At 38.8% G+C, this 144,179-nt stretch overlaps 1 protein-coding gene across 1 annotated transcript; it reads left to right on the top strand.

Annotated features, from left to right (window-relative positions):
- Window positions 1-27,216: 27,216 nt before the first annotated feature.
- Window positions 27,217-94,684, top strand: ST8SIA4 (ST8 alpha-N-acetyl-neuraminide alpha-2,8-sialyltransferase 4). The gene is made up of 5 exons (XM_082336629.1): window positions 27,217-27,614; window positions 32,165-32,296; window positions 42,643-42,900; window positions 54,212-54,505; window positions 89,726-94,684. The coding sequence occupies exons 1-5, from the start codon at window positions 27,502-27,504 to the stop codon at window positions 90,006-90,008; spliced, it is 1,080 nt and encodes a 359-aa protein (XP_082192755.1). The 5' UTR covers window positions 27,217-27,501; the 3' UTR covers window positions 90,009-94,684.
- Window positions 94,685-144,179: the final 49,495 nt, after the last annotated feature.

Raw genomic sequence — 144,179 nt, 5'->3', positions numbered from 1 at the left:
TATTGACTATGGAAACTTAGTTTGCCTGACTGAGTGCATATATGGTATTTTCCACAGGACCTCCTACTTCATTCAGTGTTAGTAGTAGGTACTGTTCACTTAATGATTTCCTGTTCAAGCTATGCTCTGTGAACGTTAATAATCTACTCTTGAAACTGCTGTGGTACTTATCCTTATGATTTCAATTTTAATTAATTATTTTCACAGCACAACTTTGAGGTGAGGGAGTGACACTAATCCCATTTTGCAGAGATATCAGAATTGGCCACAACATTTAGCTACCAAGGTTGAAGTGCTAGGACCAGAGTTTTACCGTACCATTGTGTACATATATTAAAAGTACAACTCCTGGTGACTTCAGCAGTGACTTCCGTAAGTGCTTGACACTGCAAATCAGAGTCTGTGTATATTGGGTTTACAATCCTATTTCAAGAGCCCTCCAATCTCTTTCCTCTTCTTCTCCCCTTTCAAAAATACCCAAGGTATTTAGTTAGCCCATGCCAAACCCCACAAGGTGCTAGCAGTCTATGAAGCACACATGACAGTCCTTCAGCTCATGCCATAACCATGGGAATTTGCATATATTTTGTACTGGCATAGCCACAGGATCTTGACTACATTTCCCAGGCAATAAGGTGGTGCTTACAGGAAGGAACCCTAGGACCAAGGGAAGAGTAATATCTAGCTTTGCAGGGCAGTGTTCAGTTATTTTAACAAGAGCTGAGCCTTCTTCTTGCCCCATTCTCACACAAAACATTCTACTTCATTCATTCCATTGTTCTATGAGACCGGGACACACCAAATGACACAGGAGAAGAAGTTGGGGAATAAATAATATGTTTTGCCTGTCCTGACACTATGGGAACTAAATTAAGGTGCAAGCAACTTGATGGTGATATTGCCTATCTCTAGAGTGCTTACTTTGGCAAAAACAATAATATTCTCTCAGTAATGATACCATTATTTCAATATTTTTGCTGCTGTGATGGAAACTGTCTCCTGTGACAACTGTTAGTTGAAAAAGACAGGGAAACAGCTGCTGGAAGCTGTTTCTCTGTCTGATGATGTTTTGGCCCTAACCTAACTGCTGGTTAACACAACTTCAGACTACCATAAGCTCTGGTAGCTTGATCATTCAACTGATTTTCTTTCAAAGGTAAGGATGTAGCTATATTCTGATGGGCTTAGACAAAAGATATATCTCATACTATGCTGCTAAGAGAAAACAACACAAAAACACACCCATGCCTCCCACCCCCAAAAACCCCCACAACAAACAGGCAACTACTAAAAAAAGCAGTTTAGAAGACATTTTACATTATTTTGGGGATGTGCAACTTACATTTACACACATAAAATGAAGTGTGCAGAGAATGATATTCATTTTTTTTAAAATGTCATGTTAAATGTCATAAAATGTCATAAATCATTACTCTTTTCAGATTTCTGACTAGTAAACTAGACTTCTTGAAGGAGCTTTTATTAAAAAATTTTTGCCCTGTAACAGAACATTGTGGACTTTGAGTTCTTTATCAAGAAATAATTTCAGAGGGATTTGTACTGAATGGAAATTAAGTTAAAAGTATTTTTAAAATATATTTTTTAATCTCTTTTCAAATTCATGGTACATCATCACTGCAGGGGATCACTCTTATAGTTGCTGCATCTGTTTCTTTGTTGTCTTTACCTCAAAAGAAAGATCATTACAAGCCCCTTGCATTCTATAAGCATTGAAATCACTGGTTAAATTTTTAACTTCTGAAGGTGTGAGAATCAGCAAGGAAATAATGAAGTAGACAGAAAATGGTTACATTGTACTCATTTTAGCATAGGAATGGAATCAAGCTTCAGCACAGGCTGAGCAATTGTAACCAACTTTACAAAAAAGAAATCTTTATGTAACTCTGAAAATGGGTATCGGCACAAGACTAGTGTCAATGTTTAACTTGAGGGGAATGTGGTTTCCTGATACTTTACTTAGTTTAAACAATTCCTTCATACATCATAAATCTGGAAATAATGATGGTCTTACCTGCCTTGTTTTGGAAACTGCAAACCTGGTGACAGCTTCAAAAGTGAGTTTCCTTCGTATGAGGCAACTAGTAGCTAGTTGGGTTTAAGATAATTACCCAAGCCCTTAATTAATACAGCAGCATTTTTTCCCCATTTATATGTTAAATTTTGTACGCCTAAACTCAAACAGAAAGAAGGAAGCATTTGTCAAAACCTCCAGAGAGCCTTCTAATCCACCAAAGATAGGTATCTCTCCTCTTTTTAACTTACTACAGGGAGTCACAAGGTATGCGTTTCCATTTTGGATCCGGTACTTTGTTTGGTACAAAAAAATTAAGACACCATATATAGCTATATATACATACATAAGTGTGTGTATGGAATTTTATATATATCTATGCATGTATCTACATATATACATAGCCATACAGCTTTCAAGCTTCAGAGTTGGTCTGGAAATAGGAACAAATCCTGCATGGTGCTGAGTTGAAAGTGTAGAAAACAGGCAGGTCATGGAAAATTATGACACTCCAGTATCTTGCATAGATACTTAGAACCAGACCAGATATGACCTTAAACAGGGACAAGAGATTTTGCTATGTTTGAAGGAGTTTGTTTTGGAGTACTAGCATTATAGATGTTATTTTATCAATATTTTAAATGTTAAAACTATAAATATTTTGCTCCAGAGTAGGTTGCTCCCAAATAAGGACAAACCTTTATTTGATGTTATAGGCTTTCTTATCTTCTTACATTTTCCATTGTCACAGTTTTCTGCAATGTCCATAGCAGGACTGGTAATTGTTTTTAATTGATTCTAGCTGGAGTGCATTTTTACACTAGCATCATCTGTTTATTTTTAATCTAACTCTTGCACATAAATAATCTATTGTGAAGGCAGTAAGAGGAAGTTAGAGTGGTTACTGCTGAAAGAGAATACTAAGACCTGTAGAAAGTATATACAAATGTATATTGCGCAGAGAAAGAACAGATGCTCTCCATGTAGAGAGGAATCCTGATCTGACAGTAGTAAATGAGAATTTAATATTGACATTATTCAATAAGGGTGCCCTGTGAATTGAATATAAAGCTGTAGAACAGGTTTATTCATGTCCGATTATTTGACTTTCCCCTTTTCCATTTACATTCATTGGTTTTAGCTGTCTTCCTGACTCTATATGCTTAGAGAGGCCTGGGCTGACTGCGACACTGTTCCATTTCTTCTTGACAGATAGAGAGTCCTTCTGGGCATGGTCCTTAATGCTCTTCTTAGGCCTGTCTGACTTGATTCAGCCAGGTTTGATAAATGAGGGAGCAAGTTTAGGTCCATTTTAAAATAACAAGTATATGCTAACACTTTGACTCGGTTGATAACTTGGGCTCTGGTTGAAGGACCCTTTTATTTAGGCTTCCCTGTTATCTGTGCGGGTAGTATATTGTCTGTTGACTCCACTAAGCTCTGTGCTTACGAGCATTTGAAGACTTAAGATATCGCTACCATTTTATTGTTCTTCCATGGAAGAAGAAGGGGGAGAATTTTAATTTCTGCAGAATGCAGGGCCGTATTTCTTGCCTTACAGGATATTTGAAACCTACAAAATGTGGGAATCAGGAATGCAAGACATGTTCCTTCAGCTTTACAGTGAACAGAAGAACTGGCCAACCACATAACCCAGGGTGGGCTGTGTCCTTCAGAAGTGTGCTGACAAGCATCTTTGTGTTCTTGGATATTCTGGGCTGCATGACCTAACCTAGTGTTTCTCCGCTCTAAGATTATGCCACGTTAGAGAGGGATTACTAAATGGAGAAGAGGTGCAGGCATCCGAGTGAAGAGGTGTGATGTTTAAAATCGCTTCTATATTTGAACAATCTAGAGAGCTACCTTGCAAGTTCTCACCCTGGAACTTTTTATGAAGAAAAAGTCTAAGGTGTTGTCTCAAACTGAACAGCTTCATCACTCATCAATGCCACCATTTGATAATGAAATTAATTAATTAATTAATTAAATTAATCTAATCAAAGAAATACACAGAAACAAATCCCCAGCATCCAAAGCAGAAGAGTCACTCAAAAGTAGGAAAGAAACTCAAACATTAAACTACAAAATTATTAGCCACAGTGTGTAACTGTGTTGTTTCATGAAGCCTCAGTACCAGAACAGAAACAAAACTGTATTCACCAACCTTAAAAAGGGTTTTAGGAGGATTGTGGAGCAATACATTGTTGAGTTTGGTTTCCATACTAGGCAAATGGTTTGAAATGATAACAAAAAAAGAGAATTCATTTCCATCAAGGAGGATCCAGACAATGTACTGTTCCTGTATTAAGGCAAATATTAACACATCCACTACTAAATACACTTAAGAAAAAACTTAACTTTCATAGGATAAAAAGATCTTATTTGTTAACTAACAACCAATTAGGAGTCATTATAAAGCTAGAAATGTACAGTCAGTTTTCACAAAAGGATGTTCAGTGAGAGCTGTCCCACATTTCAATCCTGTCTCTGACATTTCAATCCACTCTTTAAAGTGAGTAAGACCTTTAAAGGAAGTTCAAAGTGAGCCAAGTATGGTCGTTGGCCTTGGCTGGCAGCAAAGCACATGCACAGATGCTTGCTCACTCCCCAGGCCCCTGTTCTGTGGGCAGAGCAGGCAAGAGCAAAGCAGGATTGAGAAAACTTATCAGTTACTGTAGAGGACAGAATGGGCTTGACTTTGAATTTATTGCCAATTCATATATTTAGTTACTGACCAGTGTATTGGGAAAAAAAAACATAAAACCACATAGGGAGGAAAACACCTCCTGTATTCCCAGGCTCATTTTCACTCCAGACTCCTCTCCTCATTGCAGTTAGCACAACAAGTTATACATTCAGTCCCTTCAACGAGACTGTGAGTGGCGCAGGGTGTTTGGGGTCAAGATGTAGCAGTTTCTGCTGCTCCTTGTTTCTCGCAGTTTTCCTCTGCGCTGTTGTGGGTCCTCCGGAACATGCAGCCCCTTTGGGAGAGCACCTGTTCCAACATGGAGCACCTCCTCCTCCTCTGACCATAGTGCTCCTGCCATTGGTCCTCACTCCTGCTTTGTTTCCTCCTCCTCTCTTTCTCAAATATTTTTTGCCCTTCCTTAAATAACTTTCCATAGAGGCACCACAACCTTGGCTGAGGAGCTCAGCTGTGCCCTACGGTGGGTCTACTGGAGCCGGCTGAAATGCTGTGTCAGGCATGTGGAGCCCTGGCCTCTTTTCACAGGGGCCACCCCTGCAGCCACCTGCTGCCAGCACCTGGGCACCTGCACCCAGCACAGGGACTAAGCTGGCTGCTGCTTCAAAGTTATTCAGAAAAGAAAAACCAAAAATCTCTACAAATGGTTGCAGATATCAGCTGACTACAAGATAACATGGCACATGAAATGCAGAGTTGATAAATGCACAATGGTGAACATAAGGAAAAGCACCCTGGACACTGGTTTGACAATGAAGAACTCCAGATTAAAGAGCATTTTTGCCAGCCAGGAATGGTAGTGGGCAGCTCAATGCTCAGTCCAAAAACCTAGGAAATGTTAGGAAAAAAGAAAAAATAAACCAGAAAACATCATTATTGTACTGTCACATCTTGAACACCATATGGAGGCAGGCCTTGTAACCCTATTTCAAAATACTGAAGTACAAAAATACAGAGAAGGGTAACAAGGATGACTGCTATTATGGCATGATTTTTACAGGAGAAGAAACTAATTAGGCTAGGACTCTTCAAACTGGAAAAGCAAAGACAAAAGCAAGAGATGACATCCCTGCAAAATCAGGTATAGTAAAGACAAGGCGAGTATAGACTGTTCATTACTCCTTTTAGCACAAAAACTGGCAGGCATCCACTAAAACGAATGGCCAGCAGTTTCTTCTGGACTCTTTTTAAGGGGAAATGCTTTTTCACAGTGTGCTTAATATTAAAGTGTGGAATTAATTTCCACAGAAGGTTATAGAGGCTAAAAGTGTAAATTAATCTGAAAAAAAGATTAGGCAAATTAATGGAAGATAAGTCCATGGGGATTATTGAATGCAATCACCTGACTCAGGATGTCATGAAACCACTGATTCCTGGGAAGGCATGACAGAAGATGCATCACTTTGTATTTGCGTTAGGGAGCAGGCATTGCAGGACACTGCTGAAGGCAAGTAATTGGCCAGTGGTCTAAACCAATATTACAGTCCTCAAACTCAAAAGGTAGGGAGTAACTTGACCTGGCCTAATTCCATTGAAGTACATATGTACTAAAGAAAACAGTCTTTCAATTTTACCTTCTTTTCTCTGTCTTTCTCCTGTTGATAAGTTATAGGCCTTAGTTGTGCATTTTATTTTCATTACTTTTTTTCCCCCCAAAAAATGCAAGAGAGAACAGTATGAAAATAAAATTTAATACCAGCTCTACACCTACTTGTTACTGACCAATAAATCCCTATTATGGAAGAAGGCGATGGGCAAGGGTGATATGCCCATGAAGCTCAGGGAATGATGCAGGGTGTGACTGACCAGAGCTGTTGCAAAGAAGCTGACTTTATCCCAACACAAAGGAGACTGGAGGGTGGCTTTTGTTTTAGGTAAACAACTATCAGCAGTTGAGCGGATCAACTGGTCATGTAAATGTTTCTCTCTGAGTTCATTAAAACAGTGTGAAAGTCTCACTGTCTCAGTCAGACCAGTATGGGGGAGTGAATATGTGGCTCAGCCCAACATAGAGTATAAAAATGAGAAAACTAGCAATAGAATTTCAAAGAGAGCAATGGGCTTGAGCTGGCTTCAACCCACGTATGCCTTCCTGGTGACTGGAGAGGCCCAGCACTGTGATGCTGAGCATGTTATAGGATCGGTAATGGGAATCACATTGGTACTGTGACTGAACTGTGTATTGCAATTGCTATATTTTGCTAAATGTAACTTATGTTTGTATTGTGTTTTCAGCATATGTTGTATCACTGCTAAATCAGAAACACCATGTAACATCAACTATCTTCAAATAAATAAACTTGATATTAAACATATGCCTTCACACATGGAATATCTATAAGAACCTGGTCAGAGAGTATTGGACTCTGACACTACTGTAAATCAGCACACTTCCTTCGAAATCACACAGTTAATGAAACTATGCTGAGGAGCCAGCCATACCTGAGGAATATTTCAAAAGTTCTGTTTGCTTCTCTGCAAATGATCTGTCATGGAGCATTTTAGTTCCAGTTTGGATGTGTTTGTAGATAGAGTATTGACTGCAATGGCAGACTTCAGTTTATTTTTCAGTATACAGTCTGATGGTTGATGAACATATATTGTATAAACAAGACAGCAAAAAGGAATTTCAATCTTTTCTGAACATTCATTTTATCATTTACAGCACAAATAAAGCTCAGGTCACCCTATCTACTTTGGATTTCTCTTCCTTGTTGTTGATTTCATAGGTTTTACCTCTCTAAATATTGCTCAGCATAATGAGTTTTTCAATCCTCTCCATTCACATAGCTGAACTCCAGACACTCATACCTTATTCTTAATAAATCCCAAATACATCCACCCTTTTTTACTGAGTAATTTCAGAGCTAATGAACTGTTGAGCTCTCTGATAATCTTAGCATGTGTCGAAAAAACATTCTTTCTAACCTGCAGTATTTTCCTCTGGCAATTAGATGCCTCTTTGTGTCCTCTGGATTCCCAGCTTCCATTTCCACAAGTTAATCTGGAACCAGTAATTAAATTGAGAATGCATACCTTTAGTTTTGCCTTTAATTTTTAGCTTTTTGTTGACGAAATAAGTTGATGAAACCATATGAGATGAAAACACTTGCCCTTTTGTTACATTATTTACTTTTGCATAGCCCAACTAGTGTGCAGTTATTGCTGAACATGTGAACTGCCTCAGCTGTTCCATTCATTTGGCTGCTAATACACTATTTCCATTGAAATATGCTAAGGTTATAATTATTTAATATACCATTTCAGGGTGATGACCAATCTGCTTGAATTTTGGTAGCACTAACACATAGAGTTACAACAGTGAAATGTAAATTTTGATTTACAATTCAAGGTTGCATTCTCTCACCTCTAATTGTTGGCAGAGATATTAACTTCATCATGACAGAAAGTGTGGGCGGGTATAACGTGCATGAACAAAAGCTGTACCCCTTCTAAAGTACTTAAAGCACATATACTCTTTCCAGTCATTTGATGTTTGTCTTGTAACTGCCAAGACTTTCCGTCAGTTAATGGCAGACACAAATAGTAAGAATGAAAGTGTCATGCTGCGGTTATCACCTGCGGTCTTGTTACAGTGTTTCCTTACCTCTGCACTTACTTTAACTATGCAAGCTGTATAGCTAAGATACATAAATATACAGCCACGTGCACATACATTTTTCTTTTTGGATTACCATACCATTCCAGCTGGCTCTACAGCAAACTGGAAATTGTTTCTGGATGCTGGTCTTTGGCTGATAGTTTTCTCTGTTAATGAAGCATGCAAAGTCAGTTTATGCTTTCTCGTAAACTTAGTTACCCTGTTTTGTCCTGGAACAAACTGGGAGCACCCATCCATCCTTGTGGGAGCAGTGGTCTTCTGAGGCAAGTCCTGACATCAGATGCACTGCTGTTACACCTCTGGTATCCTGGCTGTGGCAATTCACACTGCATTTTCCCACTACATTTGCCATGGTTGTGCTCCCTATTCTTGGTATTGATCCTTGCCATTTTTTTAGATAAAATTGTTGGTTTGAGCTTGAAAGGCTTTTTTAACTTGATAATTGATCTTATAATTACAGCTATTCAGTTCATACTATCATTGATTTTATGGCTTAGCCCCAGCTTAAAACCATTAAGCTCCTGGGTAATGAGTAAATTTTTTGCTTTGGAAATGACAATTAATGGTGTTTTCTTTGAGAGAAAACCACCTTACCTTTGTAACTCCATTATGAATTTATTCTTTTTACTTAATTTTTCATCTCCTATCTCTCTATATCCATTTAACTCCAAGAAGTTTGACATCATAATACTTCATGTTTTCTCTCTGCCTGCACACTTTCTGTTTCTGCAGACATTGATTTTGTGTTCCAGAAATCTATCTGTAGTTTGTTTCTCCTTTAGCAACTGATTCCTCAAAGGCCTTTTGTTATTAAGGCTCACCAGTCCAGCAAATTCAATGCCAATCTTTTTTTTTCTTTTTATTTCTCTGTAGTTTATTTTTTCTTAAGACAGACTTTTGACCTTTCACTCATTCTCCTACCTGGGCAATCAGTGAAGTTATATCTTTTTCTCTCGCCTGCCCCCACCAGCTTGTCATTTTGTATGCATTTCCCTACCGTTATTTTATGAAATTGTATTTTGTTTATTTGGAAATGTCATTTGTATGATTTCTAAACAGCTTTTCTTTCTAAATAACAGGCTACAACATTCTAGCTTGAGACAATTGAATGTTTTCAATCAAAAAATTTTTTTGACCCCCAAAAGGATTTTCAGCTACTTGGATTCCCTCATGAAAACTATTTGCAAATGGAAAAATATTAGCTCTCTGGCAAAGAAATTAGCACCCTCATTTTTGGCCTAACATTGAAGAATATTCCATTTGAAAATTACTCTGTCATTGAAAGTACCGGTGAATTACCTTTTTTTTTTTTTTTTTTTTTTTTTGAACTAGACTACATCATTCATGGAATAACAGTAACAGACTTTCAGTTTCTATCACGTTGACTAAGAAAGATAAGAGTATGGTACTACACAGAAGGCACTGTCTAAGTCAGCAAATTTTGACTATGTGGGACAATAGTGCAATGACCAGTGACAAATAAAGATTTCCATCAAACACTACAGTAACATTTCGAAATTGAAATTTTCTAAATTTGACTGAAAATATTGTTTTTTCCTCTACAGAAGAGAAAAAAAGAAAAAAAAATTGTGCAAATTTCATAGAATATAAACTTCCCCCAAAAAATATTTGTATTAGCTCCAGCAGTTATCACTTATCTGTCCCTGAGCTCCAAACAAGAACATCTTTAATGTTCAATATGCATGTCACGCTCCTATAGCAGGAATTTTCAATGAAAGTGTAAGGAGAGCATTAACTGAAACACATTAACTTTATGACATGTTGTTATATGAAAGTAAAGCAATTAAATTGTGTCATAACTGCATCCTCTCAAATTGCAGCTCTTGAACAGATGCTTTACTGCGCTCAATCTCTTTATACTTCATTGTCATGGAAGTAAATGCATTTTTTAAAATGAGAATTGTGTAACATATATAAAAAGGATTATTATGAAGTTTAAAGTATCACTTTATAGACAGTTATCTTGGTAAGTAATAATGACGAATCTCAGATTTTCTAGTGTGTTCATTAGTGGCAACACTCTCACCCAGCCTCAGATCTCCCTGTAGCTGGAAAAAAAAAAAAAAAAAGTCTGGTATGTATCTGCTTTATTTCAAAGGGAGATACATGCAGCAGAATAGCAGAGGTATTCCTTTTTTTTTAATTGTTTTTCACACAATCCAGTGCAAAAGGTTTTTGTGTGGTAATTACGTGTTTCCATTTTCTCACTGTACACAGTTGGATAGGCCAAATAGCACTGGAGGCAAAGGAGTGAGATCCCTGCCTGGAAGAGGAAAAGGAGATACAAGAGACTATTTTGGATAAATCAGACGTATTCAGATTGGCTAAGCTTGGTATTTAAAGATCTGACTCCATCTCATATTCAGTGTAGGCCATTTAGAGAAAAACTTTGGAAAGGTGAAAATGACAATTTACCAGAAAAGCCAGGCTCCAGAGGCTTAATTAATCTAACTGTAAGTTTGTCCCATTTACATTATATGTTTTCTTCTGGTCCCAAGACTGTGTGTTTAAAATTGCTCCCCTAATACTTCAATAATATCATAATTCCGGAAATAAATTCAGAAAAGTTGGAATTATTTTCACATAAATGAAAGGCAAAATAGGTCCCAGAAATCTTATTTCATCTTTAGCAGGTCTGTCCTTTGAGAGCTTATTATTATAATAGCTAGGAATAATTGAGGCCCTGACAAATTCTAAAATAATCGGCCTGTTTTACTCATGTTCCAGACAAAGTGATAGTATTTTCACTTTACTGCAAGAAGAAACTTACTTTCTTTTTTCTTTTATTGAAAATAGACTTTGTGAAGTGCTAACTTCATTTCTGATTCTCAGCTAAGGCTTAAAACAACACTTTTCTTCCATTTGTCAATACATGTACACATTGACATGTTTCCAGATTTACATGAAGAGAAGAGACAATTTAGAGCATTTTTAGCATGGAAAAGAAGGAGGCCCTTACAGGTCATATGGCACTAGAGATAACTTTTATTTAAAAAAAGTAGAAAGAAATAGAAATTGCACATAATTTGGGATTTATGTATAAGTTGAAGTTCATTAGTAAACTCAAGGATATATACTTCACTTTTTTTTTTTTTTTTCTTTTTCTTCTGTTTTCTATTTGAACATCAAAGATTAAATACTGTCCGGATGATATGACCTACCAGAAGTCTCGTCAGTCCAGTGAGTCTGTGATTGAAAAACAGAATGGAATTTCTTTTTTGCAGATATTAAACAGCTGAAGCTGACAAATGGAGAGACCTTTCTCTCTTGCCTGTTTTACTATTTTGAAGAGTAAGAACATCATCTGCATACATACATAATCTTTTTGTGTACTAGTATAAGGTTGCAATTTATTGACATGGCAATTCCTCATTATCAGTCTAAAAATTAATAATATATGTATAGAAGACATATTGAAAACAGGGACGGATGGTATCAAAGAATTATGGACTCAGGCTGTGCCAGGGGAAGTTTAGGCTGGATATTAGGAAAAACTTCTTCACCAAAAGGGTAGTCAGGCCCTAGAACAGGCTGCCCAGGGAAGTAGTTGAGTTTCCACCCCTGGAGGTATTTAAAAGAAGGATAGACGTGGTGCTCGAGGACATGGTTTAGTGGTGGACTTAGCAGTGATAGGTTAATGGTTGGACTTGATGATCTTAAGGGTCTTTTCCAACCTTAATGATTCTATGATTCTATGAATTCAGCAGTTCAATAAGTAAATTTTTATTTTCTGTTTTTTTCTGGTCTTGACTGAAAATACCATCCCTGTTCAGAAAGCTGTTATGATACGAATGATTCACTGAATCAGCTCTACATAGGAAAAAGGTAAAAAATTGGGCAGTCTACTTTTGTATTTTTTGCATTTTGAATCTATAGTTAGATGATGGGATTAACATAGACATAATATTTGGATTGCATTTCCTCATTAGCTGAAATTTTGCTGAAATTAAGGTGCAACAACATAGCTTTAGAGCATTATTCACCCTTCAGTCTTTAATCCAGGCCCCAAAGTCCAAAGCATGGCACAGCAAGCTGACCAGGGCTGAGGAGTAGGTGCTTAGGATGGCACTAAAATAAAATCCAAGGGGGGGTATGAATTGGTTCTGCCCTTTGCAGATCACGTGGTAGGAGTGGGCACAGACTGAGCCGGTTTCTGTAATGTGCTGCTCTGCTTTGATGCTTTGACTTCTTGATGGATTAATTCAACAGCTTGCTAAAACTTTCCATGCAAGTAATATAGAATGTTGTTTACATATCTGCACCATGAGAGTGAATCTTGTCCTTCTTTAAATCCTTCCAAAGTGCATCCTTTGAAAATAATGTGATGACTGTAGTTTCCTGTTTATTCCAGTATATGCATTAGATGTATTTTTTTTTTCAAACACAGAACTTGACTATGGTTTTTAATGCTCAAAAAACCTGCTATATTTGGCACTTCTCCTTAATCTGTATTTATTTCTATAAATATTAGACCACATATGCAGCCTGTTAGGAATTTTAGATCGGGAATAGAACTATGCCATTTTATAAAGCATCTCCATCTGTTCTTAAATGTACCAAAAACCCAGAATTAATCTGAAGAAAACATAGAAACATACAAATAATATCTGTAAGAGCTAAATAGTATCCTAAACAGGGTACTTTAGTCTGCAATACTGCCAAAATTTTTGTGATTAAAAAAAGCCTTATCCAAAATACAAAAAAATTATTATGGATGTAATTTCTGAAGTAATACAGGAGAAAATGCAGTCCAGTACATACTGCAGTGCAATGTTTGGGTCTGTCTTCCTTTATGCGCTTGCTATTTTGCAAGCACAGCCAAAGGTCCTTGGAACATCCCCTACTGAAGATGAAATCTGTCTGATTTTCTCTGCTGCCTGTAAAGTATGGTAGAAGAAGTACCCCATGCACCACTTTAAGTTGCAAGAGAAGACAGCAGCTGTTGTACTGTTCATAGGCCAACTATAAACAGCAGTAAAGAACATTCTTGATATTGACACATGAATCACTCCATATAACACGCTTGCAAGCATTGGTCAGTATACAAAATCTTACTATATTGTCTGATAAATCTTTACATGTCCATAAATATGCTGTTAATCTAATGCTTACAGATATGTAAGTGCGTCCACAAAGCAAGTCATCAGGAAATAATATCTAAAAAAATCTCTTTAATATCCATTGCAGGTATGAAGGGGAGCAGTGGTATATTTTTTCCCCTTATTGTTTTATTTAAATGAATCCAATTGCCTTTAGGTTGAAAAGCCTTGGCATGCTTCCCTGAGAATCCTGAAACATGAGGTGAGAAAATGGAGGTGACTAGGGTAATATTCTAAGCATGTCAGCTTTTAGAGATTCAGTTACTGCTCAGATAAAAATCTTACAATGAAAGTAAATCTGTACTTTAGTATATACAAAAATCTTACTTAGCAGGAGAATGGATTTAATTTGTAGATGGGTCAAAGATAACTTAGGCACATTAAAGATAATTTGAGTAGAGTATTTCCTAAAACAGCAATTCTTTTCAAATGGTGCATTGTCCTCAGTCTTTTGTGTGGCAAATTGATTTAGGTCTACCAAGGGTAAAAATTATTGGAATGGACTCTGTTCTAGCAAATTATTATTTTGCCTAAAATGTTAAAACCTTTTGAAGTGCTGACTGATAAAATAGCTTAACCCACTACCAAAAAGCAAAATGCATCCAGGAAAAAGAGAACTTTAAGTCTTGGTTCTGTAAAACCCTGAGAACCCTGACTGAGTCCAAAACTTCTTAAAATGAGCTCATCTGCATGTGTAGTTCCATCTGATGACAACACACATGCCTTAAATTAAGGAGAATGGGACAATTTTTTCTTAATATTTTGCAAAGTTGAGATCTCCAGTTTCTCCTTTTGACTGGGCAGTCCCCTGAAACCTATCTCTTGTTATTTACTCTGCTGTAATAAATGAGTTAATTGTAGGATGTATCCTTGTATATCTACAATGAGTCCTGACAAACAACTGATCCTGTATCACCACCAAGATCAAATTCTTTGCTTTTTTCATCAGCAGGGTTTTTTTTTTTAAATAGCACGTGTTGTTAACGTTGCTGTTACTGATTGTGTGATCTATTGCCTCTTGTCCTGCATGCCTCACCACTTTGCTTTGAGAACTGTCCCATTTATTGCACAGACAGCTTGTTTCAGCCAATGATTTACCCTTCTATGTTTTTTTTCTGTGATACCTATGTTTAATTAGGTGGAGTTTCTTTCTTCTTCTGCTTGCTAACAAGAGCATTTGTGAAGTACAGTTTTCACTGGCTCTAGAGCTATTTGTTGGGATTTGCAGAGCAAGTCTATTTCCTGACACTAACTTTGTATGTTGCCTTTTACATTACAAGGAATGTGGTCACTAATTAACTTCTGACTGGGATATTCAAATACATATGACTTAGCTATATTGCAGGCTTGTAGAAAGATGAGTCTGCAGTTTCACCGGGCATCTTGCAATTTCCCCCAAAACCAACCCTTTATGGATGGATCAAAGAATTCTTTAAATTTTGAATAACTTAGTCTAGCATTTTTTCCTGCTCCTGGTGCATCATAGGCTCCTGAATCTTTACATGCGTAGGATTTCACACATCTGATTTCTTTACATTGTAATTTGCTTCAAGAAGAAAACAAAAGCTTTACAGAGGCTCAGACTGACAGAGTTGGGAGGGACTGTGGAGGCTTTACTTCACTTTTTCTAAGTGTTTGTTTTCTTTCTCAAACCATGTAATGGAAATGTTACATACACAAGTGATGGCAAGAGGAAAAATTCTAATTTGCTGGGCTTTGTCAAATGCCGTGTGGCATAAGGTGTTACCACTGTTACTGAAAACTGCTGACTTAAACACTTACTCCCACAGATCTCCTTAGTCGCATGGTCCAGAAACTTGGTAGGAAAGGCATCCAAAAGGTTGCCTTGTTTGGGTACTGAAGGACATCACTGGGAATTGAAGAAAGTTTAAAAGATCAAGGAGTTGAATTTTCTTTTCTGCTTTCCATTTCTGTTTAGAAGAAAGCAGAAAAAGCCCAGATATTCACTTTGGCTGCTGCTGTGAGACTTGCCCTCCCATTTCAACCTCATTTAAACAGTTGAGAAACCAACTGCATAAAGGTAGTACAGCTTCAATCAGGAACTATGGTTTAAAATTGTTTCACATCTCAGATACAGAAACTCTAAAGAAGGAAATCATGAACACAAAAGACGTTATGGAGAGACTGGCAGGCTTCTTTCATTGCATGAGAAAGGGCAGAGCAGCCTAAGACTGACTACTCACAGAAGAGCATTCCCACAGGACACATAGAAATGCAGTGGATGGAAGGGGAGGACAGGTAAGTGTTGAGCAGAGCTAAAACTATGGTAATTGCAAGCGACTGACTGAAGTGGTGGCTTCAGTTAACATTCACTCGAGACCTGAGACAGTTGGAGGACTGCTTTACTTAATATGAAAAGGGAATATACCAAAGTAATAGGTTTTGACAGAAAAGTGAAAAATTACTGAAACGACAAAGAAGTAAGTCTTGCAGTCTTAACTGATTAAAATGAGTCCTTCCTGAGAGAGATGACAGTAGTTGGAATAGGGAGCAACCCATTAAAACAAACAGACAGATGAAACCCCTTAAAACTTACTGGACCGAGAAGAAACTTGGAGATAAGAATGAACAATGACACAATGACTGCAAGTTCAAATTGGCTTAAACAATAAAATTCTGATCTGGAAATGTAAATATCAGAATCAAGGAGATGAAGGTACACTGGCTGTGACAGCCAGCAAGCCAGAGTATTACTTGGGACATGGAAAAAAGATGCAAGAAATACAGCAGAGTTTGCATGGGCTGGTCAGCACCTCTAGAGCATGCGCAATGTGGGTAAAGAGGACAGCTGCAGAGCAAGCTGAAATGTAGTATTTTCACTTCTACTTTCATCTTCCTGGTGGAATATAGTATTATTCAGCATGGTTATAAAAGCTTCACCTTATGAAAATGCTGCTTTCACTTGAATGGTAAAGGATCAAATTCATTTTGCAGGAGTTTGATGATATTTCCCAGCATTTAGGAAGCCATCAGTAAGGCAAAATCTAAAGCTGAAACTGAGCAAATGACACACAATTCAATTATTAGAAAAACTTCCTATGCTGTACAGCAGACAAAGAAAACAAGTAAGCAATGCAGTGGGTAATTGACTAGATTTGGGGAGTCAGGACAAAGGAAAAAAACATTCTGTACACAAATGCAAAGAATTGGTAGCCTGCCGGAAAAGATGTATCTCTTGAGGACAAAAAAGGAGGATTTGTGTGGTGTAGGACCTGTCAGTGGAGAAAGAGGTCTGTGAACACACAACAATGTTTCATCTGGAGAGAGCCCATTTCCTCAAATTGCTTTTTGGGTTGCCCTATAGAAAGAATTTCACAGGGGAATATAACAGAATAGCACAGCTGGGATAAAAGTTAACCTAGCAATGAACGATTTTTTGCAGCAAGCCTGAGCTCATTCATCACCACCTTACTTGCTTCCCCAGACTGTAAAAGTGCAAAGTTCCCTGCATGTTTTTCTTGAAAATCTTCAGGCTGATGCCTGAATTCTAAAATCATTGCCCTAAGAACACTGCTTTGCAAGATGTACAGCTCAAAGCTTAATAATCTGAGATGCTGACAGAAACGCTAAGACAAGTCCTAGATGTGAGAGACATCCAGCATTAAGTTGTCTAAAGATCCTGAGAAAGGTGCTGCTAAAGCCCATTTGCAATGGTGTGCTCAGAACAGGCTAATGCATCAGAGGTTCTTATGAAAGCTGAATGTCAATACACTGATACTGAGAGATACTCCTATATTATACTATAAAATCTGCAAGCCACTGATTTTTGGGAAGCAAGCGCTACCTGGAACTCATCATAAATATTATATTGTTATTGCCAAAATGGCTTTCTAAGCCCGTCCTCGTCCTGAGAACACAGAATATTCCTGCGCTCTGTACCAGAGCTTGAGATGGTGGGACCTGGCTTCAAAGCAATTTCCAGTCACTGCCAGGGGAGGATTAACATAGTATGCTACAGCTCTCTTCTGTATCCTCTTCCCTCTGCTTGGCATTTTTTCGTTTTGAGGCAAGGACGTGGAGAGGAAGCAGAGACCTAGACGTGGCCCATCTGTGCTTTGCACTGTGGAAATTCTCCACTGAGAGCACACAACCAGACTACAGCACTTTGCAGCAGCTGAGCAAAATCATTTCAAATGACCTGTTTCTGGGGACAAGCCTGTATTAATCATACACTTTTGTCTAGCCTAGGACCAAGACAGATTTCCCCACTCTCCAGACAGCCAAAATAGACATGTAAAAATAAGTTCTCAAAATTCTGCCCAGGTAGGTGGCTATTTCCTGTTCAAGCACTTCAGACTCAGATTTGTCCCTTCCTCTGTAATTAGTGATTATTTACATCTTGTGACTTTTATCACTCTACATGTGTGTATTCCTTTCCTTCACACATTATTTTATTTCAGTCAGGTCTGAACCAGTGATTTCAATACCAAACATTCCTTTCGTTTTAATGTTAAAGTTCACAGTTTGCGATAAGCTTGGCAAATCAAACTTGCTTTCCACAGCATTTCTCTGAACTATAAAATTAGTTGTTGTACTACTCATTTCCATCAAAAATAGTTATTTTTGATTTTGTGATGTCATTTCCTTTAAAGAGCACTAAAACATAAAGTATTCTCAACAAAAATAAAAAGTTATCTGCCTTTTATTTAATGCAAATCATGTTTTTAAAAGTCAAAAGTCTCTGAAGTTGATACAGTACTTATATTTCCTCAGATGAAAAAGCCTTAACATTGAAAAGCTTCTAAAGGACTTCTATAACTGTGACTGGTTAAGATTTTGTATGCTTTTCCCAAGTCACCAAAATACGGGAAAAAACTATCTCCCTCTATACTGTCTTTGGGCAGACTACAAGTAATAGGATTAGTTTATTAACACAATTTCTATAGGATACATTTGTACTTTTTGTAATTTTTCAAAATTTTTAGCCTAAGAGATAATACTTAATGAAATACACTAAGGAAACTTAGAGAATATCTTTCTTGATATGTTCTTGTTACATTTAGTGTTCTTCCTATTTTGAGTATAGGACTGGAAGGTAGGAGAGCTGAAGTGATATCCTAATCCTGCTTAAGTCAATAAAAATTTTAGCATCTACTTCAGTAGAGTCAGAAACTCAACCTTAGATCTGCTTCATGTGTCTGCCTGCTGACCTGGGTGACATGTGGGAAATCCCAATTCCTTGTCAGTTTTTCTTATCCTAGTTGCTGCCAGTGTCTTCTGTGTGGACTGTAATTTCTGAGGTGGCCTTTCCCATAGGAATTTAAATACCTAGGACCCTGATGATCTGTGACTGGAATACCAAATCCTAGTTTGCAAAGAAATAAAACAGGAAAAAAAAAAAAAAGAAAAAGGATATCATTGCATTTTAGAGAATGACTTGCCCTGAAGAGGCTACTGCTTAAAGATCTTACTTGGAACGTGGTAGACAGCGGTTTTGTCCTGTCTTAAGCACTAGGCAATGGTGTAAACCTCTGTCTCTCACTCATACTGTGTAACTGTCATTGAAAGCTGTCATTAAAAATGAACTTAATCATAGCAATGCAGGCTGAGAGTACAGCTTCACAAACAAGTTACCACAGCAGAGGGTATGCTGTGAACTTACAGCGTCTGCTGGTTGCTATACAGTAACAGTTTGCATGCATGCTTTCATCTGCAGCAAATAGGAGATCATGTTGTGGTAGCTTAGCTGTCAACAAAAAGGGCTTGCTTGTTCATCTGCCCATACAAGGTCTATAAGCTGCTGATGAAGACAGCCAAAAACCTTCTCTGACAGGGATTTGAGTCCAAATCCTCTGTATGCCAGATGAGTGCAGAACAGACTAAATTATTGGTAGGTCTGACCTCTTCCACTGACCAGAAATGAAGTTTTGGACATGGAGAATATTTCCTTTTGTTGAAACTTATAAAGACACCATAAAAGTGTTGTTGAATTACAGTTTTCCAATTAGAAAAAAAAGGAAAAAAAAAAAAATCACAGCAAGCTGTAGTCTCGATCTCAGCAAATGCCTCAAAGTGTTACTGTCGAAGAGATAAGCAAGAAAATATAGCTGAAGGTGTATGGGAAGCTCCCGTGTGACTTTAACACAAAGCAATAAAAGTCAGGCAATTTTGTAGTATTTATCTAGATACAGTTTAACCACCATTAAATTGAGCCAAATTAAAAATAGCAATAATAAAAATGGGAATTAGTTCCCAAAGAGTTAATGTCTCCTGCTGTAGTTTGAATTCAGCCAAAAAGGTTCTTTCCCCACCTCCAAATCTATATAGCCTAGGCAGGTATCCTGCAGGGAATTATTAGTAAAACGATGGTTCTTGCTGGAAGGCCATTCACAGTTATTACAATATAGTAGAACCTCACCAATCCACCATACAACTTCTCAGAAAATCTCTTCCCAGTTGTCAGAGATGGAATATTCATGCAGTAACCTCTGATATTTTCACTGCAATGTGTTTAGAAAATATATTACTCTGCATGTAGTAATGAGTTACGAGGTGTTATAAATAAATTAAACCAAAGCATACCCTTTCAAATAAATGAAAAAGTTATTTAACATTGTATCTCCCTTGCTTTTATAACCGTGATTATTCACTTGGACAAAAAAAATTCAACATGCAAGCTCTACATTGATAGATAAAAAAGCAAGTATTATTATGTCTTTCAGATACTTCCTTAAACTTCATTACTGCAGTAACAACTGAAGAGTAGTCTAGTAGCAGGTGTGCTGACAACATGGCTTAAATACAATTAATCATGCTGTTCCCTGTCTTGTGTTTGTCTACTGCCTCTTAGCAGAAAGCAGGGCTTAAAATTTCAGGCAGACCCAATCAACATTGCTTCTAAATAAGTACCTTGGTGCTATATTTTGTGCATGGGTCTGGGCTGTGTGGAAACCTAAATTCATGTTGCTGTGATTCCAGGTCTTTCAGGTCTAGAAGCTTGCCTAAAGCATAGAAGAACAAAAGATAAAGATTGAGCTTGTTCTAAACTAAACTGTACTTTTTGTGCCATGTTGAATGAGTATGCAAGAACAGAGATGATCTACCTGAGTCTGATCTCACCTCCTATCTTGGGAGGCCTATTGGAAACACCACAGGACCAAGATAGGGCAGACAGTTTGGGGTCTTCCTGATGTTCAATGTAGTAAGGGAATCTACTGGGATCACTGATCTGAGGCCACCTAAAACCAGAACAGAATCAACGCAGCTGAGTTAAACCTAACCCCAACCATAACCCCTAACTCCAACCTTAACCCTAACACTAACCTGTAAGCCCTAGCCCCAAACACCTAACCCTAACACCTAACCCTAACCCCCTAACCATAACCCTAAACTCTAATGACCATAACCCTAATCCCAATGTCCCTAACCCCTAACTCTAACCCTAAACCCTAACCCCAAACCCTGACCTCTCAACCCAAGCCTAGCCCTTAACCCTAACCCCTAAGAGGAGCCCCTTCAGACCAAGTTTCACTGCAGGCACAAAAAAATCAGGACTAACACAATGCTAACATGTAGCCATGATCTTTCTTCACCTCCCCCTCTGCAATGTGGACAGCTTAATTAACATCATAAGAAGGTGTTCATAGTCCTTTTAAACTCCTAGTAATTTCCCATGACTCATAAGGAAAGTCTCGGCAGGGCTGGACAGTAGTGAAGGTTTTCTTGATTAACTCCCAGCAGTCTTACCTGGGAATACTTAAACCTAGGTTCAGAGTCTGAAGGAAAAGATGCCGTGTTGTCCTTATGAATAGACGAGGTGGAGGCTTGGTGTAATCAGAAAGAGGAGTGCTTTCTGAAGTTGTAATTATTTATCTAGTTATGTTTTAATTGTGCTTGTAATTTACAGATCGCTAAACTGCAAGGATGGAAACATGGCCAGAAATTTTCTTGACTTTCTTTCATTTGATCAAAAATAAACTTTTAAGTAAACAACCATCTCCTAGCTGAACCATGCTTTACATTCTAGAAAGCTAAATTCTTCATTCAGACTCCAAAACGGAATTGTACCTGAACAGTGAAGTGAACTTAGGGCTTGAACACAGGCTCAGGCACATTTAAGCAAGGGAGACAACCGTTTTGTTCTCACAGGAAAGACAAATTAAGATAAAAGGCAGACACAACTGTACACATTTCTTACCTCAGCTTCTTCAGTAGGCCTGAGGTAGTTATGCTTCTCCATTCAAGTAGTTTCTTATACCTTCTCTGGACTCTCAACTTTTTCTTCCATTTCTTTTATTGGACCCCATACAGCTGTTTCCCTCTCTGCCAGTTCCCAAACCCTTAATCCCTTCATCCCTTCTGTTAGTTTCCCAGTCTTCTCTAATCCTTATTTCTGTTTCCTCATTTATTCCGTTCATCCCAATTATAAAAAATACGGGATGATTATTTTCCCTAAGGGTAGACTGTCTTGAGTCTCACTGAAAAAATATGAGTAGTGCAGCTCATCATTACCAAATCTCACACATACAGCCCCTAGGAATGTGATAGCCATTTTGATTTAAAGCAGTGAGGTTTTTAGCCTTCCTGAAAGGCATACTAGCTGACAGCCATTTTGAATTAGGAGAAAAATTGCATATTTATAACCAATGTCTATGGGACTTTTGCAATATCCCATGTCACAAAAGCAAGGAGGAGATCATGACAACTGACAATGTCTTCTTTTAGGTTGGCCTCTATCTGCATGACCACTCTCCTTGAAATGTTAATACAGTTTATAATCTAATACTGTGTAAAAATGTGCCTGGATCAGAGAAGTCTGCAATGCAATAACCACAACAGTGTGTTCCCTTAAATTAAACATCCTTCCTTGCTGTTGCACTGCAACTTCATCTGGGGACCTCTATACTGGATAAATACTTTACTGCACAAAGGAACATAAAACAGAGAATATGGCTTCATTGGGATTTAGTTCCAACACTTTCTAAGGAATTGCTGCAGTGTTTCTTCTAGAGAAAAACACGTTCTCTTCCTATCACACACACAAAGAAACTACTGAGAGATTCAAGTAAGCTTATTGAAACTGTCTCCACATTATTGAGCCTGTGGTTGTTCTGCCAGGCAATTGCAAACACTAAGTCATCATTGCATGCTAGTTACAAAAATGAAAGGGGAGGTGAATCTGAATATGGATTTTGCCCTGCTTTTTGTGTTTCTGAACATCAAGAGAAATTTAAGCACCACCAACCCAAACCTTGAGTCCTGTACAGTGTAATAACTATACAAAAATGCAGTTCACTGGCATCATCTTTAGTTCTGCTCCCTATAGAAAAGCTGTTGCATTAGAAAGCTGACATATTTGAAATGCTGCTAGTTGCAATGCCAGTAATGCTAAAAATGTAATACAGGACTAGACTTCTACTACAATAGCAAGTAGAGTATATTTCAAAGAGGAAGACATTTTAACAGAAGTATGTGTGGATGACAACAAACAGAAGCATAGAAGATGTTCAAATTTTGGCTGTAAAAGTACTACTTTTGTAAAGTGTTAGTGTTCTGTGTACGCTAACATTAAGCAAACAATGGGGATGTCTGGTGTCTTTGCTTGAGCCATCAATGAAAATATTGAAGGATACTGATGTCTGCATGACAACAGATCTAAGTATCAGTAGTACTTAAAAATTTGTCAAAGAATCATTCATAATTTATGTTTCTTTTTTACAACAAAACTGGAGTAGTTAATACTATTAAACAGATTGTATAGGACTAAATCAGAGATAAAAGTGCTAAGTAAATGCAAGAATGAAGCACCAGCCACACTTGTTCCCGAAACAGAAGCATGCACAAACACGTGACCTTTTCATAATATTAAGTATTCCATTAGAAGTTATTATATAGGAATCAGAAAGCTCTACTTACTGTAAATTGAGCAGATTTACATTAAAATTATATATTAAAAAAAATAGTTAGAAGGGATCTGAAAAAGTTACCTCATCCATCTTTCCACCTTGAGTTAAGAACCCAGAGATTTGTGTAACTTGGTCCTAAAGACATCCAGTGATGGAAATGCTACAGCTTCCCCAGGCAATCTCTTCTAGTGTTTCTCTATCCTCAGTGATAACAAGGACAGAAGTAAGTCAGAAGATATTTCTGGGCACCCACACACAACATGAAATACTTTTAATGCAAAAAGGACTTTATATGGTAATATGTTTTAACAAATGTAAACGTTTCAAGTTTCTAGCTACTTTCTTCAGCATGAAATGCAGCCTTTCAAGAACTCTTTGCCGTAGGAACTAATTAGCACTCTGAAATTTGAAATGCTTAAATGCATGATTATTTGTATTATTCACATTATTGCTCCTCCAGTAGTCTTCATGAAAGAAATTTTACTGTCATCACCAGCTGCCATGAAACAGGATTTACTGAACATGTTTCTGGGTTCACAGAGCTAAACCATTCCTTTAATTCATATAAAATAAACCATACTATTTGATATAAACTCTATTCATTATTTAAATATCATTAGATTGTATGAGAAAGAGGAAATAATTTCAAGGCATAATTTAGATAGCTTGTTAGAGTTATGAAGTGCTGTTGATGATACATTAAAGAAAGGTAATTAAAGGAATTGGTGAAGTACTAGATATGAATGTTTAAATTCTCTATACAGTAAACTCATTTTTTGTTGTAATAAACTTTGTCACTGAAATGTACCACCTGGCTCGATTATGTTATATATATGCTGTATACTTATCTACTATATGCATCTGCCTGTTACTTGAGTACATCGGAGAGCTAGAGAATAAGAGTATATTGGAAGAGAAACCTGGTCAGAACAGCTATGAGAGGGGTCTTCCTCACTGTAGTCACAGCTCTAAGGCTATTTCTGAAATAGAGATTGGGACTGATTTGGAAGAGCACTGAACAAGTCGGGAACTTGCCCTGGATCAACTTTTAAGCAGCTCCTGTGACTCTGCTACACAGATAACCTCAGAGGTTAGAATAGCGTGTGCAGAAGGTGAAGACAGCGAATCACTGCAGGATCAGCTCAATGGAGACGATCGATAGGTGGTGGAGTTGCTGACAACAGAAGTCTTCAAGAACAGGTTAGATGATACTGGTCAGGTACATGAGTGCTATCGCAAACCCTGCCTTGTGACAGAGTATGCACTAAGTTACCTCTCAGGATCCCATAGTCCTCTTCTGACCCAGCAGTGTGTTTTTGTGGTAGTAGAATGACAGGCATGGGAACAGCCTGAATTTTCAGGAAAATGGCCACAGATCATTAATGTGTGCTTTTGGAGAAGTGTTTTTCTCCATATTTTACTCAAGTGTAAACTAACAGTTTTACATTTTAATAAATGAATAAAAGTTTTGGAGTCTTGGTGGTTTAGAGCTTGTAGTTACAATATTAGACAGGTTGCTCGAGGGTGCAGGGAGCATCACAGAGCACATGCTAGTACTGCTGATGGTATTTAAAACCATACAGATGTAAAAAAAACCCAAAAGTTTCCACTTGCCTGGATGAGGTTGCTGTGGCTACCTGTATATAGAGTCAGTTTAGAGTCAACTTTTTTGGCCTTTCCAGGTGGTGGAGGTCAGTTTCAGTCAGATTGATTGCAAGCAGACTGAGCGCAGAGAGAAAAGTACACTGCTGGGTAAGGCACCTCATGACACCCACCACCATCACGCTTCAAGTCTCTTGGATGCAAGCAGAGATTCCTTGTGTGGGGTGAGGATTAGTCCATATGAAGTAGCAGGGGACATGGATTTTAAGCTTCAGGGGGAAGGAAGTACAGCAGAAGGTGGGGAAGAAGAAGATGAAGGCACACTACTGCACACGGCCTGGCACGAAACCAAGAGCTGCTGTGGCTAACTGATATTGTAAGCTGCTGTTGGTAGTTACAGGTGGAACCGAGTAAAACCACCACTGAAGGTGGCTGAATTTCAGATCCTCTGTATATATTTTCAATAGCTGCTGCTGCTGAGCCCATCTAACTATAAAAATAATCTAATATACAAAAATATAACATATAACGAAAAGTATTACAGATGTTGAACAGGGCTGGCAGGGCTGATGGAATCCTAACTTTAAAGCTGATAAGTGATGCAGTTTTTACAATGGTATTAAATGGGGTTTTGCATCGAATCCACTTTTTTCTAGAAGAGATTGTCTGACATGAATTATACCAAGTGAAATTTGAAGTTCATGCTCACAGATAGAATGGGTTTTTCTCCTTTTGCTGCTGATATTATTTAAAGGTCACTTTCTGAGACTAGGTTATCAGAGCCACAGCAGAGAAAAGCACAGAAACACAGCTTGATCTAGCTTGTGTGTAAAGGAATTGCAAAGTTTCCATTCCATTCCACTGAGGCTGAATTAAACCTTTCCTATTAAACAAAATTTATTTTTAGAAAGTAACAACTATTAACAACCCCAACATTCTCAAGGATTTCTCTAACCTTTCTTCACTTTCAGTGCCTGTGAGGGAATAGTCTCTTGGGAAAGAAAAATCCGTGCTTATCTCCAAATTTGCTTGCCTCTTGCCGTGAAATGTCTGTTACCAAACAGTTCCGGAGGCAGCATATCAGACCAAATAGACCCAGGAAAGGCTCTGTCATCCCATGAGCTCCCACTCTTAACCTAAGTTGAGATGGGAGGAGTCACACTAGATTTGTCACAAACCCTTCCTGGATCCCCGTGGAAGAAGAGTGATGGTGGCGTTGAAGCCTGCTCCATACATGCAAACTTAAGGGCTGTGGGCAGAACCCTGCCACGCAGAATAAGGATAGTCCAGGACAGCCCAGTCACTTCGAAGAGGGCAAATTAATATCGAGAAAAGTGGATATAGCTCACGATTTCTTTTTCATGTTGCGTTATGCATTTTAAAGAGTTTTTTAATTTTGTTTTGGGGTTCGGGTTTTTTCTGTGCATTTCAGAGAAATCGTCCTAGCAGAAGTAGGAAAGTAACGGCCATGTTGCGACCGTGTAGATGAAACAGGACGCCGGGGAGCGGGGGTTGGGCCGTGGATTTGGCGAGGCTCCGGGGCTAACCTCCCAGCGGGGGCGTGCAGGGGCCCTGCCGTTTCCTTTCTCCCTCTTCGCCCCCCACCCCCCCGCATTCTCCCGGTGGTGCTGGGGCGGGAGGAGCTGCCGAGGCGGTGCTCCGCGGCTGGGAAAAACCTCCAATGTCCTTTTCAAGATCCAACCGTCCACCGGGGGAGAGAGGAAAAAAAAAAAAAAAAAAAAAAGATTGACAAAGCCCTTATCCTTCTCAGAAAAGGAAGCGTGTCGTTTCTTTTTAGTGGCACTGCGCTGGCGGTCCTTTACTCAAACTTCCTGAAACCCAAGAGGCGACGGGGTACAACGTGCCTTAGGGGAGAAAGACTCCCTCTCCCCAAACACAGCGGGGCTACAAAGGGGGGGCCTCCAGCCTCGGCCCAGCGGCTGCCACCCCTGCGCTGCCGCCCCGCGGCGCGCACCTCCCCCTCCCGCGGGCCCCGGCGGCCCCCGCAGCCCCGAGCCGGCACCGCTCGCCGCTCGCTACCGCTACCCGCGGCCCGGCGCCGGCGCCGGCTGCCCGCCCCCGCGCGGCGCCCATTGGCCGCGCTCCGCCCGCCACCGCCCCGCCGCGGGGAGGGAGGTGCCAGCGTCGCCCCCAGGCCGTCGCAGCCGCGATCGCAACGGGACCGCAGTGGAGCCGGAGCCGGAGCTAGAGGGGAGCGGCGGCGGGAGGAGCGTGGCTCCGTTCGGCTCGGCTCGGCTCGGCTCGGCGGGCGCTCAGCGGCGGCTCCATGGACTTGCCCCCCCCGCCGAGGAGAGCGAGCCGCCGCCTGCGAGCCCGACTCCTGGGCAGGGGAGGACGGGGTGAAAGAAAGACAAACTAAACGCCAAACAAACCCCAGCGTCTGCGCCCTCCTGATCTTTATTTTTTTTTGTTCAATTATTTCGGAAAAAAATACTACGTTGTTTTTGGCAATTTGTGCCGCGTGTGGAGTTGCTTTCCGCACACCCCTGACAAACAAAGGAAAAGGGGGAGGGGGACCGCGCTTCGCAGAAGACATGCGTTCAGTCAGGAAGAGGTGGACTGTGTGCACTATAAGTCTCCTCCTCATCTTTTATAAGACGAAAGAAATAGCACGGACCGAGGAGCGCCAGGAAGCACCGCTGGCCGGGTAATTGCGGAGCGCCGCGCCGGGAGGGCTCCCCGAGAGGGCGGCGGGGCGATGTCGCTGCCTGAGGTCCTCCCCGCGGCCCCGCCCGGGTCTTCAGGTCACCCGGCGACCCCCGGGCTGTGACCTGCTCACTTGCGGTGCCACCGCAACTTGGCACTCTCGCTGGTCGGCTCAGGGAAGGGGGGTGCGTGTGCGGGGCAGGGGTACCGCTGCGGGACGGGTTACGAGCGGGTTTGGCCGGGGAGCTCAGCGGCTGCCGTCTGGGGGCGAAGAGGACGGGGACGGATGGGAGGTTGCCCGGTTCCCAGGTTGCGGCTGGTGCTGCTTCAGCCCGCACTGGTGCTTGCGGCTGGGGCTCCGGTAATAGGACGCGCCGGGGAAGTTCACCTGGCCGCGGCTGTTGGCCGAGGGCCGGGTTGGCTGGAGGTGGTGGTGGCGGCCGCCGGAGCGCGTTGTGCCTCCTTTCCTGATTTGGGAGCCCTTCAGAGGCGAGCGTGCCGCGGTGGGCGGCCGCTGGCAGCTCCGGGTGGCTCCCTTGAAGTTTGCCTGGGAGCTGTGCTGAGCTGTGCTTAGCTTCACTGCTCCTTGGGGATGCTTGCTCTGAGAGTGTGAGGGACATCCCCCGTAGCTCCCGAGGCTGCTCCGCTGGTCCCTCGCTGAGACCCTTGGTTACGTATTTTCCCTCTCCTGCCTGTCTTCGGTTGAAAATAAAAGGCGAAAAGTCCCTTGCCATTTTTCTGTTTGCACCTCGGCTTTCTCTTTATCGCGCATTGTGTTTGTGTACGTGCATGCCTGTATTCGTCATTTTTCTCCCAACTTGCAGCTATCTTGTGAACATGTTGGGTTTTCAGCCAAGGCTGTTTCTCCTTGGAGGGTTGTAATTTTCTGTTTTCGCAGGAGGGATGCATAAATTCCGTGGTGGCATAGTGAAATCAGCAAAGGTGGGGAAGGGGCTCACACTTTTCTGTTTGCTTGTGCAAATCGACTGGGGGGGGAGATGCATTCACAGCAGATTTTCGTCCCTTGGTGTAAGCCCTTGCCTTAATTTGAGGAGGAGGCATAAGGAGGTTGTAAGTGCCCGTGTGGGCCTGGAGGAAGTTGGGGCAATTACAACCTACTTCGTCCCCCCCTTTGCCCCTGTGGTCCCCAGATTTAAAGGCATAAAGTGCATCCCTCTTCCCCGGGCCAGGCAGGCCGGTGCAGCAGTGGGGCGCAGGCAGCTAGGCACAGCTGAGCACAGCTGGGCGGCAGTGGCCCTGGCACCTCTCGGGAGCCTGGCGTGGCCTCACTTGTGTGTGTGCGCATGGTTGATAATGCGATGTTTGCTTCCCTTGGTATTAAAGATTTTCACAACTTGCTGGTAACTTTCCCTCTTGTTCAGCCTGGGTGTAAACCAAGTTTCTGCCATGATGCTGTGGTATCTGCCTACTTACAAGATGTACAAAAGTTTAACATGTTTGGGTTGTAGGTGCGCAAAAATACATGCAAAAACAAATGTGTGAGGGAGAATCAGCATTAAAGATACCTGTGTTTCTTAGTATGTACTCCTTCCTGTCAGGCTAGAGGTAGCTGCTAAAATGATTCAGAAATTAATCACGAGGTAGAATTCATATATATTTGCAAAAAAGCCCCCTTCAGCTTATGATACATTGTTTGACGTGATTTAAAGGGTACTAAAATGAATGGATGAATTAATATTACATGAAAGAAAATAAGTGTATTTAGTCATAAATATGCGTGTCCTTAACAACACTTTAAAATATAGCTGTAATTTGCTTCTGCCAAGTCATTTAGTGATAACTCTGCTTCTTTGGTATCAGTGAGACTTCTTGTGCAATATGGTGCTACTCACTTTGGCTAAGGATATTGGTATATAGCTTCTTTTCCCAGCCCGTTGTCCCATCCATTACTGTATGAAGCAGGAAGAAAAACCCTGAGTGTACTACTAGTATCTGCTGCCACTATTGATGTTACACTTGCCTTTCTCCTGAAGAAAGGGCTCATGCCATTTGGTTGTTTTTGACTGGCCTCATGGGAAAGCAAAGTCAGTTTTCCGTGCAATGTTTTACTTCCAGAAGTACCAATAATGCAGAGTTGCGAATGCGCAAGACCATTTTATGGCTATTAGTGACACTGCAGGTAAATCCCAGATGTCCCAAAATGGACTATGTATGATTCTGAAGTATGTGATAAACTTAAATCAGCTGTGTTCTCATAGCAAAGTTTGCTAGGGCAATAATTGCAAAAGCATGCCCTTCTTTCACTAGACAGTAATGTCCCTTTAAAGGTTAAGCAAGTAATAAGAGACGCCTGTTACGTGCAGTGCAGTGTTTCTTAAACAGTGTTGTCGTCTACTGATATGGAATATGCTTGAAGACAGTGATTTATATTTAATGAACTGTCTTCAGGGAAAGAGATAGTCGTCTTGTATTGATCTGATTGGTCACCAAGGCAAGGTAATTCAGAGTGAAGGTTGACACTGTCAGCCACAAGTTGCTGTCACACTATGGCAGCTGTTTCCTTTACATCAGAGAGCACTTGGAGGGATTCTGGAAGAAAGAAAGTAGCTCAAATTTTTTTCACAGTTGTTTGCACAATGAAGAATTTTCTGGAGTAACTTTAGCTTTTTATGTGTTAGTTTATTTAATATTACTTTAAGTGAAAATTAAATAAAAGAATACCAATAAAAGGGAGAGGAGCATGTAAGTGTTCATAGTAGAACAACCACACTTCAAACGCTACCGTGCTTTAGGTGTTGGAAACATATTTTGTTGCCAAGTTTTGTTGCCTGTGTCACTGCTAAGGTGTCTACTGGATAAGGTTTAACCCAGCATAAACTGGAGAAATCTCTGAAGTACTTTTAGACTGAGTACTTTACCTGGATGTGTTTTGGTAATTTACCTTTAGATGCATACACTCTATGCATCTAGAAAATATATGCAGGAAAATATATGTAATAAATATATTTACAACTGTTATGGAAAAGTTTTAGGGACTAAAACATTTTAAAATAGCAAAAAGTATTAATTACATTCTAGTTATTGAATTTCAGGATTTCTGCAGCATCCTCCCATGCCCTCAAGTTAGCGTGATTTGGTTAATTTGCATACAGATCTTGTACATACACAATTGCTTAAAGTTGTAGGTTTTTCAGTAGGTGGCAGTCTTACCTGTGAGTCAGTGTAATGTCAATGCTGCGGCATGTTGGCATAGAGGGGATGAGGGAGGGAGAGCGTTGATAGTAATCAATGTTTTTGATGAAGTGTATAATACTGGTTTATTAATTACAGAGGCTTTTGCAAGCATAGCACTTTTTACAAATGACTATGTGTTACTGGTTTTGTTAATTTAGCTTAATTAATGTCCCATTGCAGGTTAGTTTGAGTTTGGTCTGCTATATAATTTACCAAATATTAATACTTTATATATATACTGCAGTAATGTTTCTGTAGCTCTTACTAAGGGCCAGGATCCAATTGTTTTAAGAACTTACAGCCACAAAAAACAAGAGTCAGTGATTCCGTGGAAAGCTTACAGTTTCACATCTTTTGCATTTTCTTGGTTGAATGCCTAGTGGTCAAAAGCTCTTTTTGTAAGCTAAGTGAAGTTATTGTTATTGGCAGTATTTCAGAGCATGAAGAGGTTTCTGTATATTACTGTTATATATACTCCTGAGACACCAGACTTTGTACATGGTAGAATCTTATATCCAACAACTTTGATATATTTATGGTTAACAGCAATGTTTGAACTCAGCTGAACGTTGCTCCGGCACCTAAATGGAAGCAGTATGGAAGATAATGGTAACATACGGAGATAAAAACAGATTTTAGACCTAACACCTTAAGTTGTGCTTGCAGTGGTTTAGCTTCTCTCTCACATTTGTGTGACCCTATTGGCTAATATCATTGCAACTGGTAACATTATGATACCTCATCAGATGTTCACTGGTCATCACCCACAGCTTACTACCTTTTTTTATTTTTTTAAGGTTACCTTACCCAAATTTATAAATATGATGAGACTGATGAAGAGGGTAAGACAACTGGGGTTGTTTGACCACGCATACAAAAGTTTCAGGAAGTCTTGGAAAATTTTGTGTTTCGTATACTGTTAAACTCTAGAATTCCATGCATGACAGTCTTTTAGTATCACTAGGAGGCAAAGGGAGTCTATTAGGCCATTATTGTAGAACATGAGCAATTGCTGGGGAAAGGCTTGAAAGTTAACACTTCTGCCTCACAAACATACTGAAGTTTGGTCTAAGTTCACAATTTGGAGTTTATTGTAATTTGTGTTATGTCTGTTTCATTACAAATACAAACATATTTAAGGTCTTAAATTGCATATTCAAGTATTAGATATGGGTGTTCCATAGATTTCTCACAGGTACAGTTTATTTGCTTTGGCAAGCAGAATAAGTTTGAAGGGGAGATACTTGCTTCTTTTTGTTGTGAATAAAAGGAAGTATCACTGGTGCTTGTGATGTAAATTACTTAAAACTAGAGTTAGCCTTGTTGTAATTGTGTCTTTTCTATATTGCATTGCAGAGATGGTGAACTGAGTTTGAGTAGATCAATGATCAATAGCTCTGATAAGATAATTCAAAAGGGTGGCTCCTCAATCTTCCAGCATGCTGTAGAAGGTTGGAGAATCAATTCTTCTTTGGTACTGGAAATAAGGTGAGTGTCTTAAATAAGAAGCAGTTAATTTCATATTGCCTATAATTCTTCTGGTCTGGAAGACAGTCATTTGATTTATGGTTGCAGGTGGATATTTTATAACTGTACGTATTTAGGGTGCAATGTTAAATGCGACTAAATTACATTAGACTCCAAAGTCAAGTCATCCTTCATAAGAATAAATAAAATGTTTTCATCTGGCTGTGTCAGTCAGACTCATGCAGTCAGTATCTGCATTATGCGTGTCCACATTTTAGCTGGTTGTCTAGAACTCTCTTTCATTCAGTGGTGAGAAATTGGCACTTTTACGACATGATTTCCTCTCATCCTAAAGGTCTGAAATAGGACAGATGGAAGTAGCCTGAACATACCAATTTTTCTCCCTTAACTACAAAGGTTGCTTAGGCAGACAACTTAGATGTAGGAGTCAAGAGCTAGGATGTCAGGTGCTGTGAATCCAGCTCTGGCTGTGGCTGGTCCAACACATGAGATCAGTTGACAATACCCTGCAGTTTTCTTTCCTGAAGTCAGAGAGCCCAAAAAGAGCCTTAGGGCTTTTTTTGCTGAGGGAGGAAACACAGCAGCAAAGTTATAGTTCTGATGTGTCTTAGTAGTTACAGTGGGTCTACTCACCTTGAGGCCTGAGAGAAGAGAAAGCGGAAGCCTCTTAGTGTGTTGTATTGTCATTGTATCTTCCCTGTCTGGGAACCCTGCATGGATTGACAGTGTGGAGAGCTAGGAGTGTGGCGTTCTGTCAGAAATGATAGAAAATAACTATTTTTAGCAGCAATCACATAGCAGAGTAGACTTGGTTTTCTGAATGTTAAGATGTTGAATAGGAATTCGATATAATTAAAATGCGGTTTCTATGTCATGTCCCTTTCTACTTTTTTTTTAATTAACAGCTTACAAAACCCTTAAACAGGCAACGTTTCCATGTATAAAAGCATGGCTTCTCTGAATGAGGAACTTAAGGGGTTTTTTTAATGAGTGCTATTTTATGTCCCTAATTCTAAAACATGCAGAAGATATGGGTAGCTCAGAAATGAATGAAGCTGTAGTAAAGGATTGATGTTCTGGAAGTTTTGTGCTATGATGGACATAGTGCAACCCCGCTGTGAAAGCCGAGGAACAGCATCAGGGATGGAAGGAGTGGCAGGATTTGGGTAGGCAGCAAATTAATACTCTGGAGCCTGTAGCTGTGTTTCAGCTGCCTGGCAAGTGCTCTGTGGAGCACTGTGGAGTCCCCACTCCCTGACAGCCTAGACTAAGGGACCCTCGGGAACTCAGCTGCTCCCCAGGCACCTGTGTTTCCTACTGGGGAAGACCTGGTGGTCACCTTAAAATGCAGCTGAGGTGCAGCTTGGGAATGGAGTTTCTTCCAGGACCGTCTGTTCAGGTGCAGCCTGTTTGACCAGTGTATGGTTGTTCTGTAAAGGCTAAGTTCTGCTCCAAGGTGGTCTAGAAAAGATAAGCAGATTTTCTGCATAGGTAACAGTATTTGAAGTTTATATGCATACAACGGACAACTTAAGTTGGAGAAATACTGAGTAACTTCAGAAGAATACTGTTGAAATTTCAAATTGTAGGTTATGGTTCTGGCTATTAGGAGAAAATACCACACTGTTTTACTTCTGAAGTAAACTTATTTGGAAGCCATTGAGTGACTATAGGTAGAGACAGATAACTCTTTTTCAGTCATTTTGTTGAAAAATTAAATGATGTCTTTCAGAACCATTTAAAACCAATATACCTTGCTGCTCAAGCCAAACAACAAACAAGTAAAAGTATTACAATGACTTTTTGATTAAAATTAAGAGAGAAAATGAAGCTTGGGTTATGCTCATTTTTCACCTGTTTCAAAAGCAAAATACATTATTCAGACTAAGAGGTGAAACAGTAGAGAATGCTTTAGATTTTTTTAAGCCTGTTACTACATGTGTATCATCTCAATTTACTAAATTTATGAGATTCAAAATCCGTTTTTTCCTTACTGTTGGCTGGGACAATTTTATACATTACTAACATGCTCTTAAGAAGCATCATGATGTGATTATATGGTGTTTCTTAAAAATTGTGCAGTAAAGGATGTTTTTTGTCTCAGTGTTGCAGTGAAGAAAAACATGTATCTTGTACAGTGGTTTAAGCAGTAAAGGTTCTACTTTATCAGCGTAAAGATTTTATGTACAGTAGAGACCATAAAGCTAAGGTTATTTAGATGTCCTCATTGCTAGTATTGTTTTGAGATGAAATAGCTACCACCATGAACACTGGGGCAGAGAGCAGGTGTTTTCACTGAACCAGTAAAAGATTTTATATTAACGTGACTTAGAGCCAAAATTTGACATTAACTATATGAAAGGAATCAGTGCTACCAGCCATACTCTTTGCAGAAATCCTCTTCGCTAACATGCATAGCATATTTAGTTATGGTACTCGGCAGCGAGGGAAGGAAGTTTGACATGCTTCTCCTTGAGGAAGCCACATGCAGCCCCTTGTGATATGTATTCCACTCTGATGCTGACTAAACAGTGTGCATTCATCTTTCACTTTTACAGGCAGTTTGCTATACACCTTTCTTTCCTGTCACAGCAGTAAGAAGCGTCTTAGCTGTAAATATTTCTACACTTACGGACCTATCAGGACTAACTTCAAATGTGTCTAGCAATCTCGTAGAGTATTCTCATGGTTGAACTAACTGTTCAGCCCTCCAAAGTACATTACATGCACTGTGTAGACCATGAAGATGATTCATACTCTATTATTGCGATTGTTAATGTGAACAGTGGTGGTCTTGTGGTGTGAGGTTGACCATAGCAAATAACGGTACGAGGGGAAAAAAAAAAAAGCTAGCACCTGTTAAATAATATATAAAAAGTTATCAGTTCTTAGCAGTGGAGAAATAATTTGTAAAACTGTTAGTGTACAGGATAAAGGCATTTCATAAAACTTACAATCACCTGTAAATGGCGGCTACTTTTGTGTCTTCCATCAGCTTGACACCCACATTAGTAATTTTGAACTGTAGACAATATTTGATAGTGAGTTTTGCTTTGTGTGAGGACTGTTGATCAATGGTATGTCTGGACCTATTTGGCTGGTAGCTGAAATATTATGCTTTGCTATTTGCTTTGTTGACCATGGGCATCATCTCTGGCCGTCATACTTTTGCACAGGTTAGTGACCAATCTATCAGCCTCAAACGTCCTACGAATTCTTGGCCAGGCCAGGCTCAGATAGGTGTCAATGAGTGAAAAAGCTCCTTTATCAGGACCTCATGGGAGGATAAAAAGCTTCCACTGGGTTTCTGGTATCACAAGATTCTTTCTTGGACTTTGCAGCCAGAAGAGGCAGTCTAGGGAGTGTAGCAGCTCTTTTGGGAGGGCAGCAGCCTTTTGGAGATGTTAAGCAGGCATTAGAAGAAAGAGCTAGACTTTCTGTGATTGAGGTGGAAATTAAGGGTATTATTAATTACTTGAGACTGTAGCAAATTTGCTGCCTTGACGATCACGATTGCTCTAGTGGGAGAGTGATTTTTCCAACTGATACTGCTTTGCTGAAAACTGATACTTTGCTGAAAACTGATACTGATTGCTGAAAACTTCTTTGAAGAGTAATGGGCAATTCCTGTGCCTAAGGGAAGAAGACTGCTTGCTTGTCTCCCCTTCTGTCTGGATGATTTCTGTCATGAAGAAGAGAAAGAATCCACCTTCTGCAAGGTTTTGTGTCTTAACTCCTTTCTACTCCCTGTAGCAATGTGAAGGTTTTCCAGTTACGGAAATTAGGACATTTCAGTTGTATTGAAGGCCATACTTTCAGAAAGGAGAGATGTGGCTGAGAGGGTACAAACCTATCTGGGAAAGCCTTCCACACAGAACTGATGCCAGCACAGCTGTGACCTGTGTGAAATGAACTACAGTCTGACATCTCAGTGTGTGACTTTCTTCTTCCATGTATTTTTCATTACACATAGATGTTTGTTTTGGAAGGAGCAGATGATGGTTTTGAATTGCAGGAAGGCAAAATGAAAAAAAAAAAATGTGTTGAGTATGTATTTGTCTCTTTGCAATGTAACAGAGAACTCGATGAGCGGAAATTTCCTGTCAGAAGAGCATAAGAACTTGTAAGATGTTAACAGCATCATAAAAAAAAGTGCAACTTCCTCTTTAGAAAGGCTCAGATTATTATCATTGTTTATCTTTCAAGTTAATATGAAACAGCTATAATAAGTCCCTGAAGTGCTAGCAGTAAATACTGCATTGGCAATGGAGCAACACAATTGCTCTGAAGCTTTTGGAGCAACATTTTGGGTTCAGTTGTGCTGTTTCCTTCAGGTCTTCTGTGTCTCTAAGACATGCAAACTGAGGCTCTCTAGTCTGGTTCAGTCATAATAAAACTTAAGAGTTTTTTGCCTCCTTAGACCCTTGCTTCAACTGAAAAGTCAGTGTTCACTGTCAGTTGGGGTGATTTAACTCCTTTGACTCCTTTCTTTTGACTCTAACCTGCTTAAATTCTTGAAAAGCTGAGATACGGCTGGCCTTCATATGGTGAGCAGTAGTTGGGTCACACTCTGTTTAAAAGTCCTCTTTTCATTTTGCAGGGCCATTGAAGATTTGTGCCTGATTAATATGTGCTTCAGCTACTGAAGTGACCTTTCTGGTCAAGGGAGAGTGGGGTGTCCTGAAGGGCACAAGCAGGGCTAGAATGGAGACAGAGCCAGACAGCAACTTTCCTGTAATATGGCACTTCTGTTTGTGTGGTCCTCCATGGGCTGGGAAATGCCAGGAACCTTTCCATGGTTAGTTGCAGTTAGTCATGTTTTTAACAAATCCAAATCTTAGAGAATTTTTAAAATTAAATAGAAGAAGGTGAATGAGAATCTGCAGTAACTACAGTGGGATGGGAGTCTCTTGGGGGTGAGATGTCACTGGACGTTTACTAATTATATATCAAAAGGATTTTGTATGTTTTGTTTGTCTTGTAAATAAAAAAGGAAAAAAAAGGCACAAAATGAGTCCAAAAAAATCTAAAACTTGAAGACTGTGTTCAATTTAAAAGAGATCTAAGGTCAGCACTTAAACTCTTTAGTTACTGTCAAAGTGATCAAGACAGTATTTAGAAATTGAAATACTTATTTGTGGTCAGATGCATTACAAAGCAAATAAAAACATTTAGATATAAATAAGTATTGGCCTTTCAGTAATAAACAGCTCTTTAGAAAAATAAAAAAATAATACTTTGTTTTGGTAGCATGTGAAAAATCCTCCCTGTAGTTGCAAGAAGTGCACATTCAGAAATGGAACTCAACTGTTAGAACTGTGGTTAAAAGTGTGAACTGATCTGAATTTTTTAGAAGTCTGCATAGAGAGAGCACAAAAAGGAAATATGAGAAAGGAAAGACAATCAAACTAAACTATTCATTTTTCCCTTATTCAAACATGCAAACACAGTTTGGTCTTAAGTACTTGTTTCTCTTTCAGCGCTAGAGGCAAGCAGAGAGTTGAAGAGCACTATCCCTTTGGGACAGGTGTATTTTGAGTGTTTAATTAAAAAACAAGACAAAAAAAACCAAGAACGAACTATGTGGTAACACAAGGTCACAGCCTGCCGTTGTAGGTGGCTACAGCTCCTGTTGGCCTCCTAAGTAAGCAGTGGGAACTGCAAGTATTTGCACCTGTGTTGGGTTTGGCTTTAGTCTGACCAAAAGGAAGTTTCAAGAAAACCTCTTCAAGGAAAGCAGCATTAGCTGGCAAAAACTATGCTTTACCTACATTGTAGTCCTTGGTGATTTCAAAGGCTGAGAGCCACCTTCTCCCTTCCAACTCGGGAGTGTGAAGCAGCGCAAGGACTTGCTAGGGTTATAGTAGAATCGTTGGAAAATCAAATTTTTTGAAGACCTGTGTGAATCACTCAGAGAAAGTCTGCAGGAGAGCAACAAGAGGGGTCAGATATCTACAACACATTTTAACACAGTTAAAAAAGAAAAGTTTAAAAGAAAGTTGGATGGCTTCTTAGCCTCAGGTAAATGAAGGCTATTGCCAAGAGTAAGAAGTAGTCTGTCCTCCACAGTATAAGGAACAAGAACAGGCTTCAGTTGTTGTGGGAAAGGTCCGAGCTAGCACAAGGGATATTGAGCTGCCGGTAAGGGTAGGGAAGCACTGATATAGACTGCATGGGGAGTTTGCTAAGTCCCCACCATGAGCGGTTGTTAGGAATATATTAGATAAACATGGGCTGGGGGTGATGTAGATAAAGGCTCATGTTCAGTGGGAGCAGAGTGTGGACTAGGTAATCACTTTGTCTCTGTTTCCATAATGTGGCTGCTGGTGAGCTAGCCCAGCTTTCTGCATACTGAGGGTGCACTTCAGGGACTTCCTCTCATGGCTGGGGTCCAGACAAGCCCAGATGGCCCAGCAGTGAGTATCTCTGGTGCTGCCTTGCTCAAAAGGAATGATTTTTCTAGGAAAAGCATTAGAAGTCGTATTTTAGTGTTCTTGACAGTGTCTAAAAATATAAATTTATTTGTAATCTTGAAAGTCAAATGTTTAAATGATTTATTTTCTACCCTTAATCCACACAACTCTGAGACAGATGAGGGAGAGTTTGCCATTATATAATAGTTGTGTAGTACCAAGACTACAGTACAAAATAAAACCAGAAAAATGCACATAAGTAGAAAAATGTCACCGTGTTGCCCCAGAGCAATACATATTTATATCATTTGGAAAGCTGTTCAGAGGCAATGCTGCCTGATAACATGTACTTTATCAGATGAAGCTGTAGTTGGTATTTAAATATTATGAACATCTGTTGCTGGTTATCAAAGAAAAACCCTAGGTCAACCACAGATTGTGACACCATGTTTCTGCGAATCATGTAAACGTGTTGCAAACAGGTGCTTAGCTTCAGATAAGAGTGAGCCACATCTGCCTCACCTGCCCACAAAAGGCTCAGACCACACCCCAGATACAGTTTTACTCATCAAAACAAAACTTGAAGACCACCTCAAATAAAATAGTTTCTTTACATATTTTAGCTTAAGGTTGCAGAACACCTTTGCTTCAAGGTTTACTAAAAATCATGCTGTTTTTTTCCTTCCTCTAATTGAGCTTACTTTTGAATTTTATATGCAGCTGGATGTGGATTAGCACTTATTTTAAATTATTTTGTCATGTCTGTTTAGTCAGAATAACCTTCTTGTACTATTTTCAGTGCTCTTTGTGGGACAGAACAGAGGTTTAAACCAGTTCTTATTATTAACCAGCATCAAGACTGACTGAGACATTCGTGTATCTACTTTCAGTTTTTGTCGTATCCCTTAGTAAATTTTTTTTCTCTTAGCACTTACATGAAAATGGGAAGTATTACTATCCCCATGGTACAGATGAGTCAGTAGCACAGAGGAACTTAAAACAATAGCATGAACATCTGCATTCTTAATCATATTTCTTTCAGTATTAAAAGATATCTGAATACAGTCAGATGAATAAATTAAAATATTTTAATGTTAACATTATTACGCATCTCCTATACAAGGATTCTTATGCATACTGTAATACCTGTGCGTACATTTAATGGAATGTGGTACTGACAACCTCAGATAAGAAAACGTTTTTAAATATGTGAGAAGATATTAAGCTTGAGTGACTTTTGCTCATGTGAAAATTTTATTGCAAAATAAATTCCCTAGACATTTTTGAAATTTCAGCTCTGTTAAATAAGTGGTTGATTATCTGAGTCTAATTCAGGTCCGCTTGAAACCCTTTGGAGGACTTCTATGAGCGCATAGATAGAGAAATAAGCTTTGACTGTAAGTAACCAAATTAATAATGGAAGCCAAGGTGCTTTTATTTTTTTGGTGTTGTTTGCATAACTTCACTGCATTCCTCTAATGTTTTAAAATAATACACGAGATACCTATTCATGCACAAACGTTGCTACTTGTTTGCTAACAGAAATAGTATTAGGCCCATTCATTCTAGGTATTGGGGATGGGCGCTTTAAATTACTAAAGTGAATCTTCTGGTGATCACATGTGACTTTTTTTAGTCAGAGCCCTAGGCTTCTGTACATTTCACATAATTTCTTTTGCTTTTTGAGACTCATTTGTGGTCACCCCTTTTCACATCAGAGTGTGTGTGTAGTGAGTCTATGGATAGCTTGGTTGATGCTATTGATAACTTTTGATGCATTCGTCTTGTCCCTTACAGCCGCAGCTCTGGCAGCTCTGTTCATAAGTATTGAAGAATTTTAGTAATCTTTAATACTGCTAGATTGGGCAATTCCTTCTTTCTTGCTCTTTTTCATTTTGTAGCAATTATGTATCTATTGCAGAGTACCCACAAAATGAAGCTTATCAAACCCATGGAGATTTTAAGTCCATTCAACTTACAGGCTGAAGTGGAGTCTTCATCTTCCTTTTACAGAAATACCTTGCCTGGCCTTAGCAAAAACTTTAGACACTCAGGATTTTAACCTTGTCTATGCTGCTCCGTTATTTTCAGTCCCTCATATGCCTCAGCACAAGCTGTCTTTGCTGCTTCACTCATACATGACAGCTGTAACAGCCCAAGATATTCTTTTTTTGGTCCTAGTTTAAGAAATGAGAGGGAACACTTGAAAAAACATTTTAATTATGTTTCACTTCCCCTAGAGCTTTTAAGGTCAGTTCCAGGGTGAGTATTTTGTGTCACTGGTTGCAAGTTTCAGGCATATTCTTCCCTCTTGAAGCAGTGGTACAAGAGCTGTCTGGTGGTGAGCATGGTGTTCCTATAGGACATCCCTTTTCACTTGTGGGGTATTATTTCCCCTTTAGGTCTCTCAGTGGGTGTTGCTAGAGTGGCTTCTCTAGTTATCTTTTCCTGTTTTGATCTGCTATAAGGAAGTTCTGCTCTAAAAACTTATTACATAAAAATAGCATTCTCTTACTCAATAAAATGTCTACTCTGTTTTAAATTCCACCTTACCTGCTGACAGCAGTGGAAAAGATATTGTTTTTCTTCTTGTCTTGTTAGAGTTGCAGAGGCAAAAGTTTCTCTTCAAATCAACACATAGTGAACACCCTGTCCCAGCTCAGCACTCCCCATCTGTTCCATAAGTGTATTGTACTTAAATATGTGCTTAAGTGCAGATGTGGTCTTTATGCCTCTTCACAAGCATACATGCTTTGAAGAGCAGGGATGAACACAAACTTGTAAGGCTTTGCTCCTTTGCAATCCTCAGCTACCAGTGGCTCCTGCAGCTCTGGCCTGGAGTCCTTCCCAGCTTTTTCTACCAAGGATAAATGTGTACTGAAAACTTCTCAACACTGCCAGTACAGTCATTACATAGCAGCAGTCATTAAAAGTGTCCTTTTTGAATTTAAGTATTGAAGGTCTGTCAGTTTTTAGACCCCTGCCCCCACCCCCATAAGCAGGTATGATTACTATGACGTAACTTCTTCAGCTGACGTTTGAGCAGACATTTGACATTTGAGCCTGTTACTTGCTGTGGACTGGGAGTATACAACTGTTTAATTACAATAGTTTGCTCGACCCGTGGTAGCTTGTGAAACCCTCATATCTTGATCGTATGTATCTGAACCCTGCTAATTGTTTAAACAATTAATTGCAGAGAAGCAAGATTAAGGACTGGACTAACCTGATTTAAAGTGATGATAGGGTTCATAAGTGTTTCTATGCGTTCAGCTAACAGCTTGACTAGACCCTGATCTGCAGTAGTTTAATTTGCTTATGTTCTTAAGCTGATGTTGTTTAAATTGGTACAAAAGACCACGGCTGTTCTTGCTTCAAGTTAATTAGGATAACTTTGGCTGAACTTCTGTTAATTAGGAGCAAGCTTATGCTAAACTGAATACGTTTTTCTTATGGTGAAGTAAGAATCTATAAGAAAACATGGTCATTCCTGAATGAAGCTGATTTGTGAGAGATGAGATTATAGTGAAGCATTTATTTCCTAAATCATAAATACCTCATATATTTAACTATGTTTCTATGATGTTTCTATGGTCCTTTTTCAAATATATGTTTTGTAAAATACTCAAAAATTGTATGCTTTCTCATTTCCAAAGTCATCTTCCCTTGGTCTCTCAGTGCCTTTGTCTGTAGGAAGTCATTAAGCTCTATCACTGTAGTATTTATGTGTTATATTGTAAGCAAGATTGGAACTCTGTCCTAACAGCTTTGCTCCAATTCCATCCTAGAGCATGGGAAATGACCTTAGTTGGTCTGACACTATCTACCCTCTGCTTTATATTGTATGCTTTGTACAGTCTATATTAGTATTAGATAAACTCCATGCAAGCAGTGAGCATTGGATTTTATCTATGCATTTTTCTGTCAACCCAGAAAGAACATTCTTCGATTCTTGGATGCTGAAAGAGATGTCTCAGTGGTCAAAAGCAGCTTCAAGCCAGGAGATGTAATCCATTATGTACTAGACAGACGTCGTACCCTAAACATTTCTCAGGATTTGCACAGCCTTCTGCCTGAAGTTTCCCCAATGAAGAATCGCCGATTTAAAACCTGTGCAGTTGTTGGGAATTCTGGCATCCTTCTGGACAGTGGATGTGGAAAAGAGATTGATAGCCATGACTTTGTAATAAGGTGAGTTTTCATCTGCTGTTGAAGATACAGCCTGCTATGTTTCTTGGACAAAAGCTAGGAGAAATGTTTTAATCTGAGATAGAGATTTCAGTCATTATCTGAAATTAATCTGAAATGGTATCCTTCACTGTGTGATTCCCCAAATTTAAATACATGCCTATGTTGTTGACAAGAAGTTTATTTTTACAGTGAATATAAAACAAGGGCCAGAGGAGAGAGATTTGTGCTGCTTATTTTTGCTGTTCGTTGTTTTTATTCCAGACAAAATAAATATTCTTATGGAGGGCTTGGTAGAATAAATGCAAAATATTTTCTCTTTCAAAAACATTCTTTCTTAGGTCTTAGCCAATAAATATGGCCTATTGTAAATTACTACATTACTTATGTGCAGCGTGGGGTAAAATTTCAGTGTGATGCATTGATGTTGAACCAGATGGCTTCCATTAAGGTAACTGGAAGTCACACAGCTAAATCCCTTCACGTTGCTCTAAAAATGTATCCCTGCAGTTTGGGAAAAAAATGTTGATATGCTTCACTTTTTATTCATTCTTCAAACATGCACAGTGGCCGTTGGTCTGCACATATCAATAGGAAATAAAGAAAAATACCTGGTCTCATTTGACAAGTCAGGCATTATATGGATATGGAGAAGGTTGGGCAAGAGATAGATCCTTTTGCTTTTGAAGCAGAAGTTTCTATTGGTTTGGTTTGAGAAGGGTGAAAGGGCAGAAAATAGAAGGGCAATAACAGAAAACAATATAGAAATAGTTGTCATTGCAAGTTATTTGCTTTTTGTTTTCTCACCTTGAAGAAAGATGATGGCAAAAAAATATCAAAAGGATAAGAAAAAAGAAAAATTACAGTTTTTCACTACATAAATCAAAACAGATACACACATGAAAGCTGTATTTTGTTTGAAAGGTGTACTAGCAAGTGGCAACTGAAACAATAACACACCACTCTTTCATTTTCCATATTTGTTTTGCTTGCACCACACTGTAGTCTTCCAAATTAGCATCCTTATTGCAGAAGTAATCAAAAAATAAACACCACATTTTTAAACCATATTTACCGTATGGCATGCTTTTGTACTCTCTCAGAGATTAAATGTGATTCATTTAACAGGACTACAGGAAAATTTAGATACTAGATTTTCTAGGTGAAAATTTTTTTTCAGAAGGCAAGGTACATACTTTTAATTAAATCATGTGCTGAATTTCTTTGAAGTCATCTCCATGCTCTTCCCCATGTTGTAACTAGCCATGGAACTAGGTGATAATATCTGAGAGGAGATTTTAACTAATTCAAGCCATGTGGAGTAAAGATAATATTCTTAAATATTTGTGTATGAATAAAAGAATGGTGAATCTTAATAGGAACATCAGGAAGTTACTGTAGCTAACCAGTTACTTAGACTGGAGAAACATCTCTTATATGGTGTATGACTAGTAAAGTGATCAGTATAACAACTAGTCGGTCTGATAATATTGTAGATAATAATCTTTATAAGGTTCTGGGAGTAGAATATTTGACCCTGCAGCCTATAGAGAGTTGTAATACAGTGAAATTTTTGGGTTTACAAATCAAAGTTAAAGCATTTTAGAAGTTCACAGATTATCTCATATGTTAAACTATATGATACTTATTTATTTATGTTTGGATGGATGCATAGGTACATAACATGTTTAAAGTAAATAGCAATTAATTCATTTGTATTTTGAGTTAAAGAAAAAAAGTTGTATACAACATGATAATGTAATCTTGTGATCTACTGGTACTGGCATACTTGGTAACCACTCACCTCTATTGCTATTAGGATTCTGGTATTAAAATGTACCATGACACTCTGTTACTCTTTGCTTTCAGCTGATTTCTCTAGAAGTAAAATGCACTCATTCTTTGCCACCTGATGTTCTGAAAATCAGTTACTGTATGTACTGTATGCAGCTAGGTGTATAAACTGATGAACAAAATTTTTGTAGAATCTCCTGACACTGAGTGCATTATGCCTATGTGGTGTGACTATTTTGGTTAAATATATTATCCAGTTGATTTTGATAGCACTATATGTTCTTTTTGAGATCTGAAATAAAAGTGTATAATTTTGAGAGAGTTGTTTCTTAGAGCAGCTGTTCTAATGTTAGATCTAACACCAACAATACCATTAATTTAATGATAAAACCGATAGTGAAGATCCTTTAAAATGAAGAGGACACAACAGACATCCAGCAGTATTTGTATTACAGTACAATAAACTCAATATCCTGAATTTTAATGCTCCTATAAAGGTGGTATGAAGATGTTAGTAATAACTGATAAAGACACAGAATATACACTTTATTAAGGATAAAGAAGAATGTCAGTACCTAGCATTTTAATTAATTTAAGGTTGATAGTATCTGTCAATGTCTTTGAAGGTCATTTGAAAGTTACTAATAACTGTCCATCTTCCTTTAAGCTATTCCAGCATATTCAGTGCCTTCTATATAACAATGTCTCTCAAAGAACATTGATCCAACAGAGACACAGTATAATTAGAATACTTCTATTATGCAAAATATTTAAAAATAGGCACCTAAACTAGATCAAATGATAAGCATGCCTGCAACTCAGTATATAATTCTATCAGCAAATTTTACAAGTAAAACAATACAATTCTTCTTTAGACATTTCTGAAAGTGCATAAATATGGGTCATTTTTGCAAGGAAGGTAATATCTTGTCAGCATAAGCAGATTTACCAAACATTTCAAAGTGGCTTGGTTTTAATTACTTGATCACATAAGGCCTTATTTTGTTCTCACGGCATCAGAAATCAAGAGTCTAGGGACATATCTTCTGCTAGGATACAATGGATTAGTCCCACAAGTTTAGTGAAGTTGTGCCTATTTTGACAGTAGAAAATGTGACCCATCTAGTTAAAATGGGAAGCAAGGAGACTCTTTGCTATTAAAAAACTGTGCTGACTATAAACTATTTCCTGTTTCCCACATTCCTTTCCTTTTTACCGCTTATGTTTTTACGCCGTGTTAAGTGACTATTGATCCTTGCACCTCTGCTACTTTTGTTGTGGTGAGCTAAAGCATGCTGCATTGAGATATTATACCCAGAAAGGGTCTGAAGCATTCTGAAATCTCTGATTCCATAAAATAAATTAGAATCAAAATATGATATAATCAACCAGATTACATTTTAAATATATAAATGGCACAGTGCTGTTGAGGGAGCTGGTTTTTTGTATGGTACTGTTTTCAGCTGTTTCTCTGCCTGTTGGGACAGATATATGGTGCTCACTCCCTGTGAGATTTAAATGCAATACATCTTCCCCCATTGTCTATGCTTTCTCATGCTGAAATTCCCATGCTAGGGCTGTGTTAGCTGTTACATTTTACAGAACAGATGAGCTTTTTATTTTACAGACTTATTTTAAAACATGATTCCTCCCTTAAAAATAACATTTGAATACATCATGACTAGCTCATTAAACCTTTTTCACCTCTTAAATGTGGCAGCTCTGGTTTTGCCTTCTGTCTCTTCCTACAAATTATTATACTACATTGAAACATTAAATGAAAGCAGAAGGAAGCCAGAAAGCAATTGTCTTCAGATGTTCTTGCTCAGTGATTTGGGTGCCTGAGAAAGGGGGAGTGCCAGTGTAGCTGTTCAGTGTTTCCAGCCAAGTTAGATGTGGGTGGTGTCCACCTCAGGAGAACCTTGGAGAAAGTCTGACTTCTTGTGGCCACATTTTCCCTTTTTGACTTCACCTGATGACTTCTTCAGCTGCTGGAAGGGTCCTTGCATGACAGCTACTCCAGGCAGCCCATCGAGGGGCAAGAGCTGATAGAGAAGTCTTCTTATAAAGCTGAATCTCTTGCTCAGTCGGTACATAGCACCTGGTGCTCCCTGTACTGGTAGGCCACAGTACTAGGTACCCTCCATAAGCATTTATAATTCCAACTTTGGTGTAATTTCTTACTTTTTTAATAAAAAAGGAAGTTAATTCTTAAGTAGGTGATATGGGAGGAGATTTAAGGATGTGAGTTTACAGGGCTAAGGAGACAGCAGTAAGAAATGACTTCTGTAAACCCATATATGAATGATCAAAGATTCCAAAGTGGTTTCTTAAATAAATAGGTGTCCTATGAGCATCTAAATCTAGCGTGCATAGGGTTAGTCTGACTCTTTCTATAATTATTCTGAGATAAAAGGATAAAATTCTTTTAAAGTTGTTTACACCTATTGTTGACAGCTCTGTAACACAGAGCTTTTAGTTTAGTAGTTTTCCGAACAGTTTCAAATGCAGGAAAGCTTCATTAATCCCATTTGTTCATTGACCGAGTGTTTTCATTAAGAGGTGTGACAATGTTCAGAACAGTCATAGTCTAAACATTGCCTCTTTTGCTGTTCTTCATTTCTGAATGTTCAAACTAGTGCTCTTTTCTACATTCCAAACTCACATTCCCAAAGTGTTTCTCCAAAACAATGAAAACAATCATTTTGCCTGAATGTATTGCAAGGATAATAATTTTTTTTTTAACCCTTTCTGTCTCACGGTGTTGCAGAACTGTTCTAAAGTTTTCTATATCAGAATAGTAACTCTTCTGTAGCATTTTGGTAATTGCCCTATAGAATATGCCATTTATAGACAGGAATGTGTAAAGGTATTTTCACATAAAAAGGAAAAGATACAGGTATTCAGGAAACTACTAAGTTCCATTTCTCAGGTTTTCTTACATTAAAATATCATTCTCAATATTTCACTGCTGTAGGTTTTTTTCTCCATATGCAACATACTTTCAGTGATAGAAATTCCTTTCTTTATTTTGGTGTCAAAGTAATGGTATTGAAAAGAACAGTAAGACTCTCTGATTCGTGGGTAATATTGCAGCAAGGACCCACAATATAGAGGTAAATAATGTGTTTTGCCACTGTTTCTAAAATACCACTTAGACCTTTTCTGTCACTTCACTGTGCTGTGTCAGTTGAGGATAACTTGCATTTCAGTCACTAGTGTTAAGGAAGATGCTAGGAAGAAAGAATTTAATGATTATCAATATAGGTTCTAGTTTGGGCAACAAGAAGTAATGAAGTTTATTAGCAGGTGATGTTACAAGAACGCATCTTCTAACTAAAGTGAAATCAGTCATAAATTCAGGATTCTTGTGGACTTGTGTTATAAAAGGGGATCTCAGGTCAATAATGGTATATTTTATATGGCATGTCTTAAAAGACAGCTATGATTCCTGTGTGTGAATAGAATCCATAATTATGCTGCACGTGAGCCTCTACACAGCTTGCAGCTCTCATAAGCCATTCTCTGTTGTGCCATGCAGAGGATAAAGACTGGGATGAAATAGGATATGTCGGGGATTCCCTGCTAATCCAGATCCCCGTAGTTATTTTGAAGCAATTTTAGTTTTATCAGGAGCCAAACAAGCATACAGAACATGTGAGAATCCATACATTTTACTAATCATTAGATTTGGCAGGGGGAGATAGGAGGTTTGTGCATGTTTTTCTTGTAAATCTCCCTTTTTTTAGTTGTGTGTGAAAGTTAAAACAGTACTGCTGCACACCTTTATTTGAAGAACCAGGTGAAATGATGTGCTACATATACACAGGTATTAGGGTGATGTGCTTCCTGCAAGTATACTGCGTAGAGAGTAATCCATTAGGTTGTCTGCTGCCTTGAATTTAACTTTTTTTTTCCTCCTGTGTGCTTGAGCCTTGAATTTTAATTTCACATCCAAGTGTGTCTTAAAATGTCAAGAATCTTTGAATTCAAGGTTGCAATTTTGATTCTTACAGGAATCTGGATATGAACCTAAATATAAAAGCTTGCAGGCTATTCAGGAAACAGTGTATGTTACTGATACTAGTTTAGGTAGTGCCTTATGTTTCAGAGAGGTTTAATGTTATGTCTTTTGGCGTCTCAGAGTGTATGTGGTTAACATTGTGTGATGGATATTTTTGCTTTTGCTCTACAAGAAGAAGATACTACTGAAACAAAGAATGTTTTTACAGCACTTTTGTGCAGCTTGGGCTTTAGAGTGGTTTCTAAATATTTATTTCAACCTGGAAACCTCAAGTGCACAGATTGTTAAAGGATTAACAAGTGTACAGATTCCTGGCCAATTCTTGCATTGTTACTGTGTGAAGAATATTCTTTTAGTTCTCAATGTCAAATAAAATGGAAATAGTAATCACTTTTACTCAAGCAAATTTTTATGGCTTTTACTTGAAATTAAGTTGAAAAAGAATACTTATATGTGGCCTATGAATATTATGTATTGGACATTTGCATGCATATGCATGAGCTGTATGTTTGTTAGTGACCAAGCAAGCCCAACTGAATCTCTGTGGAATAAATGACTTCTCATTTGACTGTATTTTTGTGAATATGATTTCCTTATTTTCTTTGTTAAGCTCTGCTCTCTAAAAGGCTAAGTATGTTATGGATGTGTTTGGACTATAAAGGTGTCACAGCAAACCCAGGGTTGATTACTTTGATGGAAGTGTGGTATAGCAGCACTTACTCCATTCTTCAGTCTTTTCTCATGGCATGCAACTCCAGCCATTGGCACTTTGGTTCTTTCTTCCCCACACTTTTTCTTAATATATCCCCCTGTAACTAATATGTGCAACAGACAGTTGTGGAAGAAGCAGGTTTTCAATCACTGAGACTTTTTGGTCTGTGGATCTTAGGATCTCAGTTATTCTACAGCCACCCAAATATCATGTGGTATTTCAGACATGAACTAATTTTTCCCTTTTACCCCAGATCTCTTTTTAGTGATAGCATTGCGGTGCATGTTCCTGATGAAAATTTGCTATCACACTGAAAGCTCATGTGTGGGAACCTCTGCATTTTCACTATGAATATTTTTTATATATATATTTGCCTTTCAGTATCATGATTATACACGAATACTATGTAAATTAGGTGGCCCTGTAAACTTACTTAATACCTAAATCATATAACTGATGCCTCATACTAAGTTTAGACTAACTACCCGGTTGAAATAGCTGCGCTGAGGTTTTTGATATGGGCTGGACTGATGTCATGGGAAGAACAGGAACTGCAGCATTTATTTGAGGTACCTTGCATATTATTGCCTGTGATACTACCAGTCACACAGATTATGAACATTTCCCACTTACTTAGATTTTTTCCTAACCCCCTCTCCCAAATCTTTTTCTCATTCAACCAGTTTCTGAACACTTCTACTATAAAGAGTGCCTAAAAGAAATAAGGGAGCAAATGATGACTCTAATTACTTGCTAATTAAGATCTTTTTTGAATTTTTTTTAATTGCTAATTAATAACTAATTATTTGCTAGTTTAGTGCAAGGGAAAAAAGGAGCTAGAGCTTCTGATTAAACAAAATGGTATAGAAAAAACAGCCATAAGCTTTTTAGTTTTAAAGAATACACAGTAACTTTTTATGGAAAAAGGGGCAGGCCGCACTTCATCATTTTCTCTGGAAACAGTCAATATCTTGGGCTCAGGAGAAAGAGGCTTACAAACTTTTATATAATGTGATGTATATTCTCAATGCTCATATTTACAGCTGTTTGCTTAATTGCTTAAGTGAATCTTCAGTGCTATGTTACTGTTAATTCCAACCTGTTCTCATATTCTCCGTGTTAGTAACCTCATAGCAAGTTTGTCTTGCTCAGCTTTGAACTGCAGCCCGCTTATTTGCAGGCTGACTAACACGAAGGCAATACTGAAGTTACTTTAGAATGAATGGAAGATGATGGTATGTTGCAAAAAATTGTCGTTTTGGAGTCAAATTTTAAGCAGTCATATAGTTGTAAGGTATCAATAATGCAGCGTGTGAGAAAGAGGAAACTCAGTAAATTACAGTCTTCTATTTATTCTTCCTGCTGGATTTGATATAGCAATGACAAAAAAAAAAAGTAAGCTTTTATATAGATTCCTAGACACAGAATGGTAAAGCTTCTGGTCCAGAGTCCCCCTCACCTCCTCATCACGGTTGTGGATATATTCGGCATTCTGTGCGTTACGACAAATGAGCTAGAATTAAAGAATAAAACAAGGGAACGGTATTGCATTGCCTATTTCAAAGCTGTTCAGTTAATAGCCTTCTTAATTTGACTTAAAAGAAAATAAGTATATGTTTATGCATGATCTGAATACAAAGTTTTCTTGAAAGAGTCCTGAGAATTGATGGGAGATCATTGACATCTGCCAACAAAGTAAACTTAAAAATTCCAACAACTCCGTGAAACTGTGGCATAGCGTAAGGATGCATTAGAGGTTAAGATAAAAGTTCTGAAACAGGTAACGAAAGCTATTTACATATACTCAGGTCTATATTAAAAAACACAACAGCTAGTTTTATTAGCCCTAAAACATACCTTTCTATAAAATTTTCTTGAACTCATCTGGAAATAGAAATTATCTGGTACTAGCAGTTTATGGTAAGTGTTACAGTTCATCACTAGCACATAAACTCTTGAACTCGTATGGAAACACTTTTGGCATAACTGCTCCATTTACTCCCTACTGAAGAATGTGCTGATTTTAATTGATGAGTTTTAGCAGGTGTTTTATATTTTCCAACTTCGTGGGTAAATATAGAGTAATTACTCAATATTGACACTTCTAATTTAATGAGCACTAGAATCATTCTTTGAAGGAAGTAACCTCTAAGAAAATGAGAAGTGGCTTAATGAGGGTAATATTTTTATAACTTGGTCAACTACAACTAAGTTAGTAATGCTTATTTCCTTAACAGATCTAGAACTTTGTGTAGAGCTTGTCTTGCATTCGTATTCTACTAAAATAACAATCTTAGCAGTGTACTGCTGACAGCATCTAGTTACTTCTTTGAAAACAGAGCCTTTCAAAGTGCAGGCATACTTATCACATTATTTCAAACTTCAGCACTGCTACTAATCCATATTTATATAACTGAATTTTTAAAAGATCAAAGATTAAGAGGTGCTCAGCATTTGGAAAGTAAAATGCCTTACCTGCCTCTAATATTATAATCAGGTGTCTAATTTGAGACACTAAAGCTTGAAAAATATGACTAATACTCTAAATAACTGTTCATAGACATCCCCATTGTTACTGAGTGCATTTGGATTGCTCATTACTTTCTGAAGTTATACTTGAAAAATCTGAATATGCAATATGTTAAGAATTTATACTGCTTATGCTGTATGCCCTTCTAAAATACAGTATTTAATATTAAGTATACTACTGATAAAGCAGTAATGACATGCAGGTTTGGTAGACCTTGTATTTGATATGCCTATGATGATTTTTTTCAGGATCTGGGTGAAATTACATTTGTATACTTGTTTCAAACTGCATGCATGTTTAAGATTTAGGCACTGATGCTGTTGGCAGACCAGAAAGGAGCTGTCAAACGACACAGAATCATTAGAACCGTAAGGCTTATGTTATACATGCACGCTTTGCGTATGGCGTACAGCTTTTTAAACAAGGTGATGTTGGTACATAGGTGCTTCTCAAAGTTGGACACAGAGCAGGATTTGCAATGTCAAGCTCTGTCTTATGTTTGTAAGTAATAGATGTCATCATGTCCATATACGTGTGACTACCGAAAAAAATCCTGCTGTGCAAGAATCCTTCATTATGTTGTGCAGTCTGCCCTTAAAAGAGGTATTTTCAAAAGCAGCAATAATTCAGTGAATTTGGTTGGTTGATTTTAAGTCTTTGGTTTGATTTTTTTTTTATTTTTAGATTTTATGCAACACCAAACTTCTGACAATTCCAGGTTATAGCTTCATGCATTAAGGTTTTTAGAAACAATTTTCAAAGCCAGTATTGAAATCAGTGGGAGTTTTTCTTGTGCCCTAACTACCACTTTCTAAAAAACGTTACTCTTAGCAGCCTGCAGATCATTTGTGAAATAGATGCGTAAAGATACTGAAGAATGTAAATATGTTTCCTGAGAAAGCTTACATCTGCCTCACATGTCGTCAGAAACTTGGACAGCTTTATCTCCTAAGAATATATAGGCTTTACGGAGTTCAGAACATTTCTTTCTGAAGAAGATGAGACCACTTCTTTAGCTGATAATTACAGAATGAAAATTATGTTCTGAGGAATTAGTATTATCAATCAGGACTAGGTCATCAGTTGGTGTTAATCAATATTGCCCTGATGACTTCAGTTATTTTTATATGATATTGGAGATCTGGCCATTAGAAGATGCTAGGGGATAAGCTTAAGTAAAAAGTTTACTGTACCATAAAAAAATTGCAGAACTAATAGAATACTATTTATATTAGGAATATAATAACATGCAAATGTTTTGAAGGACCTAGTTCCAACATTGCTTCTTAGCTTCCTTCACCCCAACAGAGCAATTTGTTAAATTGTGAAAATATTGTTGTGTCAAGATACTTACTTGGGGCATAGCAGGTACAAGCTAATTCACTGAGGATGTTGTGGAGGTGATTTGCTTCAGTCAGATTATACTGGTCACTGAAATCATAATTAATTTCTGAATTGCATTTTGTCACCTGCATCCAGTGCTGCCCGTGGAGAATGCTACCTCTGTGTGATTACATATCTGTGTGTATTTATAACTTAGGTAGAAAACTATGCTGAACAAAGGCTTGATGAGACCTTTTTCTCAAGCCTAGAAAAAAGCACAAAGTTACTGCAAATTTAAACAAGGTTTGAAAATGAGACATCAAGGAAAAATGGCAAGATTAATACTTTTTTCAAAAAATTTCATTTCTGAATGAAATGAAAATACTGAGTTTCAAAACATCCAATCAGCTGCACTGATAATATCAGAAACCAAAATAGCAAAAACTCATTTAACATGGGGTAAAGTTCACTTGTAAATCATATTTAAATACTGTATTATAAAAAAAAGTGCAATGACTAACCTGTATAAATTATACCTTAATTGGCTGGCATGTCTTCCTTTAAGAGTGTGAGCTGTTGATAACATGATGACAAATGAACACTAATGAAAAGAAACCATACTCTTATTCATAAGTGCTACTCTAGCTGTCAGTGCATTTTAAAGCATGATCACATGGTTTTCAAATGTAAAAAGAACTTTTTTCTCTCGCAGCATTATGTACATTTAATGTTTTTAAGAAATTTGCCTAATGAGTGTCCAAGTTGGGTGAAATACTACATGTTATCACACCTGTTATCACTGGTATTTTTTTCTCACGTTAAATTGAAATGGACTTGCGTGTTCATTTTCAGCTTTCCCTTCATGCACACATTTTTCTGAGTTAATGTTTCATATTTATTTTCATTTTTCCATTAATTTCTTCCTCTTCAGGTGCAATCTAGCTCCTGTGGTGGAGTTTGCTGCCGATGTGGGAACTAAATCTGATTTTATTACCATGAACCCATCAGTTGTACAAAGAGCATTTGGAGGCTTTCGGAATGAGAGTGACAGAGAAAAATTTGTGCATAGACTATCCATGCTGAATGACAGTGTCCTTTGGATCCCTGCTTTCATGGTCAAAGGCGGAGAGAAGCATGTGGAGTGGGTTAATGCATTAATCCTTAAGAATAAATTGAAAGTGCGAACCGCCTATCCATCACTGAGGCTTATTCATGCTGTCAGAGGGTAAGTGTATGGAAAAGACTAGTCTGTCCTTGGCACAATGAAGCTCATAACTAGAATTCCTAGCAGGCAGAAAAAAAGCTCAAGCAAAATGTTAAAAGGAGTATGATATTTCCATTATTGTTGTAATGGATTGCATTTATGATAAAATAAGTTTGTTTGGTAGTAAATGTCGTCCACTCATTTAGCCTGCAAACAACTGAAATGCATTAGCACAATAACTTTTCACTTTCACTTTTATGTACAAAATTTTTTTATGGTCATTATAGTGATAAATTAATAAAAAAATAGTCTGAACTCAAAAGATACCTGTGAGTCATCAAATCAGAGGACAATGAAAGTGCTACATGTCTTCTTTTAGGCAAGACTATGGAGATAGAAAATATAGTTTATATAGCATAGAGGGTAGGGTAACAACCATGTAAATAATGAAGTCTGGTAGATCTGAAAATAATGAGCTCCTTCCTAAAACATCAAGGATTTTATAGCAAACTTTCTCATTTTGAATTTGGCCAGTTGCTTGGGCAATTCAAAAACATTGATCAGAATCACTGAAAACATTAATGTAACCAGTCATTAAAAAAAAATGCATCCGTGCTTTGTACAGAGACTTTTTTTTCAACCCCATAATTAAACAAGACTGTCAGATGAAGGCTGCAATGTCTTTGTCACTACAAGACTATATAGGGCTATGCATGAAAAACATTCAGAAGATGGTGGTAGTGCAATATCTGTTTGTGCAGTGAATTATTACAGTATGATAATATTCAGCTTGAGTTCCTTGGACTATGCTGTCACTTTGTGGGGTTTTGGGATATGCCTTAGAATGTTAGTATTGGCTCGTACACCAGTTACTGATTATGTGTCTGCCTAAAAAGTTGTTTCTGTTACAGCAGCAGACATGAGATCAGAGGGCATGTCTGAACTGTTACCCAATCTAGTATGAGAGTATGAGACTAAAGCTTAGAAATATGTTGTTCTTTAGGATAATAGGACCTTTGAATATGCTTTTCTCCTTCTGCCATGTCTCAAATAGATTAACTGCTGTGTTCTTCATGTGGTACACTTCTGGCACTGGAAGAAAATAATTTGTTCCCTTTGAAATTTGGAAATTCTTTGGAAATTGTTTAATTTTTTACTGAGTTGCTCAGTTTCCATAGTTGTTTAGATAGTTGTTTTATTATACAGTTACACTTTAGCTATTTATGTGCCTTGATTGTGTTGAATTTTCAAGTATTCAAAATATCTATAACACATGGATAGGTGTAGTGGCTTTTGCATGTGTGTAAATCTGAATAAATAAGATTACTTCCAGTTTACAAACAGCTGTTCTCATTTCCATCTGCTAAATCTGAGCAAAATTATCAAATGTGAATGGTAATTCAGAATGTGCAGTCTTTCAGTTGGCCAGCTTGAAGGTCCCTTAGGGGGCTTTGTCTTAAAAAATGAATTAGCACCTACATTGTCTCTCTGAAAGAAAGGTAACAAAAACTCTGCCATCAGAATTGGTGTTGAAAATTTAGACTATACTGTATTTCAAATTATACCTATCAGTGTCATCTGATATGACTGCACAAATTTGTTAGGTTCTTGAATCTGTGCTCTAAACTTTAGGTCCTCCACTTCAAACCTTGCTGTTTAATCACCTCGCTTTCCCTTTTTTGTTCTTGTGTAACTGAATATCATTATGTATTCTTTACTGTTCTTGAATAAGAACAAAACAAGAAGTTAAATTTATCTTTGGTCTAACTCTTGACTTTATGAAGTGAGGTGCATGAGGTGAATATGACTGCGTGAATCAAGTTTAGAAGTGATACAGTTAGCGGTAATATATTTGGAACAAATATTATTTAGATTTCTTAGAAGGCAGTCTTAAAACACCACCTGATAATAATGAGGTTTGTATTACTGTAAAGTTAAATCTAGGGAAAGAGTATAGGCTCTTTACAGGTTGAATTACATCTCTTTAAGATCTTTTAGTTTTATATGTCAAATGGAATACCCTGGTAGTATGAGAAATTAATAAGCAAAAACTGTTCTTAAATGAAAATGTGCTTGAGCTAAAAAATAATATTTTCTACAAATAAGTAAAATTAACTAGAAAAATAAAGTAAAATTTAAAGCTGCATAACATGATTATCAAATCAGTCTATTTTAAGCAGTAAGACTTGGGAAAGTTTAAGCAAGTTACAACTGCTAACTTCAGTTTGAAACTAATGAACAGCTAATTCTGCTGCCATTTAAAACAGTGTGTGCAACTTACATACTTAGTTTTAAGGAAAATCTTCATAATTATATATTCTATCTGTTGTGCTCGTGTTCATTTCAAATTCAATGTACACTGACTATTTATGAGCCTCTGAAGAGATACTACCTAAAAGGAACTCCTATAAAACACTCATTGTTTTATGAATCTGAACTACTTTTGGTGTATTTGTTTTGATATATTTGATTGTATATTTGATGCTTTTGCAAGTTCTCTCCTTGCAAGTTTAAGTCATTGTGACCATGTTATGTGACCTTTAGTGATGACCTAGTAGAGGCCTGTTGTGCTGCAAAACAGAAAGGGTAAAATAAACATAATGTGAAGATTGCTGTTAGCTGAATGAGAAGCAAAAACAGGTAATCTATCCACAAAACCTGCATGTTAAAACACACAGTAAGACTTGTGCAGAGCATCTAATCTCCTTCATAGGGTGCCTGAGCATATGTGCAAGACTGTGAAAATGAAAGGCTTATGCAACATCTTTCAGCCTCTTCAGCCATAAGAGGGAGATGAAGCTTGATTTATTGATGAAAGCATGATAAGGAAAGCTGAACTGCAAGAAGGAGTTCTTGTAGACTGTCTTACTTTACACAAGGAAACTACTTTCATCTGCAGCCTTTGTTTTCCAATCTGTGAGCATTCTCAAATAGTTGTATCTTTGTGTTCGAATGTAACTCAATGATTTTCATTGAAGGCTACAAAAGTGTAGAACAGACACGGAGGAATGTAGCATTTGCAATCGCTGTCCTGTATTAATTTGTAACATCCGCAAACTCCTCTTAACCTCCACACAAGCAAGTATTCACTTCTTTTGTTTCCAGTTTCTTGCCTTGATAATTCCAAAGCATTCTGGTTTTACTCTTTATTTCAGTATGCATATATTGCATTAAATGATAATTTATATGAAGGTAGTTAGAGCTGTTTTAAATTAGACTTCAATGATAAGAGAATCAGTCAAGAGTCAGTGTGGGTCTTATGTTGCTTTTTATATATTGAAACCCTCCCAAATTCGTAACGACTTAAACACAGTGAGATTTTTGTAAGACCATGCCAAAGACATAATACCAGGAGGGTCTACTGAAGAACTGATCCTCAACTTGAAAGCATATTCTTGTGGAGACAAATAAAATACAATTTTATGTTTAATAAGCTAAAAGATTGCACTGAGCTGTTACAGAAGACTTATGCATCCATGCTGTTTTTCCTATACCACAGATATATGTAGATGTGGTATACTAAAGGGCTATACCACATCCATATCATTCAGCTGGTTGAAATGAGGCTTTTATTTGAAACTTTAAAGTATTATATTGTAACTACAGGTCTTCGTAATCTAAAAATGTAAACCACTGATACAGGCCTGAAAACTGCCTAAAACAAGAAGATATCTATCCTAAAAAGTTACAATTATAAAGTCTTCTTTTTTTTGGAAGAACAAATAAATTTCCAGTGTATATTTAAATAATATAAAGAGTTCTTTGATGTAATGCACCTAAAATTTATTAAAAATATGGAAATACAGTGTATTGTGGGCTAAATCATTTAGTAACTAATTATCAATAAAGTTCACAATTCCAACCTCATAAATTAAGTACTAATAGAGACATTTAATGCTGAAGGATGCAGGCTGGTGGCCAGAAGGTTTGGAAGGAATTGTCTCTATTCCTTTTTGTGTGTATCACACTGCCAAATTGTTCAGGCAAATTAGGTTTTTCCTTCATCAGTCTTTAAAGCATAAGGCACAGGCAGTTTCTACAGACATAACATTAACTTTCTTAGACTGTTTCAATCTACTGAGGCCAAATTCTGTATTCCTATGTACAGTTTTATGTAATAATAGGGCAGTTTTGGTGCAATCACATACGGCACTGATATTCTCATTCATATTTTTCCTTCTCTTTTAATGAAAGAAACTTTCTGAGCAGCACATAGTATCTGGGTGTTGCTCTTGATCAAATAGTAGAATAATGACTGCATTCTGTGATCATTTTGAAAGACTTTATGTTTTCTTGTTCATTTGGGCACTTTTTGCGTCATAAAAGAGGTAATGTGGTGTTTGAAAAAGAAATTGCTTTTTTGCAGATTTCATGCCTTATTAAACTTCTGTGAGTGATGGCCACTCCTCTAAAATCTCAGAGGGATTCAAAGTTTTGAGAACAGATTATGTGAATACTAAGTCCAACATGATAACTACTTTCTTAATCAGTAGCATATCTTAAATGGACGTTGAATTCAGATTTTTTACTCCAGTAGATTTAGATCAAGTGGTAATTTATTTTTTCTATTTTGCTTTTGTACTTCTTGATCAACAAGTTTGTATTTCAAATTAGAATATTGGAATTGGAAAGTGAGTTGGGGGAAGTTGCATGATTTTTTCATGAAGTCTTTCTAAAAGCTGTTTTATGGAACTTTTAATGTAATTGTGCACACATTATTGACAAAATAATTGAGGTAATCAATACGTAACAGCGTTCAAGATGGAACTTGAATCTATAACTGAAAAGCTTAACTGATTAAAAGGATTTATTTGCTCTCTAATGCCACTGCGGGGAAGGTTAATTGTAAAGTAATTATAACGAGCAAACCACAAAACTTCTTTTTTTTTTTAAATTGAATATAACAACAAATTTCAGAAACTTTCATTTATTATTATGCCTGAGATTTAATGCTGAACTCTTTCATTAGGATTATTTTTAGTAATATTTTCCAAGTCAGATGATACTGTTTGAGGTGTGGACAGTGTCTGTATAGAGTTTGATCTCAGTAGCTGAGCTCTAATGGAATATGCATTAAACAGTAGGCAAACAGGAACTGAGGCTGCTGGGATTAGAGTCCAGATCTTGTTGCTTACTTGCAATGGTGGCAGACAACCAAACCTGAAAGTAGGATCAGCAGATGCTTTCTGCTACGGATCGTGCCTTGCAGTTTCCTGGAGGGGAATAGAGAGGGCTCCTGAGACTAAGCATGTTGTTGGTATATTAGGTGGAGGCCAGAGTTAACTCCCACAGCCTTGCCCAGCTCTTCTTCTCCTGCTTCTGCTGGCAAATATCTGAAGACATCTGCTGAAGAGGCACCCACCCCCACCCACCCCTCCCACCAAGCAGTACAGTCTTTTACAATACAGTAGTTTTCTGAGAAGTTTTTTCTCATGTTTCCTCTCCCAACTCTACAAAACAAAGTTCTCACACTTATCTTTATGTGTAAGAATGTTTTCTTGGATTTTTTTCCTGTTGGAGCCATCCCATGAACTATTAGTCACTCAGCAGCAGTATCGCTGAAATTGCTTCACAGAAGATTCCTTCCCGTCTTTTGGGCATGGAACAATCGCGTGGACATCCTGTGGGATTTGCCTGTGCTCAACTTATTTCCTTCTTGCTACTGCCTGCGAAAGAGCAGTATTAGCGTTGATCCTGCATTAAACATGGCAGAATTCCCACTGAAGTCTGTGTTTTGCCTGTGTAAAGAGTACACTGTGCCTATTTATGGTCCCTTTTCAGTGCAGAGTCTTTTTTCCATTATTAGCGAAAGCAAACAGCTGCTGTTTGACTGGAGTGACCTTTTACACAGCTTCACCACGGCTCCAGAGTCCTTTGCTGTGGGAATTGCAGAGAAAATACTTTGAGAAACTCAAACATGCAGAAATCAAATAGATCTCCGGCAGCTCTGTACTAATAAAGAAACAATTGCTGGGAGCAGTCTATATTGTAAACACTTCTGTTTCTTTTCTTACTGCTAACAGACTTCACTTTTTTTCTTTACTGCTAAAATATATTTCTTAAGAAAAGACATTTTGGAGTACATGGATGAATAAATAATCACTGCAGAAAACAAAAGATTAAATAAACATCCATTAAGCTAAAAATACAATACTATACTTAATATAAAATGACCATGTCTTTTGCATCATGTCATACAAATATTCAAAATATTAGGAAAAAAATTCACACATTTCCCTACTTTTCAGTGGAGTACAGTCCCATTTTTTGTATACGTGGATGTTAAAATAGGAGTTCTATATTACAGTACCCTTGTGCCCTTGTGTAACGCATCAGTAGAGCTGACTTTGTTTGATAAGTTATACAAACAAATGGGATGCCAGAACAATTCGATTTTCAAAACTTAATCTGTTCTGTGAAGTCGTTCTTCAGATCCCAGGATCCTGTCCTAATAGGAGAGCAGGAGGTGATGCTCCCATTCCCAAAGCACAGACTCTCCAGGGTTGATCTTTCAGCCCAGCAGCTAATTACCAGGGCTGCGAGCCCATGCATCTCATGAGGGTGCCTCCTCCTCTGGTTCAAAGTTTCTCAGGATGAGCATTTATTTACTTTGCATGAGGTCTTCTATTTTATTGTGTTTCAGGAAGATTTAGCAAGGTCTGTCAAGAGATATGTCACTTTTTGAGAGAAAGGAGAGCTTTTTCAATGGGGGCAAACACAGTTAAAGTAGAGGAGGACACAAGGGCAAAACTGAGTGTGCACTAAACTGTCTGCTTTTTATATTTTTCATTGCCTGTTCCATTCCACAAAGTAGGCCATGAAAAGCCTGGTCATGGTTGCAGGGAAGGAACCATTAGTCTTATTTTTATTTACTTTTGGTAATAAAGTTCTGTGAGTTTTTGGTTTGTTTGGTTCCCCCCCGTCCCCCCCCCCGTCCCCGTCCCTTTTGCTGTGGTAACTGCTTTGTTCCTGATTATCAGCAACATATATACTTAAGACTTGTAAAACTTACTCTTCTAAGGTTGAATTTCAGGTTTCAACTAGAGGAGAGCAACAGAATCAGTCATAATAAAAGTCGTAATGAAATGGCTCATTTTCAAGTTTTGCTGCTTAGTTTATCTATCATGAGCAGCAGCACTGTAGCTAATGCTAATGACTGTTAGCAGCTAAGCAGGGAATAAATTACACATTGTTTATTCATACAGTGTTTTTGCAGATTTTTATTTATTTTGAAAACTATTTTGCTACTGTAATATTATTTTTCAATTGTAGGGTTTTTTTATTTTATCTTCACTTGCATAAAATCTGTTAATTTCTGTGTTTCTGAAAACTGTAACAATGTGCTTAATTAACTCTCATTTGGCCATATCATACTCCTGTAACAAGAATTGTAGCTGTGGAGTTGAGAAGCAAACCAGGAACAGTTTTTATAGTCTGTACTTGAGGAGCAAAGTACAGAGAGGACTGGAGTCCATAGAGTCATGTTGGGCAGATATTAATAGGATGACGAGTAGCTTCCCTCTTTTTTTGGCATGTGAAGTGAGCTATCTGTTGATTCTGTATAATACATTTGTGCATGAGGAAGTTCTGTCAAGTTTCCTTCCTTTTCTAAAGTGATGTTTCTAAGGTAAAACTTATAATAATAACAATTCTGCTAATTTTTGTTTTGATTGTAGTGCCTACCAAGAGTATTCAAAGACATATGCATTTAGCTTTGATCTTACTGAACTTTTGTGATGAGGAGCTGTTGTATTGAGCATCCAGCCAGTAACAGATTTCTTCAAATGCTTAGTTAATTACTGAGGTAATGTGGAAATAAGCAAAGCTATAGCTTTATACACTATATGGTATGGCATTTCCCTTTGGTCAGTTCAGGGCAGCTGTCCCGGCTGTGTCCATTCCCAGCTTTTTGCCCACTGCCGTCTGGCTAAAAATGCCTTTGCATCTGAGCTTTTCAGTAACAGTGAAGAGTTGTTATGGTACCATGTTACTGTATGATAAATTCTATTAATTCTAAATATATTTATTGAACTTTTTTCGAAATTGATCCCTTCATTTGGAAGAAACTAACAAAAATAGTTAGAAAAAGAAAATGTAAAAGATTAAGCTTTTTTTTCTCTTTTGATCTTTGTTACGTTTTCTGGGGGGGAGGCAGGTAGGGGGACAAAACAAAAAGCTCAAACCAAAAGAGAGAAGACAGAAATGGATACACATGCCTGTGATTGTTCGTTTTGTAGTTCTTCTCTATTACACTTCTAGCTGCCACATTGGCGCTAGCAGAGTGTCCTGGTTTCAGCTGAGATAGAGTTGATTTTTCTTCCCAGTAGCTGGTATAGTGCTGTGTTTTGGATTTAGGATGAGAATAACATTGATAACACACTGATGTTTTAGTTGTTGCTAAGTAGTGCTTAGACTAGTCAAGGACTTTTCAGCTTCCCATGCTCTGCCTGGTGCACAAGAAGCTGGGAGGGGGCACAGGCAGGACAGCTGACCCAGACTGGCCAAAGGGCTATGCCATACCATATGACATCATGCTCAGTATATAAGATGGGGGAGTTGGCTGGGGGGCAGCGATTGCTGCTCGGGGACGTGCTGGGTATCGTTTGGTGGGTGGTGAGCAATTGTATAGTGTATCACTTGCTTTGTATATTATTATTGTATTATGATATTATTATTACTATTACTACTACTCTATTTCATTTTACTCCAATTATTAAACTGTTGTTATCTCAACCCTCGAGTTTTTCTGACTTTCACCCCTCCAATTCTCTCCTCCATCCCACTGGTGTGGGGTGAGTGAGCAAGCGGCTGTGTGGTGATTAGTTGCTGGCTGGGGTTAAACCACGACACAGAGCTAGACTGAGAACAGAATATGGCATTTGTTTCTGCACAGATGACCATGACAGATGAAAGATGATGTCACCAGGTGCTGTCAGTTACCTTTTACTCCAATTCAAGTCATTGGGTTGTTTGTGAAAATGAATAAACAGTCCAGTCCTTCAGTGAAATAATACACTGGGACAATCCAGCTTCAGTGTTGTCAGTATAGGAAGGAGCAGTTTGACTTATTATATTCTGTAGCCTCCCTTTTTAGTGCACATGAGTTTCTTCAAGAATGCTTTAATGGGTTTTTTTTAAGTCCCTGGGTTCTTGTTCATATGTGGAGAAAGACTTAAGTGGTTCAAGTCAGAAGCACTGAGTAGCATTTAGGCATTTTATGTCTGAAGCTACCAAATGCCGAGGCTAATGGATGCCTTCCTCCCAAACACAGCTTGTGGGGAAGCAGTCTGTCTCTTCCTTTTACACAAGGAGTCTATGGTTTAGAGTATTTCTCCGTTGTGTAGGAGAAAAAATCCTGTTCATTCCTGTTTCTGAGGTGTACTGGGTCTGGCTGGGATGGAGTTAACTTTCTTCATGGCAGCCCTGTGCCAAAATACAGGTGCTGTGTTTTGGTTTTGTGGCTAAAACAGTGTTGGTAACACAGCAGTGTTTTGGCTGTTGCTGTACAGTGCTTGCACAGCCTCAAAGCCTTCTCCATGTCTTACTCTCCCCTCACCAGTGAGTAAGGTGGTTGTGGGCAAAAAGCTGAGAAGGGTCACAGCCAGGACAGCTGCCCTGAACTGACCAAAGGGAAATGCCATACCATATAGCGTCATGCTCAGCAAGCAATAAAACTGTGGTAGCAGAAGAAGAAGGGGGGGAGGTTGTCTTCCAAGGTGACCATTGCTGAGAGACGAGGTGAGCCTCAGTCTGCTTGTGGGTGGTGATGAGCGATTGCCTTTTTCGCCCCTCTTTCATTCGCCTAGTAAGCTGTCTTTATCTTAATCTATGAGTTTTCTTGCTTTTGCTCTTCCTGTTCTCTCCCGCATCCCACCAAGGAGGGAGCACGGAGCAAGAGAGCAGCTGTGTGGGTGCTTGGCTGCTGGCCAGGGTCAACCCACCACGTGGGGGAAGGAATTTGTGTATTTGCTGCATCAGCCAAGTATAGGCTTTTCAGAGACTAAAGGAAACCTACTAGCCTGTTCCAGTTTGCATCAAAGAATTAAGAGACTGAGTTAGAAAGCAAGAAAGAGTGACCATTGCTGTATTTCAGACACTTGGGAGATAAAGAGGCCAGGTGGTCAGGTCAGTGCTGTCATGCATGGGGATGTTTTAATCATAGAACATGTTTTGAAAGAAAATAAGTGATTCACCAGGTGACGGGTCTGGATTCTGCTTGTTTGGGGTTAGAAGGTGTACCATAGTTGAGTTAGATGCTAGGTGCCTGCATTTTTGATGGAATGAGATTTAAATGTCTTACCAGTCCTCATTTCCTTCCCAGGCTAGACTGAAGTCTCTGCCCTCCTGTGTATACTCTTACACGTCTCTTTCAGCAGAGGTTATTCCCCTGAATCCTGTTCTTAGGTGTCCTGCTGTCCTTATGCTCATGTGTAGACATAAGGACATGTCTATACATGTATGGGAGATTAACGTTGTGCGTGGATTCACATTATGAATTTAATAGGATAAGGCTGCTCTATTGAAGTCCATTCATGAGATTTGTCCTTCAGTCTTCAACAAGTGAATTAATAGGCCAGAGGAAAAATTAAGAAAATAACCACTACTTCTAAAATGTAAAAAATCATTACTATTACTTTGACCTTTTTTTAAACAATATTTCTGTATTGAAATAATCGTTGATATGCCTCATGAGCACTGTGGAGAAAGCTTATTTACCTTTTCCATTCTGCATTTAGTGGGAACAAGAGTCATCATTTGCATTTTTGAAGCATATATTTAGTGAAGTAGTCAAAGAAAAATGACTTAGAGAAAGTTATTGCTAGAACTTGCCTTTCATTTTAAATTTAATTGTACTTTATTGGCTAGCAGTGGGATACAGGGGAATTTCCAACCAGAATGAGTAATCATTTTCTCTTGCAACTTGCCAGCAAAGAAGACCTGTAAAAGGATCTGAGATAAGACCCTGCTGAGAACAAGTGCAACTGCTGGTTTCAGAACATTTTGAAGGCTCGTGAGGGTTTTTTTATTTTTATTTTTTCCATCTCAGTATAAATGTGGGCACACTCACCATAAGTGTTGGCAGAGAAGTAGTGGGTGTATCAGAGTCATACTGAAACCAACAGGTGGCACAGCTTATGCTTGTATTGAAATCTTTAGCTTCAGATTAAATGTAACATACAGAAGGGGTAAGAGGGCAGTAAGGTGTGTTTGTTCCAAACAGCTGCTACAATGTAAAATCCATCTGTGGGCTTGGCAGACTGTTTGAAAGGTTCACGTTTGGCATGAACTTTCCAGGTGAGGCCTTTCTCACCTTTAGTATGTAAAGGACAGAGGGTAGAAGAAGACGCAAGAGAGAGAAGATAGACTGCAGAACATAGCTCTCAATGACAAGAATCTTTCAGAAAATAATCTCAGTGTTTCCTTTTATCTTCCTTTGCAGAGCTAGCAGTCATTTTAAAATCACTAGAGCGAAAACCCTGAGGGCTGATAAAGACAGGATCAAGGAGGGAACCCCTCCCTCAATGCCATAGTGTGTTCTCCTCTCTAAACAGTGAGGCATGCATGCCTGCACCAAATGGGAAGCTACATGGCTGCATGAAACTTCACAAATGTAGTTGTGAGCCATGCTGTGTGAAGACTGTCTGCTGAGGAGATGGTGCAGTGTGGCTGGCTATGGGGGATAGCTGTAAGCTGGCACTGGGAACAAAACACAGAGCTTGACCTGTAGACCATTGATGGCAATTGGGATTTCTGCTGCCTGCTAGGGTCTTGTCATGAGTTTTCATAGAGGAGTTGATCCGCTGTTGTTTGTGGGTTTCTCTGAGTCCCCAGGGACGTTTCACAGTGGGAGCATATCCATAGGGATGACACTGGCTGGCTGTGGAGTCCATGAGAAGGTGAACTGAATGAATTCTGGGGAGGAAGAAGGACGGGTTTGAGAGGATATGGGTAGAGGAAGATTTGGATGATGCATTTGAAATCTCAGCTGTCTGATATTGTTAGTAGTGAACATCTGTCCTTTTCCTACTGAATCCATTTAGAGAGTAGTAGGCTCCTCACCAATAAGGGTAATGCAGAAAGGCTGTTGTAGAGCACAAAATTTGCCTGAGATCTCATGGTTTTAACTCATGAGATTGCTAAGCCGTTGTTGCTATTTTGGTACAATGATCATCCTCTGAAACAGAGGTGAAAGAGAAGAGGAAATCTGCCTTTCTGTTTTTGTTTTCAATTTCTATAAACTTGTTTGTAATATGCAAAGCAAGTTCCGGGCACAAAATATCTGGGAAATGTGCCAATGTGTAAACAGACTTCATTTCTATAACACTGATGACTTGAAGTTGAGTAGCTTGAATTCAGACTGAAGATCTCACTTCAAATTACTGTTAATTACATGGCTGATGGTAACTTAGTAAAGCCACTGGCAATATACCATGACTTTTAGCATAATTGTAAGTAAGAGAGTTCAGTGTTTGTGTAAAGGCTTTAATCAAGAAAGTGACAAGTATTTCCTTTCCTTTTAAAAGAGTTTTTTAAACTGCATTTATACAGCCTTTTTTTTTTTTTTTTTTTAATCCTACAGTTTAGTGAACTGGTTAGCTGATTTGTTTCAGGATTGTCATAATTCCTTTTTTTCTTTATTTGATTTATAACAGCAGTAATAATAGTAGACACCTACGTGCTGGATGCCTCTGTTGGTGCATTTTAGAGTGCATGAAACCCACAAAAAGCACATAAAACAAGTTATACAATGGAGAGGACACATCTCTAAATTTTTTGGGAAATACTAGCCAATCATGACAAAGTGTTTTGTCATATTGCTCTATATTCCTTTCTGAAATATGTAATAGAAAAGAGAAATTAATGCACAAGGCTGTCATATCAGAAAATCCTGGAGGCAGGCAAGCTAAAGACAGAAAATCTTTCTGGAGGAAAAACATCCATTAATCTCCTCACTTGAAAACTACAGGAATTTCTGTTGGGAAGTTATTGCTTGTAAAATCAGTAGTGGGTTCTGCATCCTTTCACGTAAATACCATATATTTGTTTCTGACCAAGTGTAGCAGTGTCTGAAAACAGTTTTTTCTTGGTCTGTTGCATGTCCTTGTGAAACCAGTTGGTGGGCTTGGCAGAACTCCAATCACATCTCATTGCTGCTAATTGGCATTATGGTTGGCTTTGTTTGCATCCTTAATAGGATGGGAAAAGCGAGCAACAGTTGTTCTTTAAAGGCACTAGTCCTTTGGCATGGCAGCATGTGGACTCCCGTGTATTGTTTAAGTGTGCTTTTCATGTTTAATGGACTTTGTAAGGCAATCTCTCACTTTGGAGCTCTACATTAAGTTGTGATGCAGCAAATTGTTTCTGTTCAGTCATGTTCTTCAACACATGCTTGGACATGCCTTGGTGAATGCTTTTTAGCTGTTTAAAAGTTTTGTAGAATCTTCTGCTTCCTTATTTTACTGAAGTAGTTTACTTTTATTTGTATGAAGCCTGGCTCTTCTGGTTGGTTAATTCAATGACAGCTGTGGGATTTATTATGGTAAAATCAATAGCTTTTATATCTGACTAAGCTGCTCTGGTTCATTGCGTTGATCAAATTTAAGGGCCTGTAATGGATATTTTATATAATAATCTCTAAAAGGAAGACTTCAGATTGTATTGATTAAATCAAAAGAGGTTAGATTTTCTTCTATATAATTGAAGTTAGTCTAACAAGTAACATAGCATTGAAAATGTTGTTTTACTCTATCTATCCGGAGCTGATGTTAGACATTATTGACTTCAGCCTTCACGGGGAGTTGGGCACAAGCTGAAAGCAGTTTTAACCTGTTTATCAGTCCAATGAGCAAAGAACATCCTGAACATATTAAGTTCATAGGCTACATTTTTCAATATCAATTTTAGTATCAGTGCCATTAATGAAATGCTCCGTGGTACAAGGCATAGTCCTCATCCTGGTATCATCTTTATAAATTTCCTCCTATTGCTGGGACACAGAATATAATATTCCACAGCAGGGAGCAGAATGTCCCATAGTTGTCTCTTTTTGTCTTTTTTAGGGTAGATTTAACAGTTGGTATAAGGTGTTAGAAAATGGTCTCTCAAGAATACAGACCTGTGGAATAGATGTTCTGGGGAACAAATAAATTATTCCAGTGGCAAAGACAGAATTTAACAATTCGAGTAGGTTCTTCCATTACTATGTTCCTGATTCCTTAATATACATAGTGGACACGCTGCATTTTATTCTTATTCCTCATCTATTTGTTTGTTGTTTTTTTTTTTTATTTATTTTCTGAACATGACAGCATTTGCATTGTTTTGCAAAGAGAAAATTTTTTAGGATTTTTTCTGTTATAGAAATATGTTTACTGGACATTACCGTTAAAAACATTTTCACATCAGTAGGAAAGACTAGATCTAATGATGAAAGCTAGAAAGCAAGTTGTTAACTTCAATTACACCACTCCAGTAACATTCTGTTGCAATTTTCATAGGAAAAATGATACTCAGTTGTAAGTTGTAGTAATGCTTTCATAAAGTATTAAGAATTCCATAGGTTTTTGAAATGCGTATTTCATAAATTTAAATCAAACTTACCTGTGTGTTTGAAAGCACTTAGCAATGTCTATTAGTCAGTCTGCTGCACATTACCATTATTATAATTTTGTTCTTTTTCTCTTACTAGCCTTTAGCTGAACTGTCATCTCTGTTCAAACAAAAGATTTTTCCCTGTTCTTAATTTGACATGGCTTTCCCAGAGAAGCATTGGCTGCGTCGTTGAAGAGTCTTATCCAACCAGTCCCACTCTTGTGTTGTTACAAACCAAATTCCTTTTCCACTCTTATTTGCCCATGTTTGACATGGGAGATAGCTTTGCACATGGTAATTGTTAATGAACATTTTGTCATGCTGTCACTTATGCCCAGAAAAAGACAGGACTCCAGGGCAGAGTTTGACAGCATGTAAATTAAAGATTATCATGAGCATGTGGTTATGTTGTATTATATATTATTTCAACGACATGGGTAAGTATTATTTCAATTGAAACTAAAATTCAAAATTACTTAATTTCTTTCATAGCTGAAATATAATCTGTGTAATTGCCATCATCTAACAGGTATTTAATAGTCATGCAATAGAAAAATTATAATTTTGCATTTATTAGAGGATTCATTATTACTGTGCAGGACATGGGTCAAATTCATTGCTTGGCTGTGGTATCTTTGCCGACCCAAGCCATTATCAAGGTTTCCTACCAAGGAACTGCTTCAGTAGCCTTTCTGAGGCTTGAATAGCTACTCTGAGACATATGAATTGCTCTTTCAGGAAGGCAATATGGCTGGTAGAAAGCAGGCTACTTATTTATTACTCTGCCCAGTCTCTGTCTGTTAAAATTGCCCCTGTGGGCCAGGTGAAATTGGACATGCTCTTGATTCTGATTTCTCATCTTTAGCTTGAGCAATAGGAGAGGTCCCAGTGTGGGCTTGTGTCTTCGCCCTTCATCTGGAGGCTGACCTCTGGTATCAACCCTGCTGATGCCACAGACCAAACTTCTGCCTGGAAAGCTAGCTTGCCATCACAGTTCGGCTGGATCAGCCCCTAGGTCCATGAAATGTGCCAGCAGCAGGGAGCAGCGGTGCTATGTCTTGTGCCACCCCTGAATGGGAAGGGAGCCCCAAGGATGAGTGGAGAGGAAAGGCAGGTTTTACAGCAGTGGTTACTGCTCAGGGCAGAGCTTTTCCTTCAGTGGAGGAGGGAGTTCTGCTTCAAAAACAGACATGACATGGTTGTGAGTCAAAGTATAAGCTTAGGCTATAAGTGTCCTAAAAACTTGAAAATCTTGTACGACTGCCTTGTCATTTTGCTGTTGGGAAATGCTGTTTTTTCTATACTCTACACATTTTCTTTTGTCTGTCACTTTCCCATACTTTCACTCTCTGTTTTGCCTTATTTTCCCCACCTTTACATATGTTTCTGTGTGTGGAGTAAGGTAGGTAGTGTTATTTTACTGAATAGAAAATTAGTTGTGAAGGCAAAGGTAGTTCCTTCTCTAAAACCACTGTAATCTTGTGCCGTCTCCAATCTGATGATGATTTTTCTCTTCCTCCCATTCAGCCCTCTGCTTCATCACTTCTGTTTAATCCAAACTAATACCAATACTCTTTTTAAAGAAGGAAATAAGTAATACTTATAATATATATGAGAGGGAAAAATGAATTGACTCCCTCTAAAACATATTTACATTTGCAGCCCCATTTACTTAAAATGCAATTGCTTTCTTTTGCTTACTTTTATAACTGTTTTGTTAGGATTGGGCCCAGTGTGCTTTCCAGAATGGAAATCCAACACTGCTTTTCCTGCCAAAGTTTTTCGTTCACACTGTCAGTGTGCTTAACTTTTGTAAGCATTACTTGCTTGTGTTGAACAGTTGATTGGGGAATGGAGACATAGTGGTGCTCCAATCTTTACTCTCTTAAGATTTGTATAGAAGTCTGATTTGTTTTGCCAGTTACAACGAGTTTAGACGTGTTTACATATTCCCAAATGTATGTTTAACTACAAAGGAAAACTGCACAGCTCAGCACTATTTAAAGTCACTGATGTGAAGATATGTGTTCATCTGGAATAGCAGAGACATGCTCTAATTGAAGCACATTAGCACAGCTGTTAGGCAAAGCAGCACAGCGCCTTTCTTCCATTATGTTTAGCATATTCACTGGTCATGAGCATTAGCATTAACACAAATTCTCTGAATGTATTGCTGTCTCCAGTCATGAGTGATGGAGGACTATTGCTATTATCACGAGTTATTGTGTAGGTCTGTAAGACTGTATGAAAGAAGTGTCCTTCAAATCAATGAACTGCCTCACTCAGAAAAGCTTTGTTGGGTATTTTGCACCTTCCCACTTGGTCATAAAAGACAGCCAGCTAGTGAAAGCTTGGACTTTCACACAAACCTGAAGAGCATAGAAAGGATTGAGCTGAACTGTCTTCTAGCTAATACATAGACTAATTGTTTATGACGTTCCAGCCAGGTATTTCTTTCCAAATGTGTTGTAGGAAATTGGGAGATACTTATGTAAGAGAGGGTATAGTGTTAATGAAAAGGTGTCATGAGGAAAGGTTCCTGTTAGATTATGTGGATGAAACCCAAGTCATACTAAAACAAATCAATACACCTATCAACTTCCATATAACTCAGATTGCACCTTTTGCACTAACGTGGCCTTTATAGGGTTAGCATTTGAAGCAGGAAGAAAGTTGAGGAGAAGAAAGGAAAAGCTTGCTAAATTAGTACCTTGGCAAGTCACAGAAGAGTTTTGAATTGGAACATCCATCAGGCAGTTTGTATCTGTGCTTTGTAGCTATACACATAAGAAAATAGTTTCTCTTCTGTGAATTCATGAAGAAAGAATGAAACAGGAAAAAGGAGGACTATCAAATTATGGCAAATAGTTGCTTGGGTATGGTGTTCAACTTTTCGGTTCTATGTTTTCTTCTAGTTAATCAAATGCTTTTTCTTTTGTGCTGTTTTCTCATCATTGCTACTGTACCTTGCTACAGACACTTGTATTAGCTTAGATGTGACTGTTTATGAATCATCTGAACACGTGTCCCATCTTCCATTTCAAATCCTCATAAATTCATATGCGTGCTTTTTGATCACCATTTTTACACCTAAGGGTCACTCTGTTCAAGTGTTCTCCGTCATTTTTTAAGGTTTTATCTTAGCTCTTAATATTTCCATGTGTTTGAACAGTTCCATGGGGCAAAAGTAAAATATATGAAAAAATACTCATCTTAACTATTGGAAGTGTAAGGAAGAAAAAAAGCTCATAAATGCCAGCAGCTTTTAACCAATGTATAATAAAAAATAATTTACTTGATGCAGGGTCTGTCTATATTAATCAAAAATAGATTGACTTGAACTTACAGACTGACACATTGACTTTTATCTTGTAAGTGTGAAGGTAGTTCATTCATTTATAATGTATGTGTGGGGAGGAAAACAAAAAGAAATTGGTGCAATTTTATTATTTATCAGTGGTGGGTTCTAGTTTATGGCTACAAATTTAAACAAAAATAGTTTTTTTGAGCAGGTCAGAATTTATTTACCTGAAGGAAACATTAACATATCTTCGTGTTTTTGTATACGAGCTGGCAACATATGCTTGCAGCCCAGAAAGCCAATCGTATCCTAGGCTGCATCAAAAGAAGCGTGGCCAGCAGGTTGAGGGAGGTGATTCTCCCTCTCTACTCTGCTCTCATGAGACCCCACCTGGAGTACTGCGTCCAGCTCTGGACTCCCCAGTTGTCCTGGTTTCAGCTGGGTTAATTTTCTTTCTAGTAGCTGGTATAGTGCTGTGTTTTGGAGTTAGGATGAGAATAACGTTGATAACACACTGATGTTTTAGTTGTTACTAAGTAGTGCTTAGACTAGTCAAGGACTTTTCAGCTTCCCTTGTCCTGCCAGCAAGAAGCTGGGAGAGGGCACAGCCAGGACAGCTGACCCAGACTGGCCAAAGGGCTATTCCATACTATATGACATCGTGCTCAGTATATAAACTGGAGGAGTTGGCCGGGGGGCAGCAATCGCTGCTCGGGGACATGCTGGGCATCGTTTGGTGGGTGGTGAGCAATTGTATAGTGTATCATTTGCTTTGTATATTATTATTGAATTATTATTATTTTATTATCGTTAGTAGTAGTAGTACTACTACTATTACTACTATTCTATTTTATTTTGCTTCAGTTATTAAACTGTCTTTATCTCAACCCACAAGTTTTCTCACTTTTACCCTTCCAATTCTCTCCCCCATCCCAGGGAGGGGTGGGGGGCAGTGAGCAAGCGGCTGTGTGGTGCTTAGTTGCTGGCTGAGGTTAAACCACAACAGCAGTACAAGAAAGCCATGGACCTGTTGGAGCGGGTGTAGAGGAGGGCTGTGAAATTGATTAGAAGGATGGAAGACCTCTCCTATGAAGAAAGGCTGAGAGAGTTGGGGTTGTTCAGCCTGGAGAAGAGAAGGCTCTGTGGAGATCTTATTGCAGCCTTTCAATATATGAAGGAGGCTTATAAGAAAGACACAGAGAGACTTTTTACCAAGGCCTCTAGTGTATAAAGACAAGGGGCAATGGTTTTGAACTGAAAAAAGGTAGGTTTAGATTAGACAGAGGGAAGAAATGTTGTACAATGAGGGTGGTGAGACACTGGAACAGGTTGCCCAGAAAAGCTGTGGATGCCCCATCCCTGGAAGTGTTCAAGGTCAGGTTGGATGGGTCTTTGAGCAACCTGATCTAGAGAAAGATGTCCCTGCCCACAGCAGGGGGAGTTCGACTAGATGATCTTTAAAGGTCCCTCCCAACCCAAACGATTCTGTGATTCTATAATTTATGGAATTCTGTATTTTGCTCCATTATCTGTTTTGCAGGTATATGTTATTGTCTGAGTATGTCACAGAAATGAGTTAGTCATGGAACACCTCACTGAGAGATATATCTCTTTCCACCAGATCTCAGGGAGGAGCTGATTTGCCAGAAAGGAAAACCTTTTCTCTAGAAGTTTATCATCTATTAGATTTCTTAGTCTGTAAAATGTACTCTAGGTCTATTTTAGTGCACCTTTGCTATGCACCTGTGTGCATATCTAGTGCACCTGTGATCTTTAAATAAATTATTTATAACTGACTTATTTTAAAAAGAAGATATGTTTCACTCTTAAAAATGGGTTTGTGCATGAGTTGAGGGAGCAACGCTTTTCAGCAAAGGCATGCACTGTGCTAGAGTGAGTGTCAGCTCATGACTTCCATGATTCTGAAGCAACGATAAGTGTTTAAGTCGTTATGCAACAGAACACTAAGCACGGTTACTGTCAAAAGGTTCAGTGCTTTTTTGGTGTAAATGGATTCCTAAGGGCTTAAATGACTTTAAAAAAATATTTATGGATATTCTTCGCAATTTTCAGTAGCTACATGAGTAAGCAGCCTCTACTTTCCCTTTCTCTCCTGTAGTGTGATGTATCACAAAGAATATTTCTAACTACCCAAGCAGCAGATCAGTGTTTCTGAGGTGTTTTGAGAGTTGCAGGAAGACAACAGTCTAGGCAAACTCGGCATGCTTGGAGTAGTAGGGAATACTGACTGGTGGTGGGCAGGTACAGAGATCATGACTTGTTACAGAAGTAACAAGTGCAGGTAGAGCTCTGATGGTGCGGGATGAGACAGTGAGTCATTTCTGTGGCTTAAAAGTCACAGTGAAAAGGGAAGTTGTTGGAGTGACTTCCCAGAAGCTTGAACACTTTCAGAAGGGAGGAGGTGAAAAGGAGCTGTGAAAAGCCCCGTTCAGGTTTTTCTGTGAGAATGCTGAGCACTTAAGCCCAGCCTGAAGACTAAGGTGTCATGTAGATGTCAGCAAAAGGTTTGCACAGCAAACTTATTTTAAAAGTTGTCATGTATGTGACCTGCATTGTGAGAAAAGCATGAAAATAAAGTAGGAGAAGATGCATCTTCCCTCACCACTGAAAAAATATTGTGTGGCTAATCGTAGATGACAAGGAATAAATGATCTGGAAGACCAGTGATAAGCAGGAAAAAAAGCTGTTCTACCAAATATAAATTACAAAAGTGACCTTCTGGAAGCTACTAAGGGAATGTTGAATGGACCAAAGCTTAGGACCTGAGGAATTCTAATACAGGTTCTCAGATGCACAAAAGAACTTGTTAAGTAGGTCTTAAAAATAGTATGTCAACATTAGAGGATGTGCATGCATTCCAGCCTACCCAGTAAGGCTTTGAGAAGATGGTTACGGTGGAGTGAATAGAGGAATTGTGGACATGATGATCCTCCTACCAGTAACTAGTTTGGAGTAGATCAAGCCCGGTCTGTTAATAATAGCATTGTGTTATAAACAGTTTCATTCTGCAAGCTTCTCTAGTGATCTTATTTCCAACCTGATAAGATAAAATTTCCAACCAGTTAAGATAGCCTTTATCACAATACATTTAAAATGTCCTTGTTCCATTGTTTTGATTTCAGTCTTCATTGTCTTGAAAATAAGTAGCTGTTTTCTAGAGGATATTCTGCATCAAAGCTGCTATTTCACTGTCTCAAATACAAGCTACACACGTGCACACTATTACTCCTTTTTCTTCTTTTCCTCCATTATTTACTTACTTTGGTCTTCATAATGACAAGCAAAGCATGGCAATGGCAAGTCAAGTCTGGCTATTGTGCTAACATCAGATTTGCAGTCATTCTTTCCTGATGAGTGGTAAACCCAGGCTATGCTACCAATCAAGAGTTGGCACCTTTTCTCATGGTCTCCCTTCTTGACAGATACGTAATCTCTGATGAGAATCAAGAGGCATCACTTTCAGTATTAAAAAAAAAAGTGCTGTTGCTTTGTCAAGTACACTAGGCCAGGTTTAGTGAGAGACCTCAAACACCTTCAGGAAATATCTTGCACACTGTTTCTGTTACCTTTTAAGTCAATAGTTGTCACTGGGTGTCTCTACATTAGCGTTTTCAGTTTGTGTTAGAAGGCATTTTTTAAGTAAATGCCCTGATCATTCTCTTTTACTGTTCTTTATGAGATGAAATGGTCTTAAAGCACGTGATTTTCAGATTGAAATAAACTGGGGCATTCCTGTGGCCCACCAAGTACACCCCAACTCAGTCTATGATGAAAAAAACCTGTAATGGGTATGGTGTGGACATCCTGTACTCAGCACCATCTGTCTTACCCTACAGAGCAACTCCTAGTGGTCGCCACTGCTTGCTAATGTAGCCCTAGTCACTGACTCCAGGGGGAACAAAAATCCAGGTAACTTTCTTTGGGAACATTTTAAGCACTTTTTTGCCCAGCCCACTCTGCTTTTGAGTGGTGGTACAACTGTGGAGCATTGCAAGGCAGATACAAATCTAAAAACAATTTTCTACCTTGCATTATAATATTGATTATGTTGTGGAAGGAAACGTAATACATGGTAAAGACAGAACAGTTCCCCCACACTGAAAAAAAGCAAGCAAGCCTAGCTCTACACTTCCATAGTTATGATCGATTTTAAGGATGGATTCTGGTATGAAGCATTCTGAGCCCATGTGATTTGGCAGAAACTATTGACTAAAAAATGTTAATAAGATTTTGGTACAGGACAATATTCTGTAATTTTACTTTTGCAAGTGTTTAAACTCAGCTTTTTTTCATTCTTTACGCTGAAGTATTTATCCATCTGTTAGTATCTGACTTGAGAGACATTCTCTGTATATCAAGGAAAACTCATGTAGGAGTTTAAACTATTTTGTCAAGAAATCTCTTCTAGCAAGCTAATTGCCATAGCATTTTCAGACTGAAGTCAGTTCAAAACATTTGACAGTCCAGCAGCATGTAAATAACGCTCAAATTCAAAGTGGATCCGTTCCCTCATGTTGATACAAAAATTCACGGATGCTTCTCCTCACAGTCTGAATCCCCCGAGGGAGAAACGGAGTATTCAGAGAGTCCCTGAAATGAAACTCAATAGCATCGAAGTTACTATTAAGCAGGTATTCTTTATTGCAGCGCTGGGCAGCACTGGGGATTCTCCACCATAAGTGCTCCACCGATTTGGTAGACTTTCAGAGATTATATACTATGAAATCCTACATATTCACAGGATTTCTGAGAAATCATTTACATAAACATGAGATTTCCTGGAACTTATTAACATATGCAAATGTCCGATCCGCATGCGCAGTCGTCTCCCATGGTGCTATTCAAGTGGTCTTTGGGGGTCTTCAGATGAAGGCTCGTAGTCTTCTTCACTGTGTTCGCTGATTGACCTTTGCTTCTGTGCAAACTCAGTCCTAGGATCACATAAACGGTGTCCTTCAAGGCTGTTGTCATTCTTTTGTGACCTCCTATCTTCCATGTATTTGTTCTCCCAAGGCCCAGTTGTCTGAGATGGGATTATCCTGGAGCCCCCTTATCTTACAACCGTTCTAACTACTCCCTAAATCACAAAGGTCTTTCTTTTGTCTAGTTAAGTGACTAAGATATTTAAATATACTCCTTGCCCCTAGGCTTTCAGGAGGCATTTTGATGCAGTGGCTTTGTCTATCTTGGCTTTAACCCTTTCAATGTGTAATCTCCTTGGAAATCCCATGTCCCTTATCTTTAAACAAGTTATTTTTGAACACAGTTATATCAGTGTGTAAGCCAATTTAGCCACTTCGGAGTTACTTGTTACAGGGGTGGACCTTCACTGATATTGTCCCTTAAAAGAAATCACTATGTATTTTCAAAAGGGCTATTGATGTACATGCAAAATAGATTTAGAAGTGCAGTAAGCAATTTTATTTTTTGCTCTCAGAGTACCTGTACTCAGCTAGTGTCAAAATAATGTTAATGATAGTAGCTCTATGAATCGCCAGATAAGTTATGTTGCCAGTTTGGTCATTAGTATATTGCTCATGGAATGAAAGCAAAACATTTTCAGGCACACCTTGGCTGTCTTTTGAAAAAAGGCATCACTTTCTTCCTTTGACATGCTTAGTGTTTTGGAAGCTGCATCAATTCTCTTTTCACAGAAGCACTTGGAGACATTTCTTCTTAGTGCTATGTGTAACTTACTGTTGCAAAAGAAAAGATGTACAGGCCTGGGCTAGCACCTCTGCACTCCTGTTGCTTTCACTGAGCCTAAAGATTGAAATTTAATTAAGATATTACTTCACAGCCTGGTTCTTTATGGACCTTCTGGAAAAGCTTAGTGCACTGTTACTATTTACACTGATGCCAACTATTCGCATCAGTGAAACCTAAAGTGAACTAGCTGTTAAATCGTTTTCAAGATAATTTCAATTGTTTTTTAAAAATATACATAGATAAGTATTCCAGATGTTTCTGCGGATTAGTTGCAGAATTAATTGTATCATTTTATCTTGAATAACAATAAATGTGTATTGCTTATTGCTTAAATTTGGTTTAATTTTAATTTCTTTTTTATTCTGTAAGGTTTGCAACTCCTGTTGCTTGAAGTCTTTTCTGCAGGGGTTTGCTATCTGCTGCTGGAACAAACCAAGCGAGGCTCAACTTCTTAAACAAGGAGGGTGTTTCTAACAGAAACCTTGACATTTCTTTGATATTTTAGAACATCTTTTAGAAAATTCTTCCTTTTTGACAAAGAGTCACTGCTCTACTTGCTTTAGCAGGTTTTGAATGGCTTTATAGCCATCTGGTTACATAGGCATTAACCAATTTCACAGATATATTGTACCTCATAATAGCATGAAAATAAAAGAGCATTTACCAAAGTTTCATGGCTAAGTGAAAACAATGATCTGGCATCAGTTGAAATATATTTTGTACAAGCAGTTTTGTGTACAGGCATAAGCATTTAGGGAAACAGCTTGGATTTTTCTAAAATTTAGAAATTTGGTCATACAGTTTAACTTTTGTTCATGTTCTGGAATGACTTTGTCATGACTGCAGTGAGCAGGGTGCCAGGTACCTCAGGGCTAAGCTTTGCAGAGATGTCGACAGCATGACCTTCTCACAGCCTTGTAAGAAGAGTTTAGTCTTGTAGGTATGCTCTGAGGAGGCCCTGTGCCTGTTAAAAATAAGTTTTCACACAGATACACTGCTATTTTCTTCCAGGAGTTACTCAAGCAGATGAGAGATGATGGCTCTCATTTTTTTGTGCTGCAGCACGGGGTACATAGCACCTGCAAAGGCTTAAACTTGCCTCCTCCCCCATCTGACAAGATTGAGGCCCATGTTTTCTGCCATCACGCTCTGCCTCATATCTGTTGTGGGCTTTTCTGGGGAAAGGAATGTCATCCATCTGTCTTGCTGGAATGCTTCTACTTTAAAATCAAAAAATATGTGGGCAATTTTGAAAGTCTGTGTTTATGAAAGAAGAATCAAGGACTGCAGCATGAGTTTTTTATATTTTGAAACTAATGGTGGTTTAACATAAAAAGCTGTTGTCATTGGTTCATCAAGGATTGAAGCATGGGTCTTTTCCTTTGGGTGAATGCTCTTATCAAATGGTTAAAGAGGTTTATTCATCCTGTGATTTCCTTCTAAACCTAGCTCAATAATTTCTTTTCTTAGATGAAAATTGAAGGAGGTAGTGTGGGTTCAGATAAAACTATTCTGATAGCTTGGAAATACTGCAGAAGTGGGACAGAAGTTGAGACATGTTCCCAGTCTTAAACATATCCTGTTAATTAGTCCTGAGGCTTTCTCCTTCGAATATAAGCCTTACTACCCCATCCTTCGAAATATTTTATAGGGCATGTGACTTATGGCTGTAGAGGATTCCAGTTGTTACACCAAAATCTTTTTATGTATGAGAAAACAGTTAATAGGCTTAACTGGTCTTACCTTTAGGAAGTGTTTCTTAATTCACTGGCAACAGAAGAGCAATGTTATGCTATATTTTGATACTTCTTTATCCTTAGCAGATCCTTTTCCTATTGACGTGATTTTCCAGAAGTTGATTAAAACTGCTTTGGGAGCAGATCATGCTAGAGCAATGGTGCAAAGCAGAATAGTCTCCTATACCAAGGAAGCTGTGCCATTTTATTTTAAGACAGATAAAGCGAGCTTTAATATATTCTTAATTATTCTGCCATAGCCAGTAAAGACTATGCTCACAGTGGTTAAAATTCTCTGCAATGACAGTAACACTGAATGGCAGCCTGCTGGCCATGCTCTTGTTTAGATGTGGCAATGCAAGGTATGTAACATGACTGTGTTCACCATTGATATCACTGGTCTTTTCTTTCTCTTTCTAAGGAAGATTGCCAGGCAGAGTCCAAACTCTCTAGTCGTCCTTGATATCTTCTTTATAAGCAAGAACTGAAGGGGTAAAGGAAAAAACTCCAAACAAAAAACAACCCTTAACATTAATGTAGTGAATTAAGTTTGCTGAAAAGCAAATGACAATTTTAGAGAGTGTTTCAGCTCTTCATAAAGTGCATTATTCATTTTAATTAAATGGATTTTATGTATGCTATTTCAAAATATTGTACATTGAAAACTGTAAAGTAGATCTTTTGCAAACACACAGCAGTGTTTCCATGCTGGCTGTCACACTCTCAGTGTTATTGTTCACACTTTAATTCTTTCACATTCTAGATCCATTGTGGAGCCCCCTGCCCAAGGCATATATCAGTAAGAAAAGGACTAATAATGTGTTTTAATTAATACATTTGCATAAATTGAGAGGGTCAGTTGCAGGGTTGTTATGTCACCGATATGATTAATCCCACTGAAGACATGAAAGCACTAGCAAAGACTTTATTCTTTCAGAGTTTGAAGAAGTTATTTTAGCTAACACCTTGTAGAGAAAGAAGATGCTGGGTCCAAGAACATAAAAGTGCCTCTTGAAGTAGATCCCTCTCTAGCCTGCGGTCTTACGGGTGCAAGGTGACAACACAGAGCCTTAGAAGAAAAGTGAGAAACAGAGGAAATGTCAAGCATTTACCCTGTCATATGTGCTCCTATGGCCAGCAGCTTAGCAAACCCTTGAGAAGGACCTTGATCTGCACCACTGTGTGAACTTTAACAATTTGTATCTTTTTAGTCAGTTGGCTGTTGTCATTCAAAACATTGTGTTGCAATGAATTCCACTTTTCAATGGCGTGTGGTATGAAAAAGTACTGGCATCTGTTTATTTTGGACCTGCCACTGGATAACTCCACTGGGTCCATAGTGTTTATGTTACAATGCTTGTGCTAAAGTAGTAATTGAATCTCCATTTGTCTTCTTTACACACTACGTAATTTTGGAGATTTCTGCCATATCCCCACTTAGTTGTCTCTTTTTCAAGCTACACTCTTTACTCTCTCCTCATACAGAAGTTACTTTATTCTTCTGATAACCTGTGTTGCTTTTCTCTGTGTCTTGTCCTGTTCCACAGTATTTTTTGAGAGTGTAGTTGAGAAAATGTACATCCTTTAGCTTCTCCCACTGACACAGACGCTCTTAGAATTATAGAATTGTTTAGGTTGGAAAAGACCTTTAAGATCATAAAATCCAACCGTTAAGCTAGAGCTGCCAAGTCCACCACTAAACCACATCCTTAAGTGCCACATCTACACGTCTTTTAAATACCTCCAGGGATAGGGACTCAACCACTTCCCTGGGCAGCCTGTTCCAAAATTTGATAACCCTTTCAGTGAAGAAATTTTTCCTAATATCCAATCTAAACCTTCCTAGACACAACCTGAGGCCGTTTCCTCTTGTCCTATCAGTTGCTACTTGGCAGAAGAGACTGACCCCCCACCTCGCTACAACCTCCTTTCAGGTAGTTGTAGAGAGCAATAAGGTCTCCCCTGAGCCTCCTCTTCTCCAGACTAAACAACCCCAGCTCCCTCAGCCGCTCCTCATAAGACTTGTGCTCTAGACCCTTCTCCAGCTTTGTTCCCCTTCTCTGGACACTCTCCAGCACCTAAATGTCCTTCTTGTAGTGAGAGGCCCAAAACTGAACACAGTATTCGAGGTGTGGTCTTACCAGTGCCAAGCACAAGGGGATGATCACTTCCCTAGTCCTGCTGGCCACACTATTTCTGATACAAGCCAGGATGCTATTGGCCTTCTTGGCCACCTGGGCACACTGCCAGCTCATATTCAGCTGGCTGTTGACCAGCACCCCCAGGTCCTTTTCCACCAGGCAGCTCTCCAGCCACTCCTCCCCAAGCCTGTAGCGTTGCATGAGGTTGTTGAGACCCGAGTGCAGGACCTGGCACTTAGCCTTGTTGAACCTCATACAGTTGGCCTTGGCCCACCGATCCAGCCTGTCCAGATCCCTCTGTAGAGCCTTCCTACCCGCAAGCAGATTAACACTCCCAGCCAAGTTGGTGTCATCTGCAAACTCACTGAGGGCGCACTCGATCCCCTCATCCAGACCATTGATAAAGATATTAAGGGGGAAAAAAAAAAAACAAAACAAAACAAAAAACAACAACAAAACCAAACAAAACCTCTTGAGTAACTCTGAAATGTTTTTATCTTCTTTCTCACAATCTTTTTTCCCTACCTTACTTCTTATTAATGCTAATATTTTAACTTTTCAAATGCCATATAAGATTTCTCAGAAAGATCTTTTAAAAAATATTGTCTCCATGTAATGGCTTCAGAAGGAACAGAATTTCAGTGACAGGCAAGTATGCGTGAGTGGGTTTACTTGGAGATCAGCTTGCCACTCAATGAACAGAGCTTGGTATATCTTTCTGAGCTATTCAGGGTTATAACATATATGTTTCCTCAGATTCAGTCCTATCCAGAGAAAGGAGTTAAAAGTCAGGTGAAATATACACAACCAGATTCTGATCTCATTTATACTTAGAAATCCTATGGAATTTGTAGATATGGCAAATAAAGATGTTAAATATGCTAACTTATCTGATATTTGAATGTAGCCCATTATATCAGGCTTTCCTTGTCTGAGACAACATGTATCATTTTGAGTACAGCCTTGGGAAACCACATCTCCTGTTTTAATCTAGTCAGAAGTCATCTGTTCCACAGTAATAGGGTAAACAATTGTCATTTGAATTCCCCAGTATCCGTTTAAAGTAGTGATGATCAGCATCAATTGTTGCATATATTAGTGACTGTAATAGAGTCTTGTCAGAAGATCATATTAACTATTTTTAAAGCAGATGTCTATGTTTTTATGTGTTTATTTGAATTTAATTTTTGTCAATAGCTGCAAGAAATTATCTGGTAGCAACATGTTATTCAATTAACATTTCTTCTGCAATCATGCTGATAGCAGTACATTCCATTTTTATAAATGTAAAGGTATCTTGCTAGATGCAGGTGAAAGTCTGGTGTTTTTCACTGTAGGTTAAACCATAGGTGATGATACTTTAATCTGGCAGACACAGGTTCAGTATTTTTGAAGGCCAAAATATTGAGGTTCCATAAACACTAAGACAATTGCTTTGACACACGTGTCAAAGCAATCTTTTAACAGTGATTATGGATGTAAAAAAATGAGGTATATCATATTCATCAGGGCAGAATTCTACATCTTTAATTGCTTTTCTTACAGTTTTCAGCTGTAGAAGGAGTTTTTCCACTCATACTCTTTTTCTTCATGGTTCCATTCATTTTTCCACAACATTACAAATCATATCAATTTACTGATGACAGAAGGCTTAAGACCAATGTGCAGTACACCTGATTTGTAACTTGTACTGCAATGTAACTGTTTCAGAGCCCCAGTGGCAAAGAATTGGTTACAACTATTGAAGTGTTGTACCAGTGACTGGGGCAATCATTTTCCCAGAAAGTTACTCCTGATCAAAGAATGAATGTTTTGTATTATATTCTGCTCGCACTCTGTTTTTCATTTGGTTTCACTTTGTTTCAAATTTCTTTTGTGCAAGATTGAATTAAATAGTTTGAGGTCTGCTGAGGTTAAGAAAAGGTGAACATTTGTGAGGATTGAAAGACACAGTAAAAGGTTAAAAATACCAGAAGTATACTCAAATGTATACGTAGAAGTCCAAAGCTCAAGCAGACTGAGAGTTTGTGGACGTCAACAGAAATAAATTCTTAAATTCTTACTTTCTATTGTAATCCCATTGATTCTGATGGAGGTACAGCAAGTTCTTGGCAGAGAGAAGTTTTCCAGTTTCTGCTTCTTTACTTGGAGTGGAAAGCCTTCTTGCAGCTCCTGAGATGACACGAATTGGCACGCAAATATCTCAAATTACAAACAAGTTACAATAAAGGTATCTGTAGTTTGCCCTGTTGACTCATATGCAGTTTATGACTAATTCTAACTTCCCCATGCACCTCTGAAGAAGTATCACCTTAAGAGTTTTTGCCAGCCTTTGTAGGCAATTCTCTGCATAACTCACATTTCCTGTTTGTTAAATTGTATCATATTTTTTTTCTGAAATCTGTCAGGCTTATTTTGTATTTTCAGTCTTATACTCTACTTTCCACCCATGGTATGTGCAACTTTCTGTTGATGGAGAACTACTGATGGCTACTGATTATAGTTTTCAAACCAGATAGTAGGAAACTGTACTATTTTACTACAAAGTCATGGTTTTTAGCTTGCTTAGGGTAGTACAAAAACAAGCTTCCACAAGAAAATGTGAAAATCTTTTCATGTCTAACAGTAACAATTAGAATTTATTGTTTGTTGTCAGTGTGAAAAAGAAAAGAACATGATTTTGCCTGACAAAGATAAGCCCCTTTTAAAAGGGACTTTCCTCACAAAGAGGCAGTTGTGTACTTATTACTAAGTTTAGCTGGTAAAATAACTGAGCTTTTAATAAACATCCTATACTTTGTGTATGAGGGGAGAGCACTGGATGTATACCTCAGTGGCAGCAAGGCTTTCGGCACTGTCTCCCACAATATTCTTGCATCCAGGTCAGGGTATTGTGGTCTGGATGACTGGACAGCTAGATGGGTCAAAGTCTAGCTGGATGATTCGGCTGGGTACGTAGGCCAACAGGAGCCTTATGAAATTCAGCAAGGACAAATTTGGAGTCCCATACCTGTGAAGGGGTAACCCTTGCAGCAGTACAGGCTAGGGACTAACTGAGTGGCTTGGATCAGCTCTGCAGGAAGGAACGTGAGAATCTTAGCAGGCGGCAAGAAAAGCACAAGCCATCACTGCTCCCTGGCAGCAAAGGGCCAAAACCATCTGGGGCTGTATTGACAGGAGCTGGTCAACTGACGAAAGTGATTGCCCCTGTCTACTCAGCACTTGTTAGACCACATCTGGAGCACTGTGCCCTATTTTGGGCCTCCCTAATACAGGAAAGATATTGGCCAGCTGGAGCAAGTTGAGCTGGGGGTTAGAGAGGTGGTTGGGCTGGAGTGCAGGCCCTGTCAGCAGTGGCTGAGGGGCCCTGCTTTGAGAAGGAGGTTGGACTAGAGATCTACTGACATCCCTTCCAACCTGAATGATCCCATGATTCTGGTAAAAGTCATTACTGAGATGTTTAGTTTTTATACCCATGTGTCAATTTAAGATCAAATTATTTTATGTAACAAATAATTCTTTCTCCTTTACCCTAGTTGTTATTATTATCTTAGTAAAGATAAAGAAGACTGCCAAAAATTACAGTTTTACATACAGTCTATTAAAACATGCAAGTCTTTTATTCATGGTGTGGGACTACATGTAAGAACTAAGTTTCAATAAGATAATAGCATTAAAAAGGAAGAAAAAAACATTTTCTTTATGCCTAAAGCATCAGAAATTATTAAAATAATGCTGACACAAATCCATTATTGACAATACTTACCTTCAGTCTTAACAGAAATACTGAAAGGTGTCTTTGATTTTTTCCACTTTTATATGTGACATACAGTGAAACATGCAGGAGATCACCATTCAAATTTTAAAATCATGTGAAATCTCTTTGAAGTGTGTATGCCCAGTAAAAAGAAAGGATTGTAGAAAAGTGATCCTTATTGGACTGGATGAAAGAGAAGGTCTACAGGTGTGTGGCCGTGACTTACTGCATAATATGTCTGAGGCAGATAAAAAGGTTTTGGAGGGAAAGATGCTTGGATTTGGGATGAGTTGCTGAGGTGAAAATAGACAGGACGATATCAGAAGAAGGAGTAGGAGCAGAAGGACATAGGTAGAAGAACCAGTAACTGCTTGATCATACCTTCTTTTCATGGAAGAGAGAGTTTTAGTAGTCCCCTTCTATCAGCAGGGTGTCCTTTAATCTTACGGTGTATTGTGCTATTTTTAGTTAATGGTTGCAATCCTGATAATTATTAAGTGTAATTTTATAAAAATCAAATACATGAACTTGTCTAAATTAATTGAGTACTGAACTGGCCTTCCTTTCATTTCAGATAGTTCAACATACTCTCTATTATTGCATGGTGGTTTTTTGTTTTAATGGTGCTGTGGTTTTTTGCTTACCACTGGAAGTTTATTTTTAACTTCTGAATATTAAGCTGAAAGTCATGATATATTGCCAACGTCTTTACTAAGTTACCGTCAGCCATGTAATTAAAAGTAATTTGAAGTGAGATCTGTTTGAAGTCAAGCTACTAAACTTCAAGTCGTCAATGTTACAGAAGTGAAGTGTGTTTACACGTTGGCACATTTCGACAAATTCAGTGCTTTACAGCATGGCCCCACAAAGTTGTTTTATCACAGCTATCAAGAGAACAAGTGACTGGAGCACTGTCGTGGTGCACTGTGTGGCTGCAGCCTTCCACTACAGGCTTAATAGTGATGCTTAAGTAGCAGACTCCATTTTCTAGCATGGCAAGATGCACCTGTTCCTTTGTCAATTAAACTTATTTCTCCATCCAGCCTGAAAATCAGGAGTTGGTCATGGGTGAAGATCTAGAGATTAGTTATGAGAAATAAGAGCTTCTCTTCTGGATCTGTGCTAAGTTGCTTCCCTCACATTATAATCTTAGTTATACAGAAAATGAGTGCATCCCAGAGGAATAGGTAAGAAGGGTATCTTTAGGCTTAAAACTGAAGTTATAACAAAACTCCAGAAACTGAAAGCAGGTGCAAAAATGCTTATCAGTTAAAGCATTTACAACATCAGTCAATCTCTAAAAATCAGCCTTAACCAAGTTTCGTATTAGAGTAGCTACTTGAGTGACTAAGAACATGACACATATATTTCAGGAGCATAATCACAAAGACTACTTAAACTACACAACCAATTTTATCAATTCAAGCAGAGGCTGAGAGCCAGAGATCTGCAGAGCTCGAATGATCTGAAGGAAGCTTCAGCCTGGAGCACCGAATGCCTCTAACTGTTTCATTTGTTGCGTTACTTGTGTTTTTTTCATCTGAAGTAGAATTGACCGCAAGTTGCAAACTTTTGATAATAAGTACAGCAAGTGCCATATTTTGAGTACAGAGTTTGGATATCTTTTTCATTTTTAAGAGAAACCAAACAGTTAAACTTCCCTTATGTATGATATCTGAATATGACAAGCAGAAGAAAAGATTTGCTTTTATATTCTAAAATTGTGAGAGGCTCTTCATTAGATCTTATTCCTTCATTACATAATTATTCCTGTACAGAAACTCTTAAGTAAGAAGATGCACTGTCCTTTTCATATATTTAGATCCACCTTTTTACTATTAATTTCATTCTCTGCCATGAGCATCCTGTTCCTGGAAGGGTGAAACTCAGATGGGATGATAGCAGTTGTGCCGTGGTGCATTAGGTTTGATTGCTGTTTGGCTAGAGACACTCATGTAGATGGCTGACTGCGTGTGATTAGAGTGGGTACCAACTTTTGAAGAGACAAATACCAGTTTCTATAAAAATTAAATCATTAGCTTTCACTTTTAATCTTTTTAGCTGTACCTGTGATATGAAGTGCAAAAAGTGGTCGGATTTATTTTTTAATAATTCTTCTATAGGCAAACATTTTTAAAAAATCTAGAATTGGAGTCTCTCCTTTGGCTTGTCTTGTCTTGTTTTAAAATGTTGCCATTTCTCAGAGCAGGACGCAAACTACTTAGCATCTTGTCTCAGAAACCTCTGTCTGAAAACTCGGGTGTATAAAAACAATGAAAAAAATGATATGCAATACAAATGTCATTTGTACATGTAACCATTCCCGATTGCATTTGCTTCTTAAATATGCTTTTTACCATCCTGGTTTTTACAGCCAAACAAAATTTTGAGTCATTGCCTCTGTTGGCTTTGGAGAAGCAATCACTCGGCCTAGAACTGCTTTCTGCTTGCAGAGTCCTTCAGCTTTCAAAAAAGAAACTGAGTACAGCGCAAAAAAAAAATTATTTCACATGCATATGTATCTGTGATTCAAAGACATCAGCCTTTAGGCCGCATGGTTTTGGCAAAGAGTGAAACTGAAAAGACCAGTTTCAAGAGGATGGTTATTTTTAAAGTTTCACAGCATCTGATGCTTTTAAGACACTTTAAGCTTTGATTAAAGACATATTTTTACTATCCTGTCTCATAGTGGCGGGTGGGATGTTCCTCTTGCTACATCACTAAATGCCTTTAAAGCAATCTGGTTGTATACTCAGAGTTCCAACCTTATTGTAACCCTGTTTAGTACAAGGCTAACTCTGGTCTGAGGAAGCTTATCTCCCTTGACCCCTTGTCTAGTCTATGGTAGAAACAATCCACAGCCTACAGCTAACAAAGAATACAGTGATACAATGCAATGATTCAGGTTTGTGTGGTAACGCTATGTAATGACTTGCTTCTTTACTTGTAGCCACTCGTTCCCACAGTTTGACCAGAACAACTGTGTGCGTGGCTGCTGTCTATCTGAACCAGCAGAATGCCCAGGTTTAAGTTTCTAAATTCCATTTTTTATTTCTGTAAAGTGCTGACAATCTTTACATTGAATCAGGCTTGGGAGAAGCATTTTACCACTAATAGGCTGGCACTAGTTTAATGAAGTTTTATTTTTAGAGATTGGGGATGTAAAACAATGTTGGCAGCAGATTTTAAAGGTACCAATGTGAGCTATGTGCTAGAATCTAGTTCAGTTCCCATGTTCCTTGAGCACCTACCCACCCACCATTTGCCTCTCTGAAAACTCTGCAGCTTCCAAACCCACAATCAGACATCATGTTAGTGGCTCAGGAAAACTGTTCTATAGATTCAGTCGGATCTCTGTACTGTTGAGTACAAAACAAAACCTTTTTACAATTACTAGTGTAAGATTTTGCTTTTCTGGAGACTGCCGTTAGCAAATGGGGAGCTTTATGTACTTAAAAGCAAAGTAATTAAAGCTTCACTTCTGTTTACTTCTGAAAGTTACATTCTTAGGGTGTTATGTTTATTATTTCCATTTTCTTTCTATTTTGGCGAGCAATCTGTGAAGTAATCACTAAGCCAATCAAATATTCAATGTAGGGCTGACTTGATGAGGTGAATTGGATACTGCAAGAGGTCAAAGTTTATAGCAAGAGACTGTTCCCTGATCTGGCTGAGGGGGTTAAGTGCAGTTTTCTAGCATTTGCAGGCATCGTGACTTCTTGTTAGGGTTAAAGCCTGAACCAAGAACCTTAGTTGTCCAGCTTTTGTTCAGCATTGTGTTAAATAAGATCTCACTTCTCTTCTAGGTGGAATAAAGGTATGCCAAAACAGTGTTGTCATTTATGATCTCAGTTTAGGGAGAAGAAAGAAACTTGTGCTTTTTTACAGTGTAAAATGAATGCATAATAGCTATAGTAAGTTTACAGGATTTATTCACATGAAGTTGTATGAGAGTTTCTTAATGTACTTTTTCTTTCTTTGCAGCTATTGGCTGACAAACAAGGTCCACATTAAACGACCCAGCACTGGTCTCCTCATGTATACGCTTGCCACCAGATTTTGCGATGAAATTCACCTGTATGGATTTTGGCCATTCCCAAAGGATTTACATGGAAAACCAGTCAAGTATCATTATTATGATGATCTGAAGTATCGGTACTTTTCTAATGCCAGTCCTCATAGGATGCCATTAGAGTTTAAAACATTGTATGTATTACATAACAAAGGAGCACTTAAATTAACAACAGGGAAATGCGTACGGCAATAAAGCACATGTAAAGTACAATAAGAAGTACAGAATATACACTTCATCATAAAGATGTTGTGGAATGGCAATGGGATCCCAATGAGGATACATTTCAATACCCACTAAGCCATCGGAAAAAGGAATTTTATCAGAAGTACATAACCAGCTATTATACCTGTAAAGTGCTATATAACTAAGCTATCTTGACTGCAAGGGTTCCAGTAAGTGCCACTTTCACTAAGAACAAAGCTTGAATGTATACTCAGTAGTGTTTACAGGATCCAGTGACGCATTCATCATGAATTAAAGAAGAAAAATATGGCCTGCTTACTGCTGACTTGCCACTGTGGTCAGACAGCCCACAGAAGAAATCCCCAGTGGATGGAATATCTTCTCGAGCAAATAAACCAAACTTTGGCAGAAATCATGATGGAATCAAGTAGAGAAAGTGAAGTCCATAAGATCAAACAAATTAGTGAATGCCTTCAGTCAGAGGACTGTTTCTGATCTTGTATTATAACCTCAGCTTTTGTTGCTGTTTTTCTTATTGCTGTTGATTGGGTTTTGTTGCTTTTGAGTATTGGAGCCCATAAAGGATTTTGAGGATATTATAAGTATATATCTTAAGGAATTGTCTTAGGAAAAAAATTCATAAGGGTGGGGGGAAACATCAAATATTTTATCAATTTTTATTGTGTTGTATCTTGCTATCACACAACCCTTAATGTCCTAATTGTTTTTCTAGCTACTGTTGTCAATATCCACTACATGGAGCCACTCATGGGTCATTCTGATCCATTTTTAAAGAGAAGTTTTTCTGTTGTCTTAAGATTTGAAGACATATGAAAAGGTGCCCTTATTTTTGGTACCAAAGATTACTCTTATACACAATTTTTCTTTTCCTTGAAGAAATGGTGTAGATTTAGTATGATGTTTCTTTGCTGCTGAAGGGAACATACTCTTTATGTTATTTAAATTTTTGAATTAAGCATCTCAAAGCAAAGCCTCTTTACTGACTTTGCATATAGAATTGAATTCTTCAGAAAGATCTGCAGGAGTAAAGAAATTAAGTCATACATTCAAATATATATGTATACAATTTTTATTCCTGATTGAAAGTAAAACACAAAGTCTAAAGGAACTCAGGTGACATTGGAACATGTCCAAAGAAAAAAAAAACTAGCCAATTAAATGGAAAATAAAAGAACTGCAGATCAAACAGTTCTTTTAAAACTTAAATTTCTAATGGTGTTGGATGATATCTCTCTCTAATATACCTCTCTTGTATCAGCGTGATGTTCTGATGTGTAATTGACTGAAATAACACAGAGCTGCATTATCTCACAGTGATTTTTCTGAGCATCAGTCTTGTTTATCGACGAAACCAAGAATTCTTTCACACTCCTCTTTCTAAAAAGAGAATAAGAAATTACAGGAGGGTAGGACAGGGTGGAGTGTCAGTACAGCATATACTAAGATACAAAACCTGTCTCCATATGACATGTTTTAGTGCTAATGGAGCAGGTAAATGAAGAACACCATGGTTCCACCGTTTTCATGTCAGGCTAAAAGAGGAGGCATGCAGTTACAATGTGTGGGTATTTTCTTGTTATGTTTTAAGCTCTACATTAGGTTCTCATCTCCAAATACGGTATTTGGTGTATCTGTTGAATTTTGAACTAGCTTGAGCAATTTCATGTGTAGCAGAACACTCACAAATATTTACTAGCTAAAAGTGTCATTTATTACCCGTTTTTCCTCTTAAGTTCACATGTATTTCATCATGCATGACTAGAGCTCTGTGATTATGCAAATTTAGTAGCTAAATCACTGCCTTGCAGACAGTTTTGCCAAAAGTTGATGGGAAATAGAAAGTCATTCTGCTATATGTAAGACACAGTAGCATCTTTCCTTATTCACCAGTCTCTTCTACCCAGGACAGTCTGCTTCGGCTATATGCTAAGGTATGGGATTTGGTCCTAACATGACCACCACTGAAACCAAGGCATCACAAGAAACTAAACAGCAAATAGACAATTTGTTGTTGATAAGCCAGAGGGTGTTATTTGTACACTGTGTAAACTTGCAGTTTAAGACAAGGCTATTTCCTTGATGAAAGGTGGGCATATTAGTGTTCTTTCTGTTGGGAATTTGCTGCTGTTGATCTTTTAAAACATATTTCATATACATTGACAGAATGTCTATTGAGATAAAGAATTCACAGGTGCCAGTCTCACAGAAGCTCAGAGAAGCATCTGTTTAGCTATATCTTTTCTTCTGGGAGTGCCTTCTCTTCTCTCTAATGTCAGGCCATCATCAAAAAGGGAATTCAAGTAGACTAAAATATTAATTGACAGGTGATTTGTGTCACCTCAGGGAAGGTTTTCATACACCAACTGATTATTTCTCTGAGAGCAAAGTAGACAGAAACACTCTAATTCCTATGGTAGTACAAAAAAAATTACTGCTTGTGTAACTGAATAAGTGAAAACAATGAGACATAAACAGGAAGACAGATGAGAAAGTTTGTCTTTGGAAGTCAGCAGATGAAGAAAAATTTGGCGTGAGCCTGTTTTTCAAGCTTCACATTTGATTCTCTGTGAGTGAAGTTAACTTTAGTACACAAGCCATGGAGTCCAAATTTTTACCCTATCACTGAATCTGATAGAACAGGGTGATACAGGGCAAGGTTACTCCGACTTGGTTTGGCACCAGACATGACAGTAGCACCAGCTTCCAATACAACAGAATTTGCCCATACCTTCTCAAAACTAGGCCTTAACCTCATCTTATGCAGGCTTTCTACCTTCAATACTGCATGCTTCTGGCACCATGAGCCATGGTCTCATGGCTCCCTACCATCATCCACACTCATCCTTCTCATAGCACCCTCCCCTCCAACTGGCACCCAGGTGTGTCTCCCTGCCAAAAGCATAGGACTCCTCACAAACCCATCTCCTGTTTCACCTGCCTCAGCTTTATCCTGAGCTGAAGTGTTAATGTAGTGAGTGGTAGATTTCAAACCATCCTATGAGGCAAGTAGCAGTTATAGTCTTTGATCATGCAGGTTTTCACAAGCACTAGGAGTCATTTTACTCTATTGCTCTTGTATAAGATCTGTGTCCATGTGGAGCCCAAAGCTTCTGGGGCTCCATGGTGTGTGGTTTCTTGTGCCGCAAATTGTCTGATTTGAGGTGGTTTGTGACCACCAGTTACTGGTTACTCTAGAGTGACCTGAGGTGGCACATGCCCAGAGCATTTTCTCTTAGGGTACGTGGCCTTGGTTGTTAGCTTTCTCACTGCTGGGAAGCTGTAGCAGTGGACTCCTTGCAGACACCCTTTCTTACCTTCCCCTTATACTTCCTGGCTCTGTATTGCCCCGGGGCTCTTTCTGCATTTCTATTGAGGCATGATAGGTCATGAATGAAAAAACAGATTACTTCCACTGTGTGACTCTTTGTCCCTATAGGTGACCTGGGGCATAGCCCCAAAGGCTTAACTGCTGTATAGGGACTTTACAGTGGAATAAATTTCACCTTGTGGTCCTTCACTGGGCAGCAGTCAACAGCTCAAGCCTCCATAGCTGCCTTGGATAACTTTTGTTGCTTATACACATTGTTGCTTATATACATTCACACCTCCTGTGCTGCCTACAGGAGCAGATATATAGGCTTTATTATAATTACCACTTTTATCGTCCAACACTAGCAACAACGAAGTAAATAGGATAAAAAGAGGAAGGATCCCTAATACTGCAACGATATCTGCCCTGGTGAGGAACAACTGAAGAATGCCCATCAGTTGAGTGTTCCTCAAATGTATCCTCACATCAGTCATATCAATTGCCAGCTGCAGTTCCTAAATGTATGTTGAAAATAAGAACTGGGGAGCTACATCAAGACAGCAGACAGTGTATATTTTTGTGAATCTTATGGCAGCTTTACATTGAACAACTTGATTTAATTCAGATAAATTTATTGTATATTGTTTATTAACATACATGTTAATGTTTCTGTGGCAGAGATTCTTTCATATTTCATAAAAATAATAGATAAATATATTTGATGTTTAAGTTTTCAGCTTTGGGACAGTTCTGTCTCCCACAGCTCTGAGCCACTCTCCAGACAGAAGATCTACTGAACATTTCAAACCTTGGCTGGTTTACACAATCTGATGTGTAATAAAGACTATACCATTCCTTTGCTAAACAACATAATCAACATGTGCTTGAGGTCAGTACCTTTTCTCTAATTGACTGCAATTTGAAGAAAAATAAGTGTGGGTTCAGTACCTTTTTTAGTGTTTGATCTAGCAAAGTGCTGAGCACTCTTTACAGTGACTTTCCTGGGAGATGTCCAGGATTTAGATGGGGATCTAGATTAGCATATTTCAGGATATAACTCTGAAATTGCACATTATTTATTTTTAAGAGCACTGTTACTTTGTGTAGGGAAAAGCACAATTGTTATAAATGTAGATAAAATAAAGGAAGAGCGTTTACAGAGAGCTTCATTCCTGCACAGTACTATTGCTACTGAGCGTATGTAATGCAATTTCTGTGGTTTAAAATATTGATATGTATTCTGTCAGGATTGTCATGTTTGACACTGTTAATATTATTTCAAGTACAGCTATGGGGATTGTTTTTTATTGGTATAACTGTAAAATAAAGAAGTTTTTTTTTCTTTTTTCTGCTATATTCTGTTCCGTATTCCTTTGTAACACAGTTGTGATAATATTTTTCAATTATGTGCTAATTGTAAGGATATGTGGGAGGAGAGTGTCTGCTCCTTTAAGGTGTCTGGTCAAGGACTTTCTCAACACAAAAGGGGATATTAAGAAAAGGAGGAAGCCATAAACAAGAACACAGAGAGACACAAACCTGACCGACAAATTATAAGGGAGGCAGCGATGAGAAGCAAACCTGATCAGTCGCACTAACTGGTAAGGGTATGTGGAGTGTAGGAATGTTTATTCCAGTAAGGTTATCTGACCGAGGACGTTGTCAGATGGGATCCTAAGGAAAAGAGGGGAGCAGTAAAGTATATGGAGACACAAACCTGACAGGCAAATCATAATGGAGACAAAGAAAAGAAGCCAACCTCATCAATCACACTGACTGAACAGCTATCAAGAAACTGCAGGCAAACGGGACTTTGCGACTGATAAGGATGCAGACCTGAGAGTCCAGGATGTTGGAGGGGAGTTGGTGCGACTGTGCAAACTGACGAGGCCATGTGCAGGGGAGGAAGAAAAGAGAAATAGACAGAAAAGGGGCCGGTCGTGTGTAAACCATGGTCAGTCAGTACGCTTGTCTGGCTGAGCCCTCAGCCTGATTGCTGCAGTCTGTCCTAACTCCCCATTAAGTCTTTTCTTAACTACCTGCCTGTGTAATCTCACTCTCTACCCCATGCGTGTGAGCACTGCAAGGACTCAGTGCCAGCAGCTGGAGTCAGACTGGGGGTGTGGGTGCCCTTGGCCTGTGGTGTTGGCTACTGGAGTGAGTGGGGGGTCTCAGTCACTCTCTACAACTACCTAAAAGGAGGTTGTAGCGAGGTGGGTGTTGGTCTCTTTTCCCAAGTAGCAAGTGATAGGACAAGAGGAAATGGCCTCAAGTTGCGCCAGGAGAGGTTTAGATTGGATAATAGGAAAAATTTCTTCACCAAAAGGGTTGTCAAGCATTGGAACAGGTGGCCCAGGGAAGTGGTCGAGTCCCCATCCCTGAAGGTATTTAAAAGACATGTAGATGTGGCACTTAAGGATGTGGTTTAGTGGTGGACTTCACAGTGTTAGGTTCACAGTTGGACTTGATGATCTTAAAGGTCTTTTCCAACCTAAATGATTCTATGATTCAGTGCCAACAGATGGAGCAAGTGGGGGTCTTTAACCTCCAGCGCTGGGGTGGGAACACTGTGTGTTCCCAAAACCAGCTGCTGGGGTTTACCAGCATGAGTGAGGCAAGTGAGGGGCTCAGCGCTGGTGGCTGGAGCAGGACTGCAGATCACAGCCTGTGTGCCTGATGCCAGCTGCGGGAGGCAAGTCTCTATCCTCCCCAAACCCAGTGTGCGTGTGTAATAGCCAGCAAACTTAAAGCTGGACCAACCAGTGAGTAGGAGACCCAGCGTCAGGGCAGGGTTCTCAAGCAGGCAGAGGGTCTATGCTGGTGTGCCTATGGGGGCCCTGGTGAAGGGTGAGCGTGTGAGTGCTGTGTGCAGCAAGCACTGAGCTGGACCGGCCGGAGAGTCAGAGACCTGTGGGGCAGGCAAGGGGGCTGGGATTGGGGCAGGGGTGCCAGGTGGGCAGAGGGGCCATGCTGGTGCTCTGGGGGTCCGCGAACCTGCGTGTGCTTGTGAACATGGAAATTATCCCGTGTGTTCTGCACTAGTGACCTGCCTCTGCCAGTGCAAGAGGAGGAGGGTGCTGAGCTGTCTGCCCTTGTATTTGTGTGAGTCGTCTATGGAGGTGCTGTCAGAGGCTGCACCTCCTCCGTGGCAGTGTGTGTGACCAGCCATGTCAGTGTCCTCTGTGTATGTGTGTCCACGCGTCATTTTTCTGTAGTGAGGGGCCCAGAAGTGAACACAGTATTCAAGGTGCAGCCTCACCAGTGCTGAGTACAGGGGGACGATCACTTCCCTAGTCCTGCTGGCCACACTATTTCTGATACAAGCCAGGATGCTTTTGGCCTTCTTGCCCACCTGGGCACACTGCCAGCTCATATTTAGCTGGCTGTCAGCCAGCATCCCCAGGTCCTTTTCCGCCAGGCAGCTCTCCCGCCACTCTTCTCCAAGCTTGTAGCATTGCATGGGGTTGTTCAGACCCGAATGCAGGACCCGGCACTTAGCCTTGTTGAACCTCATACAGTTGGCCTTGGCCCATCGATCCAGCCTGTCCAGATCCCTCTGTAGAGCCTTCCTACCCACAAGCAGATTAACACTCCCGGCCAGCTTGATATCATCTGCAAACTCACTGAGGGCGCACTCGATCCCCTCATCCAGATCATTAATAAAGATATTAAACAAGACTGGCCCCAGTACTGAGCCCTGGGGAACACCACTTGTGACCAGCCGCCAACTGGATTTAACTCCATTCAAAACTCTTTGGGCCTGGCCATCCAGCCAGTTTTTTGCCCAGCAAAGAGCACGGCTGTCCAAGCTGTAAGCAGGCAGTTTCTCCAGCACAATGTTGTAGGAAATGGTGTCAAAGGCTTTACTAAAGTCCAGGTAGACAATATCCACAGCCTTTCCCTCATCCACTAAGCAGGTCACCTTGTCATAGAAGGAGATCTGGTTAGTCAAACAGGACTTGCCTTTTGTAAACTCATGCTGACTGGGCCTGATCACCTGGTTGTCCTGTACATGTCACATGATGGCTCTCAAGATGGTATGCTCTATAACTTTCCCCAGCTCCGCGGTCAGACTGACAGGCCTGTAGTTCCCCAGATCCTCCTTCCAGCCCTTCTTGTAGGTTGGCATCACATTTGCTAACCTCCAGTCAACTGGGACCTCCCCAGTTAGCCAGGACGGCTGATAGATAATGGAAAGTGGTTTGGTGAGCACCTCCGCCCGCTCCTTCAGGACCCTTCGGTGGATCCCATCCGGCCCCACAGACTTGTGTGTGTCTAAGTGGTGGAGCAGGTCACTAACCATTTCCCCTTGGATTACGGGGGCTTCATTCTGCTGCCCGTCCATGTCTTCCAGCTCAGGGGGCTGGGTACCCCGAGAACAACTGGTCTGACTATTAAAGATTGAGGCAAAGAAGGCATTAACTACCTCAGCCTTCTCCCTGTCCTCTGTCACTATGTTTCCCCCAACATCCAATAAAGGATGGAGATTCTCCTTCACCCTCTTTTTGTTGCTAATGTATTTATAGAAGTATTTTAATTGTCTTTTATGGCAGTAACCAGATTAAGTTCTAAATGGGTTTTGGCCCTTCTAATCCTCTCCCTGCATAACCTCAACGACATCCTTGTAGTCCTCCTGAGTTGCCTGCCCCTTCTGCCAAAGGTCATAAATTCTCCTTTTTTTTCCTGAGTTCCAGCTGAAGCTCTCTGTTCAGTTAAGATGGTCTTCTCCCCTATCAGCTTGTCTTTTGGCACATGGGGATGGCCTGCTCCTGCACCTTTAAGACTTCCTTCTTGAAGAATGTCCATCCTTCCTGGACTCCTTTGTCCTTCAGGACTGCCTCCCAAGGGACTCTGTCAACTATGCTTCTAAAGAGGCCAAAGTCTGCCCTCCGGAAGTCCAAGGTAGCAGTTCTGCTGACCCCCCTACTTACTTCTCCAAGAATCAAAAACTCATATCATTTCATGATCGCTATCCCCAAGATGACCCCCAACTGTCACATCACCCACCAGTCCTTCTCTGTTCACAAACTAGAGGCCCAGCAGGGCACCTTCCCTAGTTGGCTCACTCACCGACTGTGTCAGGAAGTTATCTTCCACGCACTCCAGGCACCTCCTAGACTGTTTCCTCTCCACTGTATTGTATTTCCAGCAGACATCTGGTAAGTTGAAATCCCTCATGAGAACAAGGGCTAGCAATTGTGAGACTTCTCCCAGCTGCTCACAGAATATTTCATCTGCCTCTTCATCCTGGTTGGATGGTCTATAACAGACTCCCACCATGATATGTCTTGTTGGCCTTTCCCCTGATTCTTACTCATAAACACTCAACCCTATCGTCACCATTGTTAAGCTCTAAACAGTCAAAACACTCCCTAACATACAGGGCTACCCCACCGCCTCTCCTTCCTTGCCTATCCCTTCTGAAGGGTTTATACCCATCCATTGCAGCACTCCAGTTGTGCGAGTCATCCTGTGATGTTTCCACGATGGCAACTATGTCATAGTTTTCCAGCTGCACAATGGCTTCCAGATACTCCTGTTTGTTGCCCATGCTGTGTGCCTTGGTGTAGATGCACTTCAATTGGTCTATTGATTCCCCCACCGTTTTTTGGGGAGAAGCCCTAATTTCTACGTGACCATTCTCAGGTGCTTCCATGGTTTCTAACACATCCATAGCCCTTGCATCTTTGCTGCCACATGGATCTCCACCCTCCCTACTTCCACTGAGATGGCAGACCGAAGGAACTCACAAGCACACTGTCCTTCAAACACTGGCATGCCACCCTCAGGCATATTTCTAGCGAGCCTGGTTTTGTCCCTTTCCCCTTTCAAATCTAGTTTTAGAATCATAGAATCCTTTAGGTTGGAAAAGACCTTTAAGATCATCAACTCCAACCATTAACCTAAATTTCTAAACCTTTACCAGCCATGCTGCAAAAGCAAATACACAACTCCACCCTGGCTATAGAAACTTGACAAAAAAAACCAATCTTTTCCACAATGAATCTGATATTTTTGTTCTATAATTGCAGATTCGGCTTTCACACACTGTTGGAGCTTGTGTGTATTTGAAAATGCTATGACAGTCAATATTTTGCTGAGCTGTATTCTTTTTCATGGCACAGGTGAAAAAGGCCATATTTTGCTGAATCCTGCTTATAGCTCTGTAATATTAATTAGATTATTTGAAATGACTATCCTTTTTATTGGGAAAGTGCTGTCTTTTGATTACTTACTACAGCAAAAATATAAGCATATAATTCATAATCAGTAACTGCGTCCATGAAAAATTCTTGCACTGCAATGAAGACCTGCTTACACTGGCAATATTCAGCTGTGCTTTCTCCTGCAGCCTTTAACAGTGGCCTTCTGAGCCCCACCTTTCTGTATTCAGTGTATGCCTTCTTATCTTCTGTTTTTCTTTTATGTCCCAAAATAAATACTTATATAAATGAAGGAGATGTTTTCACCATTTTCTTATTACAAAACTTTAAAGATATTTGATGTGATTCAAGTGCTGCTTCTAAGCCTTAAGAAAATTGACTGACAATATGAAAGCCTCCTTCTCAAATGAGTATTGCCAAAAGAAGTGTAATTTCCACTTTCAGGTTAGTTGTTCCTTTATGGCACTCAAGTGATAGAGCTAGCCAACTGCACAGGTAGCTAGTCAGCTCAGCAGAGAGGCTGTGGTCTCAAAGAATAAGAATACTTCTTTTCTGGAGACTGAAATGTGTTCCAAGGGAAATGCAATGAGAAACATAAAATTGCAAAGATGGAATGAGAAGGGTCTGTTCTAAAGGAAGCATCATTGCTTGAGTCTCAGTGCTCTTTGATTATTTTAGAGCAAACAGGAAACTTCTCGCCATAAAAGGTGTCTGTTGATTACAAGTCAGCCTCTTAGTCTCCTCACAGTCATTCCACGTTCTCTAGGGTGTTGTATACATACTCTGGGTATTCTCACCTTTTCCACTCATTTTACATTGCCATAATTTGAGTGGAAGTAGTGGAGTTGATTCTATTTATTTAGTACAGAGTATGTTTAAAATAAAATGGTATTTAGTCTTTTGAAAGAGTCAGGAAAAATGGATCTACAGACACATGTCAGATACTACCTGTACATCAAAGACTCAGAGGAGAAATACAGCCTTCACTCTGTTGCTATTAAAGCTACTGTCTAGGGTTAGATGGAAAGTTTTGTCCCCTTTCTCCTCTATGGACTAGCGTCTCTTGTGGTGCACCAAGGAGCATCCTCAGTTGAAGAGCCAGAGAGCATCTCATGACTCTTTTCCATTCTGAGAGGTAGTGTGAAGGCTGAATTTCTATCCCAGAGTGGAAAATGCAGACAGCTGCCCAAAATGTAACTCCTATAAAGCTCAGGCAAACATTACAAAACAAAACATTTCCAGTTGGGAATGGCAAACTGATGTGCTAGGACTCCAAATGCCAAAACTACATGTATGGACATTTCAAAATATAATGTAAAAAATTTTCAGTCTCTCAGCTCTTTATTTGCTCCAGAGAAAAATAAATATCAAAATAGTTTATTTTGCCTAAGCAATAGCATTTTTGATTGTGTATCTGTGGATGAACTCAGATTTTTGTGTTTCATAAAACAGTCCTTCCAGTTCTTCCAGAATAGCTTAAATGGGACTGTTGTATTTCTCCTCAGAACTAGACCATTTTGTAGGTCATTATTATTAATGGATTTTTTTCTTCTGTTTACTGTGGTGGTACAGCTCTGAGTGTTACTATTATGTCAACATGTGGATACCATACAGAGAATAATTATGAGTCTACTGAAGTAAAGTTCAACTCCTGCCTTTAAACATAGTACCCTTCTAACAGACACTTAAAGGCATTCCTGGACACATACACACACACACCACACCACCCCCCCCAAAAGAAAGCCTACTAACACACTGGGGTGCTGTCCAGGAGTTAAGCCCCAGACCAATGTAAAGCTGGGAAAGTAATTAGTTCCAGCATCAGAATGAGCCAAGGCCCTGACTGTCTGAAAATATGCTCTGTACATAGAAGGAATGCTTCCAAATAGTCACCATCATCCTTAATGTATATCTCTAATAAATGCTTTAAGGAGATGTATGCTTTTTGTAGCTGGCCTTCTTGCCTCAAGTTATTAAGTAATCAGTCAGTTTCTGAAATCCTGAAAAAGGAAAATCATGCTCACAAAATGTTTCACTAATAGAGAAGGGCTGGAACAGGCTATTGCCCTAGACAGTAACAGGTAGGTAGGTGCAAGCTCTGTGTTTACTGGTGCACACCTTTTCTTAAACAGTACCTTAACAAAAAAAACTTCTTGATGAGGTAGCTCTACCACCCAGATAGTGTTTCTAAGACTGCTTTTGCTTCCCTATTACCGCATGAATATTATTCTCAGTAGCTTCTGTTCTTTTCAGAGATTGACAGCTCCTATCAAATCCACCTAATATGTCTGCTTTTGCTATCAGGTTTCTCATACTCACCTTCATGACTCAGCAGCTGTTCTGGAGCATTCAAATCCTTGTCTCCATCCATTGCTTTGTTGCACTAACAAAAAACAGCTCCAGGTCCGGTAAGTTCAAGAACAGTGTCTGAGCAGCCAGTTCCCACATTGTTTTCCTATATAATGCTCTGACTGCAGGAAAGCAAGAGTCAAAATGAAGGTTAATGACATTATGATAGCATGAAGATAGCAAGAAAAAATGTTACAAAATAAGAGAAGATGCTTTTAAATGTCCCTCTCCTGAATCCCCAGCTGAATGGCATTCACCCTTTCCTCTCCATGGTTGTCCATCTGCTCTCCAAGCTCTCTGTTCTTACTCCTGCTGAATCATTGGCAAGTGCAAACTGACTCCTAAATCTGCGTGTGAAGAGAGACTATTTTAAGCCTGAGGCAGTGTTATGTAGCAATGCATCAGCCTGTAAGAAGAATAGCTATTGTAGTATGGTACTCCATGTGGATGAATTGCTTCTTTTAGAAGAAGGATGGAGTAGCCTGCACAGTGCATCATCGAAATGCTCTCTACTCTGCTTCTACAGCACATAGAAGAGTGCTGTGTGATACACAAACAGTATTCAGCGCTATAATAGCTCTAACTCTGTTCATCAAACAAGTCATCCTATGAGTAGTACAACATGTAAAGCCAGATTTTACACAGTTATGTCCTGAAGTAACCTCAGCTCCATGCCAGGTGCATCACTGCTTTTCCACCTTCCATCTTTCCACTTCCAGTGTCATCCAGAGTCTTCTCACTGAGCTGCTTCCTCTTCCAATAATCCCACATCCCTCCAGTATCCACTATTGCAGCATGGGACAGAGGACCTGTTTTGCAAAGGCAGGAGAAGCTCACAAGCCAGACAAGTGAAGGTGCGTATGATGCCGGTTTGCAGCTATGCAAGGGCTAATATGCCCATGCTCATAAACCTGTATCCTATTTAGGGAGTCTGTTGCTGCTGAGGGAGTGCAGAGTGTTACTTGCCTTTCTTACAGCAGCAAGAGTCGTTTTCACTCTCCCTCTCCTTGCAACTTACTGATCTCCAGAAAGTTTTAGGAATTTAAAATGTCTAAAAGAGAGCTACTCTTCTAGCAAATGTGGCTGAATTTGACCAAGGGATTAGTACAGAATCACAGAATCGCTTAGCTTGAAAGGGGCCCCTTGAGATCATCCAGTCCAAATCCTGCTGCTCAAGCTGGGTCAGCTACAGCCCACGTCCAGCTGAGTTTTGAAAACCTTCAGTGATGGAGACTCCACAACCTCTCTGGGCAGCCTGGTCCTGTATTTGACCACGCTCACAGTAAAAAAAGCATTTTCTTGTGTTCATATGGAATTTCCAGTTTTTAATTTGTGCTCGTTGCCTCTAGTCCTGTCAGTGTGTACTATGGAGAAGAGTCTATCTCTTTCTTCATTCCCAGCCATCAGGTATTTATACACATTGATGAGAACTCCCTGAGCCTTCTCCATGCTGAACAGTCTCAGGTCTTTCAGCCTTTCCTCATGTGAAAGATGCTTCAGTCCCTTAATCTTTTTCATGGGCCTATGCTGGGCTCATTGGTGAAGTTGTTAGGATCAACTGACAGACAAGCAATGGCATCATTTAAGCCTTACTGCTTTAGGAAACCAAGCTGAACTGAGCTGTAGGTAAAGACAGAGCTATGTGACTGTAGATAGGATGGAAAAATATCTGAAGAGAATTCAGGTATTTATTTTCTCAATAAAAGTAAACCCTAGATCCCAGTCTCTACTACTACTGCTAGTGTTTGAAACCCTGTCACTGAGGGTATCAGTTGTGAAACAAAGGCAAGTGAGTAGAAATCCAGTCCATATTCTCTCCCTTTCATTCTCAGTATCTCTTATCTGGAGCATATGACAAAGTTTGGAAAGATGATGCAAAATTCCTGATAAGGAAAGTAAATTGATTTTCAGGAACTATAAGAGAGTTACCATGCAGACCAGGAAAATTTTGTTCCTAGATTCTTGTGATTTGCTAGACCAGATTATAGTTGTATAGCCTTAACATGGCTTCTGGCTTAAGCAGATCTTCAGGTGACCATGCTGAAGCAAGTGACTCTAGACACACTTGTGTATTGGTTGCTTTCATATTTTGGAAAGGGTGTCAATTAATGGAAAATCTGTTAAAAACTTATGCCTTTGTTTTGATCTATATCTTTAGAGCTAAATAGACGAATACATCTGGAAGCTGGCTTGCAGGCAAACACTTATGCTGAAAAAAGATGATGATTTGGATTTTCTCCAATTTGCTGTTGAACCCAGTTAAAGAATTAGAGAACTTTCTGGTTTGAAAACTACTAGTTCTCTAAAAGTAGGAAACATTTTTTCACTTCTGTATCCTGTTTATTTGTGGGCTTATTTGAATAGGACATAGCACTAGAATACGTGTTTGCAATTATTAGGCATAGAAATAGTTTCCATAAAGTATATTTCTCAGCAATTGCTTGACGTTTTTTTAACTAGAATACAGCAAAGTGTTGATAAATTTCAGTTTCAGTTCAGTTGCTACCATAAGGAAAGTCAACAGAAAGACCGAAGTAGCTGAGTTAAGAGGAATGTCCTTCTGTTTTTCTATAGTACACATCTAAACGGGGTCTTGGTCACTAAGCAGAGGATCTAATCTGCTATAGCAATACTCCTAGTTAATTAAAATTTATAACGGAAATTTTGAGGATGGTGCTCTGACTTGATTGTGGGCGATTTTTTGCTAAGGAAACACTGTACTGTTTTAATGGTGTTTTCTTCCTCAGTATTCTTATTTGCTTGCTTCTTTGATAATTTTAACAGAACATATAAGGTCTATATATACCCACCAACATTAAGAGGAAAATTAGCAGAAACCTTGTAAACTGGGAAAACATCTGTGTGCAGCCAATCTTTTCTCACAGGGCAATCACTCCATCCTCACCAGGTCACCTGTCCAGGTCCTCAGCTCCACCTTGCTAGGCAGGAGAGCATAGCAATGTGAAAATTGTGTAAGAAGTAGTAGAAGATCTATGGAAAATGACTCAGTTGTTATTTATATAAGTCTTTGGTCTTCACAGGAGGTGACAGTACCCTCTCGCAAAACACAGTATTGCAGGGCTGTGGATCTGAAAAAATCTCTGGTTTGCAGTAGCACTGTTCTGCTTAGCTGTTGAAGAGAAGCATACAGGTTCTAATTTAAGCCAATTCTTTTTGAGTTGCCTTGAAAAAATAGTACATATTTTACAGAACAGGATAGATAAAACATGCAGATATATATTTACTTAATTTATGAAGTATAGAAATATTGCTGACCATCCAAATCAGTTAAATGCATTTGAAGGAATAAGGCTAATCAATGAAATTTTTAAGCAAAATTCTAATTTGCAAAAGGCAAAAACTGTTACTTTTGAATGCAGAATGCATTGTAAATCAAGAAAGAGCCATAACAGATGTGACTTCAAACTGAGCTCATTAACAAGGTATATATCAGAACTATGGATTTTTCCATTGCTTATGGCTGATCTCACTGTTGAAGTGGCTGATGATGCAACTGGCAAAGAACTCTCCTGAATGCTTTTCTTTTCCTTCTCCTATGATGGAGACACAATCTAAAGTGAAAAGGAGGCCAGGTAGAAAATGGGTATGTATCATATAGACAGCAGAGCAAAAACCTCATTGGGTAAGAGTGATTGCTTTAAGCTATCAGCCTACATATGAGGCCAGCTTACTTTCTGATAGTACTGTAGTCAGGATTGCTGTCCCACAATTTCTTACACTCAAGTAATATGAAAGACACACTTCTGTTGTTTGACTTAGATGAAGTCCTCAGGGTCACCTGAGTCACTGTCTTGGCTTATACTACAGTACAACATATAAAATATATGCAGAGAAGTGGTTTAGATTTTAGCTGTTTGAAAATGCTATGTGTTTGGTGAAACCAGATTTTCCTCAGTACTTAATCAAACTAGTTTTCAGTGTATCGTTTCACACACAAAACTCCCAAACATTTAGTGTGGATATTTGAAAAACATACTTTGTTTTCAAATTTGATTTAACAGTATATTTACAGCTTCTCTCTGGTGGTACACAGGATAAATTGAAATATTTCCTTCCAGTATAAATTTATCATCCAGAGACAGTGAAATTAGAGGATGTTCACTGTTGTGTCTGCTTTGTTGCAGAGAGCCTAGAGTGTGGATGGGAAGAAGATGCAGCAAGAGCAAGGTGACTGAGCGGTGATGTTTGAAACACATTGTGAACAGCTAATATTTGCATAAATTAGTTTTATTGAAGAATAGAGATTTTGTTGCCTTAGGAAAGGCATTCTGGAATAAAGACTGAAACCACTGGCAGAAATAAATACATGAAAGGAAACTTAGTCCAGGTGAGCAATCAGTAATAATGAGGTAATGGGCAAATTATGAGGACTATGAACATAACAAGAGGGAGACACGGTGTGTGTTTAGAAAGCTGATGTTAATGATGTGACCCTGCTGCTGATGCTGTGTAAGTAGGAGTGCTGCCAGTTGTGCAAATGTCCACTTCCAGCAGCTGGGGGAGCCCTGCTGCATAAGCATCCTCGCAGCTGTGAGGCAAGGGACAGGATTGTGGCTGCTGGTGGTCGGTGTTGGTCTGAGGGGATTTGAGGGGGGGAATGACAGGGAAGTGCCCTTTAAAGTGCTGCTAGCAAATACCACCTGGGTGAGTGTATTTCAGAGTAGTGGCGCAACACAGCCATTGACATTATTTAAGATACTCAGACTGTTTGAATCTTAAGCTGTTTAAATGAGGTTCATCAATGCAGAAACTTTATAAACATTTCTGGTTTTACCTTCAGTGCTGTCTTTTGGATTTAGTATGCGAATAATGTTGATAACACACCAATGTTTTAGCTGTTACTAAGTAGTGCTTACACTAGTCAAGGACTTTTCAGCTTCCCATGCTCTTCCCAGTGCGCAAGAAGCTGGGAGGGGGCACAGCCAGGACAGCTGACCCAGACTGGCCAAAGGGCTATTCCACACCATATGATGTCATGCTCAGTGAAGAAGAAGGAAGGGAGGGATGTTCGGCATGATGGCATTTGTCTTCCCAAGGAACCGTAACGTGTGATGGAGCCCTGCTGGGGGATGGCTGAACACCTGCCTGCTGATGGGAAGTAGTGAATCAATTCCTTGCTTTTGTTTGCTTGTATGCATGACTTTTGCTTTATCTATTAAATAGTCTTTATCGCAACCCATGAGTTTTCTCACTTTTACTCTTCTGATTCTCTCCCCCATCCCACCAGGGAGAGTGAGTGAGCAGCTGTGTGGTGTTTAGTTGATGGCTGGGGTTAAACCATGACATCAGTCATTCCTTTTTTTTTTTTTTTTTTTTTTTTTTTTTTTTTTTTACCTTTTAGGCTTAAGCAACAGCTAGGATTAAAACTAAAGAGTGAATTCCGGAGCAGGCACTTTTGTGTTGCTGCTGATTGCTATCAGGCTCTCCTCTTACATTAAAAGCTTTCCTGCAGCAAACCAGGAATTAGGAGTTAGAGGCAGCCAATCACTAAATTATTTTCTGATGCTGTGTGTGCTAAATAGTGAAAAAGTAAAGGGGTATTTGTGTTTTCTTCTACCGGTATGAAAACCCAGCAGGATGCAGAAATAATCAAGAGAAAACATCTTGTATATACACACAGGAAAAGTGCCAGGAGCTAAAGGTGTAAAAAAGTTTTTGAAAGGAATCAGTGGCCAGAACTGAAGCCAGACAAATTCCAGCAGGAAAGAAGTGATACCATTTCAACAGGGAGGGTAGTTAAGTAGTCTGACATACACTAGGGATGGATAAAGGTGATAGCTGGGAAGAGCAAGACGTCCCTGGAGGAAGTACCCACCTGAATCTAGTAGAGAGAAAGCAAGAACTAATGCAGGGTCTAAAGGCCTGCAAAAAGGCCTTTGCTTTTACTTTTTTCTACTTTTTGTTTTACAGAAATGAGTCCAAAACTTCCTTATTTTAATGAGGTAAAAAGTTTCTGTTTGGAGCACTGTATGAACATGTGGGCTTATTAAGGGATGCCTTAGGTAGCTTTAGGGCCGGGGGGGAGGAGCTATGAAGTTCAAATGAACTTGGGAGCTTCCTGTTTGTTTGCAAAAGAACCAGGTAAGCCTTCAATGCTGCACCCACCCTTGCTGGCACAGGCAGGTCCTATATGGGAGCACCTGCAGACTGTACCCAAGAGTAACAGCAGTTCAGTCAGCATTGCCTGACAGTTCCCTGGTGATGAGGAGGTGTTCCTGCAGGACGGTAAAAGTGTGCAACCAAGGCAGTTCACCAAGGAACAGGGCTCTAAAGGAAATACAAGTTTGCTTTAGGATCATGGAACTGTGTGTTATCTGGAAATGCCTGTTAGCCCCCTTATGTTCCCTGAGTTATTTGTCTTGTATTAAGCCAACCAATGTATGTTTATTGGAAGGGGAAAATTAACTTGTTCAGCACCAGTGGTTTTAGTTCATTTTCCCATGATTCTGTACAAAGGTATAAGCAAAATTTAAATTTAAGAAAGAAAAATTGCTTTAAATTTAAGTGCCATTTTCTTTGCTTCTGTAAAGTTCTAGCAAAAGGTTTAGGTAAGACAATGGTGGCTTCTCCCTTTCTTGTGGTCTTTTCTGGAATATGATTTTTAAATAATGAAGCATTATTTACCTCAGTATAGAAATAATTCAGAAAACTGCTAACTAAAAGCACTTCTAGTCTTGCATGCTCTGTGAAACTGTTCACTGCCTATGGCACAAAGTTTCACATGCAGACTTGAAGTACAAGAGATGATGCTGAAGCTGTTTTACATTACTGCAGTACTGCCAAAAGCTTTGAGGTGGAAAGGAGTTAAATGGCTTTTTCTTGAGGACAGTTTGGATGTCTGTAGCAGTCTGACAGGGAATAAATGTGACAGAAAATCAGTCTTCCTTATCTAGGTACTTTTTTAACAAATCCCGGGTATTATGAAATACTGAGAATGATAGGTTCAGTGACAAAAATCTTTTGCCTGATGGCAATGGCATTTTTGGCTATAAATGCTGGGGAAAAAAAAGAAGAAAAAAAAAAGAACTGAATCAGTGGGCTAGAGATTTGAATATACTTCAGAAGGAAAGAGCACTTCCAAGCAATGATCTATAAAGCATATTTCAGTCCACATTAATCTGCTTTAGATGCTGAAATGTTAAATCTCCCATTTATCAGCGAAGCCACTTGCCAATGCTCAAAAAACACTGAATTAAATTGTGCTGACTGTTTGACCAGCTCTCCATTCTGCTTGTTTGTCTTTTACTCCCACAGAACAAAAAATGCCTGTTTCAGTGCTCGAAGTAATCTTATGACCAGATCATGAGTGTGAGAACGCAAACCAGTGTCAATGCTCATAACTAGAACATATGATAGATGATAGAATTTTGATTTACCAGCTCTAATAGGGTCCCTTTTAGCATTAACTCAAATATTTCTTGACAGACAGTATAAAAAAAGAATAACACAGTATATATGGAAACAGGAAATGTTATGAAAAAATTAAGTCTTGGCAATGGTTGGGGCTTTCCACAAAAATTTTTTTGCCTTTGTTTGTCTGTGTAGTTCCCATTTCATCATTCTTACATTTCTAGTCTCCTGAGGACACTTACTGCTAGCTGAATTACCTGAATTTTCATCCAGCTGAGAAACGTTCTGGCGCAATGTCAGGTCAATACTTAAGTTACTTTCAAAATCTTGTTTATGGGCAAAGACAAAACACACTTTACATATAAATCCAAGAATTCATTGTTAACTTCCCCAAAATCTGGAAAATGTAATTCAAGAATCATTTTTAACCTAGATCTAACTATTACAGGAAAAGAATAATACAGTTAGAATACAGGTAAAAAAAACCTTAGTAAAAATACATTTTAAATTGTAATACACACACTTAATTTCTGTGTTTTGTTTTGTTTTGTTTTGTTTTGTTTTTTTCTGATGCTATGCTAATCCTTCATCTGCTCTTTTTGGTCTAAATGTCAGTGTGGTCATTCTCGTGGTTCATGGTGAATTATGGGGAGTTGTCAGCATCCAGTGTCATTTGCCAGGAGGAATGTGATGTTCATATCGGTCATTTCTTTCTCACTCTAGGATCTATTTGGGGTCATTTTTATATTCATTAACATATCTTTACGTCTTGCTTTTTCTTCATTAGTCTGCAGCTCCTTGTTACACCCAAATTTACTATATATATACTTTAGATGCCTTTGTTTATGTTGGACACCATTTCTTTGTTACCTAAAATCAGATTTTATTTCCAGCTACAAGTCTGCATTTTTTAAGTGACTACTGATCAGTTGCTTATTGCTGTGGGGTCTTCAGGGCCAAGCCTGTGCCTCATCACTCAACCCACTGTCCTGCACCACATCCTGTGCCTCCACTTTGCAAAGCTTCTGCTGTTGTACCAGACCTGTGCTTCTCTACATGTGTCAGAATAGTATCTCATGCTACATAGGATGACTGCTTGTTACTATTAGTATAAAAAATGTTGCTGTGCCATACAAAGAAAAATAATAGAACAAATTAGCCATAGACAGCTAGTCAGTTAAAGGAATTGCTGTCATATCTAAACCAGGCAAAACAAAGCTGCAGGCAGGTCAAGAAAACTCAGACAGAGCAAGCCTGTGACAAGCCTCAGTCCCGTGGCCTTACAGACTCAGCACAAAACATATGGCCTGTTACTAGCAATGGCAATAGGGTTTTACAGGGCTACATGGTTACACACAGGGCTGGTAGTGAGCACTGCCGTGAGCTAAACAGCAGCCTATGGAATCCCACCTCTAAAGTACCTCTGACATAACATTTGTGGAGTGGATTATCTTCCTCCTTTTTTCTCAGAAATTTCATCTCAGAACTGGAAAAACAAGTCATCTGAATGTCTTTTGAAGCTGTATTTGTTGAAATCAGCATGGGGTGGGTAGGGGAAGGAAAGACAGCATTTTAATTTAGTGGGAAATTTCAAAAAAATCTGTATTAGGAAAAATTTCTGGACCAAAGATGTTGTTATGTTGATTATGTTGATTATTATTTTTCACATGTAATACAACATTCCTCATGTTGCATTAATCTTTGGTTAAGAGAGCACAGAATAAATGCTCTTGACTTTGTAAAACACTTGTAATCATGAAATACACAATTTTTGATGGAACAACTGCTTTAGGATGACTGTTGAAGCTAAAAGGCAGGCTGAAGATAAAAGGGTAAAAGAGAGAAAATGGGACCACAAATGAGCAGATATAGCATTTCTTAATTACGGATATCACAACTGCTAGGACAACACACTAGTTTTTAAAGCTGTTCCCACACACAAAAAAAGGCTTGAGCATCATTACAGAGTGCCTAGGAAGCATACTTATTCAATTTGTTCTCAATTTGCATACATACACATAAGAGTACAAAGTGGGTTTGTTGTTGGTTTTTTTTAGTAGTTTACATTGCCTAACAGGACACTGCTTGGATGGGTGTCTGACCTGGTCTGTGATGCAGTGCCAGATGTACATACCTGATAATGCTTCAAGCACAAGCTATGCAAAAAAACCACTTAACATATATGTAAATGTTTCAAATCCAATGGAAAGGGAGCTCCTTACTGAAGTGCTACTTAAAATAAAGCTTGGTTTTAAAGACCTCCAAAATATCAGCTTCCACGGTATGCTTCTCATTTGTCTTGAGTATTTATAGAACAAAGTAACAAACCAGCACTCAGTACTTAACTGAATGCTAAAAAAGGTGGGAGTATGGGGTGTGTTTGTGTGTCTTATCAAAAATATGATTGTAAACCCCCTGCTTTCTATGTGAGTAAGTAAGGGAAGATGGGCTGGAAGGTGGGCGGAAAGATGTTCATGTTTGTTTTTCAAAAAACAATGCAAACCCACAAGCAAAAGGCAAAAATATGGTCCTTATGTTACATATATTTTTAACATTTACATTGAGGAAATTGTAACTTCTCTTTTTATTCTGAAGATCTTAAAAAAAGAAAGAACTACTTAATGGGTCTCTCATCTAAAATGATATTTTGCTTTTGTAGCTCCACAAGCTTTGTCCTTGAAAAATAGATAACATTCATATAATCATTTTTCTAACTCATTATCTTGTATCACTAAGTGAATGTGTTCATAATTGTCCTGCAGATACTTTCCCCCCCCAACTATTCAGCTATATCATACCACTTTTCTGTAAATGTGTTTTGTCAGTTTTTCTATAAAATATGCATGGATGTTTATGCAAATTTTCAGAAGGCAATAACTTTCAAATATATATAATTTAATGGGTTGGCTGCAGCGCTGGCATCTTTAGTTTGCTCAATAAAACAGAGGAACTGCAAAGTTGGATTTGTCCATCCCTGTATTCCCTGATCCATGGAGTGGCCCCTCAGCAATATTAAAGTAGTCTTTGAGCTCATTTGAGCTGAGCTGAAGTGGCCTTGGGAGACCTGTCAGTCACTGAACTGTTACAACAGAAGAAATCCTGTGATTTGTGGTCACTCTGTCTGCACGAAACCGTCTGGGAACCACTGTGGAAAACTCAACACCTGAATTTTTTTTCTGATATCAGCCAAACATAACAGAGAGCTATAACTAAACTTTTTGTAGAGGTAGCTGCATGCAGAGACCTAGGTAAATCCTAGCAAAATCTTTGATCCCTCTATGCACTATGTGAATTACTTTGGACATGGGTGCACTTATAGGGAGAGAGTTTGGCACTGATAACCTGAGAGGGCTAATATCTTCTGAAAAGTGCCTGTATGAGGACTGAAGGACTAAATATTGGTGCATTAAATACCCTCAGACTAACATAGTGCTTGGCAGATGAGTGTATAATTAATTGGTTTATATACCACAGGCATTCATGTAGTTTTTAAAATAACCATATTTTCTAGTAAGAATCACAGGAATGCATCATGACCTGGTGATTCTTATTGCTTGAGTGAAAATACTTATTTCTTAGCAATGTTTTTCAAAAATTTACATTCCTCCTGACTGGAAATTTGGCTGAAATAATATATAGAAAAAAGATGAAAGATTAATCATATGTGGGGTTTATTTTGTGCTTTAAGATGTCCTTGTGAGCATGATGCAAGATCCGAGTGATAGGATGATGTTTTAGCCCCTATTATACCACCACACCCTTTTCCTTTCCCCTGCCAGTAACATAGAGAAGAGGAAGTTAAAACAATGCTGAGCTGATAAGCTGCAGTCAGCAAACTGAACTTTACTGCCTGAACAACTTGTGTCTCTTGCATCCTGGCCACTTCAGAGGCTACTGTGATGGATAGACACAGAGAGCAGTAGCATAGATGTATTTGGGAAGACTTCCCAGAATAGACTGTGCACTAACTTACAAAGATGAGGGAAGGTGATTGTGACTATTGGTAGAGAAACTGTCCCATTCTCATTCTTTACTAACCGTGTTCTGACATGGGAATGGATCCAAGCAGAATATGATCCCTTTATCATTTTCAGGGTGTTCTGAATGTCTTTTTGCTTGCAGCCTAGTAAATATTGTACGATGAGGTCAGAGAAATCCTTTAGAAAAAAGTATACAAATCACATCAATGAAAATTATTGAATGGGCATTTAATTTAGGGTCACTTGCTCAGAGCTAGTGACAGCTCACCAGGAAGTACTCAATAACCCTTAACATCTCTGTTGCTCACCTGCAGGTTGTCCAGTTGTTCTGACAGAGGCTTTTAATTTCATGTTGATCACATTTTTCGGGCCTCCATTGATATTATTCCTTATTGTGTACTGCAAGGCACCATCAGGAATGAATTTGTTCTGCTTGGCGTCTGTAGTTAGCATCCCAGAAAAATGACTGTGATTAGCTAAATCAAAGTCTTTCAAAGACAGCAGCCATAGCCCAGCTGAAGCGCTGCAGCTGATGTCACCCTATTAAAACACTGTCTTCATTTTAATCAGTGGCTAGAAGAGATTATTTTATTTAGTGCACACAGTGCATATAATGAACTGCCTCTTGCAGACTGAATCTTTGGCAGGTGATGAATGGGGGGTGGGCTGGGAGTTTGTCTGTGGGGATGTTGGGGGTTTTTTGCTTGCTTGTTTGTTACTTGCTTCTATACTCCAGTTCAAATTATAATAAAACTGCTGATTCTTCTCGTCCCAGCTTAATACTGAATGACCCTCAGATACATTTGTTTTACAGAAATATTGCTTTTGTGCTTAGTACATCACAATGCCTGAAGGAGCAGAACCAAAATAGCTACTCACCATTTCACAGCAGAAGGTGTGGCAGAGAGATTAAGCTCCGTATCTGTTGCACTTGGACTCACTGACCTACTTACTGGTAGAAATGCAGTTTTGGAAGTAATCTTTGCAGTACTCTAATCCAAATCTACTAGCCTCTGACAGGGCAGACCAGTTCCCTTGACAGGACCTTGCAGTTGGTGTAAGGGTTGTGCTTACAGCTGGTTGGCACTGATGGCCAAAACGGAAGAAGTTTTGGTTTTGAGGAAGTTTTTAAAAATTAAGATGAAATTCAATTTAGCAAAATAGGAAAAGTTATGACAGAAAACAAAGTTTATTTTTCTTCAGAAGTTATGTTTACTTTTCATTAGATGTCAGAAATCATTCTTGGTCATACTAAGATAAAGCAAAAATGAGTTGTCTCTTGTCCTTTCTCATGCACACTTTCTACCCACCCCCATTCTTCCTTTTCTCTCTCCCCCTGCCTTTTTTGTTTCCTCTTGTCTCTCTTTCACGCTGCCCCTCTCACTCTTTCTCACTTCCTTTCTGTCTAACACACCCTCTGTCACTGACCCTGTCTCCCTCATGCTCTGACTCTCTTCCCAACCCCAGCCCCACCTCCTTCTCTCTCCCTCCCATGGAAATAGATTTTTTTCTGCATGCTTTTCTCCCCCCAGTTCCAAATTCTTGATCATAAGGATCAATATCTTTCTGTTCCCTCCAACCCCCAAACTTACAATGAAAAAGTTTATTTTTTAAAGATACTTCCTGTCTCCCAGCTCCTCAAAAACTTGATGTATGGATTTCATTAGGGAAAGCATAAGCATAGTAAACATACAGACTTAGTCATGGTAAAACAAGCAAAACAAAATTGCTGGGATATTAAAAAAGGAATGTATTGCAATTTTTAAACATATGACACTAGGGTCTCTGATTTTCTGCTCCAGTATTCATCATTCTTGTACTTGTCTACAATGAGTTTGTATTTGCAGAAAAGTATGCTGCTTTGCATCTGAGTGTCTCAGCTGAGACTGAGCTATATGAATAGCAGCTAATTTGGATGTTCAGTCCTTGATATCTGATGATTTGATTTCAGATTCTTGAAGTTTAGTCAATTAAGAATGTAGAAAACCCTCTCTTGGACCTCCTTGCTGTGTCTCCGAGCTCATGACATTGATTAAATCTTATTTGGTAAGAAGCTTTTAAATATATATTCATGAGATTTAAAAACAAAATCCTAATATTTATTTACAATACCTGTAAAAGTCTCTCTCTTTTATTTTAAGAATGACACTTGCATTACTTGTGTCTTCAGATCAATCCCTTGTTGATGGAAGATATTTTAAATAGCTCACTCAAAAGTAGTGAAATGGAAAATTCACCTAATAAATCTGTTTTTTTAACCCTTAGGTTAAGGTAAATGATATCTATAAAGTGAACAGTTTGGACTTAGCCTGCCTCTTTGTTTCTGTGGGGTAATTGCAAACAAGACTGTATTTACATGGTAGTGTGAGCTCTAAGAAACAAAGAAAAACTCCAGATTCTTCTAAAAATTGCAGCTCTTAGTCTTGCTATTATTCTTATCCAGAGAATGCTATGAATTGAAAAACTGTATTCTGCCAATATACATAGAAATATATTTTCTTGTCTACAGGCTCTTTGTTTAACTGATAACCGTTTAAAGAAACTATAGTTGATTCTTGTTTAGTTAGACATGTAGGTGATGTCATGCAAGGACAGTCTGTGATTATGCATTTATTTTTTTATTTCCCAATTGTTTATGTTACATTCTTGTGCTTCTTTGCCTTACCGGTCTCCTTTCTTTCTTTCTTTCTTTCTCTGTCACCCTGTTTTAATTTTTACATGTTTGATTTTTCTTTAAATAAATCTTCCTGGAAATGAGTTACAGTTTAGAGGGGTAAATGAAAGTGTTCAGGTCCTATCTTTTTCTTTCTTTACTAAAGAGTATATAAAAAAGAATAAATCATTCTTCAGTGCAATTTTACCCTCTGGCTATGATAGAGAAGTAATAGTAACATAAAAATGTAAGGTTTGAACAGTCGGTTCTAGCAGATGATGATATATTAATCCTCCAGTTGTAAGTAAAATGTAAAGATATAATTATTCTCCTTTACTTGTTTATGACTAGTTTAGCCTTGCAACCAAGTATATTACTTTCTCAGCTGAGTATTCAGCTGAGGTTGCTCAGTGGGAATACCAGCTAATCTTGATGTTTGCTCGTACTGATGATCCGATTTCAGCTGGTTTGCACAGATTTGACTGGGTATCATTTAACTTCTGCTGAGGAGCTGTAATGAACATTAGGATCTAAGGAACAAGCTGAAGTATGGTTACAGGGAACAAGCTGTTTGGGAAGAAGGGGAATCCTGCATTTCACTGCTAGGCAGTCCAAAGGGAAAGTGGTCATCAGTCAAACATTAGCCAAATGGCTATCAGGACACTGATAGCAGAAGTGGAAAGGGCCCCTTAAAAGCTGGCTTGAGAAACAGTCTCCTTTCAGTACAAATTATTTATGTCATCCAATTCACCACTGTAAAGAATAAAGCAGGTAGCAAGCATGCCTAGGTGCATCAGACTGGACACCTCAATAGGTAGTGTATATCGATCCACATTGCTCTGCTTGAATAGTGTGTAACTGGGATGCTGTTGGGCACTTTACATATGTAACCAGGAACAGAGCAGCTATGTTACATATCTAACAAAATGCTTTAAATGATCCCTGTCTAATCACAGGATCCTACCATGGCTTGTCTGGAGATGGGTAATACACAGTTAATACACAGTTCCAGATACTTTAAAAATCTTTGCCTGTGGGAAATATGTATTTCATGACTAAGACTGAACATGGTTGATTATAATGTCAGAAGAAACAGAGTTTCTAAGAGGCCAAGGAAAGGTAAAAAAATACAGCAGGGACTATATCGCACAACAACAGAATGAAGAAGTAGCAGTATATAATGGAAGCTCTTCCCTTTCCTGTGAATTTTGTGGGTGCATAAGCTGAAACAGATGGAGGGGGACAGAGAGAACCTTTCTTCAGATGAATGGCAGCATTGCAAACTGCATATGTGAGAAAGGAAGTATGTTCACCCTCACAGTGCTAAAAACCTTTCTACAGACACTCTCTGAAGTCTCCAAAGCCTTTTTACACATCTGCAGCAAAACAGAAAGAGGTCGTCATCACCTTGACTTCACCTTGTATCAAAAAAGAATGAAACAAAGCTTCAGAAACGTTGAAGAAATGGCATATAATCCTTATTTGTTCACAATCTGTTGCATTTTATTCACATATGGATAGGCAGCAAATATGTTCAAAAGCAGACAGTACAAACAAAAACTTAAAACCAGTAGCATTTACTTTTCGCTCTAAGGATCCTTCTGTTTTCTGTATCTGACAATATAAATTAAGGTCACTTCAACTACAGTAAGTTAGATGACTGAGAAATTATCAGACAGGCAGAAGCTGTCAGAATAGTATTCAGAATAGAAATCTGGTTGATTCAAAAGCTGATGATCTTATCAAAATGATCCTTTACATCATTGTGTGTATATATATGCATACATATATATGTATATATTTTAAAGACAGTTCTGGTTTGAACAACATAAAGCTGTACATAGACTAAAAAGACATGAGTGGCTTGCCAGTGACAAGCTTTCCCGTTTATACTTTGTCATCTCAGCTTTTGGCTGTACATGCATGAATTTAATACCGTAACAAAGACTTGTAAAAGGACCTGTAACTGAAAAAGTTAACTTTTAAAGTGAGACTGTTCCATTTCTGTAAATTTACAGACAATCAAAATACAGAAGTAACATACTTTTAAATATTGAATGTGATAAGGACAAATGGCTGTCTAGCCAGGAAGTATGTTATTCTACGATCTCCTGGCATGGATGCCTCAGAGCTTAGCTTTGAGTATGGAGGGTATATATCCAAACGGATATATATGGAGGGTATATATTCCAAAACAGAGTTAAGCTGGAATAGGATAAAATCTTACTTGAGAGTAAGCATTGATATCCCAAGGAAAAGGGGGAAGTTCTGGGGAACTGGAGGATATCCTCTCCGTGTACATGCAGGGTTTTATTTCTGTACCCTTGCCTTGTCAAATGATGATGGGAGCAAGTGGAGTCTGTGTGCTTTAATGGCCTAATGTTTCTTCATTCTTTTTATCCATGACTCCTTCACTGGGTTTCTGAGGTCTGTTTTTCTGCTTTTTCTCCTACCCATCTGTTAGGGAGTCACAGGACTCCCTATGGTACATACTAAGAAGATAATTAAAGTTCTTTAACTTCAGGAAACTGACATACTAGGAAACTGTCGTTTTCCTGCTGATGTTAGTCTGTTTCATGTCAGGTTCCCAACAGCATAGAAGATTTCTATTTTGAGCCCAGAAGTTCTTAATTTTGCTCATTCCCAGCTGACATGGAATTAGTTTCTTGCTTTACTAATTGTCAATGCGCACTTGCACCTATTTTGTTTCATAGGTTTAGAACACATACATACATAGATATAAATACATATATATGTAACACTAAACTTTTGAAGCAAAATGTGTATATATTGAATAAACATATATATATAAAACGAAACTGAATTGCATGCATTTTCTGCAGGATTTTTAGTTACTTACAAAGTGGTGGCATTTTATTACTTTATTTTATATGATGTTATGTGTTCTCAGTTAATTAATCCCATTTTTTTGCCCTGTAAGTTTTATCTTCCTTTCTTCCTCAAAGGTGTAGAAGCCTCCAATGTGTAGACTGAGATGAAAAAAGAAGTCTTTTATGATATTGGCTGTTAGACAGCAGATACTTCATTAGCTGTGCATTATCTACAGCACTGTTAATCAGTACTAGGGCAATTATTCTAATTTTAGCAAGCATGTCCCTTGTTAGTTAAGTGGCCACTTCTCTCTGGCATTTTTACTCAACACAGAACAGTCCTTCAGCCTGGGTATGTTCCCAGAGCTCTGAGAACTTTGCTGAAAAAAAGGATGATTTGCCCCAGCTGAAGTTAGTACCTCCATGTGTACTCTCCCACTGACACACTTCACCTCATTTCGTTTTTGTCCTGTTTGACTCTCCTCCAACAGAAGACATAGACATAATGAAAGGGAGAAGTCAACAGTTTCAGATCAGACTGCAAAAGACTTTCCACATTGATATATAGGAGAAATGAAAGTCTTGCTCCTTCTTTCACTTCCTGGACCAGTGCTTATCTGAACAATGTGGAAACACCAGTGTGAGGGAAGAGTGGTTTCATGCAATACAAGAGTTTGCATTTGGAAATTTCATCTGATATTGAAAAGACATCTTATCTTAGAGTGAGATCACTGGGGTTTTTTTATCTTGTGCTTACAAAAATTGTACTTATTTAAGTCTGTGGGGCTTCGAACTTTCGAAATGTGCTGTACTGTAGCAGCAGTAGAACTTCCCCAGGGTTCATATCAGCATGTGCAAAGATGCCCAAAGTTCCTGTAAATTTGGCTTCTCAGCAGGAATCATCTTAGATCTAACTGTAAAATTAGTTAAAAAAATTTGGCTAATTGAGAATTCTTCAGCATATTTTAAAAAATAATTCTATAGTTTTTGATGTTTTTCCCATAGAGCTTGATGTTGCTTCCTAAATTTAAAAGGTAAAAATAAAGGACAGGTGGCCTTACTTTGAAAAGAAGATTAAATGCTATTTTAAAACAGTATATCTTTCAGGGTAAATATTTAATCAGATCAGTAGCTGTAGGTCCAGCAAAGAAAAATCTGTCTCTCCTCATGAAATAAAAAATTATATTTTGTGCTGACTAAAGAATAGTAAGAATGAAGAAAAATTCCTACAGTTTATGATCTAGTCTTGGCAGAGGTAGAATACACATGTTCTGCACTGTGAAATATTGATTAAAACTATGAAATAAAACTGTTATTTGGACAAAAAGTGATATAGAAGCACTATAACAACTAGTTAAAGAAAAATCTCCTCAAAATAGCCTCTATTATTATTTTCACATATAGTCAGTGTTCCAAAATCAAATATACTTCATCTAAAGAAGATATTTTGAATCTTACTTCACAAGCTGTGTTACTATAGCTATGCTGCCTTACATGAACAGGGCTTTTTGTGTGTAAAATTAAACCATGCAAACTGTTCCTTAGTTATTGCTTAATTGATACCTAAGAAATGTATATTAATATGAGTGAGAGATGTGTTGTCAAGAATTACTTTTATCTGATCAAACAAAGAAAGTTACTTCTGTTTCCTCATAGTAACAAGAGAGGTCATGATGACTTTTAAATTTGTTTGGGTAATGGAAATGTAAGTGAAAATATAAGATGGGGGGGGGCAGAAAATATTAGTCATTTGGTCATTGAACATGCAAAGAACAAGAAAGGAAATCAGGCAGGTTAAGCACCAGGAAGAGGAGAGGGACGATGACATTAATGCTCTGCCTGTGAGGACATGTCCTTTCCAGATGTTGTTCATAGCACCTTTGAAACACAGTTTTTGCTGATAGAAACAAGAGGCAATCAAAGCAAATACTGGAAAGAAGTGATCTTTGGGCTATGCCTATATGATTTAAGATCAAACTGTTACCCAATTCGTGCTATCAGAGCAAAACAATTGAACGTCTATTTTGTTTCAAAGAATTCTGTGGAAGTACCCAAGGAGAAAAAACCTAATGTCTCAGCTATGAAGTTAGGTACTCATAATGCCAAAAAGATGTGTCTTCCTTCAGCATCCACATCATAATGGAAGCCTTTGCTGTCCTGTCAGTATAGAAGGGAGAAATTCTTCTTACTGTGCCAACCCCAGAGCCAAGTGTCCAAAGGAAAAACATGGTTGGAGATACTAACTAAAAGTGATGCCATGTGGCACCTGAAATGGCAGCTTTTGACCCCTGCTCATTGTAGAGACAGGGAGCTTTTGATCCCTGCTTATTGCTCTGAGGAGGAGTCTTTCAGTGACATGGTCTATTTTTTGTTCTGCTTTGAATGTCATACTAGCTCTGACAAAGACTACAGCATTCATAATCTATGCTTGTTCCTAAATGTCTGCTAAGATACCATGCAAACCAAAGAATAATTGAAATTCTATTAAAATATTAGTGTGTCCATTGATATATTTCTAGAAATTACTAACTTAGTCACTGTTCACCATAAGTTTGAGCATACACATAAAACTAGTTCACCATAAAAAGGAAGAGTCAAGGTTGCAAGACATTCCATATCCCAAGAGGACATTTAGGTGGGATAAGAGTTAGCTGTACCTGTTGCTTGAAAAAATAGAATGCTAAAATTGCGCAGTTGCAGCCTTATGTTGATGTCAAGCCCTGTCCTTCTGATATCTTGACATCTGGGGTTACTGTTTCAGAGGGCTCATACTAAGGTAACATCATACCTGTGGATTTCCAGGAATTGAATTAGTTGATTCATTCCAGGTTGTTATTGATATGTTGATATATTGATTTGATTTCAAGATTAAGTGATGGTATTGTTCCCTTTTAATTATATTAGTTAATTCACTACTTCAAGCACAGAAATATATAGGCAATTTTCAGCAGAACAAAAAAAAATACATAGCTATTTTTATTTACAGGCTACAACAAAGATTTAGAGCTATTAGGTGATTTGTTCCATTTGTAAGACACTTGATCTAGCTTCCAAATTCATGTTGTTGCCATTCTCAATTTACTATTATTTTCACCACATACTCTACTATTTTTAGGTCCCTTTCTCCACTACTTTGCACCTTGACTGAACAAGTTATTTATAAAGTGTTCTTTATATTTTTATCTGAGGTTTTAAATAACTTCCAGATTCATTTGCTTGTCATCTAAAAGGTTTATAAGAAGATGAAGATTTAAAAGTTATCATCTATCCTGTCCCATATGTACTGTTGACAGTTATATAACAGTGGAATTAAGCTCAGAGTCTTTGGCTCCAAAATGAAACAATTCTTTCTTTAGAGCTTAAACAGGCTCACTTGTAGCAGTTAGAAATGTGGAGGTTTATAGCCTCTAAAAGGCATGAAGTTAGTGGATCTCATGAAAAAAACCAACATCTAGTACTTGTGGTTTTATTGTGTACCATGGTCAATAAAACAAGTGTAAGATCCAGAATGATAAATTTAGATAAATAAAAAGATGTTGCTTATTTGTCGTGGCTCCATTATCTGAATGAAGGTTTCTGACCTTTAGGATCTCAAAGCTTAAGACAATGTTTAAATGAGACACCGGGTCATTGGCTTTGGAAAGATGTAGTACATACATAAATTGATGTATCCTACTGTAAGGTAAGTGGAGCAAGTATCCAGGCAAGGAAAACTGGCATTGTTTGAAGAGTATCTGCAGCAGGAATTTGGAAGGCAAGACAAAGGTGCTGAGAAGTATCTGGTAAAGTAGTGCATCTCAGGTAGATAGCAGAAGTATAAAGATATCCCTGGAAAGCCACTGTAATTTATTTGCAAGAGGGAAAAGGTGAAGAGAAGGACACTCATTATCAAAAATCCAAAATGAAAGAAACTCTCAAAGTCCCCTAAAATGCCAACCAAAAGATTTAAATAACAACAGACACAACACCAAATAAATTTGTCTCAGACATACATAGCCTAAATTCCTTCTAAACCCCCCAGCCTAGTGTGTCCTAGTGGGTGGCCTGGGGCTTTCAGGGGCTTCTACCAACATGAAATGCTAAAACCACAGAATTTTGATCATCTACATCTGGACCATTATTGTCATGAACGTAAGGAATTACAAAAGGACAGAGATGAGGAAAGTGATTTCCCTGTTAGGCATGACTGTTATTTGTGGTATCACCCAAACCAGTATTGTATAATAACTGCGTACACTTAAAAGTTTACCGGATTTCTTCTTGGAAGTGCAAAAGTAATCTGTCTTTCTGTCATCACGTTGAGCTCAATGAAATAGGGATAACTAGGGAAGATGAACAAGTAGTAGAATGTCCTCAAGAATACAACTATTACCTTATTAGTTAACATTTTTATTACCATAAAGCTCAGTTCTGAAACAGCATTGTGGCCTATTGAGCTTGCAAAATCCACAATAAGCATACCTAATATGAAAAGTTTTGTGCCACATAAAATTAAATACTAGTAGGCAGTAAAGCTAAGTGGTCTGATCATTTTGTTGTTGCTTTTGTATGTCTCCTTATGTGTTTAGTGATGAGCAAAATGAACAAAACAGTGAAAACTCCTGAAATGTATTCAGAGATTGGTTTGCAACCCATAAAGGTACTGCATTAAGATTAAGACCTAGTCAGTAAACTGTTTTTCCTGATGAAAGGAAGATGGATAAAATTTTAACATGAAAAAAGTCTCAGTCTTTCCTGTGTCTGAAAACTCTGCTGAATCTGACAGAGCCAGTCTCTTTTAAGTATTAGAACAAAGTTAAACAAATCCAAGCTATGGATTATATGAAACACCATTCACCTTGACTCACATTTCTGTTATAAATTTGGATACAATGATTTAACTGAGGACATTTAATGAGCTTTATTGCTGCTGCACATGTATTCCATTGGGGATAAAATTACACTACATGGACTAAACCAGTCTAACACCCTTTCCAGCAGCAGCAATCTGTTAGATGAGCTAAGGTATTGTAATTTTCTCTTGCTATATATAATCTTCTGGGGTATATTCCTTGTTTCTTTATGCTGCAGAGAGTGAGCTGTTTTGATCTCTTGCTGGTAGACTGTGGAAGAACAACTGTAGCTCCTGGAAACACAGCAGGAGATTAGGGAAGGCACTAGAAATTTTTCGTTTGGTCTTGCATTTTCTTTGCAAAATACGCAGTTCAATCCATAAAGTACATTTACCAAAAACTATGTGACTGAGAGGGGCAACCAGTTAACCATCTTGGTTAATGCTGCAAAGAAGAGACACCAGTTTACACAAGGTGGTGAATGGAAGAGATGGATTACAGAAACAGCCTTTGCTGTCTAAGACACAAAGTAACTCACAAGACCAGTACAGTCCTCCTTCCCCCATTTTAGAGGAAAACACACATTTAGGTTATCCTCTATAGTTTTCTAGGTTTGTCAAATATTATAAATTCTTTATCCTGTTTTGAACCTTTTTTTGAACCTTTGACCTGTCAGCATGTAAATGTTTGTGGCAGAGTAGGTTTCTTTGGGCAGTTCTCCTTCTTTCGCCAGAAGATATACATCCTGTTGTTCCCCAGCATGGGTGAAAGCAGAAACAATTCCTGTGCTCACAGTCCCAAATCTCAGCTCTTGTGTAAGCTGTCCACAAGATAACTCTATTCCATCCTGAGGAAAGTGAGCCTCACATATGCTTGTGATCTCATGTATATCACTGTAGTTGGTACTGTTAGGAGGAAAATATGTCATGCCAGATCTGACAGCCCAAGAGAGTTGAAATTGCTGCAGCTCCATGTCTTAATTTTACACACAGAGAAGATAGGGCTGACTGCATTATTCAGGTGCATGGCACGGCTAGACAAGTGTACTGGCCAGCAAACTATTTACACAAAACTGGCTCTTTTTATTAACTTATTCTTCTAATTTCACAATCTTGTTTCTCCCAAACCACTTAAATCCATCCCTTTCCCTGCCTGTGGTTCCTGCCCTACACATCCCCTAAGTCGTCATGTCCCCAAATGCTCTTCCTCTGCATGCCATAATGTGTCCCATTTCCCTTAAGAGTGACCATTCAGTCTGAAAGGTGCTCTGGAATTGACTCGTCTTGAAGGGTTTCATGCCTGGGACAGCTCTGGGAGGAGACAAAACAAGGTGTCCCTTCTGAGTCCTTAGCTTGGGTTCCCACTTGTGTTTGTGTCTCTGAGGTCTTCTGGGCTTGTGAAGATGGGCATTGGATGGGCTGATGAGTCCTGTGATAGGCCTGGAGTAGGGAAGGCAGGGTGTTCTTGGGCTTCCGCACCTGCTGTTGTTTCTCTGTGCTCCTCTGTGGGTGTGTAGATGAGCTTTTATCACATAACCTAACATTCCCACACTTAAGGTACAGCTAGAGAGGATCACACCGTCCTCTCTCCTTGCACAGCACTTGAAGACATCTGTTTCACCTCCTGGGAGACCTGTGCTCCCAGAGCAGAAGACTTAGTGCTGCTGCTACGTACTTTCTAAGAGGGCTTGCAGGTCTATGTGGCTCCAGTGTACTGAGTCTTACAATCCCACTCCCCAGGAAGGGAACTGCAGCATCAAAGTTGCTGCAGGTTTCAACGTAACTCCGTACTCGGCTGGAGAATAGCGTACCACTTGTGTATACTATAGGGTTCCTTGGGCTCCATTCCCACCTCACCATTCCAGCTTTCCCACAGCAAGGGTTGCTGACCAGCTGTGTCTTGACAACAAAATCACAAAATTGGGAAGATTTTGTGTCACTCTGTGTCAGCCAAGGGTAACTACACCAGGTTTAAAGGAACTTTGCTGAAAGCTGTGTTCCCCTAGCATAAAGTCTGCAGTCTCTCCACTTGTCACTACGCCTGCCTCCCTCCTTCCTTCCTCTACTAGATGACCCAGCAGGTAGAATCTCAAAGACCAGGAATGAAAGAAATTGAGAAGTCCACACATCAGTATATATCTATATCTATCTATATATGTATATATGCGAAGTGAATTTTTCATCTCAGAGAAAATCCTGAAGGACTGAAGAACATAATTGGCAAGAATCCTGAAGGACTGAGAATATAGTTGGCACTTCTGGTTTCAAAACAGAAAATGCCTCTTACACAATGAAACTCTGGAAGAAACTAAAAAGCATTTCTCACAAGCAATTCCGGATCATGTTACAATTGTTTGATAATTTGTTCTGATTTCTGCATTTTATGTATTATTATTTGTATGATAATATCAACAAAGTGACAGTAAGTAGAAGATTTAAAACAGGAAAAGAAGCACCATTTTGGAAACAATGGCAGTTTCAACACTACCAACATTCTTCATCCTGTTATTTGAGTTATTGTTTTTACTGAAAAGCCATCATTATTGTTGCTGTCTGTCTGCATTTCTCAATGTAAAAAAAAAAAAAAAGGCCTTGAAGATAGCTCTATTCATTGCAAGAAACATTCAAATAAATGAAAAAGTTAGCACATGTGTTTCTTGACTTTGACAATCTGTTACATTTTGAGTTTAAGAAATCAAAAAGAAAAAGATAACATACAGGATTAATTCCTGGTAGTTCTGGCTGTTACTTCAATTATATGAATTCTCATTTTTCAAAGAAATGGGTTTTAAAAGCTTTCACCTAACAGATTTAATGACTCCAAATAATTACAGTTCTTTTTAAGGGCCTTTTAAAGCAAACCTCCCTTTGTTGTTGCTCCTCTGGCTCATGGTTTTAAAGCTATGTGTTTCTGACTGCAGTGATACCAGCTAGTGATAACCATGAAAGACTGAAATAGTCTTAGGCTACATTTATTCTATTTACATCTAGGAAAAAATATAACAAAGACCAGAAGTAGTCCTTGGATGGATTGTTACATATTTTATTCTGGCCATCTTGGAGAAATAACTGTTTAAAGATGACAGTTTTTCACTATTGCCACAGTAGACAAGGATCTAAAATTTGTGGACACAAAAATCTATCTTGGCATGGATTCCAGTATATTTGGTTAAATGTTGTACTTTACATTTCCGGAACATGGTTTCTTTTTTGAGGCAGACTATGAAATAGTTCTGGACATCAAACTCAGGGATAGGTGTTCTGCTAAGATAGCCTTTGAATCAGAAAAATGAAAGTCATACACATTGTAAAAATAGAAAAGAGGACAATGAAGTCAGTGGGACCTTGTGAAGAGCCTGATCAGTGCTCTTTGCACCCACAAATCAGTCCAGCTCTAATCCCTCTCTCTTCTGCTCTGAGCTTTCAGAGTTTTTTGCTATTCAGGATAATGGTATTGCTTGTGATGTTATACATAAAACTATTGATTATACAGGAATAAAGTGTAAATTTTGGGGAACTAAAATAGCATGGAAAGGCCTTTATTATTTATGGGTATTGTGCCTTTATTGTAATGAGGTGGGTGGGTGCTGCTGAAACCTCCCTCTCAAGCTCACAGACTTCATGTAGGACATGAATGAAGATGGAATCAAAAAATGCCGAAGAAAATTGAAGCAGACGCTTGCATTTCTACCACTGTTGTGAAGCTATCATAAAGAAAGTATGTTTTCAGTCTGATTATTTCAGGGTTTTATGCAAAAACATCCTAATGTAGAACACAAAGAGTCATGGAAGGAGGGCCAGGAGCTACCTGGTTGCCTTTACCATAGGATTCACAGTAATGTTTGCTTTTGCAAGTTTTTTTCATAAGCCCATAATATAGTCTATAATCAGCTCCAAATGTGGTTTCTGGATTCTGACTTCCACATGGATCACTGGGAAATAGGGAAATCTGACTCCTATCAGGCCAAGTCTCTTATTTCTTGGATGAGTCTCTTACTTCTGCATTAACAGGCAGAAGACAGGCAAGTCCTTCTCATGTATATGTGTTTTAAATCAAAGTACCGATGCTCCTTTGCTATGCAGTGAAATCAAAACATATCAAGTATCAGATAGTACATCCAATAGACTGGCATCTTCATTGTGTATCAGGTTGGGAGGAACATATTGCCTGTGAAGCTCAAACAATTTTAGATGAGACAAAGGTCCTAGATGCTTGCCATCTTTGGGAATGCTCAAAACAGAGCTGTCAACATCTAAGTCACTTTGCATCAAAGTTTGAATGGGTAGGTAAGCAGTAAAGACATTTGGATGCCTTCTTGTAAGCTTAAGAACCTGGCAGACATTTACATTATTTTATTTTAATGCTTTTCTAGTTTTAGGTTCATATATGGTATGCACTGTGGCTGTGTTTATGATATGTAAGTGGGATTGTTTTAGATTTTCCCAGATGCTTTTAAAAAAATATAAGCTAGTAACAAGAGAGCTATAAAAAAATAACTTTAACGAGGGAGACTATATGTTTACAACGCCCCACCAACAATTATGAGACAAAAACAACATAATAAACCCTACCCTGTTAAAATGACTTCTCCTTCCGCGGCTGTAATATTTATGTTCTACTAAGTATTTCTCCTATGTTATGCTGGGCAGAAGACCCATGACCTCACACCTCAGTGAAACTGCCCTCTAATCTGTTTTATTATGGGTAGTATTTCTTTCCAGGCTTTACTTGAAGACATTTGGAGCATTTGAAGTCCTTCGGGAATGCACTAAAATCTTACTGTTGATCTCAGTGACACCGGATAAATCTCAGGTAATGTTCTTGAAAGCAGTGATGTTACTCTGGGATTGCAAATTTATTTGTGATCTATCATGCAATGTAACAGCAGTATTACCAGAAACTAGCAATTTCTTGTTATCTAGCCCTGAAACAGAGGTCTACTTCAAAATACATATTCTCTATTATCATTCTCACCATTTTAATGTTTTAAAATTGTTTGGAGCATGCCTTCCCATTTAAAGAACAGCATACCTGAGAGAAAATCTCTACTGCAAGGCTCTCCCTTTCTTGTTAAGCAGGTATTGAAAAAAGCACATGAAAAACAAGCACTGTGAAGAATTTTACCAAGCATAGAAGGATTCATGTCATTTCAGATGAATATTAGGAATATTTGAATATTAGGAGTTTGCATTGCAGGATCCTGACCTCTTCTCAAGGCATTAGCTCATAAGTTCTCTGAATTCCTCAGGAATTTAGAGTATCAACCCATTTTTATTTGTATTCAAGAGTGGAAGATAAACAAGTGAGAAATACTGGTCTTGTGGAAGAGGTTCTTGTTTATTAGCTATTTAAACAAACAATATCATGGTAAGGAGACACTGTAAGTAATCTTTTTAAAAATAGTTGTATATTGGAAACAAAATATTTGAGTTACTTCATAGCTTCTATAAAAAATAGAGAAGAAAAATTTAATTTGGAGATAATAAAAAGCTGTTATAAAAGCTTATTAAGCACAAAGGATAAAAGAACTAGTGAAGCTTTAAAAATGATAATTAAAATAGCTGATGTGTGTCTAATGCATTTCCTCAGTGTGTTCTAGGACCAGATCCTGATAATGTATATTTAACTCTTTCTTACATTTTATTGAAATTATTACTGCTAAATCTCCTATCTCAATGGCATGTCAATATCCTTATATGATAGCTCTACTTGGAGCATAAAAGAAGTATGTTGCCTGCTGAAAATTCAGTGTGTGAATGTACAATAACTGAGCCATCAGCTTTAGTGTTCTGCCTAATTACAAGGCAATGCATAAAGCGTGAACTGACATGCACAAACACTGTCTCTGTAGCATTTCATGTATGTTTTAGGATCAGCATAATAAATAGCTTATAGAGGAAGCAGAGATGACTCAGTGATCTGCGAGACTTTTTGTGCTTCCCAGTGAATGCCACCCATCACAATTCTGTGCTTCCAGATTTTGTGATTCACGTAACAGGATGCTATCAAAGGTTGAGGGTCTGTTGAGCCTTATACCCTTATTGGTATGGTCTAAGCTTCAAAATTTCTCAAGAACATTTGGTGTATCTGACTGAAAACACAATTTATAGCCTTCAGATTATTGGAATTATACCCTACAAAAATACATGTGATTTGGACAAACAATGCAGCGTCATATTTGTGACAGTGTGTGCATGGTAAACTGATTCACAAATTCTAAAATTCATTTTGAGTTAAACCTGTACTGTCACATAAAGATTTCACCATCTCGGTTTTCTCCTTTCCAAAACTGACAGCATGCTTGATAAAATGCTCTGCATTTTGCAGTCTATCTGGGGTGTATTATACTTGCCAATCTGGAATGTGTATTCTGGAGGAGTGTGTTTCCCAAAGTTTTCTTTAGGCTTTTGAGCTGTTTTCCTACACAATGGCAGAACTCAGCTGTGTTGGTCTTTCAGATCGTTCTGTCCTTACTGCAATAAAAATGTCTATACAGCCATTTTAGTCCAGTTTGCACATCTAGAAGTGGCAATTATTTGTGAATGAGGTGATTCCTTTTTCTTCATTATCTTCTCCTGGCCCATCAAGGGATACAAACTGCTACATGCCCTTCCAAAGGCTGTCCAGCTCTTTGATCCTTTCAATCTGCTTCTCTGTTTGGAGAGGGGAGGTTCTAGCAAAATCCAGCATGTGACAGGAAGGCAAGGTATATTGTTATTGGCAGATACTTTCACTTGCTTTCACTTGCTTACTGTCCACCTGCTTTCTTTTTCTTCTTTAAAAAAAAAAAAAAATCCCCATAGGCAATTAGCCATACTGCTTGCAAATTTTACACCAGTCTTTGAGGTGCAACAATTCCATTCCTCCACCACCCCAGCATGGACTTGTCATTTTAAAATACTTTGTATATAATAGATCTCTTCTATTTTTCTAATATTATCAGGAAGACTTTCAGCAATTTATTGTGAACATAGAAAGCAGAAGAAGGGATTATTAATGACTATTATATTCCCTGCCACCTGGAGAGGCTTAATATATGATAGGGTGTAAAGCTTGGGAATGCAGTTGCGGTACCTGGTTCCATGCCAGGAGAGAGCTCATGATAAGTCGCTTAGCGACATCTCTCTGAAGAACTAGCCTGGGAGAATCGGATAATATTTCCAGCCGTTTTGTCCACATGGGAACTGCCACAGTTACCACAGTGAAAGATGCTCTTTCCATTAACTGTCTACCAGGAGATTCCTCAGGAGAAACCACAATACAGAACACTTATGAAGTATTTACTCTATAGTTATTTTTAAGGCAAAAATATTTTATTCAACTTGCATCATTCTTAGATAGAAATCTTAGATAAATATAGTTGCAAATGGAAATACATTTGCCTGAAACAGGTAACACTACCCAATAAGAATATTAGACAGCTTGTGAACATACAAGAGGCTGGGCTGAGAGACTCTTGAGACAGCTTGATAATTCCCATTCTAAGACTTTGTGAAACTCTCGGATCAAATGCCAAGAGGGGATTAGATATTGTGATGTTTTTCATACCTTCAAGTTAGATTTCTTTCTTAGAAATAAAATTCACAATGCTGAGTTCAAGTGACTAAATTCCCCCAAGCAATTTGGGCAGATTTAGATACTCAAAAATGCATTCACAGAAATCAGCATACTGAGCAGCAGAATCCTTAATATGCCTAAGAGGAAATGTTGAAGAGGTGGATGTGCTGAAATTCACTCTCCCTCCTAGATGCTCCCTCCTTTCTTAGTGTTTATTACCTCTGTTGGATACAGAAGGTAATCTTGCCACGAAGGATGAGGAGAAGGCAGAGGTACTTAATGCCTTCTTTGCCCCAGTCTTTAATAGTCAAGTTAGTCATCCTCGGGTTTTTCAGGCCACTCAGCTGGGAGACGAAGATAGGATGCAGAGTGAAGTCCCAGTTGTTGAAGAGGTGGCAGTCACTGACCTGCTCTTCCACCTGGATGTTCACAAGTCCATGGGCTCAGATGGGATCCACCCGAGGATAATGAGGGAGCTGGCAGAAGAGCTTGCCAAGCCACTCTCCATTATTTATCAGCAGTCCTGGTCAACCGGGGAGGTCCTGGATGACTGGAAGCTAGCAAACATGACGCCCCTCTAGAAGAAGGGTCGGAAGGAGGATCCCGGGAACTACAGGCCTGTCAGCCTGACCTCGGTGCCGGGGGAGGTGCCGGGGAAGGTCATGGAACAGATTATCTTGAGTGCCATTATACAGCAAGTGCGGGACAACCGAGGGATCAGGCCCAGCCAGCATGGGTTTATGAGAGGGAGATCCTGTTTCACTAACCTGGTCTCCTTCTATAGCAAGGTGACCTGCTTAGTGGATGAGGGGAAGGCTGTGGGTGTTGTCTACTTGGACTTTAGTAAGGCCTTTGACACAGTCTCCCACAGCATTCTCCTGGAGAAGCTGGCTGCACACGGCTTGGATGGGTGCACTCTACGCTGGGTTAAAAACTGGCTGGACGGCCGAGGCCAGAGAGTGGTGGTGAATGGAGTCAAATCCAGTTGGCGGCTGGTCACGAGTGGTGTTCCCCAGGGCTCAGTGCTGGGGCCGGTCCTGTTCAACATCTTCATTGATGACCTGGATGAGGGGATTAAGTGCAACCTCAGTAAGTTTGCAGATGATACCAAGTTGGGTGGAAGTGTCGATCTGCTTGCGGGTAGGAAGGCCCTACAGAGGGACCTGGACAGGCTGGATTGATGGGCCAGGGCCAACTGTATGAGATTCAACAAGGCTGATTGCTGGGTCCTGCACTCGGGTCTCAACAACCCCATGCAACGCTACAGGCTGGGGGAGGAGTGGCTGGAGAGCTGCCTGGTAGAAGAGGACCTGGGGGTGTTGGTTGACAGCCGCCTGAAAATGAGCCAGCAGTGTGCTCAGGTGGCCAAGAGGGCCAATGACATCCTGGCCTGTATCAAGAATAGAGTGGCCAGCACGACCAGGGAGGTGATAGTGCCCCTGTACTCGGCACTGGTGAGGCTGCACCTCAAGTACTGTGTTCAGTTTTGGGCCCCTCACTACAAGAAGGACATGGAGGTGCTGGAGCGTGTCCAAAGAAGGGCAATGAAGTTGGTGAAGGGTCTAGAGCACATGTCTTACGATGAGCGGTGGAGGGAGCTGGGGTTGTTTAGTCTGGAGAAGAGGAGGCTGAGGGGAGACCTTATTGCTCTCTACAACTATCTGAAAGGAGGTTGTAGTGAGGTGGGGGTTGGTCTCTTCTCCCTGGTAACGAGTGATAGGATGAGAGGAAATGGTCTCAAGCTACGCCAGGGGAAGTTTAGGTTAGATATTAGGAAAAACTTCTTCACTGAGAGGGTGGTCAAGCATTGGAACAGGCTGCCCAGGGAAGTGGTTGAGTCTCCATCCCTGGAGGTATTTAAAAGATGGGTAGACGTGGTGCTTGAGGACATGGTTTAGTGGTGGACTTGGCAGTGCTAGGTTAATGGTTGGACTCGATGATGTTAAGGGTCTTTTCCAACCTTGACGATTCTATGATTCTATGATTCTATGCCTAATAAAAGCTCTAAAGAAAGTTCCTCTGTATGGTTGAGGCTCAGTGGCAGAAACTCCTTCCAGTATTAGGTGTCCATTTCACTCAGTTAGGTGGGCACGGGCCACTGCATCATTATTTGCTTTTTTAAAATGAACCAACAACTGGCTGTGGATAAACCCCGCTTTTTACATGGAGGTCTTGTGGTTTAATCTCCTGCTCTCCAGTGAATATATTGAGTCGTGAGCACCTGAGCTTGTGGGATTCTGAGCCCACAGCACCTCACTGCAGGTTTCATCCCAAACTAGTGCTAGACAACATTCACGAAAGGGACCGTGTATGTATGTGTGTGTGCTTGCACATATAGTGATTGTACATGTGTAGGCATATATGTGTGCGGGTATGTGTGTATGAACATACTCTGTAGGAGTCCAGGAGCCTACTGAAATGTGTGCCAGGTATGTACCCTTCCCCACCACCCCAAAAGGGGAGAGGCATTTGAGAAAGAACAATCATAATATTAAAAATATTTAATATTAAATATTAAAACAGGTGAGAGAATTAAAGACACTGTTCTGTCTTGCATGGGTATTATCTATTAAACTGTCATTTAAACTGTCTGGATAAAATCCAGAAGTAATCCTGAGAATGGGCCTTCAGGACTCTTCACTCTTGTGAGAGCTATTAAACAGGTATGTTGGGACGTTCAGGATATCACTCCTTCTGTTTTATCATGATCTTGTTTATTCCTCTTTTGTGTAGATCAAGACTGATAATCTTTCTCTACTATAAAAGAAATAATCAGGTTTCACCCGCATCAATTTCAAGTTTAGCAGGATGAAACAAGCACTCAATTTTATAATCCCAAAGGTTCCTCTCAGTTTCTATGGATTCTGCTTCCTTTGTATTTTCATACTGCAATCAAGGAATAAGAATACTTATCTGAATTATAAATCAGAGGTTTATTCAGTCTAGCCAGCTGTAACAGCTTATCTGTATTACTGTAATTAAGGAACTTTATTTTCCTTGCTTTGTGGAGGCCACCAGGTGCTCTGCCCACTGTTCTTTGCATGACAAAGGATGCAGCCGTAAAATTTTCTAGAAACATTTATTTAAAGAAGTATTTGTTAATTCTTCTGTTCTTATTTTTCCCTCTCCTTCAGACAAGTCAAGACAACAGATTGTTTCTCCTGCTTTCATTTTCTAATCCATCTACAGATTGTTTCTCCTGCTTTCATTTTCTAATCCATCTACTTTCAATCTTTGCTGTTGCATTCATTTAGCAATTTTCTGTTCAAAGACTCCAGTTTATTCTGGAAAATCTCTATTCTGGAGAACATAGATCTTCTACATTACTCACTTTCATTTCAACTTCACTGACCCGTAATCTCATTTTCTTAATCTCCTATTAACTCCATCAACTGAGGTATAGAGATCACCAATGTGGTTAGTAATTTAATTTTCCCTTTTCTTTAAATCATCTTTTAAATACTTAAATACTGTGTAATGCCAAATTACAGGCTTTCTCTCAGCCAGAGCTACTACTTAGAGCAGCTTCATGAGATCAGCCTCTGCATAAAAGGAAAAGAGGATATCAGCCATGTGCATTCCTGGGGCGGCTTTCTCCAGCTGTTTGAATGACTCTTTTGCATCTTAGCTGTTTAATCACTCCATCAGATCATATTGTCTTCTTCAAAAATAGACTCAATTCTGAATTCCTAATTCCCTTTCCTGCATTCTTAAAAGAACAAAGTAGAGGAAAAGTGACTGCTGAAAACACCTACAAAGGTGCGTTGAAGTCCAGCTCCTCTCAACATAAAATAAAAAAACTTTGGTGATTAGCCATCTCTGGTCAGCTGTTAATTGAATTAGAAATTTAAAAGCAATATTGTGTAATTTATCATACTTTAATATATAATTAATGGAAAATATATAATGAATAGGAAATCAGTTGCCAAATGGCACCTGGTGCAGATGAGTTCTGAAATAAAGAAAGTTACTAAGGCAGGTAAGGATTTCAGCTAAATCCACAGCTAGACAGTTTACAGTATCCAGGGAGAAGAAAATGGATATTTATTAGACAGAAGGTTGATAATACCTTTTTTAAAAAACAGATATTCTCCAGTAAGTGTTTATGAATGAGGATGATTTTATTGTATCACAGAGTGATATGAAGTTCAGTAATCATTGGGGAAGGTGCTTTGTAGTGAAGGGAATAAAAATTTTTTTTTATATCATTGGGCTGGAGTAATTGGCACCTAAGAGTTCTAAAAGAGAAGTATAAAACCTCTAAAAAAGGAGAAGAATACTAACATTATGCTGACTCTAAAGAAAAAAAAAAACACAAACAACCAAAAAACACCCAAAGATGATTATCTAAATAATGCTGGGCTAGAGAGATCCACACAAATAATGAAAAAGTTCTTGCAAGAATTATTTCATAAACAGTTTGAAGATTACAAATTTAATTCAGCTGATACTTTTATATGGAAAATGGGTCTGTCTTCTCAAAAAAGCCTAATTTTATTCTTTTCTGAAAAAACAAATTTAATCGAGAAAGGCAAATAGATATATTTGGATGTTGTAACTTGTTTGACCATGTGACACACTGACTAAAAGCTACAAAACCAATGTAATAAAACCAGTATAGCAAATGTATATTAAATTCTACCTGATGGATTGGTTTTGAGTTATACTTTAGTAGCCAGAGTACACAATAAATTATAAGGGTGGTCCTATATTAACATGGCATGGAAGTAAAAACAAGAAAGAACTTAATCTTGAGGAATAATTGATGAGACTGACCAACTCTAATATACAACTTTTTTAAAAGGTAATGAAAAACTGGATGCAGTATGGAAGAGAGATGTAAAAAAGGTTTGAGAACTAAGAAACCGCTACAACATGAATGTGATAGCTTCTCTCTCTTTTGCTGTTTTCTGATCAAAATGTGCCATGTTTTCTGGGAAATACGCTCCAAGTAAATGCAAGTTACTGTTTTCTTTCCGTATAGTTGAATTAGTGTGATACCAAGAAGAGTGATATTTGTCCTGGATTTAAATGCTATGACTTTGTGACTGCCATACCTCAGACTCTGGTTATTTCTAAGTGTTTTTTATCATAGAATCATAGAATTGTTAAGGTTGGAAAAGACCCTTAAGATCATCAAGTCCAACCATTAACCTAACACTGCCAAGTCCACCACTAAACCATGTCCTCAAGCACCACGTCTACCCATCTTTTAAATACCTCCAGGGATGGAGACTCAACCACTTCCCTGGGCAGCCTGTTCCAGTGTCTGACTACATTTTTGGTGAAGCAGTTTTTTCTAATATCCAACCTAAACTTCCCCTGGCACAGCTTGAGGCCATTTCCTCTCGTCCTATCACTTGTTACTTGGGAGAAGAGACTGACCCCCACCTTGCTACAACCTCCTTTCAGATAGTTGTAGAGAGCAATAAGGTCTCCCCTCAGCCTCCTCTTCTCCAAACTAAACAACCCCAGCTCCCTCAACCGCTCCTTGTAAGACTTGTTCTCTAGACTTTTCACCAACTTCGTTGCCCTTCTTTGGACACGCTCTAATCATAACTCTCATCATAACTGGACATGCTTTTAAGCATAACTTAAGTGATTCCAAAGTTTTGTTGGAGTTAGTCTTACCAGAGAACTGCTCTTTCCTCTACAATGACAAAGGTTTAATATGTGATACCTGTTAAACATGCCTTTGGTAAGCTGAAATTCCTCCTTAGGCAAACTCTTTTCCCAGCAGTATTCTATTGAAAATTTTTCAGCGTCTATCCTGTTTTCTAAAGTGAAAATCTCTAAGACGACTTACAGATAACTCACTGTATGGCTAGCAACAATATATCTTTTTAAACCTGCCTGGAAACCACTTTTGCTTAGAAAGTACTGTGCACTCCCTTTCTGTAGAATTGTGCTGTTTGAAGATGAGGCCCTTACCTCTTACTGAGTATTGGCACTAAAATACAGAATCAGCTTTTGTTGTTTAATGTTCATACTGTCATAGAAGCCAGAAGCTTTTATTAAGTTGTCACATCAGGTATACTAAGCTTTCACACAGCTGTGTGGACAGAATAGTTTGCTAACTTTGTACGTGGGAAGACACCATATAAAACTCCTTTGAGGAAACATGAATAGAGGGCCTTACAGTGACATCTGCTTTAATACATGCCTTGCTACTACAGAAAACACTTTTGTACAGGTCGTTGCAAAGGTGCACTTTTAGGGAAGGGGATAATGTGGGTGTCTAAAATTGTAGTGTAAGTCACTTCCATTGATTTTTGTGGCTGCTGTTATAAAAAAGAAAGAACTGTTTGCAAGGAGAAAAGGCAGTGTTTGAGATTAAGATAACATTTAAAAATCCGTTTGGAGAATTCTGTACTCAGGGAACCTTATATTAATTTTTGACAGTGCCACTACTTTTAGCCCTAAATATAGTATAATTCAAATGGAAGTATCTAGCCTCCTTCTAAATCTAAACACAGTAAAGAGCTTATAAGGAATGCTTACCTGAAAACAAATGAGAATAAGGCAGTAATTTATCAAATATTTTTGTGTAATATCTTCACATCTTTAATTACTTTAAGGCCCAGGAAGACTGATATCTATGACTAATTTGTTTAGAGGAACAGAAATCAAATATTGTTTACTATTCCAATAAAATGCATAAAATATAAAGAAGCATTATATGATGCTTCCTTACAATGTTTTCATAACTCGTTGGTTTCAAATTATATGAAATAAATAAATAGACAGGTCAGCTTCTCCCCAACTTCAATTTTTTTCAGAACCAGGACTAATACTTAGGATTTGCAAGCCAGAGCTCAGACACATAATTTCAGTTCAGGTGGTGAGGAGCTTTTCCAGTATAATTCTGAATATGTGGTCTGCCTCTAATTTCTCATAAATGCATGCTTCATTTGCCCCTAAAGCCTTTCTCTGTATGTCTGCATTTAGATTCCTACATATGTCTGAAATTACTACTGCCAAATACAAGGAGAAGTTTATACACCTAATCCCTTTAGAAGTAACGTTTTTTTAAACCTTTTTGAAAATTTGGATTAAGATGCACTTGCATCTTACAGTCTTACTTGCGTCTTACAGTGCAGTTTAATTTTTTTAATGAATATCAATTGTATTTGATTAAATAGTCAAAGAAAATAGTTATAATAAGCAGTGACATGTTGCTGAGGAAAAATATTGTAAACAGTAAATCTTGCAAAAATGGAAATAATAATTAGCAATAACGAAAGGGAGTCAATTTCTGCACAAGGCTTAAATGAATCTGCTCTAAAAAGTACTCATTTAAAACAATGCTGGATAAATGTCTAGCTGATGACATTTTAGTGAAAAGAGTAACTACAATATAATGTTTGAAACAACACAATATTAAGGTTATTCTATTTTTACATTGGTATTTTCTTTGCTGTGCATTCTGTATTGTTATCTTTGCAAAAATAGAACAACAATTGTAAGCTAAAAAATAATCTTTAAATTCATGGGTCAGATTCACAGTGTTTGTTGCATCCTGATTTATACCATCTAAGAAAGCAATCCAGAATTTCCTCATTTGTCAGTGATTTCCTTATATGTTCAGCCACATCCAAGTATTTCTACTTGTAGTCACAGAAGCATATTGCTTCTCTAGCAATCCTGCTGTGTACTACTGTTAACCAGCAGACTTGTCTTAAATTTGTTAAATTACATCTGATATCTGTGTGCTATTTGCCTCTTCTATTAGGGCTGTAGCCTGCCTCTATATTATTTACTTGATGGTATGTATGAACTCTGCTGAATTATGAATGTTAAAATTAATGCAGATTTTTGTTTTACCAGTCTTAAATACTGATGTATTTTATTAAAAAGCAAAAGACTATGATGTTCTTTATGATTCGCAGGGGTAACATGCTGTAAGTTTTGCACACTTCCACTTCTTCATATCAGAAAGAGTTTGGCATACAAAGTAAATAAAAGAAAAAAAGGCAACTGAAATCAACACATACGAGATGATAGGCATTGGATCTGAGAAAACTTTTTCTTTAACATGCTTATATTTCTCTGTAAATAATTTTCTTTGTCTTCAAATTTCCCTGTGGCACCTCAGTAATCTGTACCCTGACCCTGCCAATTTTACACATTTCATCTCATTTTGGCATCAGCCAGTTGTATTGCCTACCATTCTTTGCTTCTGTGTTGACACACATCATTCTACCACCAAATTAACTTACAAATGTCCTCTGTAGAAATGAGAAAGCAGGATTCCTTTACTTATTGAACTCCACTAAAGAAACAGAATGATTGTTTTTTTCTGAAAGCATCAGGACACACCATATCAGTGAAAGCTGCATTTTCCATTAAGGGAAATGAAATACCATTAGCTTTGGCATGGGCTGATTTTCCATGTTGTTTTGCTCACTCCCTAAGTGTCTGTATGAGCCATTTTAGTAAAATTCTCATGATTCAAAAACATAGTCATGTTCCAATGGGTCTGCCTATCAGATATCAGGGCAATAGGCAGTCACAAGCCATATTCTGCATAAAGGACTTAGGTGTTGCCCCAGTATTGCAGTCCATGATCTGCCCCTAAAGGAAATAAATGTATTTCTGGGTTCCACTTCCTGTGGTAATCAAAGTCATGATACTAGTATAAAACAGACTACTCCAGTCTTAACTGCATCACAGGGTTGCTTTGTCTCACTTTGCCCATGGGGCAATAAGGGCTGAAGCCACTGGCAAGCACACTGGGGTGTTTACCAGTTCCTTTCCTCTCCATTCAGGATGCTCCCCACTGCGGCGGGGAGTGAGTGAATGGCTGTGTGGTGTTTAGCTGCCTGTCAGGTTAAACCACAACAATAGATTATTTATAAGAGTTTTAAATACTCTACCAACTTTTTACAATGTCATTCCCAACCACATCACTTATCTGTCTCCTGCAGATCTTCTAAGCCCTTGTTTATGGCTAAATTCCCAAAGGAGCTGCAGTCTCAGGTATGTTGCTGCCTTTCTAGGGCCAAGGCCAAAAGTAAAAAATGCGTAAAGCACCTGCCCAGTGCTTTGGCATCTTCAGGCATACCCTCAAAGGATGTTGGCATGTGAATGGTCATTGGGAAGACTGATTTAGGCACAGTGCTGAATATTGTGAGTTTCCAGTCACTAGTAAAGACATGGTCTCTCTCTTTGCCCCAGATTCTTCAAATGACAAGGCATTGGCCCTGGTGCCAATGGGACAGTGGTACAAGACATCTAAGAAATATTTGCTGACAGACGCTGCAGAGCAGACTGGACACCAGGTCCTGCCAGTATCTATGGTGAAGGCCACCATGGGGATACCCAGCAAAGGAGGATCAGGAATCGGCAGAAACCTCAACACTGAATTGCAGTGTGTCATTCCCACATTGCTAAACCTCCTGATAATTCTCCTGATCCCCCTACTTAGCCAAGAGCTACCCTGGCAATCTTTGGGCAGAGGCCCTCTGTCTGCTGGGAATGGATCTGCTCTGGATACAGTAGATGAAGTTCCTGGGCTATGGCACAAAACATCCTAATTTTTATTATATTTTACAGAACCCCACAGAGGTTTGTGTTTCCTGTTCCACAGGTTTTTTGATACCATTCATTTCACAGTTGGTTATATTCCTATTAATAGCTTCTCTTTCTTGTTCATTTATCCAGGATTTTCACTGCTATGCTTATGCTATTTTATTTTCGTCCCTGACCATTCTTTTTAGCTGTTGGGCAGAAAGTCTTCTATTTTTTCCTTCAATACTAGAATTTTCTAGTTTAGCACTCTTTATCCAATAAAAATATATTTTGACTTTAGCTGTGCTCTGCTCTTTTGCATTTGTAACTTTATTTGTTTTATTAACCTCCCCTAGGACATAGCACTGTTGATAAGTAAGGAAAGAATGGCTCAGGACTGAATACTTATATCCCGAGGTGGGGGTTGGTGTGAGTGGCCATAATAATTTATTCAATATTAGATCCATACATACATATCTATTTGGGGGGAAAAGGATAGTAAGTGGATAAAAGAGCGTGAAGACTAGATAACTAACTATCAGGATATCCAGGTATGATCCACAGAACAGTAACAATCCATGCAGGATGGCTGGGAAAGAAGAGTGCTGGGTGAAGTAAATCTTACTGTCTTTTGGATTGGAAGGGAGAAAAGAAACCCACCTTTTTTCCCTAGTTTTGGATAGCGGAAAGCAAAGTATTTTCAGGGCTGCAAAAGCACACCAGGGGCAGAAGGAAAGGAAAAGGGTGGGGTTTTTTTCTTATTCTTGAAGGCTTTGGAAGAGGAATAAGAATGAAGAAACTCAGTTTGTTTTGAATGGTTGTGAGGCAAAGAAAGGAATGACAAGGAAAGATAATTTTGTTTTGTTTTGGTTTGGTTTGTTTGTTTTTTCTTTTGACATGATACAATGTATGTAAGAACAGCTGTGTAGGATCCATTTGGTCCAATGTTCTCCAGTCATATCCTCAGGATGACACTGGTGAAAAGTGAGTATCTACAGAGAGTGTGAAAACTGGGAAAACATGGCATGACACATTATACAGAGGTTTTTTTAGTGTGCTCTGCAACATCCTTACCCAGACTGCAACAGGCTGACGTGATCTCCACGGTAATAGTCATTCTTGCCTTTAATTGATCGTCCACATTTGTCAGCAGGTCATCAGTCAGCTAAAACCCCTGCATGATCCTGGCAAGAATGGTTGTGTTTTCATGAGCCAACAAGTGATCCATGCCTGTGACCGATACATGTGATGCTGCTAAATCTGATCTAAACCAATAGCTGTGGTAGCTTCTCCAGGACTGCCATTTCCAATTGTATTTTCAGATGGTGGACCTGGCTCCCTTCTACAAAGGGATCAATAACTTAATTCTTGACCAATAAAAAACATGAAGAATTGGACTAGATGAAGTGGTCAGGTGCGATAGTCCACAAAAACTTATGGTGTCTCTTTAGATGGTAAATTCAGTGTAATGTATGTGAGGTAGACAAGTAGTGCATTTGGGGTACGTGACAGGCCTGAGTAAGAAAGGCTTATGAGGTAGCTATGCAGTCAAGATATACTCTTGGATACACTAAACACCATGCATGTAGATTTTCTGTTCTAGCAAGAGCTTGTTTTGTACAACAGAGGCACAAGACATCTGCACCGAAGGATCTCAGACCTGGCATTTGCTTTGTGACAAGGAATGCACAGGATGTTTTGAGGTACAGTTACAACTTTTCATTATACTGCCTAACTCTGCCACAAATAAATGGATACCTTACGCTCAAAAATGAGCCACTGAGACACCATTCCTACTAAGATATAAAAGGCAAGAGAGGATTTATGAAATGTGCTCAAAAAGTATAATTAGGAGCAATGAAAAAGAATTAAGGAAAAGAACTCCAGAAAAATCTGCTAAAAATACTAGAACTCAGATTAAAAAATGAGTCATACAGTGGAGAATTATGCTGTATATCTTTTCTCTATTTTGAATACTTTCACATATATGTTATATTTAAAGTTCATATATATAGTATATAGCTAAAAAAGGATCAGAGAAAAGGACAGGGGAATTCTAAGCTAAACATTAAAGCCAGAAAGTCTTGTAGTAGTATGTTATACAATTAAAACTTTCATTGGGATGAGGAAAGGAAAGAAATAAAATGTAAATATGTAAATAAAATGGTGTTAAGTTCATTAGAGACTAATTGACTAGTCTGAATTGCCTGGTTAGAAAAATGTCACAGAATCACGAGACCAGCATGGCTCTCAGACCACTGGTGGTACCAGGGTAGTTAGTGGCATAGTCTGCAGCTGGCTTCAGGGCAGTGTATAAAGCAGAGCAGGCTTCAAAGCAGGCAGAGCCAGGAGGCTACTGTTGTGAGGGAGCTGCCAGTATCTGCAGCCATGTGCGCCATGGCAGAGTTGTGAGCACATATCTTAAACTGTTGGTGTACAAATCCTATTCTCTTCTGGGCTAGGACTGGAAGGTGGGGAACACCTGCCTTTGGGAGAAGTTGGAGTTACATGGTGTGGAGAGGTAGGAAACATGAGAAGTGAAAAACATGGGGTGAGTCCTTTTTTGATGTTTGGATGTTTGATAAAAAAAATGCAAAGAGAGGCTGCAATTCTCTGTAAGTCTTCAGGGAGCACTGTCCCTGTGATGAGACACTGTCTGGCTGCTGTCAGGTGTTTAAAAATCAGGAGAAAACCTGATAGTTTGGTGGCCTGTCTTTTCTTTGCAAAATGCTGTGCTTCAAGCTGAACCTCTTTGTATTTCCAGAAGGAGTTTTCATCCTGCCTACTCCAGGATTCCTTTAGTTGGGAGCTGAGGCTCCAAGTCTCGCTTGCCCTGGGAGTCACTGCTCTACTTTTAAAAAATGCTTTTCTCTGCTGGGCTGCTAGGAATAACCAAAACTAAATCTTCCACCCATGCTGTTTATTTTATTGCACTGAGAAACTATTTCTTGTTTCTGTGTACTGCAGTGATTCACTGCATGTTGTTCGTGTTGCCATTGTATCTCAGAAATCTGCATTTGCTGGAGTAGCTATTATGAAAGCTTTTCTATTTATGAATGTCCAACTTCTCTTTTCATGTGTAAGTATGTGAGGGTTTAGAAACGTTGAGTTGATTCTTTCAACTCCTGCATCGTCCTTAAGCACTCTTACTCCTTTTTTAAACTGTCAAAGAAGTTTTGCCTATATATAAAATGCTTTCGACAGTTCTAAGGAGCCTGATTTTCAGTAACAGATTTCAAAGACCTTGTGCTTAAAGAGTAAAGAATTGCTTAGAAAGGAGGGGATTGGACTGACATTTTAAAAGTGTTGCAATTGATGTGGATGATGTAGGGCCTTCAACTCTGAATATTCAGACTTCAATGATGAAAAGAGCTGTTCTTGAGTACCCAAGAACATATAAAGGCCTTGATATTTTGTATCAAAATCCAAATGGCATGTTCTTGAATATGAGATTCACTCTGGCTTTAGGAGAATACACTTTGAAAGCTCAGCACCTTTCAGACTCTGGCTTGAAAAAGTTATAAACATACAAGTTCTGATGCTGTGACACCCTAGAGAAAGGAGACTGTGTAACTTTTTTCCTGTAGTTTTATCAGTTTCAT

Source organism: Platalea leucorodia (assembly GCF_965183815.1).
Source record: "Platalea leucorodia genome assembly, chromosome: Z".
Classification (NCBI taxonomy): Eukaryota; Metazoa; Chordata; class Aves; order Pelecaniformes; family Threskiornithidae; genus Platalea; species Platalea leucorodia.
The sequence above is the reverse complement of the archived record's forward strand: the minus strand, read 5'-3'. Positions and strand labels throughout refer to the sequence as shown.

Coding starts and splice junctions, on each gene's coding strand:
- ST8SIA4 (XM_082336629.1), top strand. CDS start 27,502: ATGCGTTCAGTCAGGAAGAGGTGGACTGTGTGCACTATAAGTCTCCTC. Junction 27,615..32,164: donor CAGGAAGCACCGCTGGCCGG/GTAATTGCGGAG, acceptor ATTGCATTGCAG/AGATGGTGAACTGAGTTTGA. Junction 54,506..89,725: donor CTTATTCATGCTGTCAGAGG/GTAAGTGTATGG, acceptor CTTTCTTTGCAG/CTATTGGCTGACAAACAAGG.